This window comes from Myxocyprinus asiaticus, chromosome 44 (genome assembly GCF_019703515.2).
Source record: "Myxocyprinus asiaticus isolate MX2 ecotype Aquarium Trade chromosome 44, UBuf_Myxa_2, whole genome shotgun sequence".
Lineage (NCBI taxonomy): Eukaryota > Metazoa > Chordata > Actinopteri > Cypriniformes > Catostomidae > Myxocyprinus > Myxocyprinus asiaticus.
In genome coordinates, this window is record NC_059387.1 from 25,740,013 (window position 1) to 25,882,714 (window position 142,702).

Sequence of the window (142,702 nt, forward strand, 5' to 3'; positions counted from 1 at the left end):
CTGTTATTTAAAAATAACATGTATTTTATATGTATTAGTTAAAGGAATATTTCTGGTTCAATAAAGTTAAGCTCAATCGACAGCATTTGATCATTACCATGAACAAATATTTTTCTTAACAGGCCTTTTCTTTTCTGGAACTTTTCTGGCCAATTTTTAGAGTTTTTAAAGACAGATGTGAACCTTATAATTTTATAAAAGCACTTACATTAATATAGTTGTTTCATTTATAATTTCTGCAGGCTTACATGATTTACGCTATGTCGTCATGTAAAATTGGCTATGACTTCACACAGAAAAGGTTAGTAAGTGATTTGATCACACTAAAATCAAGTTAACATGCATATTGTTTGTCTTGTGGTAATACTTTTTAAAAAGCATTTTAAGGTTTACTGATTGGCCCCATTCACTTCAGTCTGTAACCCAGATTTTTGTTTTTTTAAAGAAAAGGAGGGAGAAATCGAAATACATTTTTTGGGGATCAACATTATGCCACAAATGCTGTCGGTTGAGCTTAACTTGTATTGAACCCAGAATATTCTGTTCATTTTTTAGCTGTTTTCACCACTGAGACCTGTCTAACTCTCACCTGTACATTTGTAATTTCATTTACAAATTCACTCATATACGTTAAAACACTGTCCCATAATCTCTCTGCATCTATGTCAGTTCTCACCATGTACACATTTTAAGACATTTTTTATTTTATTTTTTTGCTCTCTGTAGCAGGTGCTCCCTTTATGGTAAATGATATTTATTAATTCCAGAATAATCAATAAAAATAGTCTTCTGATGTGGACATATGAACTTTTAATTATACAAAAAGCTTTCACTAGCTTTCACTACTAGTAATGGAAATTGGTTCAAGTATGATTTTAAAAAGTCTGTGAATATTGTTAAAAGTCTTTTTAAGGGTGTTTAAATGAAGAAAAGTGTTTCATTCCCTTTAAATCAGACAAAATTGGTTGATACAGGGGTTTAAGTGTCTTACCTGTGTTAGGATGAGGAGATGCGAGATGCTGGTTAGAGGCAGTTTGTTGCAGAGCTGACTGGGCCTCAAAATTCAGCTCTAGAGCTGACTGACTGCAACAAGATGTTGAGCCAAACCCTTTGTGTACTACTGTCTCAACACACCCCTGGATAAAGACCACCAATGAAAACCTGGCCATAGTTTAAACCCAACCTTGATAATTAAAAACAAAAAAGGTGCATCCCATGGGGCAGAGTTCATGCTGCTTCCAACACTGCGATTGGCCTTCTCTGGGCCAGCTAGTCAGCCAGTAAGATGTTGTAATTATAGACAGAGTGAGAGACAGGTTAGAAGAGAACATCAACTCTTTTTTTATGTTCAGAAGGGAAAGAAAGAAAAATGCTGGATCAGTAAATGAGCATGGGTGGAAATTAATCAAATAACTTTCTATAAATAAATTTAGTTTTCGTCAAAAAAAAAAAAGCTATCCAATATCACCTGCAATTGCTCAAATATGTTTTGTGGATTTCTGTAGTTGCTTTTAGGTCTACTGGTGGCACACAGAAAACAAATTACCTTTATGTTTTGAGTAACTGAGAAGTTAATTGGACATTTTATGTTTTGTTTTTCTGAGCATTCAAATAAGCCACAAACAAAACAAAAAAAAGTTTTACTATTTTCTTTTAGTTGAAATTGGCCAATAAGTTAGTAAATGTACATTTTGGTCCATTTGGTAACACCTAAACTATGTCTTTTGCAAATAGAATCACAGATTGAAAAGCCACATATCTATGAACGGCATATTATATCACAAATGAAATGTACTCAAGTATAGCAAAAAGGGTGAAAGCCTCATGGGGAATTTTATCATATATCTGCCAAGCACCAACTCAATCCATCATCCCAAAATGAACTGCACAGAACAACATTAAAAGTGATAATTCACTTTTAGAACACTGTTTGATATGGCAGTGATACAAATAGAGTTCAATGTATGACTTATTCGTCTAACCTGATAGTAGCAGATAGAGTGATTATGGAGTCAGTTCAGATAAATCAGTAAAGAAAAATGTTTTTTTCTGTCAATGTCAGAGATGAGTCTATAACATCTGTGTCTTATGTTAACAGCAGATCACACATGTAATTATGCCCCCTTAAAGGTGTTCAGGAATGTGCAAAAACCTACAATCAAGGCTAGAAACAGATTTCAGCCTAGGAAAGAAAAACGTTTACAATAATTCCAACTTTTGACTTGGAATGTCTGGGATTTTTAAAATGTAGAAACATCTGGCAAGAGGAAGACTTATTATTTCACAAAAGTTTAATGACAAAAAAACACGTTTACAATAAAGCATCACAAGATAAAACAAAATCCATGTACACCAATTAACATTTTTATACAATCAAGAAATCCAGCCTAGTTGTCCTCTTCATCACTGAAGATCATCATCATCAAATAGATCCTCAAAATCTGTGGGAACAAAAGTGTGAGTTTATGCAAAACAAAAAGAACACTTTTCTCTTATAATATACATTCAGTACTCTTTAGTTTGCTACAAAGATGTGAACAAATGTGTGAAACTCATATTATCCCTGATGAAATACAGATGTCTTGTTGAATAATCTGCAAACATGAATCTATGATATTCCATTCCTGTACTTTTACTAAAATAAGCGTATACACCCTATTCTGGGGATCTGGAATATTTTCCGTAATTCTTTTAAAACGGCCCCCCTGATAAAAATGCCCCTGAGTGACACGTGTTCAGCTACTTCAAGCACTATAGATGGATACAGAGGCTCTAAAGAGGGAAGACCTGCTGCGCTGGAGCCAATGAAAGCCAATAAAAGTGCTTTACATGGGCTCAGCTTCATACCTCCTTTATTCTTTAACTGCCTGTTTTTAGGTCATCCATTGCCAAGCTGGAACTACCTTTACTAAACTGTATAGGGTAGGCGGAAAGCATAAAGAAAATTGTAGAGTCTGCCAAATAAAGCACTCAGCAATACTCTGTTGCCAAGCAAACAAAAGAAAACAGCAACTTAAAGGGGTATGTTGGAAAAACATGAACAAAAACATTATTTTAATTTAGACACAATTTGGTAAATATACTTACAGAGGGCAACTAACTTTGATGACCCCTTAGAAACACTAGAGATTGTGCCATCCTAAAAGTCATTTGAACAGCTTTTTTTTTTTTTTTTTTTTTTTAAGTTTGAGACATCTGTTTTTGACGTGATGTTTTAAAACTGCATGTTGACAATCACTGAATTTCTTCATAGTGAACCCATAATTGGCATTAAATCAATGAGTTTTCAGTCATGTATGCAGTTTTTGTGACTCTCACCATTGAAAAAGTCTGAATGCACTGCCTTCTCGTTGGCTGCCAGGTCCATCAGCAGTCCAGTGCTGCCCCCTGCCTGCAACACACATCATTACTACATTAAAGGGAATAGTTCTACTATTCTGATGCTAATGGAACTTTGTAATATGGCACTTTTTCGTACCACTGTCTCCTTAAGATGATTCGCTTATGTCTTCCTCTTTTGTAAGTCACTTTGGATAAAAGCGTCTGCCAAATGAATAAATGTAAAATGTAGTTCACCCAAATATGAAAATTCTCTCATCATTTTCTCACCCTCATGCCATCCCAGATGTGTATGATTTTCTTTCTTCAGCTGAACACAAACATTTTTAGAAGAATATCTCAGCTCTGTAGTTCCATTTGATCCAAGTGAATGGTGACCAGAATTTTGAAGCTCCAATAAGCACATAAAGGCAGCATAAAAGTAATTCATACAACTCCAGTGATTAAATCCAGAGGCAATATGATAGGTGTGGTGAGAAACAGATACATTTTTAGGTACTTTTTTTTTTAATATAATTTACTGATTTCACTGAATTATTTTGCTTTTGTCTTTCATTTTAATTATTCTATTTTATTCTTTTTATTTTATTTTGATATAACTTTTTCATCTTATTCATTTTACATTTTTTCAAATGCATTTTATTAATTTTTATTCATATTTCGTGTTTTGAATTGGTTTTTATTTTTTTTTATGTATCTTGTATTTTCTTTAAAATTTATATGTAAAGCACTTTGAATTGACCTTGTGTATGAAATGTGCTTTATAAATAAACTTGCCTTGCTTATAAATTCTCCTCCCTGCCCAGTAGGTACCGATATGCACAAATAATGTAAAACGCCAAAAAGAAAAGAAGGACTCTTAGGAGAGAAGAGGGCTGATGAAAGTGGGCATTTATAGTAAAAAGGTCTTAAATATTGATCTGTTTCTCACCCACACCCATCATATCACCTCTGAAGACATGGATTAAATCACTGGAGTCTTATGGATTACTTCTATGCTGCTTTTATGTGCTTTTTGAAGCTTCAAAGTTCTGGTCACCATTAATTTCCATTGTATGGACCAACAGAGCTGAGATATTCTTCTAAAAATCATTTGTGTGTGTGTGTGTGTTCTGCAGATGAAAAAAAAAGTGTCAAGAATCTGGCATGGCATTAGTAAATGAGAGATTTTTCATTTTTGGTTGAACTATTTCTTTAAGTCGAGTCAAGTCAGTTCTGTTTGTACATTCGATGTTGTTTCTTGCCAAGTATTGCAGCATTACACAGAATAACGCCTTAATTTCTCCACTGTGACAATGGCAAGGAAAAAAACAATCTGTTTAAATAACTAACTTATCATTAAAACGTCAACAGCCTTGTCATAACATTTCCTTATTTATGTAAACCCAACCAATTCATGCCTTTTAAAACAAATGACGAACCATAAATGCTGAAATTCATTGAACACAAATAGTTTACCTAATATCATCATTTGTTGGAATTGTACTTTTACACTATATATACGGAAGATTAATAGTTATAACATCGACATGTAGAAGCTCAATAGTACTCTCTTCCTTAATAGAGGTAACAGAGATTTTTTTAAAGCTTTCACATGTTTTATGACACAGACTATCGCATGCAAACACCAACCTCATCGAGGTCGACATACGGACCAGCTCCCTCAGGAAACATTTCATCAACGGCTGGCTTCATAACTTCGCCGTGAGTGTTTAAATTCAGCGATGAACAAATACTCAAATTACGTCTTTATTTAGAAGGACAGCTCAGTGTCACATTTACCAAAACAAATCCTCTCTTGATTTCCGGTTGTGTGTAACATGAAAATGTAACCGGCTAGAAAACCGGTCCACTGGCTCGGTTGGAGAACTGGCACAATGGATAGTTCACCCAAAAATGAAAATTCTCTCATCATTTACTCACCTTTACGCCATCCCAGATGTGTATGACTTTCTTTCTTCTCCTGAACACAAACTAGGATTTTTAGAAGAATATCTCAGCTCTGTTGGTCCATACAATGTAAGTGAATGGTGACCAGAACTCTGACAGTCCAAAAAGCTTATAAAGGCCACATAAAAGTAATCCATATGACTCCAGTGGTTAAATCCATGTCTTCAGAAGTGATATGATAGGTCTGAGTGAGAAACAGATCAAGTCCTTTTTTTTCACTATAAATCTCCACTTCCCATAGTACTACTTTTGTTTTGGCGATTCACATTCTTTGTGGAGGTGGAGATTGAGAGCTGAGATAGTTTTTATAAAACTCTTTGTGTTCTGCAGAAGAAAGAAAGTCATACACATCTAGGGTGACATGAGGGTGAGTTGATTAAAGAATTTAAATTTTTGGGTGAACTATCCCTTTAATTTCATTGTAGTGTATTAAAAGCATTTTTATGCATCAGGATGACATTTTATTGTTTATTTACATAATACTGAATGTTTCACACACACAACATTTCCATTTCCCCCTCCCCTTCTCTTTTTTTCTGATGCAGTACATTGCACTTGCAAAGGCAGGCTAGAAAAATACCATACAATGAATCTAATAATACATAACATATTATTTTAATGGTAGTACTTTTAAAGATATGGCTAACAATGTAAATGCATCATTCTAAGGCTATGAATGCGTTAAGTGATATTTCTACTTGCTTATAAATAGGGATTTATTGTTAGCTTCTAATGACATTTAACTAAATACTCATATATGATCTAATTACATCCACTCAGTGATCATGCTCTGCCACTTCATAGCCCAGCGTGTCGCCCAAGTGTTGATGGGCAAAGAAAGTTCTGGCCATTTCACTGATCTGGTTGTAGGCCCCAATGCTGCGGAAGTATTCCACATAGTTCCAGAAATCGGAGGTGGAATATGGCCAGTAGGGCACTGCTGGAGGCTCATCGTAGGGTACTATGTGTGAGAAAAAGAGAGCTGGTGTATTTCTGTAGAATTCCTGCATTCCAGAATAAATGTGTCTAAATAAGTCTGTAATTATGCATTAACAGACATGCATACATAAAGATACAATGGCTGTAATTGGTAAAAATCAGGAGTTTTAACCTTCATTGAATAAAATTATTTGTTCAAATAACAGTTGTGTATTTAGAGATGACTTGAGAATTTTTAATGCCACTATAAGTGTAGGGCTGGTTAAAGTGTAAACAAAAAGAGTAAATAGTCTGTTTACCTCCTTCAGGAATGAATCTGGCACCTGTAAGAGGAGAAGGTAGAGGAAGAGTGAATTAAATTTGAATTCCTTGCTCACAAAGAGCTGATTCAGGCATAGAGGACTGTGGATCCCCCAGAGGATTCAAGAAATGTGTGCATTTCCTCCATTAGTATTATTCTTAACTGGGTACACACTGCTGAATGCAAAATTCTGCACAAATCTATAGTGTTTTCAATATTTACCTGCAGTTACACGATTGTGTGTTTGAGTATTTATTTATTTATTTATTTTATAAATAAGACACATATGACTGTTTAAAGTTTTACTTTGTTACAAAAAAATGCAACAATATTTAGTATAAAATAGGGTAATTTTCATATTCTGAAAACATTGTAGAACAGTTAGTCCTAGCATTTCAAAACAATGTACAAAAATAAGAAACATTTTAATATATGTGTAATGTATACTGCTTACCACTGAGATTATTGGCAAGAAAGCATAAAAACAACCCCCAAAAAAGCACACACCACTTCATACTTTTCTGGAAATCAATAAAGACATGACAAAATACATTTACAAATTCAAATTTAAAGTAACATTAAGAAAGCTAGAGAATTTTAGGGAAAACTTTAGTATATTCTTGTCTGCCCTTAAAACTTTGATTTCATAATTTGGGCAAAGTTACAGCGTAGTTTGGAAAAAAAAAATACATACATATATATATATATATATAATATTGCTAATTGCTTTGGAAATAAACAGCATTACCTGTTTTGCAGCAGTTGTATGAGGTCAGTCTGTTTCTGAGAGCTAAAAAAGATATAGTGCTCCTCACAGGTTCTGCAGAGACTGGACACCAGGTTCAGGAAATTTTTGTCCCTTCCCAAACCAAATCTACATCATCAAAACCCACCTCAACACTGTCCATTTTATGCATTTCAAATTAAGTTGGCTTATTGAACATTTATAAACTTATGACAGTTACAGACATTGTTTTATTAATATTCTATTAATCTAAACACAGCAAGATTTCATCATTATAAAGCATTCAGAAAAGAATAGAATTTTTTAAAATCTATATATCATTTTGAAATATATCTATAATTTTTGTGCTAATGAACAAATCAACTCGCACAGAACATATGACTCCATACAATATTCACAAAAATAATCAACTTAATACAATAATTATTCATAAAGGCAGAGAAACATGACAGAGAAAAAAAAACTTAAGAGAAATTTGCTTTTATTTATATACACAAGAGCAAGAGGGGGGAAAAAATTATATAATCTCACGTTATATGCATCAGCTAGTTTCAGATGGCTGTTTTGGCAACATGTAGAGCAACAGTTTTCAGTCATATATGTTTTATATAAATCTTACAATTAAAAAGTCATACTGCATGTAAATATTGACCAAAGGAATGTAAACTTTAACCAAAATAATACAATTCAGTTTTCATTGTTCAAATGGACAAGGATCCAGTATGGGGCATAGGTGGTGACAGCATAAAAAAAAAGGGAGGCAGAAAGTGAATTAAATTAAGAAGCCTTTACAAAAACAATGAAAATTTTTAGATTGTTCTAAACCTTTTAAAATAATCAAGCAGACAGGTGTTATTCATACTGATTTTACACACACACACAAATCTTCTATCCAAGCAACATGCAAGCAAATAAGCACACAATTAAAAACCTGAGTCATACAGACCACATTTAGCAACTTACAGTAGGAGAAACTGACTCCAAGCTTTGCTGGTTCCTTCATGTCTTGGACCACTGCTGTACCCTCTAAAGTTTCCATTACTGCCAGTTAATTACATACAACTTAATCCCTATACAAATGGCAGTGAGAAAACACAAATGTATACACAAGTCATTCAATATTAGTTGAGAGTTAATTACTTTGTCTAAACATTGAGAACTTGGATGGTTTTGTCAGGTCTCACCGCATAGTTCGCCACCATGCACTTGCATTTCTGAAAAAATGTAGGGAGTTTTTCAATCTCATACCACTTTCCAAGATACTTTGTCTCTTTTAGACATTATATGTTATTATGAAAACATAAAAAAAGACACACAGAGACTTGTTTATTATTTTATCATTGCAGCAAAATGTTATTCACAAGCATAAATTCCTCAAAAACATGCCTAGATGTGCAGAATTCTAATAATAATAATAATAATAATAATAATAATAATAAAGTCCTTGTATAGGTTATGAGATCTTTCCTGTGCCATGACATACATCTTTTTTTATTAATTCATTTACTTTATTTAGTAATTATATTAGTAATTTATTTTTTGCCTAAATGACTCAGTGAATGTACTCATATAATGTTCAGTTTGTTTGCCATGAAGCAGTTTATTGAACATTTAGTAGCTGGTATGTTTCCTATTAAAAACCGTGACTGCTTCGGTATGTGGTTCAAAATAAGGGAAAGCCCCAGCACAGGTTTGCATTTCCCCTGCCCTGGTAATATAAATGTTACTGCCCAGCCCACAAGCATTTTATTTCCCAATCTACACGTTAGTAATCGGCTATTATTTACTCTCATACACATCAACTTCGTAACGCATATGCTATATAAAAAGCACTTGAGGCTTGAGCTTGATTTCTAACACTTCAGTGAACAAAACAAGAAAACAGCATAATATCGCTAATTCATTTTATTGCTACAAAACCGCGGCTTACTAGGTGCGCTCAATTCTTTTTACCACCAGATGGCAGTAAAATGAACAGCGTACAGAAGCTATTTTCCAGACATTTATCCACCTTTTTCCTGAACGCGGAAGTGTTCGACGATTCGACTGTTTTCAACTTCCGGTCTCCAGTGTTTTGATAACATTAATTATTCTGAGCTGCTATGACAGCCAACAACAACACAAGTCGAGCCTGAAATTAATTTTTACACCAAGTAACACTTTAGTGGTTGTTGTTCTCCTCTGGATCGCTCGTTTTGGCAGTTTTTACTTGGCGTCTCGAGACCAGAAATACAAAACAGGCAATTAGAATCATCATGGCGCCGCCCAATGGCTGCTCAGGAAAACTGTGGATATTGAAACCCTCGTTGCTTCATAAAGCTTCATTTTCCCATCACTACCAAAAAAAGTGGAACATGAAACAATGAGACTTACCAAAAGAATGTGTAACATTTGGACAAAACACGACAAAATACAACTTGAGGGCGTAAATACGCAATGTATTAAATTACAAACAAGAAACACCTGGCTGGGAACAATAAAGGGAACACATGAATCCATACAAGACTAGAAACAATTGATTTCAAAGTAAAAGACATGAATCAAACTTGAACAAAATCACAATAACCTTTACTAATATGTTTGTTATATTACTGTGAATCGAGGTTCAGAGGGCTTAAAGCAACATGTCCTCATGAGTAGCAACAGTTTTCACTAAATGTACCAAGAAATATTCATTTAACAGACACTGCTTGTAAAAGCTGCTTGAAGGAACGTAAACTTGAACCAAAAAATGTAAATCAGTCTTTATTGTTCAAATGGGACCATCACATCCTTGCTGATCTGTGGGTACCATTCTGCTCACATCGATATTGTCTCGTGAGAAGATCTCTTTGGCATGGTAGATGGTCTCTGCAGGCAGGATGCGTGTGCGTGCCAGAATCCAGGCGTAGTCAACATGGAACAGTCTGAGAACGTCAGTGCAAGAATAAACGAGAGCCACACTGTTGTAGTCAGTAGACAGGACCCAGTATGGGGCATAGGGTGTGACTGCATAAAAAGAGGCAAAAAGTTAATAACATAATGAAGAACCCCTCACAAAAACAGTGAAAACAGAGAATCATTTTAGAATGTTCTAAAACTTCTAAAATAATCAAGCAGACAGGTGTTATTCATACTGTATTTAAAAAAAAAAAAAAAAAAAAAAAGCCCTATCCAAGCAACAAGCAAGGAATTAAATAAATGAATAAAATAAACACACAATCTAAGACCCGAACCATATACACCACATTCATGGACTTACAGTAGGAGAAACTGACTCCAAGCTTTGCTGGTTCCCTCATGTCCTGGACAACTGCTGTACCCTCTGCAGTTCTGACTTTTCCTTTGCTGTGAGATGAGAATTTGAAAACCGCCAGTTACTGACATACAACATAATACCTAGATAAATGGCAGTGAGAAAACACAAATTTATACACAAGTCATTCAATTTTAGTTGAGAGTTAGTTAATAAAATGACTCACTACGTCTGAACGTTGAGAACTTGTATGGTTTTGTCAGGTCTCATCACGTAGTTTGCCTCAATGCACTTGCCTCTCTCAAAAGATGCTGGGAGCTTTTCGATCTCATACCACTTTCCAAGATACTTTGAGAGAAAGTTTTTTTTTTTTTTTATAAACACTTTGCTCCCTCTCCACCATTAAGATTCAAGACTATGAGGAGTAATAATATTTTATACAGTCCTACCTTATTTAGTTCAAAGTTTGGTTGGACCATTGGTGTTGGGCAGGGGCCCCAATGAAATGTCTGAGCGTAGACCAATGGAAGCAGAAGAGGTACAAACAACACAATCATGGCCTTCATCCTGCCAAGAGCTGCTGTCTGTACAGCAGTGATGAGATAGTTATTGTTCATGAGTCATTAGCACAAGATACATGAGTCAGCATTTAATACTGCCATAATTGTCATGACATGACAATATGAATTTATGTAACAAACTTTGTCACAAAGCGTTAAATGCATTTTGTATAATGCATTTAAACAATTCCCATTATGATAACTTTATAAATGAGATGTATGGAATGAATATGGAATGTTGCTGGACTAGTTCAGTGAAAGTGCAATACAGTAGCACAGGTTTATGATATGATATTAAGCAGTATTTTGATACGAATGTCGTGAACTTCTCAGTAACTGATTTCAAGCTGTCACTTTACACACCAATAAAAAGCAAAGATAATTTTTCTTTTCAGGCTATAAATGCAATAAAAAAAAAATTCACATTTTTTTTTTTAAACCAATGCTTATAGTTAAACACAGAATGCACAGTAATATATGCATACACATAAAATGAGATGATAACATTTTATATCAGATGACAGTAGGCCTATATCACAAAACACTGACATAATAATAACAAAGCAAAGTAAATCCATACCTAAGTTGAGCTTGTTCTTAGAGCCAAAGGTGTGGAGTGTGTGCAGGTCTTCTCAGTGTGTGCTGTCTGGAGGAGGAGACACCCATTACAGATTGAGATTGTGTTGTCATTGAGTTATAACAAGAAGCAGCTGATTAGGTGAATAGATGTCATGGGACCAGTTGAGAGATAAGGTGTTTGTTGTTGGAGTAGCTTGTGTAAGATTTCCATTTGCTTATTCTTTATGTATTGAAACAGTAATGAAAATTGCCTGACATTTTTGTTGTTTACCTTACCAATGTTGGTCCTATGATCAAAATCTTTAATTTTAAGATGATTTTTGCTTTATTGCAGATTTTCAGTCTCTTGTTCATTCATAAAACTGAACATTAGACTCTCCCATTGGCTTTAGCCAGACATTTATGACTTCATTCCTGATTCCCCTTGCACATAATGGACAAATGACAATAACAGTGATCATTGTCAAGAAGCAAAGTTTATTAGTGTTTTAAGATATATTGAGTGGCCCCCAAAAGTATTTTGACATGTAGGCTACACTAAAACATGACTAAAACATGCCATTGCATTAGATAACAAAATATAAAATCAAATGGAATCTACAAACAAATGATAGCCATTATTAAATTAAGCCATAGACATTTTTCATTTATTTTAACCAACTGGTACTTTCAGTGGATGTATGAAGAAGAAAGGTGTGCTTATGTTATCTTTCTTTTAAATAAATCCCACTCGGTTTGATATTTTGCTAACTAATGCAATGACATTTATACTTTTTGAAGTGAGGCTGAAGTGTCCACATACTTTTTGGGGCAACTGTTGGTCACTTTTTTTATATCACTAAACACTTATTATACCTGTATATTATTTCATAGCTTCACACACATTTTGGTCAAATTCCACAAAGAACAGTTTAGAAAATGTCTGCAAGAGTAACCCAGTGAATAGCTCTACATATAGTATGTGTTAAATGAGGCCCGTATAGCATCAAGAGGTAGTGCTGTTGGTATTTTTGAGTACAGAAGAGGGGGAAATGCATTCAGATGCATATGTGTTTCATGTGGATTCAGATCTCTAACCTTTTGTCTGTAATAAATAAATGTACTGTATTTTCAACATGTATTTTACAAGAACGTGCCTTCTAGAAGGGTCAGTTCTAGTTTGGCAGGCTAGGATGTGTTCTTGACCCTGGCAGTGCCATTCATTGACAAAACATTATCATTGGGTCTGTTGGGAACACATCAAATTCACTATGGATTTTGTAATATCACAATGTCGATTTATTTACCTGGATCAACAGAACACTCATAGCAGTTTAGTGTCCACAACTTTGACAACACTTTTACCTAGTTGTAGTTTGCTGGCACTTAATATAAAAATATTACAAATTTGCATGTATTTTTTATTAAATCAAATCAAATTGAGCTTCAAGGCTATAGAAAAGAGTTTGCTTTGGTGTTCTTTATCCCTCTAGTGTTTCAATAATGGACCTATTAGAGTTCGAAATGTTCAAAAATGTATTCTACTTCTCGACCATCTCAATTTTTAATGTTAAATTTACCTCAATTCAATAAATAGATACATATTTTGTATTCTAAATATTCATTAAATGCACCGATTTAGGCGTATTTTATTTGCCCTGATGTGCCTATCTAGCTCCACCTTAAGATAAAAACTAAAACTTGTGGGTTTTTTCAGTCCCCGGAAAGAATTCAAACCGGATTTTGCGTCATGCACGAAGTCCCTTGAAGACCTCGAAAATGGCCGTCAAAGCAAAGGGATTTTAATCTGCTGTCGAATTAACGTGAGACATGATTTTCATACAATTTCTTTCAACTCACTAGTAATGTAATTTAAATAATTACTGCACGACTCATAGTAGTGTGTTGGTAATGCATTGGCCTAACCTATGAATTGCGGCTCGCGCTATACCGGATCAAGCATTTTTGAAATAAGAGCCCTTTGTTTTGCATGTCAAAATTACAAACATTCGTCTCTACATTCAACCCAAAGCCAAAGCATTTTGTTATTTTCTTTGCATATTTACAACTGAAAATATTAATTGCATAATAATATTTTGAAGAGTCTTTTAATTGTGTTTAGTTATTTTGCCATTATCTAGTTAGCTGATTATTGCAACAAAACTTTTGAGTTACGGGCGGGAACTTTTATTTGATGTAGTCAAGACGGACCGTTAGCTACTTTTATAGAAAGATTACGCCTATTTGAAATATGCATGTGTTTTTTATTTTTTATATGAATGTCTGTTTAATTCAAACTGGGTTTTTTTGGGGGGGGGGCAAGTAAGTTTATTAAATATTTTATTTATTGCTATCAAAACCATTGCATGCTAAATAAAGTCATTAAGGTTTTTAGTAGTGGCTGATGTTATAAGATGTTCAATATGTATTTTTTATTTAAACAATTTTTTTGGGTGTGGTTTAAACCATTATTAATTAAGTGGGGTAAGAAGTTTATATATATATATATATATATATATATATATATTGTATTTATTTATTGCTGACAAAACCATTGTATGCTAAATCCATAAGATGTTTGTCATTGCAGGTTGCTTCTTTGACACGTCATGCAACATATCACACATAGTGGGTTTCTTTTAGAGCAGCTGAAGAGGCAGCAAGAGAGAAGCTTTCTGTGTGACTGCACAGTGGCGATAGGACAGGATCGGTTCCAGGCCCACCACAATGTTCTGGCCGCTTTTAGCGAATATTTCTCTAAGCAGTGTATTGACATCGGAAGAGAGGATACCACTATAACTTTAGACCCAGAGTTAGTAAATGGTGCTGTGTTTGAAAAACTATTGACATATATATACACAGGGGACTTAAATATGGACAGGTGAGTTTGTGGGAATGTGTAATTATTTTTATCTGTATATAGGGGTATATTATATACACTGTCATGGGAAAACCTGGATATATCAGGAAATGTATAACTATTTTTTATTTATTTTATTTATTTTTTATATAGTTTTGTTCTTCTGTGAAATTTTAAAGACTACAGTACATGTTGTTTGTGAGTGTGTGCATGTGTAGAGTAAAACCCGCAAGTACAAAATATTAATACCTTACCTAAAATTAGAAATCCACCCCAGTAATCTCTCTAAAATTATTCTTATTTTTTTTTTTTTTTTTTATCCTTAACTTGTATTTATGAGTTTACTGGATAAGGAAAGGTCATAACATGTCCATGATCCAAGATTTTATATTGATTTTGTGACTATAGAGGAAATTGTTTAGTTTAGGTGCTGACTGGTCAGCGCCACTCTTATTCACCTTTTTGCCGTCACTAGTCAATTTTAAATGGTCTTTCTTTGTGACAAATTAATTTGTTTTGTTTAAAAAACATCATATTAACCTCAAAACTGCATGCATAGTAATAATAAAAGAACTGGCAAAATGCTGTTTAAAATAGTTCTAGATGGAGAATTGCTTGTCACACTAAAGGACATGTCAACTTCCCAAAAGTCATCCGTGTTAACCACCCATATACTGTGCCAATGAAAGTCTGGTCACTGTACAGATTACGGAATGCATTTTTCTTAAAGTTCCTGTGCTTTGTTGCTCACAGGGAAGAAATTGAAAATTTTCAGAAAGCTGCATCTTACCTTGGAATGCCAAAGATTGTGGCCTACTGTTCCTTAAGCCAAGATGATACCAAAAGTGGTGCTTCACCTGTGAGAAAAACAGAGTATTTAGATCCACGATCCCCGCTGAGCCCAGATGACTATGAACCTCTAGAGCCGATCTCGGAGGTGGAGGAATGTGAGCGGATAAGGGAGGAAATGTCTAAAGAAGATGGGTCTCAGATTGATCTTGCTTCAATGGATGAAGCCCAGTCATCTGGTGAACAGACACCTCTCGGCAAGAGAGGGAGAAAACCCAAAGCCAGGCTCTATGAGGATGGCCTTGAAAGGGAGCAGATTTGTGCTCGGGGAGGAAGAGGTACTGGTAGACCAAGAGGTCGCCCGAGGCTGAGGCCGTTGACTTCTGATTCAACTGCCCAATCGCCAGCTCCACAAACCCCAAGTCCAAGCAGCGTTGTAGGAAGAGGAACTGGAAGACCAAGAGGTCGCCCACGGATTAGGCCATTGTCCACTGACAGAGCTGATTCTGCCAACACTGAAGATAGTTTGGCAGCAACAACAAACGATCAAGAAGGGGAGACACCCATCCACAAAAGAGGGTGCCCCCGAATCAGACCCCTGTCATCTGAAACACCTGAGACCACTGGAGCAGGAGATGACAAAGCAGATGAAGACCAAGGAGACAACCAAGAAACTCTTGAGGAAGATGGCGATAAAACAAATGGTGGTAAGACCAAGACCGATTCAAAGAATCTAAAAGAATTAGCAGTTGTCAAACAAGGGAGAGGTAGACCACGGATTAAGGCGTTATCCACAGAGAACCAACCAACAAACCTTGAGGCGGGAGCTACAAACATTGAAGAAGGCTTAGAACCTGCTAAGACAAAAGAGAACCAAGGGACCCCACGTAAAAGAGGAAGACCTCGGTCCAAGCCACTTACTTCTGAGACAACTGAGTCTTCAAACCCAGGCGATGGTGGAGAAGGAGTTGATGACGGCAAAAGCCAAGGCTCTGAGAAACCTGCGGATGATTGTTCTGAGGAAGGTTCCTCTCAAGGTACAGAAGGCGCAGACGATTCAGAGTCAGGTCCTGGCAAAAAGATCCGTACCAGCACCAGAAAGAGGAGCTTGAGCAGAAAGCTCAAAGAAAGTCAAGCTAGCAATGAGGAAGAAGATGAAGATGACGGTGAGGACTTTGGCAATGACAGTGTGGACTGGGCTGCAGAAGAAGAGGTAAAACCCTTGCAGGATAAACTCAGACCCATTTGTAATGTATGCGGGAACCTCTTCTCAGAGTTGAGCAGCCTGCGCAGACACATGCGTATACATAAGGGTATCAAACCCTATCAGTGCCAGCTCTGCACCCGCTCCTTCAGACAGGGCAACCAGTTAAAGACCCATATGCGCATACACACTGGTAAGTCTTGTTCGATGTGTAACTATAGTGTGAAATATCAGGAACATTTGTTAATAATGTTGCCATTACTTTGTTTATAGGTTTATATAGAATAATGGATGTTCTGTGCTGTTTTCAGGAGAGAAGCCCTTCGGCTGCACGTCTTGTGAGGCACGTTTTGTGCAGAAGTGTCAGCTGGTCTCTCATTGCCGAATGCATCACGGAGAAGAAAAGCCGCACAAATGTGACTTCTGTGAAGCGGCTTTTGCTACATCTAGCAATCTTAAAATTCACATAAGGTATGTTTTATTTTGTTCAATTCATCTGCAAAGTTCCAGATAATACTCATTAATAGGTTTGAGCCGTGGTGTGGTGGTCAGTGTACATGCGTGAGACATTTTGAATCAAAGTGGTCCCACGGGACACAGGTTCTAGTCTGTTCTGCAGCATTTCCCGATCCTATTCCTCCTATCTCTCCCAAAACATTCATTTTGCTCTCCATTGTCTCATCCTGACTATGGAGCCTCTTAGAGGACAAGGAGGGAATTTATTTTCTGAAATAGTTTTGTTTCCTCGCGATAGTTGTGCATTCTGTCACAAAAACATTTTGTGTTTCCTCTCAATGTTTTGTGTTCTTTTACAATATGTTTTGTGTTTCCTCACAATTATTTTGGGTTCCCTCGCAACAGCTTTATCCAAACGTTATGAAAATTAACCATGATTTTACTACAGTAACTATAGTTCACCTATGGTATTTGTACCCCCCCCCCAAAAATAAATATTAACACCATGGTTAAAACCTTGTTTTTATAACCAAGGTTCCCCCCCCCCCCCCCCCGCCCCCATACACACACAAAGGGTTACTACTGTAATGTTTATTGCAGTTTTTCTGTTTTAGTTTACTGTTTAATGATTCAGCAAAATCCCTAAACTAATTGTTTGAAGTTCGTCGCCTAACTCATCCCGCACAAGTTTTTGAACACCCATGAATAAGGTGTCAAATTAACCGGCTTATTAAGGAGACGTGTGCTATGACTTTCATAAGCCGGGTGTATGATTTTCGCCCAGCCAGCAAAAAACTGAGAAATTATCCCGAAGTCTTAAAGGAATATCTCACCCAAAAGTGAAAATTCTCTTATCATTTACTCACCCTCATGCCATTCCAGATGTGAATGACTTTCTTTCTTCTGTAGAGCACTAACATACTGTAAATTTTTAGAAGAATATCTCCTCTCTGTTTGTCCTCACAATGCAAGTGAATGGTGACCAGAACTCAGAAGGTCCAAAAAGCACATAAGTCATCATAAAAGTAATCCTGTGAATCCAGTGGTTAAATCCATATCATAGAAGTGATATGATAGGTGTGAGATCAGTCCTTTTTTACTATCAATCTCCACCTTTGACTAGCCCCAACCAGTAGGTGGCTGAATGTGAAAGTGAAAGTCACTTCCACACCAGAATGTGTAAGTGAAAGTAGAGATTTTAAGTAAAAAAGGGCTTAAATATTGATCTGTTTCTCACCCACACCTATCATATAGCTTCAGAAAACATGGATTTAACTAATGGAATCTTATGGATTACTTTTACGCTGCCTTTATGTGCTTTTGGACCTTCAAAGTTCTGGTCACCATTCACTTGCAATGTGAGGACCTACAGAGCTGAAATATTCTTTAAAAAAATTGTTGTTCGTGTTTTGCAGAAGAGAGAAAGTCATACACATCTGAGATGGTATGAGGGTGAGAAAAGTATGAGAGATCAAAAAAGTTCATTTTTGGGTGAACTATCCCTTTAAGATTGACAGGAAATCTGAGGGATCATATCTCTGGATATATCTCATAGAGATGTACAGTTGGGATCTTTTGACTGGAGCTAGCAAGTAGTTTTTAAATATCAGCTTAGAAACTGTCTAGCCATGCCCTAGCAACCATCCAGAGCACCCTAGCAACCAAAGCCCATAGACTTCCATTGAAAATGCCTGAGAGGGATTACTTTGGATGAGAATGTCATAGAGACATGGGGGATGGCTTGTGTAACTCGAGCTATCTAGCGGCCATTAAGAATTTCCCTGGCAACTGTCTAGCCAAACCCTAGCAACCATTCATAACACCCTAGCAACCACATAGAAACACCCATATCTCTGCAATTGAACATCGTGGAAATATGGGGATGGGCTCTTTTGACTTGAGGCAGTCTACTGAGGCCCTTAGTGGCACATTGTGGTTATGGTTTAACTATGGTTACTTTAGTAAAACCATAGTGAATTTGTGTGAGGGATGGATAAAGCTAGAACTTATTGCAAGGGAATGCAAAACTATTTCAGAAAATAAATGCTCTCCCTATCCTTTATGGGACTCCTTACATTTAAATGCCCTGAAACAAAAACGCTTAAAAAGTAGTAGTCTAAATTAAAACTGCATTTTGATACTACTGGATAGAACACTATTAAACAATAAAATATTAAACAAATGAAATATACGTTGCCTGTATAATTAGCCCATGCATGTAAAAATTTTCCACTAATAAAAACATGTAAAACAAACATTAACTTTTCTTTATATCTTCTCTGCTCTTAGGAAACACAGTGGTGAGAAGCCCTATGAATGTGGAGAGTGTGGGAAGCGCTTCACACAGGCCAGCACTCTGATGTACCATAAGAGACGACACACAGGGGAGAAACCATACATCTGTGACACCTGTGGCATGGCCTTCGCTGTGTCCAGCTCACTCATCTCTCACAACAGAAAACACACAGGTGAGTTTGATGACAAACATAAGGCAGGTTTGCTATATGAGTAATGTTTCCAGCAGCATCAACTAGAAGCATTTTGAGTTCTAAATGCATTAGAACTATTAACGTTTGCTCATGTGATTGGATTGAATTCACTTGTCCAAACGTAGCTACAGTATAAGACTGTAAGAAAAATGAAAAGAGTGACTTGCTCGGTGGAGAGTTCATAGGTTTATCGTGAAGTAATCATGGGTATTGACCAATCAGCATTCAGAACCAGAACTATATGTTGCTTTTTACCTTCATTTTCAGGTGTGACTCCTTATATCTGCTTGGATTGTGGTAAACCATGCTTAAGCGCCAGTGAATTAAGAAAACATATGGACATCCACAATGGTGAGTTTAATCAATATTTTTCAAAAATGGAAAACTTGAGTGAATATGGCTAAATGCAAAATATGGATTTATTTATGTCCTTTTGCTTCTAGGATCAAGAAAAGTAAAGTGCAACCTTTGTGGGAACACATTTTCAGACATTTATTCCTTGAAGAAGCACAGTATTTTCAAACATAATGGTATGTATTATATTATTATTATTATTTATTTATTGATTTTTATTTTTAATCTGTGTATCCGTCCATGCATTCATCCATGTCTGTCTTAAACATACTTCTCAGTTCTTCCAGACCAAGAGCAGCAGACTCCTTCAAAAACCGACTCGGCGTCATGTCCTCTCAATATCCCCATTGACCACCAGGGCCTGATTGCGCGTGTTCGCTCTGCCCTTGTCGATTCCCCAGAGCACGAAATTCAGATGGAGCCACTTTTACCCCCAGAAGCCTCGCTCATCATCCAACAGTCTGCAGAGCCTCATATGATTATACAGCATGCAGACGGCACAGAACCCTCCATGATTTTCCAGCACGCTGATTCATCAGAAGCACCGGTCATCATCCAGCATGGAGAATCCGGCGAGCAAGTCAGCTATGTTGTGGAGCAGTATGAAATCCCAGCAACTGCTGAGATGGAGCACACACAGATTGTCATTGTTCAGACCATAGATTAAAATACCAAATTTTACCTCTATTTTAAATGTATTCTCTCCATATAAGATTGTTAAAGGTATAGTTCACCCAAAAATGAAAATTCTGTCATTTACTCACCCTCATGTTTTCCCAAACCTGTATGATGTTCTTTCAACTGTGGAACACAAAGGTTATAGGAAGAATGTCTTTCATTGTATGGGGGAAAAGAGCAGCATCAACATTCTTCATATTTTCTCCTCTTGTTCCACAGAAGAAAAGAAAATCTTACAGATTTGGAACAATATGAGGGTGAGTAAGTGACAACAGAATTTACATTTTTGGGTGAATTTATCCTTTAATAGTGTAGATCTCTTGAGATGTCTCCTAGACGGCTATCATAGAGCATTGGTAGGATCAGTCACACCACTGTGAAAGCGACAGCTAATTGTTATAAACATCCCTTCAGATCAGTTTTATTTATTTTCTTTTTCAAAACTTTTGAATGAAAAACATCTTAGCAGATAATCATTAATACAGAACTATTGTAACGATTGTTAGTGTGTTTACCTTCATTTTTTTTACATAGTTGGTCATATTCAGAGCAGAATCTGGATAATTAAAGGCATCAAGTATTGAAATAAAGGGAAGGCCAAACTTAAGTTTAGCTGTGCTTCAAACATGCATTTTGGTTCAGTTGTTTAAAAATAATTTTACTTTTCTATTTAATTGTAAGGACAACATGGTAATAATCTGATATTTTGAGCCATGCGATTTGCCTTTTAGAAGCTGAAAATGTAAATACCTATAATGTTATATGACCTGGTCTGAGAACAGTTTCTTATACTTTGTGAATGAAATTAGGAATTCTAACAAACCGGGTAACTTTTATAATAAATCATCTCACACCAGACTATTCATTGTCATGCACATTTCTTGAGTGCTTGTGTAATGCATTTATAAAGAAAATTTATCTTTTGAATACAACTCCATTGGGATGTTTTCTAAATAGCTCTGATTATTTGTAGTGTTTTTTCTACCAAACCCCTAAATAGGCCATAGCCACTTTAAACTAGTTTCTAGTTTAAGGATTGGACATGGAGGACTTGATGAATCGATATTTATCTTTATGCGTTGAACTTCATCAAGCTCCAAATGCAAATATTTTGGAAGCATTGGGAGAGAACGTGAGCAAGTTGGTTAGAGAGGTAGAATGTACAGCTATCGAAGTTCAGTCATATTGGCTTTCATGTGAATTTGTGTTATTTTGCTCAGTGACGTTTCACTTAAACTAAATGGTAATGATCGACTGAAACATGGAGACAGATTGACATATAACGATATGCTTGTCTTGACAAAAATGCACAAGGGAAATACTGCAATAAAGGGTCAATATTAACTCCTCACAAGAAGGTTTTTAGTCTTGACATGCAAATCATTACCCGGTTACGCAGAAGGTTGTTTTATGATCAGTTTACAACTAGATTAATATCTAAGGGCCGATTAGAAATGAAGCCACGAAAGTGAATTTGGAAACGACAAATGATAGAACATCATAATATACAATACACTTAAGATAAAAATAAGGCAATAAAATAATTGGCATTAAAACCTTAAAGGGTAAGTTCACCCGAAAATTAAAATTCTCTCATCATTTACTCACCCTCATGCCATTTTCTCTCCAATTTGGAATGCCCAATTCCCACTATTTAGTAGGTCCTCGTGGTGGCGAGGTTACTCACCTCAATCTGGGTGGCGGAGGACAAGTCTCAGTTGCCTCCGCTTCTGAGACAGTGAATCCACACATCACGTGGCTCGCTGTGCATGACACCACGGAGACTCACAGCATGTGGAGGCTCATGCTACTCTCTGCAATCCATGCGCAACTTACCAGGCGCCCCACTGAGAGCGAGAACCACAAATTGTGACCACGAGGAGGTTACCCCATATGACTCTACCCTCCCTAACAACCGGGCCAATTTGGTTGCTTAGGAGACCTGGCTGGGGTCACTCAGCACACCCTGGATTCAAACTCGCGACTCCAGAGGTGGTAGTCAGCGTCAATACTCGCTGAGCACCCCCACAAAAATGAATTTTGACTTGTTCCTCCTTTTTCTTTAAAAAAAAGTTTCCTCCAGAAACTGGTTTCAGACAGGCTACTGAGGCAGCATAGTGTCACATCGTTGCTAGGATACCAGCAACTGATTAACGCCATCTGGTGTCCACTAAAGGTAACGCGTATGCTTTAATCATTCAACCGCACCACGATGGTCTAATAATCTACAGGTGCATCTCAATAAATTAAAATGTCGTGGAAAAGTTAATTTATTTCAGTAATTCAACTCAAATTGTGAAACTCGTGTATTAAATAAATTCAATGCACACAGACTGAAGTAGTTTAAGTCTTTGGTTCTTTTAATTGTGATGATTTTGGCTCACATTTAACAAAAACCCACCAATTCACTATCTCAAAAAATTAGAATACATCATAAGACCAATAAAAAAAACATTTTTAGTGAATTGTTGGCCTTCTGGAAAGTATGTTCATTTACTGTATATGTACTCAATACTTGGTAGGGGCTCCTTTTGCTTTAATTACTGCCTCAATTCGGCGTGGCATGGAGGTGATCAGTTTGTGGCACTGCTGAGGTGGTATGGAAGCCCAGGTTTCTTTGACAGTGGCCTTCAGCTCATCTGCATTTTTTGGTCTCTTGTTTCTCATTTTTCTCTTGACAATACCCCATAGATTCTCTATGGGGTTCAGGTCTGGTGAGTTTGCTGGCCAGTCAAGCACACCAACACCATGGTCATTTAACCAACTTTTGGTGCTTTTGGCAGTGTGGGCAGGTGCCAAATCCTGCTGGAAAATGAAATCAGCATCTTTAAAAAGCTGGTCAGCAGAAGGAAGCATGAAGTGCTCCAAAATTTCTTGGTAAACGGGTGCAGTGACTTTGGTTTTCAAAAAACACAATGGACCAACACCAGCAGATGACATTGCACCCCAAATCATCACAGACTGTGGAAACTTAACACTGGACTTCAAGCAACTTGGGCTATGAGCTTCTCCACCCTTCCTCCAGACTCTAGGACCTCATCTGAAAAGAGGACTTTGGACCACTGGGCAACAGTCCAGTTCTTCTTCTCCTTAGCCCAGGTAAGACACCTCTGACGTTGTCTGTGGTTCAGGAGTGGCTTAACAAGAGGAATACGACAACTGTAGCCAAATTCCTTGACATGTCTGTGTCTTGATGCCTTGACCCCAGCCTCAGTCCATTCCTTGTGAAGTTCACCCAAATTCTTGAATCGATTTTGCTTGACAATCATAAGGCTGCGGTTCTCTCTGTTGGTTGTGCATCTTTTTCTTCCACACTTTTTCCTTCCACTCAACTTTCTGTTAACATGCTTGGATACAGCACTCTGTGAACAGCCAGCTTCTTTGGCAATGAATGTTTGTGGCTTACCCTCCTTGTGAAGGGTGTCAATGATCGTCTTCTGGACAACTGTCAGATCAGCAGTCTTCCCCATGATTGTGTAGCCTAGTGAACCAAACTGAGAGACCATTTTGAAGGCTCAGGAAACCTTTGCAGGTGTTTTGAGTTGATTAGCTGATTGGCATGTCACATATTCTAATTTTCTGAGATAGTGAATTGGTGGGTTTTTGTTAAATGTGAGCCAAAATCATCACAATTAAAAGAACCAAAGACTTAAACTACTTCAGTCTGTGTGCATTGAATTTATTTAATACACGAGTTTCACAATTTGAGTTGAATTACTGAAATAAATGAACTTTTCCACGACATTCTAATTTATTGAGATGCACCTGTAGAACAAAATCAAGAGAGTTTTGGTGAAAACAAAATGTATATTTAATAACTACAATACTCATTTCTCACTAGAAATGGAATCAAAAGTTGGAAAAAAGGTGGGGGGAAATGTACATTTATTCACAAACTGGCTATTAACCGCCTCTTCGGCTGCCATTTTTTTCTTCAGCTCAACCGCCATAGATCTGCACGCAGAGTATTGTGGGATTTCATGAAGATATCTAAGTAGACAGGATGTGACACGAACATTGGATTCGGATGTGCCTTGATCACTTCCTACCTCCGTATACAGCCTCCGGAGGCAGCATTTTCATGGTTTCAGACACATCCCTTGTTATTAGTTCTGTGTTGTCTTTGGATGTCTTATGTTGTTACCTTTTTGGTTGGTATTTATAGCCCTCATGTTCTCTAGTCCTTGGTTGTGGATGTAACGTCATTCTAAGGTTTGGTTCTTGTTTTCATAGTCGTAGTCTCAGTTATGGTCAAATCTGGTTTAGTTGCAGTCATGGTTCATGTTTCTTGTTTTGGTTTCTAGTTTTTTTTTTTTTATACTTTCATGTTTTGGATTTATCATTTTGCACATTTGATTTAATAAAGCTGCAATTAGGTTCTCACCTGTGTAAAGTTGTTTAAATTGTCATTTTTTAGGGTTTGTTGACATCGTCATGGTAACAAAGTTGTAAAATTGGCTATAACTTTACACAGATAAGGGTAGTAAGTGGTTTTATCACACTAAAATCATGTTTACACGCATATTGTTTTTCTTGTTTCTATACTTTTGAAAAAGTATTTTAATGTGCAAAGATTGGCCCCCATTCACTTCCATTGTAAGTGCTTTACTGTAACACAGATTTTTGCTTATTTTAAAGAAAAGCAGGGGCGAGTAGAATTATTATTTTTATTTTGTTTGTGGTAATCAATATTATGCCACAAATGCTGCCTATTGAGCTTAACTTGTACTGAACCTGGAACATTCCTTTAAGATAGGATGTTTTCTGTAATATGCCCCCTATGTTAAAGTGGAGATTTAGAGTAAAAAGCACTTAAATATTGTTCTGTTTCTCACCCATATCTATTATATTGATTCTGAAGATATGGATTTAAACACTGGAGTCATATGGATTACTTTTATGTTAACTTAATGTGATTTTTGGAGCTACAAATGTCTGGTCACCATTCACTTGTATTGTATGGACCTTCAGAGCTGAGATATTCTTCTAAAAATCTTCGTTTGAGTTCTGCTGAAGAAAGAAAGTCATACACAACTGGGATGGCATGAGGGTGAGTAAATGATGAGATAATTTTTATTTTTGGGTGAACTATTTCTTTCAATATTTGCAATGGATTCATTAAAAATATTAACTTTGATAAAGATAATTTAATATTAATATATTTACTATAAATTATTCATTTTGACTTATCTATGATCTATTAAGATTATTATTTTTAATTTAATATTAACATTGTTACAACACGTTTGTAATAACTTAAGGTTGTGAGTAATACTTTAAATAAAGGTTCCAGCATTAGTTACGTAATTATTAGGTATCGTACTAAAAATTAACAAAATATTTTCAATATCATCAATATTAGTTTACAAAAAATGCAATTGTTAATTGTTCGTTCATGTTAGTTCATAGTGCACTAACTAATGTTAACAAAAACAAGTCTCGATTTTAATAATAGTTTAGTATATGTTGAACCAAGTTTAATAAATGCTGTAAAAGTATTGTTCATTGTTAGTTCATGTTAACAAATGAAACCTTATTGTAAAGTTACCAGGTTGTGAGTTGCATGCTGTCCCATATGAAAAATATTGTTTAAAATACGAATTTTAATATTTCATTTATTTTCATAATAACACTATTATTATTATTATTATTAAAATAATGTATTGAAAGTAAAAATCCATTGCAGGTTTAGACCTCAAATACAACTGTACCACAGGTAAAGGAATGCTGATCTGCACATGGGAAAACACGGCATGACTTATGCTGGTGCGGAGAGATTGTGTGAGGCACTGAAGTTAAACTTCTCTCTACGCTACATGGATCTTTGCTGGTATTCATTCACATAAACAGACAAACCTTTTGATTCAGTGTTACAATGTAAATGGTCTTTATTTTATGACCTTAAAGGGATAGTTCACCCAAAAATATTTATATTTGTATTATTATCTGTCTTGTTGTTGTATTGTTTATGCACTGGAAGCTTCTATCACCAAGACAAATTCCTTGTATGTGTAAGCATTGGCAATAAAGCTAATTCTGATTCTGAAAAATGAAAGTTCTATCATCATTTACTCACCCTAAAGACTTTCCTCTATGGAACATAAAGAAGTTATTTATAGCAGAATTTCCAAAGCCATCTTAAAACTGCAAAAATGGCACCGAAGCTGCATCTGAAGTGGCAAATATACCAAGAAAAGGTGTAGTTACGCAGACTGTTTAATGCTGCTCAGAGATGGCAGAAATGCATTTACACAGCAATTACAATTCATAATTAATATTACATTTTTTTAAATATAAGATTTTGAATATAGAAATATGAAATTAATGGGGAAAAATATATATACTTTTAACTATTTATTATGAAATATATGCTCTGTCATGACAATAACAAAGTTTAAGGCTGAGCTAATGCTGCATTTTATTTACACAGAACCAAAGCAACATCAGAACTGCCTTTTGATAGTAGGGGCTGAGGTGGGTAAGAGCAGGCCTAATTTAGTCTGACTTTTATTATCTCGCAACTATCATTGTGTCTTTACTCAGAATTAACTCAGCAGTGTAAAGACGCCTTAAGCTGCTCTTTTCCATACAATGAAAGTCAATGGTGACCGCAGCTTTCAAGCAAGATTTTACAACTTTTACAATTTTACAGCAAGAAATAACTTTCTTGCTGTAACTCCAGTGATCATTATTATTACTATTATACATAAACATTTATGGATATCTTACTTAGAGCTGTAACATGTGCCTCAGAAAGCTGACAGTCCACCAGGCGGAGTTCTTTCAGTGTGCTGTCAGGGCGGAGGTGTTCTGTAAAGAGTCTGAAATTTCCTATACCTAGTCCAACATTCCAGGAAAAATCTAGCACCTCCATTGGAGGAATGCAGTCAAGAGATTCACCTGGAATATCAGTTAAGGAGAAGTTCACCGATCATTCAAAATATACTGACAGATTTTCCTTTAAGATGTGTTAATGTTTAACAGGAGAAAATGTGACAATTTCATATATAATTACTTTCTTTTAAAACTTTTGAACAGGCACTTGAAAAAGCTACCCATGGAACAAAAGTACTGCAGTTGTACCATGGTACAGTGATGGTAATGCCATGGTTGATTTACTATATTTGGTTACTGTATTCATGTATGTTACTTTATTTACATGTTATTCCAAAGTACTACTATGGTCTAAAAAAGACGGTATTGCCATGGTCCCATGTCCAAAAAAACAAAACAAAAAAACAAGATACCTACATGGTACTTTATTTGTCAGTGTGCAATGGTGATGGAGCTTGTGAGTTAATTTTTAACTTTTTGTGAGGGGTGTTAAATTATAATGATAAATTAATAATTAATGTATTAAGAGCAGTGAGGTCTTGGGTTGTTAACCTGCAGCTACACAGTTTTAGCACACTCAGTTTCCCTACATGCTGCAGGTGGGCAGCGAGGGCCTTCAGGGAGCCTCCAACCAGACCATTCCATTGGAGATCCATCACCTCCAGCTGAGCAGGGAAAGGGAGTAAGGTGGCTGAGGGCACATCAAAACAATAATTAGAGATCAAGACACATGTGCGGTCTTGCGTCTGTTACTGTACTTTGAAGAGGTTAGTATGTCACAACACCCACCCAGTTCCACCACATTTGTGGCTGTCAGGTCACAGTGGCAAATTCTGACTGTTTGGGGTCTTCCCCAGCTTCTGAACAAACTGCTTCACCCAACCCCAGCCCACCACAGAGCTGGTCTCATCATCCACGTTATTGGTGTCTAAGGGAAAGAAGCACTTGCAAATCTATATCTGAAGTATGATGCACTTTCTAAATGCATCTTATGTCTGGTTCTCACCTGACCCAGGTTCAGTGCTCTCTTTTCCCTCATAGAAGATATTAAATTATATTTTGCATAAATTTAAAAAAAGCCTATTGTTACCATTAAGGTTATGTGTATTAAAGGGTCAATTAAGGGGCTGAGGGCAAAAATGCCACAAAAAGTGACAAAAATGCCCTCGTAATTTAAAATGTAGATGCAAAAAAATGCCCCTGCTATAGATTCTTCCGTTTTTCAATGTAACATCTGATATAGTTCTTAATATTCTATTATTGTCCTAGTTGTAAATATTATCGCATAGTTGATGTTGATTTCATTTTTAAGGGTATCCTACTAATAATTCTCAATCTTGAGAATTTGTATTAATGAATCAATTAAATTGACATATTTGATATAAACTGATAACAGATTGATATGGGACGGCGACCCACATGGTCAGCCAGGAGGGGATATATATGAACTATGGTCATATAATATGGATTAACCCCATCACGAACCCAGTCAGAAAGGAAGTTTATTTATAATGAAGTGCCTGTAACTTTGGAAACACAATGGTACGAATGCAGGCAGTTGTGCAAAGTGACAGGGAGCCTGTACTTAAAAAGATGGGCATAAGTATATATTTGGCCAATAAAATAGCAAGCACTCTAGACAGAGAGGACTTGTTTTGAGAGAGACGATATGTCTAGGTGGTAAAACCTTGCGAATGTGTTTTTAGAAGACCATCCTATTGCAAAACATATGTCTTGAAAGGACACACTGCTCATCCATGCCCATGAAGAGGCCACACTTCTAGTTGAGTGTGCTTTAATACCAATTGGGCAATTTGCACCCTGCGACTCGTAAGCCAGGGTGACCGTATCAACGATCCAGTAAGAAAGTTGGGCATAACTTTTGTCTTCCCCGTCGTCCACTTTATTGAGCAAGCGAGCTGAATAGGGCCGCACCAGGATTTTGTCAGTTCATTATGAACTTCTGGGAAGAGCGGGGCAGATCTGCTGAACGTGGTCGCTTGACGGTGTCCGGACTGCACGAACCATTCATCAAGGCAGGTTTTTCAGGTTTCTCTGAAGATTACTTGAGACTGAGCTCTTCGACCGCCCTTGAAAGGACGCGAAGCATCTCCTTGTCAGTGGTGTGTGCATGCTCCTCGCCCTCGCTGGGGGAAGGGGCAGCAGTGTCATCCACTGACCACTTGCCAGATGCAGCGAGAGACATAACATGTTCATCCCCAGCATCAGAACCGCCGAACGTGATGGCGCGCTCCTACAGAGGGCCGAAGCTCATCATGCACATACTGTATCAGCATAGACGCAGTACATGGAGATTGAGGGGCTCAAGGGGCGTGTGCCGGCACGAGGTCCACCTCAAATTCATCCTGCTCGATCTCGCAGCCCTGCCGTGCCTCATTGTGTGATCCCTCGGGAGTCACAGAAGAGGCGGGTAGGAGGGCCCGTAAGGCTGTACCGTCCCTCAGAACGAGGGCGATTCACAGGCGAAGCGTCTTGAGACTCCTGCCCTCACAGTGAGGGCAGTCTGTCTCTATGAGAGCTGTCTCTGCGTGGGCATGGCCCAGACAGTGAATGCAGCTCTCATGCTTATCTGATGGAGGAATGTGTCCCTTGCACAAGAAAACACTTACGGTACAACATCTTTAAAAAGATACGAACATGGGGGCCTGGGTAGCTCAGTTAGTAAAGACACTGACTACCACCCCTGGAGTTGCGAGTTCGAATCCAGGGCGTGCTAAGTGACTCCAGCCAGGTCTCCTAAGCAACCAAATTGGCCCGGTTGCTAGGGAGGGTAGAGTCACATGGGTTAACCTCCTTGTGGTCACTATAATGTGGTGTAGCTGCTCAGTGGGGCGTGCGGTGAGTTGTGCGTGGATGCCGCGGAGAATAGCATGATGTCTCCACACGCGCTATGTCTCCATGGTAACACGCTCAACAAGCCACATGATAAGATGCGCAGGTTGAATTGAGGCGAATCACTACACCACCACGAGGACTTGGAGCGCATTGGGAATTGGGCATTCCAAATTGGGGAGAAAAAGGGGAGAAAAAAAGATGTGAAAATGTAAGCGGCTCTTTTAGTATTATAAATACAGGTGCTGGTCATATAATTAGAATATCATCAAAAAGTTGATTTATTTCACTAATTCCATTCAAAAAGTGAAACTTGTATATTATATTCATTCATTACACACAGACTGATATATTTCAAATGTTTATTTCTTTTAATTTTGATGATTATAACTGACAACTAAGGAAAATCCCAAGTTCAGTATCTCAGAAAATTAGAATATTACTTAAGACCAATACAAAGAAAGGATTTTTAGAAATCTTGGCCAACTGAAAAGTATGAACATGAAAAGTATGAGCATGTACAGCACTCAATACTTAGTTGGGGCTCCTTTTGCCTGAATTACTGCAGCAATGCGGCGTGGCATGGAGTCGATCAGTCTGTGGCACTGCTCAGGTGTTATGAGAGCCCAGGTTGCTCTGATAGTGGCCTTCAGCTCTTCTGCATTGTTGGGTCTGGCATATCGCATCTTCCTCTTCACAATACCCCATAGATTTTCTATGGGGTTAAGGTCAGGCGAGTTTGCTGGCCAATTAAGAACAGGGATACCATGGTCCTTAAACCAGATACTGGTTGCTTTGGCACTATGTGCAGGTGCCAAGTCCTGTTGGAAAATGAAATCTGCATCTCCATAAAGTTGGTCAGCAGCAGGTAGCATGAAGTGCTCTAAAACTTCCTGGTATACGGCTGCGTTGACCTTGGACCTCAGAAAACACAGTGGACCAACACCAGCAGATGACATGGCACCCCAAACCATCACTGACTGTGGAAACTTTACACTGGACCTCAAGCAACGTGGATTGTGTGCCTCTCCTCTCTTCCTCCAGACTCTGGGACCCTGATTTCCAAAGGAAATGCAAAATTTACTTTCATCAGAGAACATAACTTTGGACTACTCAGCAGCAGTCCAGTCCTTTTTGTCTTTAGCCCAGGCGAGACGCTTCAGACACTGTCTGTTGTTCAAGAGTGGCTTGACACAAGGAATGCGACAGCTGAAACCAATGTCTTGCATACGTCTGTGCGTAGTGGCTCTCCCCCACATTTTTGAATGGGTTTTGTTTCACAATCCTCTCCAGGATGCGGTTATCCCTATTGCTTGTACACTTTTTTCTACCACATCTTTTCCTTCCCTTCGCCTCTCTATTAATGTGCTTGGACACAGAGCTCTGTGAACAGCCAGCCTCTTTTGCAATGACCTTTTGTGTCTTGCCCTCCTTGTGCAACGTGTCAATGGTCGTCTTTTGGACAACTGTCAAGTCAGCAGTCTTCCCCATGATTGTGTAGCGTACAGAACTAGACTGAGAGACCATTTAAAGGCCTTTGCAGGTGTTTTGAGTTAATTAGCTGATTAGAGTGTGGCACCAGGTGTCTTCAATATTGAACCTTTTCACAATATTCTAATTTTCTGAGATACTGAATTTGGGATTTTCCTTAGTTGTCAGTTATAATCATCAAAATTAAAAGAAATAAACATTTGAAATATAACAGTCTGTGTGTAATGAATGAATATAATATACAAGTTTCACTTTTTGAATGGAATTAGTGAAATAAATCAACTTTTTGATGATATTCTAATTATATGACCAGCACCTGTATATGTACACATACATATACATATACACAATAACACAATAGCTTATAAGGATACAAAACTCCTGCTGAAGCGCTGCGGGGAATCAGGAAGCTGAAGCGGCCTGTTCACCAGCGAAGTGTCAAGGAGGAGTAAATGTTCACCGGAACACTGCAGAGGAGTGGAGAATCTTCTCGTTTCCATGAAGATTCCGCCTGCTGACTCGTGTATGTCGACGGCGAAAAAGTAGAGGGCTTCTAGACGAAAGATGAATTGCTGTCTTTAAAGAAGAAAATTCGGAGGAATGGTGTTTGCGCGCCCGCCTTTATAGCGGACAGTTTCACGCCGAAAAGGGCGGGGCTCAAACACCATAGCCAATATTATAATTGCCGTTATTGTAGAGTGGTTTCAACTGGGTTGTGTAGAAGGACACTCCCCATATGTCTCAGCTTAGAAATGCAATGTCAAGTGTACTAAGTCGTAAGGGAACTGTAAATTTCCACCAAAATACCATAGTTACTACATTTTTGCTACTGCTCTAAATCCATGCAAAATAAATATGGGATTTCCTTGGAATAGTGAGAAAAGCTTTAAGAATCTTTCTGGGTTTTTATTTATTTTATTTTTTTTCCTTTAGATAAACTACAGTTTTATAGTAATATAACAATGACTGCAGTAATAATGATATTTAGCGGGTAACTGTAGTTAGTTACCATACTAAATTTTGTTTTTTTTTTTTTTTTAACATAAACTACTAGACAAAGCAGATGTGCTATTGTACAAGCCTTTGAAATGATCCAAGTCAACATACAGAATCATTTATAATTATTTTTATTATTTCCCCAACGGTACATTAGTATATCAATTCCCATGAGCTAATGTAGAAAAATGACATACAAAAGTTGGTGGATGAACAAAGTGTCTTGATCACAGGTGGAGGTAGGACAAAAAGTGTCATGTCATACAATTCACACACAAAAAATGGCACTGGCAAAGATTATAGATAATTAACTTTTTTATGTGAGAACATTATTGTGAAATAATGTTTGGATTAAAGGTTAGGGAATAATACTAAGCATATCTGTATTATATATATGTGTTATATATATATCTGTGTTTATATATATATATATATATAACTGTATCTCCTCAATCTCACATGCATCGAAAGGTCATCTGGAAAAAGAAATAAAAGAAGAATGAAAACCATTTGATGAAACGTCATAGCAGCAGGACAGAGGTATTTATCATCTGACAACTCCATCAATCCACACCTATACACAATAATCAACCTGCGAATACACAACTTGTATTATGGGTTTGTATGTATATATTTGTATGAATTCATCTGAGGTAGCAAATATTTAATTCAGTTTAACTGTTAAGTATTATATATGAAAGAAATTACAGATAGACACATTGATTGTCAGTTTCAGCAAACAATATCAATGAATCATTTTCTTTCCCCACACGTGTGGGAATACCATATCTCTCTCAGAGCAAAGTACACATAGACCTTGTTTGTCTAGACGTTTTATAGAATGTAAAGTATAGGGATAAGACCATTTCCTATTCTTAAGCTGCAAATGATGTGGCAACAAGTATATCGCTTTTAACATTTAAACGTTTTAAAGTTAAAAGATTTTTTTGTGTGTTTCTTGTTAAAATTCGTATAAAATGAGAGAGAAAAATTTTGGTGGTTATTAAAGGAGGTAACATTCACTGGAAATGGCTTAGAAAATATTTTCTGTTATATACAGAATTTGAACTTAAATTCATACCACAGTATATACTGTATATATCCATATTTTTTAACATATTCAACATGCTATATATTGTACATTCATACTGAGCATAGTCTACAGAAAACATAAATTTAAATGACAAAAAGAATGTTAAATATGTATAATTTGACAAGATTATTCACATAACATTTAACCATAAACAATCAATACATTTAAAAAACAATATATGAGTTGTGATGAAATAAGACATTTTTCTTTCGCTATCAGTTGTTACTGCACTCACTGATAAACCAAAATAGTGTTGATTGTATGCTTGCAGGGTTAGTGGTTTGCATAATGTCCACTAAATTTGTTTCAAAACCCCAACGATCCATATTCCCATGTCTCAAAAAAATTTATTCAACCCAATAGTTACTCTTTTTTCAACAAATTCACATAATAGAACCCCTGAACTTACGACGATCCTTAATTTTTCCATAGAACTGCGATAAAAATGACTTGGCATCCGAGACATCATTCCAAAAAAAATTGACCACAGACTTCAAGAATTTCGAAAAATTCAGGTTTTTGCACACAGAATTCAGGTTGCACATTGGAGATTTAATCTGTAGATCACTCTTAAGGCATCAGGGACATAAGTGTGTCACAAGAGGCTGAAGACATGGGACAGTCCACTAAAGCAAGAGGGACAGACTCCCTCATCTGTTGTTTAAGCTCAGAGATGGTACGCTCCAGCCTTTCTCTGGCCTCCCTTTCCTTGCGTAGCTCCTCCTGCAGCTCCTCACGGTCTTCCTCAGCACGATCCAGCCTTTGACGCAGTTCTGATAACTACAAATGCACAGGAGGTCACTGGTCAGCTACAGGGTTGCACTTAAATAACTCAAACCAAAACAGATGGTGACCATCCTAACATCTCTTTGTATACAAATTTATACAGAATATGAGTCGATCATAGGTTTCAATCTGAAAAGTAGTACAAAAGGGTGATAATCCATTGATTTGAAATAAAGTTCCCTCATCAGGACAGATAGATGCTAGCTTCTAATTATTTCGGTGTGTGTGATTGGTTGATACCTGTTTGGAATAGATGGTTTCTTGGTGTTGCTCTGTACCCAGCTCATTGCATCTGCAGCCTTGCTGCCTCAGCTGGTCGAGTCGAGACTTCAGCTTTCTCTGTTCCTGCTGGACCTCGCCCAGCCTCTGAGCATGCTCAGTCTGCACAGCCTCCAGTTCTCCATGCAGGTCATGGCATTCTATGGCTTCACCTGGACACAGAGCCTGCAACTCCTGTTTTCCAGTAACAGGGTGAAAAAGGGGCAAAAAGAGACATCAGATCCTCACTTACAAGCACGTACTGTCAAAAGATGCTTAAAAATACAGACACAACGCTTTGTTCTAAACCTAGTGGCCTGCCATACTGTGTACTGCCTACATAGACGGGGAGCTCACTAGGTTTTGGAACAGGGCTCATGTGTATTGTATTGTAATCTTGGTGGTGTAAAAACCTTTTCAAGCTGTTTCTGTCTGAGTAGCGTCGAGTGAAGTTTCTCATGTTGAGCACTGTACATCTGAAGGAGTTCCATCACCATGCCGTCCTGACTGTGCTCTGCATTAATACCAACAGGCCGCTTACAATCTGGCATATCTACCTTCTGCCATTCATCTGGACTGCCATCCTCAGATTGGCCATTTGTGTGACTTGTTTTTTCCTGCCCTGTATTAAACAGATTCAGAAAGAGATCTTTCATTAAGAAACACATACTGTATGTTCATCTGTGTAATGTCACTGATGGTGGATGCAAACTGACTAACCTGAAAAGGTGGGCGTCTTTGGGTCAGAGTTGTCTACATCCTGTCTCTTGTCGCCCTGAGAGTCTCCATGTTTTTCTGGACCGCCCAGCATCTCTGTTCTTGGAGAACCCATTTCCTTTTCAAGCACACACAAAGGGTGTTGTGCCAAGTTGTTACCTGCCAGCTTGTCTGGCATGTACTGGTACCAACTGTAAAGGAGAAAAAATAATGAAAGTTATTTTTGTGTACTTCTACTAGTTAGCGAATTACAGTATATATATACTGTATAAACATACATATATACTGTGTATATATACTGCATATATATATATATATATATATATATATATATATATATATATATATATATATATATATATATATACATACACACATTTATATTAATATTAATCTTATTTACTTTTGGGATGAACTATGACCCAATTGTATTTTTTTTGAGATTCAATAAATAAATTACTTAAAAAGAGGAATCTGTGCATTAAAAATAATGTGAGTTATTTTTGTGTACTAGTTAAAAAAATTATATAATATATATACATACACACATTTATATTAATGTTATTTATTTTTGGGATGAACTATGACCCAATTGTGTTTTTTGTGAGATGAATTCAGTAAATTACTTAAAAAGAGATAGTTGTGCATAAAAAGAACCTTTGCCACATCAAGTCAACATGATTGGGGTCCTCTTTCAGACTGGCAATCAAATGTGAGTCGAACACAAAAGCAGGCGAAGATACTCCCTTCAAGAGACAGATAAAAAGAACTCGTTAGCCCAGCTTTTCAAACAAAGCGTGATTGATAGACACATTATGTGTTAATGCAGGTTACTCTTTATCGACTTTCCCTCTGAGTTTCTCACTTTGAGAACATAGATTTAATCCCTTCACATGCTAGACAGCATTCTGGGTGTGCAAAGACAAATTTAGCTCTTATGATTCATTCTATTATCAATAGGGTAGGCTAAAATTCAAATGTAGCTAAGACTTTTATATCCATTTTGACACGTTTAATAGACCTGAATGTCTGTGCTGTGTTTCACTTCCTAAAACAGACAGGAACCTGCATTTGAATGCAGCAAATATGGATGCTTCTTCTATCAGCAGTCAGTAACATAAGCTGCTTTAATTTAAATGAGCCATCTGATCTGACCCATAAAGCCTCACCGACCAGCTCGCACAGGACACACGCTGCGTCAGTGGCAGTGTAAACCTATAAAATAAACACACACACCCATATGGTGCTGAGACAAAAATGTCCTTTATGGTCGTAGTGTAACAGTTCACGCATCCTCAAAAGTCCCTCCACTGTGGTTTCGTAGCACGTTCTTGAAATAATTTTTCATTTAAGAGCTTCATTTGATACATGTGAATTTCTTTTATGGAACTGGATCCTTTCTGGAGTTAAGAATGGTTTTGTTTATGTCCCCAAGAAGCAAAACAGGCATTGCAGGTTTATAAACACACACACACACAAATGTTTTCATACATTTACATGTGAAATCATGTGTGAGAACTCCAGACAACTCTGGATGGGGGAGGGGTGTACTGTCTGGGGGCTGTCACGTGGCGCTCAAGGCACGAGGACTCTAATCTACACTGCTATTTACAACATGAACTGGACAGTCGCTCCTAATGCATTACAATAATGACACGATTCATTGGTGACCTCATGAAATAACTGTGCAAATGCACCAGATCTGCCTATGAACTTCATCCATTAGCCTTGACCTTACCTTAAAGGAATATTCCGGGTTCAATACATGTCAACTTAATCGACACCATTTGTGGCATAATGTTGATTACAAAAAAGATAAAAAATCTCTCTCTCTCTCTCTCTCTCTCTCTCAAGAAATTGTCAAATTGGCTATAACTTTACACAGAAAAGGTTGGTAAGCAATTTTATCACACTTAAATCATGTTAACATGCATATTGTTCATGTCTTGTGGCTATACTTTTGAAACAGCGAGTATTTTAACATTTACAGATTGGCCCCATTCACTACCAATGTAAGTGCCTCACTGTAACCCAGACTTTAACTTTTTTTTTCTAAGAAAAAGAGGGATAAGTCTAAATTATTGTCTTGATAATCAACATTATGCCCAAATGCAAGTTTAACTTGCATTGAACCCAGAATATTCCTTTAACTTTGTCGTTAAAGTGCCCATTAAAGGGCGTTTCGGTGTAATTGGCTGCATACATACTCATAAAATTGTGACTTTGCCGAGGAGAAATAGAAATGTATGTATTAATTATATATATATATAATTAAAAGATGAGTCAAGCAGTAGTGTGATAGATGGATAGATGTAGAGACAGACAAACAGACAGACAGACAGACTGATTGATTGATTCTGCAATGTTCACACAGACATACTCCTTTCTGTCCCTAGATCTCACCTCTCTACTATGGGTGGCAGGACATTCAGCATAGTAGCACCCAATGTATGGAATTCACTCCCCCTGACTCTTCGCAGCATCTCTTCTATCTCTGAGTTTAAATCTCAACTTTAAACTTTTTTGTTTTCTCAGTGCTATTTGTCTTAATGTGTTATGTATTCACTCTCAATGACTGTACTATCTGAACTGTGTTTTTGTGACTGTTCTTTGTTTGTGTATTATTGTGTTACTATTGTTAAGCGTCCTTGAGCTCTGGAAAGGCGCTATATAAATTAAATGTATTATTATATTGTATACTGTATATTACATATGAAATGATTCTGTCAAACAGCAAATCTTGTCTGCATCCGAAGAGAGGGCTTTTCCGAGAACAGCGGTTGCTGTGGATGTTGTTGAGTCTCTCACTAAGCATTATATAATGAGATGGGAATTCAGTGAATGCTCTGAACATTCACTGGCTGAGCAGGAGGCTGGAGCCGGGGGTCTGTATTCTGATTGGCTGGGACAGAGGTCTTGCAGGGTGAATGCCGGGACTGCATGGGGGGAGCAATACTCTGCAGGCACATGTAACAGAATGTCCCAGCCACTCTCTTTCACTCTCTCTCTCTTTTTTTGCTCATTCTTTCCTCATCTGTCTCTTTTTTTCTTGTCCCTCCAGCCCACTCCCCCCTGTTTCTCTCCCCTGTTGCCATGGCTCCTGCTGTTTGTGCAGACTCTGTCAGGAGTTTGAGAGTCTAGTGACCTGGTTTGAACCACGTTCAGCCATTTCCTTTGGAGGGAAACATCTGGTGCAGCATGAGAGTTGGATTCAGCTGACCCAACATTAGATTTGCTGTTTACTTTCCACTCAAAACATTTACAAAAATATGAGTACTGAGAGAAATATTGCCTCTCATGCAATGCTCTGACGCTCTCTGCGACAAACGTTTTTAACATGACAAATTGCTTATAGAGTGAAACTGTCTTATTCCAACCCCCCCCCAAAAAAAAAAACATAATAATAATTTTACCTTTTAAAAGAATATTTTGATTAAAGAAAATAAAGTCAACTTTTAAAACCATTAAAAGAATAGTTCACTCATAAATTATAATTCTTAAAATCATATGACTTTCTTTCTTTAGAGGAACACAAACAAAAATATTTTCAAGGATATATGAAAATATCTACACATGCATCGTGCAAGGAAGTGTAATCGAGTTTCTTTCATAAATGCGCCAAGGAGCAGATGTCAAGATTTGTTGTAAAAAAAAAAAAAGAGTTACATTTTGGTCTGTTTTTCACCCAAAACTAATCGTATCACTTCAGAAGACATGGATTAAACCACTTGAGTCATATGGAATACCTTTACGCTGCCTCTATGTCCTTGAAAGTCTTGGACCCTACTGAATTGCATTGATTGGATATCATACAGTACATTCTTGAAAATATCTTTAAGTTTTACAGAAGAAAGAAAGCCATACATGTTTGAGACACCATTAAGGTGATTTTTGGGTAAACTATTCTTTTAAGACAAAATTTTATTACAGTAATACAAAGAAAATGTCAAATTTTCACAATGCAAAAAATTTATGTTTTTTTTTTTCTTATTTTTTCTTTTGATTGGGTGATAAAATGTTTTTGCAAGATTTACGCTGTGAGTACAAGTGAACAAACTCTAAACTGTAAATTATGTAGCAGAGCTGATAAATGCAACTGGAGCAATTAATATTTATATGCAGCTGTACCACAAAATATATTGCTAAAAAATACAGATAATGTAGTGTTAAATCTTAAAATAAGTAGATGATTGCAGCTATGACATTTAAAAATTATTTCTCCACTAATACCTTTAGTTAATTACTGCTTCCTAATAAATATACATAGTTGGAGATGCTTACCTGATGTGGCTGCCTCTTCTCCTGCTGGTATTTTGCCTTCATATCCTCCAGAGTCTTTTGCAGCTTCTCTACATCCGCTGTTCCCAAGTGTCTGTGTGCTAGCTGTAGATAGCAGGCCCACTTGGTTGAGTCAAAGCCCCAGTGGCATGTGCGTTTGTCTGGCTGTCGGTGGGAGTGCATGACAAACCGCTCGGGGCAGAAGAGCTTTCGGCACTGGGAGCAATGGATACAGGGTGCATCCTGGCTGGAGTAAAGCTGGGGCACAAACAGGCCTTGACACTTCCCCAGACATTGGTGTTCCACCCAAAATCCTCCAGATTCCTCAGAATCTTTCTCATCTCCAACACCATAGCATTTGTGTGACTCATGAGAGAGATCCTTACCTGAATGGAGCAATGTGTTGCAAAGGCGCTGGGCATCGGTCAACGTGATGAGGCCACAGGATGGAGTCCCTGGAGGAAGGACGCCCAGCACTTTGAGAACATGCAACTGTGTGGCATCACAACGGGAACAGTACAAATACAACTGGTCACACACTGAGTTGATCTGCTGCAAGGAGAACTCCCGCAGAACTGTGTTTAGCATTTGGGGCAGACAGAGACGCAGTTCACCTCCCACAGAGAAACAAGAGATGGATTCGCCCTCCAGACTGCAGAGGCCAAGATCTGTGGAGCTGTCAGGAGGAACTAGTAGGGGCCCCCCCACCACACCTCCCTGGGCCAGAGGGGGCGCCAGCTTATGCTGACCATGATGATCAGAGTATGCAGCTGGGCCGCCAAGAGAACACTGGCTGCTCAGAGAGAACTGCGCTAGGGTGTGTTTCAAACCAGGGCTGAGATCCGGATTGGACTCCATCGTGTTCGTTGCCTTGGACACCTGATACCCACAAGCAACGCTGGAGCCAAGAGAGGTTTCTGGGATTTTTTTGCAGGACAGATTGAGAGCAGCCATCACACGTTTCTTTATGGGTGTGCCGTCTACGCCATTGCGTCTCATCAACCTCTTTATTGGGACTTTAAGAAGTGCCTGGTCCTTGGGGAGGACTTGGTGGACATTCTCAGTGGTTGCCATAATGCTGTTTATGGATATCGGTAAGTGGTCTTCAGATGCACAGAGGAAGTTTTCAAGAATGCAGGGCTCTTATAAGTGGATCATGGTGAAAGACTATCAATGACACTTCCCAGATGACTGTGAAAAGTCAGAACAAGTGCAATAGCTTGATGAAATATAAAAAGCCTTATTGTAAGTGACATGTAAAAAGAAGGATTTCACATCACTTATGTTTTTATTTGAAAAAAATCTCATAAATTTAGCAGTCATCCTGATGAAACCTAAAGCAATTAAATAGTTCATCATTGCTTGAACTTTATAATAGCGAAGTTGTGATGTTTTACTTACAACAAAGATAAAAGCATATTGATGACTAACGTGCTCTTAGGTTGCCTTGGATAAGTAGGATAAAAGAGGTATCAATATACAATTTAAAACATGAAAATTTAAATAAACATGTTTAAAAGATGTGCATTGTTTCTTTGACTGCTGTGATCAGTAGATTTAGCATTGCATGAAGGCTTGAGTGGTTTGAGTTCAAGGAATATTCTGGGTTCAATGCAAGTTAAGCTCAGTCAACAGCATTTGTGGCATAATGTAGATTCCCATGAAAATAATTTAGACTTCTCACTCCTTTTCTTTAAATAAAGCTAAATCTGGGTTCCAGTGAGGCACTTACAATGGAAGTGAATGTGGCCAATCTGTAAATGTTAAAATACTCACTGTTTAAAAAGTATAGCCACAAGACATGAACAATATGCATTTTAGTGTGGTAAAATGCTTGCTACCCTTTTCTGTGTAAATTTATATTTAATTTTACAACTTTGTTGCCATGATGATGTGACTACTCTTAAAAACAATTATTTAAACAACGTTACAACTCAATAATGGACAAGTTTTGAAAGAATAGTTACTGTAAATGTTTTATAAAATTGTAAGCTTCACATTTCTGCCTTAAACCCTCCAAAAATTGGCCGCATTTACTTGCCTCACTGTAACATTGATTTTTGCTTTTTTTGTGTGCTTTTTTTTTAAAGGAGTCAAAATTATTTTTTGTGGTAATCAACATTATGCCACAGATGCTGTTGAGCGATCTTAACTCGTATTTAACCCCAAATATTCCTTTAATTCCATTATAAACAGAGAATGAATCAGATCATTTTAAATTGTAAAGTCTACTTCATAATTTTATGTTGTCAAAAAATGGGTTTGTATTGGAACCACAGTATCAGTAGCACTCACTGTAATTCTAACTACATAGAAGATACTATTTATACACCAACATGAAAACGGCTTATTTTTTGCTGTCACTCTTAAGACTTCAACATAAAATTAGAAAACCCTGCTGAAAAAAAAAACAGCCCAATTTAGCTAGTTTTGGGTGCGCCACGGGGGTAAGCAATCGAACTTGAACCCATGCAAACATATCTGATAGGAGATGACGGCGGTCTGTGAGTTGGCATAATGTCGCGGATCCTAGTGTACTGGAACTATGGCTTTAGCTGTTTGTTTGTTTGTTGTTGATGTTGTTGTTTTTCAGCAGGGAATCTAAAAGCCTTTGACATCCTAATTCTTTCCAATTATTTGTATTTAATAACGAATAGTTTTAAAGGAATAGTTCACCTAAAAATTTTAATTCTCTCACCATTTACTCACCCTCAGGCCATACCAGATGTGTATGACTTTCTTCTGCAGAACACAAATTCAGATTTTTTTAGAAGAATATTTCAGCTCTGTAGGTCCATACAATGCAAGTGAATGGTGGCCAGACATTTGAAGCATAACAGTAATCCATATGACTCCAGTGGTTTAATCCATGTCATCAGAAGCGATATAAGTGTGGGTGAGAAACAGATCAATATTTATGTATTACAATAAATCTCCACTTTCATTTCCACATTTATCTTTTTTTTTTTTTTGGCGATTCGCATTTTTCGTGCATATCACCTACTAGTTGGTGCTGGTCAAAGGTGGAGATTTATAGTAAAAAGGACTTAAATATATCTGTTTCTCACCCCCACCTATCACATCGCTTCTGAAGACATCGATTTAACCACTGGAGTTATATAGATTACTTCTATGCTGCCTTTATGTGCTTTTTAGAGCTTCAAAGCTCTGGCTACCATTCACTTGCATTGTATGGACCAAAAGAGCTGAGATATTCTTCTAAAAATCTTTATTTGTGTTCTGCAGAAGTCATACACATCTGGGATGGCATAAGGGTGAGTAAATAATGTGAGAATTTTCACGGGTGAACTATTCCTATAAAGATGCACTCAGTAATTTTTTTAAGTATGTCAAAGTGACTTACATTGCCTTACAGTGACACCTAGTGGCCTGGATGCTGCATCATTCAAACTCAGTAATTTTCAGTTCCCAATGCCATTGTCGAAATTCACTATGCACAGTGAGCTGGGATACATTTACGGTTGAAGTCAGAAGTTTACATACACTTAGGTTGAAGTCATTAAAACTCATTTTTTAACCACTCTACTGATTTCATATTAGCAAACTATAGTTTTGGCAAGTCGTTTAGGACATCTACTTTGTGCATGACTCGAGTAAATTGTTTACAGACAGACTGTTTACTTTTAATTGACTCTATCACAATTTCAGTGGGTCAGATGTTTACATACACTAAGTTAACTGTGCCTTTAAGCAGCTTGGAAAATTCCTTTACACAAAAATTCCTTTACACAATTAGCTTCTGATAGGCTAACTGGAGTCAATTGGTGGTGTACCTGTGGATGTATTTTAAAGTCTACCTTCAAACTCAGCGCCTCTTTGCTTGACATCATGGCAAAATCCAAATAAATCAGCTAAGACCTCAGAAAAAAAAAAAGTGGACCTCCACTAGTCTGGTTCATCCTTTGGAGCAATTTCCAAATGCCAGAAGGTACCATGTTCATCTGTACAAACAATAGTACACAACTATAAACACCATGGGGCCACGCAGCCATCATACCGCTCAGGAAGGAGACGCATTCTGTCTCCTAAAGATGAACATAGTTTGGTGTGAAAAGTGCAAATCAGTCCCAGAACAACAGCAAAGGACCTTGTGAAGATGCTGGAGGAAACAGGTAGACAATTACCTATATCCACAGTAAAACGAGTCATATTTCGACATAACCTGAAAGGCTGCTCAGCAAGGAAGAAATCACTGCTACAAAATCTCCATAAAAATGCACATGGGGACAAATATCTTTTTGGAGAAATGTCCTCTGGTCTGATGAAACAAAAATTGAACTGTTTGGCCATAATGACCATCGTTATGTTTGGAGGAAAAAGGGTGAGGCTTGCAAGCCGAAGAACACCAATCCAACCGTGAATCATGGGGGTGGCAGCTTCATGTTGTGGGGGGTTGTGGCAAAATTGCTTAAGGACAACAAAGTCAAGGTATTGGAGTGGGAATCACAAAGCTCTGACCTCAATCCGAAAGAAAATTAGTGGGCAGAACTGAAAAAGCGTGTGCGAGCAAGGAGGCCTACAAACCTGACACAGTTACACCAGTTCTGTCTGGAGGAATGGGCCAAAATTCCAGCAACTTATTGTGAGAAGCTTGTGGAAGGCTACCCAAAACGTTTGACCCAAGTTAAACAATTTAAAGGCAATGCTACCAATACTAACAAAGTGTATGTAAACTTCTGATCCACTGGGAATGTGATGAAAGAAATAAAAGCTGAAAGAAATAATTATCTCTACTATTATTGTGACATTTGTGATCAGTGATTGTGTCAGTTAGTGAACCTAACTGACCTAAGACAGGGAATGTTTTCTACAATTAAAATTCAGGAATTGTGAAAAACTGAGTTTAAATGTATTTGACTAAGGTGTATGTAAACTTCTGACTTCAACTGTAATCCATGAATGAAAGTGTTCAATAACAAGGCAGTTACTGAGATTAAGCAAGTAGTATCCAGCTGGTCATGTGATCCTAACATGGCTGCCCCCATGAGGTGCCCCTGCCCCATGTAGAATAAAACAGCTTTTATAAGGTTACTGATATGACTGAGCTCTTCATCTCACATGAATGGTCATGATTTCATACATATGTTTCAATATCTTGAGAAGTAAAACTTTATAAATGAGGGAAAACATTACTGAGTGCACCTTTAAAATGAATTTAATATGAAAACCTCTTTGTTTCTAGGAAGGTTAACGATATTAGTTTCGTCAACGACAGAGTAATATTGTTACAAATGAATCATCTCTGTAATTTACTGTGGCTGTATGTGATGGACTTTCCACCCCACTCCAACATGTCTGATTACTCACAGCCAGATGCCCCGCCCCTCCCCCCTCCCACAGGTTTTCCTCACGGTCAGAGCTCCGCCCCTCCCCCCTCTGCCTTGGTAATGACATTCACTCCTGACAGAGACCTCTGCGGGACTACCCCCCCAATATGGTCCCACATTTCACAACAAACTGTGAACGCAACCCCTCGTGAAGATCTAACTGCGTGAGGATCCTCCTTACTTTAATTCAGTGGTAATAAAAATATTTGGGTTCTGCCCAGTGAAGTACGGCCAACGCAATGATACACGAAAGAAACAACCGCAGCTGATTACTGTGAATTCTCAAAAGGCATATACGGCTTGTGGACAGTGTCTAAAAGCAATCTTTGAATATGTCATATGTAAAACACAACTGAAGCAGTCAAAGAGACGAAAACCATCCGGTGCGACAATACACTAAAGGTGGCATGTAATTTAATGGCACGAGATATCATAACAAGACAATCAGAAACTGCCAGAACAGAAGAATGATTATCCCGAATATTAAATGAACAAAATGAAAATACGTGCTTCCGTTGTATAGAATTTGAAGCGAGAGAAGAAGAAAAAAACAAGTATATTCAAGCTTACCTTTAAATCTAAGGTGTCAATTTCTCGATTCTTTGATGAGAAGAGAAGAAGAGCGCGTGAATTACTTATATTCTAAATCACGGGATTCCGACTCAAGAGTTCACAGCCGACCGAGCGCCCGTAGCCCCGACACTGATAACAGCCGTGCGGACTTCATGCTGATAGACTCGCAACGTCAATCCACAACCCAACAACCTACGTCACCCGACGGGATGCCTGTTTAGTAAAGCCACGGCTAGACGGCGTGATTAAGAGCGGAGGAAGTCTGTCTCGCGATCTGGGGGTGTCACCCGCATTCCAATAAGTCCCGCCCTTGACCTGATCTCCCTTTGTTATGATTGGTGCGGCAAGATGAGCGACTTCTTAACTGTCCAATAGCTGATTGCCTCTAGGTGCTGCCTACCAATCATAGCCATAGCAACGGTTGCAAGAGAGGCAAGTCTGTCTATTACAATCTAAAGTTTTCATCTGGTAAACACGGAGAAGGTGTGTGCAAACATTTATAAGAGCTTGAACTCTAGCAGGTTGTTACCTGGGATTGTTTGTTTCTTAATAGCCACAGTCTGAGTATTAATATTAAATACAGCAAATAAGAAATTATTTAAAATGTAGCTATTAAGTATTACAAGCTAGTCATACCAAAATGTTTTTTTTTTTTTTTTTTTTTACTAATTACTAATAATTTATATATGACTAATTATTAATCAAATTAACGCTCAGGGCAAGTAATAATTGCATAGTTTTTTATGAATGCTATTTTAATCTCTAATATTAGTACCATCATTCTACATCATACTTTGTCCTTAAAATCACTGCTAGGATTATTTACAACTCTGGAAAAAACATCTATTTTATATTTTTGATACAAGGTGGTGTGAATGGACAGCATCTTCAAGTCCCTATCCACCCACATTTCGCCTCAGTATATTGTATTTTGAGCATGTGGACTATTGTTTTAGTGTGTCTAAACAAATTTCTGTTTAGATGTTGTGTAATGATACCTTCAGAAATCCATTTGCATTTTCTTTCTCTCTGTCATGGGTCATGTGGATATTAGCATAATGCAAATAGATCCAATTTGACTTTTATTTGTGGCGAGGTTTGCATTTCTATACCTTAGCCTCTAACATTGGCTATTCACACCCTGATATGTACCTAGATGACTCAGTCAAGTGGAGAAATACCTTAATGGGTAGATGGACTTTGTATCCTAGGTTATGTGGGTTTGGGATATAATATATCATAAAATCATGCATAGTAGCCAATGCAGAAGTATTGTTATTTCAGAACAGTTTGGCCTATCTTTTAAGTGTCACCACCACTAAACATTTCTGTAACACTAGAAGCAGGCCATCACATGTTAGACTTTCCAGGGAAGCTATTTTGTGTTGTATTCTTAAGAAGTCTATTTAATGTCCTTTTAGGCCCCTTGCTGTTATTACACTTCCAGAAAACCATAGACTCTCAGAAACTACTAAGAGAGGTTCTTTTTTCTTTTTCTTTAAAAGATGAATCTCATCTCTCTCTGCTATTTTCAGAGTGAATCAGAAGGTCGCAAAAGGTTTCTGAAAATCAATAGGTGAGGCTGCAAACCTGGAGGCAAAACTAGTGTTCAACGGTGTGAGTATATGATTGCACTATTGTCAAAAGTTATCCATGTGAAACATTTTTAAAAATATTTGTCAGAACCTTAAAACAATCCTGTTCTGGTTTCTATGTTATGCAAGTACAGCGTGCTGAAAAAACAAATAATAAAATGTGTTTAAAAAAACAATATAGCTGAACTGTGCTGACATATTAAGAGTTTAGATGGGAAATTAATGTTGTGCAGCAATAGATGATGCAATTGATAACTAAGGAGAGAGAAACTCAGAGTCTGATTTATTTACAACACAACAGGGAAGAGTGGAGCTAACCCATAATACCTAATTTATTAGTTTTCTTGGCCTCACTCTATCATCTACTTCTCATTATGTAGTCACTTTCCCCTTGCCAAGGCAACAAGACCCCTGTTCATATTTTTGGAACCTTCAAAGCAGACAGCTTCCAGAATATACACAAAGGACAAAACAAAGAGAGAAAAATCCTTGTTGCTAAGAAACAGGAAAAACATGACACCAGGAGGACCGCTTGCATGAAATAATAGACCAAATTAAATCATATTACTACACAGTGCATTGCAATTGTAATAACACAATTTGTTTTAGCACTGAAGACAGAGACATTAAATGTAGATAAATGTTACACTGTTTTCAGAACATTTGGAAAGATTTTAGTAGTTTGAATGCACTGAATATAACAGTCACACTGTCATTTGAATTTCTTACATTCTGTAAATGATGTGTGCGTTTGTAATAACAAGCTAATTACAGTATTAGTCAGTTGCTGAATTACTTGTGGGAAATCCATGAACTAATTAGCCTTCCACATTTTAATCACATCAAATCACACAATCACACTACCCAGAAAAGAGAACAAAGTTTTACATCAGGTGCATTTCTCAATGACTTGTTGAATATAAGATAGTGTATAACATTTCCGTACATTTAGAACATATGGTCGCATTAGGAACTCAACTGTGATTAGCTGCACTTTTTATGTAAAGTTAACTATGTAGAATGATCATCTGTTGTCTGCACTCCTTTGTCCTTGCACAGCTGGAGCAGTTTCTAAAATAAAATTTTTAACCTGAAAGGGAAAAAGACGTTCATTATATCATCATGCTAATTCTGTATGGAGAAGTTTGGCCTCACATTGCCATTCTGGTCTTACTTGCTTTTGTCTTCTCCTGATTTGCATTTCTTGTTGTTGTTTTGCTCTGACCTCCTCCAGAGTTAAGCATCCACCTGGAGATGAAGGATGATTTTATTTAGCTCAGAATTTCAATTATTATTTTTGTAGCATTCTGTATTTTACTAACAGAGGGAAACAGATTTGAAATGTGGTAACTTATGGGTCGTTGTGTGTAGTACTTGTCTTTGTTAAACTCAATCAGAGTAAACACACTGATTGATTATGGATTTATGCAAACCAATCAGGATGTCATAAAGTGACTTTATCTCCGCCTAGTGGTCATAACAGCACACATATCCTGGGATAGGAATAATTTCGGATAGACTCATCAGTCAGCTTCTTGACTTTGTTTTCTGTTATTGTGGGTTGAATGACTCACCCACAGTACTAGGAGATATGGAAATGTAACCCATAGCCCGACTCAGGCGCAGGTCCTCCAGAGCAGCCAGTTCTGCCTCTGCCTCTGTCAAAGGTTTGAGTCAAATAGTGCTTATTGACAACTTGAATTTCTATGATTGCCTTTCAAACTTAAAAGAATTATTAATCTATATTGAGACGAGAAGAGAGAGTGAGAAAAAAAGCATTGAATATAAAGTATAAACGCAATTTTCAGAAAACAGATGCTTCAGCCACAGACACAAGCTACCTACTTTGCTGAATATCTTGTCTTTTCTTTGGGTTTGGTGCGAAGACAGTAAATGCCTTTTGACTGCCACAAAAAGATCGGAAAGTGTCAGGAGTCAAAATAATTATTTGAGTGAACAAAACAAGCTGTAAAGATTTACGATTGTAGCTAACTACACAGTTTATTGTTGATTCTTGGATTAAGAGTCACCATATGTTCAGAGGCCACTGGCCACTCTAACAGTCCTACCTGTGAATTTCATAAAGGACATGAGAATATGTTTTTGGCTTTGGTTGTTCTTTCGGCGCACTTGTTGCAGGTTTTAACTTAGCTGACGTCCCAGACCTTTTTGGCTTCATTGCTGTATTGCTTTTCCTCTCCGTTGCTTTTGGTTTGCTTTCGGTGCCATAGGTGCATCTCGCGCAACTTGATGCCCTCTGTTTTCGGGGATTAACATCTCTGGTTCGCCTTGCCGATGTTGCTTCAGTTATACTTGCTTTCTTGCTCGGATTTTTAGGTTGCGTTTCAACGAGTTTCGGCTTTATAACTCTCGTGTCTGGCATTTTTTTTTTTTTTGCAGTGATAGATTTCCACTGAGGAATTCAAACCCTCGCTGGTCTCTGACCGATCTTCAAACGTATTTATGTCTTGATTGGGCTGATTTTTAGCAGGAAGAAATATCAGAATGCTTCATTTAAGATAACTAGCGTCTCAAATAAGAGACAATCGAAAAGCCGGTGTAGCTGGTCAAATTTGATCCGATTAGTGCGCACACGCAAGGCACACTGGCCAATGAAACCTCAGGTTAGCTAACTCAATGTCGAAAACCAATAATAATAATAATAATATATTATTATTATATGACTATAGCCTAATAATAATCATCAATAACAATTTGTCAAACAAGATCACAGCATTATCTGAGCTAGGTTGAGTAGGCTAATTCCCTCGAAAATATGTGTAGACCTATTATGAACGGAGAAGAATTCTCAATTATAGCTTAATTTATTCATCTGCTTTCTTTAGGAGGTTAGAAATTAGGATAAAAAAAAGCACGGTTACTGTTAAAATATCGAGACACTACAGTGTCCATACATTAATAATTAATTGTAGCTTAATTAATAACACCACACCCAACTAAATATGGGAATATGGGACACTTTTGGAAATGTTACTTTTCCTGGCACTTTTAATTATGATCCAGATGCCACATGACTTGACATTATATCTTTATAGAAACTTAGGATGTCTCTTTGGTCAGATGTTTTCAAGCAATACTGTTAAAGTGGGACATTTGGATCGCTGGGGCGATTCCAAGACTTTTAAAATGGGGTGGCACAGGGGGGAAATCAGAAAGTTCTATCAGAAATAAATACTGGCTTAGAAAACATTGGGCACGATTTCCAGGCTCTTGTGCAGTGCACTTTTGTATTGAATAACTGTTTTGCATGGATAGGACAACAATTCTGTTCTACTAAATAAAAAACATCACAGGCATTTATTATTCATTTAACATGTTTTATTCTCAACACAAACACTGCACTGTGTGTGTTTTCTGCACTCCATGTTCTGAGCTTGAAATCTGTGTCTGTTCATGTGGGTTAACTGGACGGTGCTCTCTGTCACTGTCACCTTTGGAATCTGAACCATTCTGTTGCGAAGCCTGCTCAGAGACAGATACTGGTCCTCTTCTCTCTCAAAGGTTTGGTGGGAGCCTTCATCACTGGGTATGTCTAAAACATAAATTAATTACCATGGTTAATATGTTCTATGGAAGTGGTATCTTCTGAACTGGTTGTGAATGTGAAAAGGAAGAAAACACATAACATGCTCATGTTCTGACTTTCAGCTGTTGCAGCAGATAGGCTGCTGGTGTAGCCCTCACTGGCCCTCTCAGGCTGGCTCTGAGCTGTTCTGACAGGTCCATGACTGCTAGTTTGTTGACTCTGACCTGCACTGTATCTCTCTTCCTCTGACATGGTTTCTTCTTAAAGAAACCTTGGATATCCTGATGCTGTGTCTGACTCTGTCCCCTTTTCATTCATTATTTTTTTCCACTAAATTCTGTCTAAAAAATAAATACAAACCATTAAGTCACTAACTTAGCCATTAATATTACACAAAGCTACATTTGATAGCTATGGTCTGGTCTGATTAAAGGCAGAATCATTCAATTGTGAAGGCGTTTTTGAATATGCAAATAGAGCGAATACCTTGTATGACTCCACCACACCCCAAAATAACGTTAATTTAAAACAGGCATTCACCATTCTACAGCTTAAAATTCCCAATGTCATTGGATCAGATCAGCAAGTTAACATTCGCAAACCCCACATTTCAGTGTTTACCACTTTAGTGTAGCCTATTTGGGAAAAGTGATTGTGCCTTTAATCTTTAAAACAACAGGAAGAACCGATAAAGTAATAGTTGTCTATTTTCTGTTTATGTGGTGTTCTGTGCACTGTTGCTGAATAACACGGGGAAGTCATAGCTATTCAATAGTCTGCCGAAGTTACGTTAGCTTAGCTAAGCTAGCTAACTAACTAACTAACTACGTAGCTAAGCTATGTTAAATTATAGAACTCCTGGGAGCTTTTGAAGCCACTACACACACGAGGTTGTCTTACCTAGGGCAATGAATCGAAGATTCAGTAGCCTTCTGCTGTAGGTAGGTTACATCACTCACTACTTTTGCTGTTATCTGGAATTCAACTATGCATATTATTGCAGCACAGAACGACAACACCCCAGTTCACATATTTCAAAATATACAATTGAGTGTGTACATACCATGAACAGAGACGTGGTCTATGGTCGAGTCGTCTCTCCTCCTGTTTGAAAAGCATGGTGCTGTGATTCCGCATCGCAAATCAAGCAGTGATTGACAGCGCACTTATCCAATGGTATTGAACATTGTCAAATTAAAGGCAACGATTGGCAGCGAATCAGGCAGTGATTGACAGCGCTCTGATCCAATGGTTTTGGGCATTGTCAGATTGACAGTACTCTAGCCTAATGGTGTCGGGGGGCACCAGGGGGTGCCACCCCTTTAGACACAGCCCTGTTGGATTGTTAAAGAAGAAGAAAAAAAATGCTGCACACCTTGCCAGTACCGAGTAGCGGCACTGGGTTATATCTCATTGGCTGTTGTGCTCTCACTCTGTTGTATGTGTGTGTGCGTGACACACTCGCTATCTCTGTTCTCAGTAAACTTGCCACCTACTACATGCTCGTGTCTTGGCTCCTTATTACCTTTACTGGCTTGGTGGCAGTGGTCGGTCGACACTCAAGCCCAGTTATACAACTTAGTTGTATAATACGATCCTCGCGACAGTTCCCGCTGGAGCCGACAATAGCACAGACTAGTGCTGTGACAGCACATAGCATCAGACGGATATAGCAATGGCGGCTACTCACCATGCACCGAAACAGTGGTGCCTCTCTCAAATGGAGGGTATCAATAGTTTTGAAAACTGGAAGAAAAACTTTTTGTACACATTGTCATTAGACAGGGGCACACTGGCGTTAGGGAGAATCTGGACTTTTCCCGGTGGGCTGCCGCGAAATGGGGCCGAGCTGAGCCGAACAGGTGGCATTATGCCGAAAGGGCCGTGACTGGTTGAAGAGGGCCGCAAAATGGTGCTGCGATATGCAGAAAAGGACTACAACAACCACCATATATTGCTGAGGGTGTAACTTGGCTGAAAAAAATGAGAGCTCAGCCCACGAGAGGATTTTGCGATGATGACACTGTGCCTGAGGCCAGACGTCTTTGTGCTATGCAGAAGGTAAACTCCCTGGACCTGATGCTGGGACAAATTGCAAACTATTGTCCAATCATTTCAAGAAATACATTAGTCAAAAATTATTTTTGGAATGTATATGGCAGGCCATAGTTCCAAAGGCACTCAGCAGGGCCATAGCTAGTTAGGTGAAAGGTGGTAAAGTTTCTATGGGCCCAAAGGTCCAGGGGGCCCCACAACAAATTCTAAACTGTATTTTTTTTATAGGAAAGGGGCCCAGATTACCTTGCTACTCCCCTGGCACTCAGTTCATTGACTTTTCTGACATTTATATGGAGGGTGATGAGTGACAAGAAGACTTATACCAACGTCTAATGGCTTTGTTGAGGATTCGTTATTATGTACCAACAGCCTCAGCCGTCATGGTGAAGTGATGACAGAGGATGAGGATCTTTCTCCCACATTAGAGAATATGGTTGTTCTCACATGGTTAAAACTGATTCACCCTGGCTTGCCCAGGCTGGTTAAACAACGTTATGGCACAGAGCTGCGGCTTCGCACTCTAGCCTCCATCAAGCCTGAAATATCATAGAGCTCCCTTTTAGATGAGATCCACTTGTCTGACAATGCAAACATCCTTTGTACAGCTATGAGTACGGAGCCCCATCAGTCCTCTCGGGGTGGTAAGAATAGTTTCAGTGCTACTCGTGGAAAACCCAGTCACATCAAATTCTGTTCTCTGTGCAAGCAGGCTGGCCATTCAGATGTAAGCCATTTTCTGAGTGAGTGTAGTTATCTCCCAGACAGTGATCGCTGTTACATTTGAAAGGCTAGACAAATAGTGGATTTATTGGAAAGAGAGTCAGATGGAGATGATGGGCAGGATGATCAATGCCCGTGCGACAATACCACCGAAGCAGCTCCCCAGGGTGCCGTAGCATACAGGGATCAGAAACGTCAGTTCCCATCTTTTGATGTTTTTTATGGGCATCATGTTGTACACATCGCTATTGACAGTGGGGCGACAGATAATATGATCCGACACATCATTGTGAAGCGTCTTGGATCCCGGATTGTTTCTAGTGCTCAGTCGGTCCACCAGGCTGATGGCTCCTCTCCGCTTCAAGTGGTTGGTGAAACTCGGATCTCCTTCACTCGGGGCGATAAGGTGTTCAGCTTTGAGGGTCTTGTCATGGAGGACCTTGATGTTGACGTACTTGCTGGCACGCCCTTTATGGAAGCTAATGATGTCACTGTTCGTCCCACCAGGCATGAGGTGATCCTCGGAGATGGCACAACGTACAAGTATGGCAGCTCAACTGCTGTGATGCCCTGCACAGCTGCACAACGTGCCTGTGTGCTTCATGCTCCAACTCCCTCAAAAGTAATCTGGCCTGGGGGGTTCCTTGAAGTGCAACTCTCTGATAACATGCTGCCTGATGCAGATTATGCCATTGAGCCTCAATCTGAATTGTCAAGTATGCAGAATTTTAAGTGGAGTGGTGGTGGCGTAGTGGACTAAAGCACTGAACTGGTAAGCAAAAGGTTGTTGGTTCAATCCCCACAACCACCACCATTGTGTCCTTGAGCAAGGCACTTATCTCCAAGTTGCTCCAGGGGGATTGTCCCTGTAATAAGGTCACTGTAAGTTGCTTTGGATAAAAGTGTCTGCCAAATGCATAAATGTAAAATGTAAATGTTAAGTCATCACAAGTGTGGCCTCAACCAAGTATCATTTCTAGTGTAGTGGGCAAAATATGCTTAACTTGTATACTGAACCGCTAAAGCATCAAGAACACTGTCAGATTACTCCTGTTTTTGAGCCTCAGGTAGAGCACTCAGAGAAGTTCATATTGTGCTGGGCTGTGGAGAAGTTAAGTAAGAATCTTCACTCGTTACCTGTACAGGTTGACCCCGAACACCTTTTCCCTTCAGACATAGTGACTCAGTTTCAGTCTCTGCAGAGGAAGTATGACAGTGTCTTTGACCCTCGCTTTAAAGTTTACAATGGTGCCGCTGGTCCCTTCAAAGCCAAAGTCAATATGGGGCCTGTAGAACCCCCGGAGTGCAAAGGTCGTCTCCCTCTTCATGCAAGGGGCAAACTTGTGGAACTCCAAACCAAGTTTGATCAGTTGGAGGAACTTGGTGTATTTAAATGCCCGGAAGAGGTGGATGTTGTTGTAGAGTACCTTAACCCATCCTTCTTGGTAAAAAAGCCCAATGGAGGGTCACGCTTGGTCAACGCATTTGCCGATTATAGCAATCCCCAGCCCTCATTACTGCCCGATGTTGACTCTAAATTATGTCTTATTGCACAGTGGAAACATATTATTGTCACCGACCTGACTACTGCATTCTATCAGATATCCCTTGCTCGTGAGTCTATGAAGTATTGTGGAGTTATGACCCCCTTCAAAGGGGTGCGGGTTTACACAAGATCTGCTATGGGCATGCAGGGTTCAGAAACGGCTCTCAAGGAGCTCATGTGCCGTGTCTTAGGTCAACTTCTGCAGGAAGGCCTTCTGGCTAAGCTTGCTGATGATCTCTATTGTAGGGGCAACACACCACGCAAACTATTACACAACTGGAAGAAAGTCCTCCAGGCTCTGTATAAGTGTGACCTTCATCTGTCTGCTCCAAAAAACGATGATCAACCCTAAATCGACATCCATTCATGGCTGGATTTGGTGTGCTGGCACTATCACAGCCAGTCCCCATCGTATCAATACCCTGGCCTCTTGTCCTTCGACAGATACGGTCGGTCACCTCCGATCTTTCATTGGGGCATACAAGGTTCTATCACAGGTGATCCCACGGTGTTCAAAACACATTGCTCCATTGGAGGACATCACTGCTGGGCGTCAAACTCAGGAGGTCATTATGTGGACTGATGAATTGCTGGAGTCATTTCGGAGTGCACAATGTGCTGTCTCATCTGCACGTGTCATCACTCTTCTGAGGCCAAGCGATCAACTGTGGATTGTGAAAGATGGCACAGTCAGGCAGCCAGGTATTGGTGCAACCCTTTATGTGACATGAGGTGATAAATTGCATCTTGCTGGTTTCTTTAGCGCTAGTTTGCGAGGCTCACAGACAATGTGGTTGCCGTGTGAGGTGGAGGCCCATTCTATTGCCGCAGTCACTAAGCACTTTAGTCCATAAATCATCCAGTCTAATAAAAATGCTTGTGTGCTTACTGACAGCAAGCCATGTGTACAGGCGTATGAAAAGCTTTGCCATGGGGAATTCTCGGCAAGCCTCCGTGTTGCGACCTTCCTATCTGTAGTTAGCCGATACCAGGCCTCTGTCAGACACGTTTCTGTCTCTGCTATTCTTCCTTCTGACTTTGCCAGTCATAATGCTCCTCCATGCCAAAACAATGGCTGCCAGATTTGCCCCTTCATCTTATGTACTGCTGAATCTGTCGTTCACTTTACCTCTGTGCAGGAGGTGTTGGATGGATCTGTGCGTCTGCCCTTTACAGGCTTTCCTGCTTGGTTGGCCATACAGTCAGTATGTGCCTTGATCTTTGTCGCACTCATGCCCTGGATTTGGACAAGGCTGTGAAGCGTGTTGTGAATAGTTGACACCCCTGTACCGTGCTGTGTCATGCACAGAGTGCAAGGATTGAGCAGTCCACCTCCCCCCCACCTGAGGTTGTGGGGCTGTCTTTTGCCACTGATGTCCTTAAGCGTGCCCGTCAAGTCATACTTATTCTCAGTGAGACAGTGACATCATTCACCTCAACCCTACTTCTTATGGATGAGCGGCATGAGACCTTGTGGGATGCCTTGATACAGCTCTGCATTCAGATGTGCCCCATGGATGGCCCTCTGGCAGTCATCCACACTGACTCTGCTCCTGGATTTAAGGCTCTTGTAAATTATGACTTCCTGCACCAGCACAGACTCACACTGGAACTGGGACACGCAAAGAACCTTAACAAAAACCCTGTTGCAGAAAGGGCTGTTCGAGAGCTGGAGGGAGAGTTGTTACATCTAGATCCTTTGGGTGGTGCTGTCTCTCCTCTCAGTCTGGCGGTCGCCACAGCTGCATTGAACTCTCGTCTCTGCTCATATGGTTTGTCAACCAGGGAAATGTGGACCCAATGGGATCAGTTTTCCAATGCCCAAATACCCTTGGGTGATGACACTCTTATCTCAGTTCAGCACCAGTAGCGCCTATACCAATCACTTATATAGTGAGCATTCCAAAGCCCCCTTTGCACGGAGACGTCATACTTTATTAGTTTACACCCTTTACTTCACGTGGGTGGCATGGTCTATCTTCACTCTGACGGAAACAAGTCACAGGCACGGCATCGATATCTTGTTATCTCTGTGGAGGCCCTGTAACATCATAAGGTTTGTTGGGTCCCAGCTATGTAGCTCATCTTATCGTGTGAGACAATCTGATTGTTTCAGGGTTCCTTCTGAAGTCTCGGATGACTATTCACCGGGGGTGTGTCCCTCTGACATCTCATCTGACGATGAATGACCTGCCCCCAGTACAAAGCCCCCCACCTTTGCCACCAGATATCCCCTCGGCTATATCAGAATCTGTCTTGACGCACCAATGTCAGGCTCCCCCCCACATACCCGATCAGGTTGACATGCCACCTGATAGGAAGCTCTCCACTGGCCCCTCCCCCATGCAGCACGGACCCTGTACGCAACCTGAACGTGCTGCAGAGGATTTTGATAGCCCAAGCCGGTCGTCACATTTCCGACGCCCATCGGTTCACCTCAAGGACTATGTTCTTGACCCTTATGAGGCATTACTGTGTTCATGTTTTTGTTACTTATAATGTTATGCTTAATTCAGTTCCTTAAAAAAAAAAAGAAAAGATAAAGGTTGCACCAGTACCGAGTAGCGGCACTGGGTTATATCTGTTCTCTCATTGGTTATTGTGCTCTCACTCTGTTGTATGTGTGTGTGTGTGACACACTCGCTCTCTCTGTTCTCAGTAAACTTGCCACCTACTACATGCTTGTGTCTCGGCTCCTTATTTCCTTTACTGGCACCTGATAAATTATCACCAGGTGCGTATAAGAAAAAAACACTAAAGTAAATAAACAAGAAAAAGATCCCGCACACTGCAGCTGCTTGTGGATATACAATTTAATTAGAAACAGATTAATTAGTAAGAAATGTACTAAGTAAATTGTATTTTCACAAGCAGTATGTGTTTATTTAAAGGAAATATCTACAAATTATTTGGAATTACTTTCTACATTTTCTGATACACTTTTACACCATGAACCATTACATATGACATTTACAAATATTGAGTCAACTTTTTCTTTTTTATAACAATATTTACCTCAGATTTCTGTCATTTTCTTTACCATTGCTTTTCCCACCGGTGGTGGTAAAATAAGCTCTGCCATGCAGAAGAAAATCAAAAAGATAATTGTTTTCTTCCTAAAAGATTAGTTTAGAATGCTTTTTTTTTATTTATTTATTTTATTTTATTTATTTTTTTAACTTTAAGTAAATAAATATGGATGGGGATAAAGCTTAACTGTCCCACTTTACCCTTTGTCCCACTTTACCCATAATCACCCTACTTATTTTGTAAAATAGTAACATATTGTTAATGCCATTGCATGATACTAAGTGTCACTATAATATAAAATGCATACATTGTCCACTTAACAGATGACCTAATATAGCTACCTTTTATCTAAAAAAATGTATCTTCATGTGGCCATTGTACATTAATAGTTCCAAAAACAAAACAAACCAAAGCTCTGAGGTCAAAGTTCAAGAATTATGATTTATGAAGCCTTATTTGAAAGGTAAAAAAGCTTGCACATGCATGCACACACAGTAAAGTTAGGCTATTTGGCTTGGTTAGGATGTACGCAAATGTTTGAAAGCATTTTATGCCTGTTGTAAAGTGTGCAGATAAATGTTCTCAGATTTTCCAATACCAGAAGCATATACAGCAAACGCGTACGGTCCTCCTACACTGTAAGCGGTGCTGTAACATTCACAGCCCTGATGAATTGCTATCGTCTCTACTTTTACCTTTGACGCATTAGGACATGACGGGATTGTAGCAGTCGCTGAAAACGGTCACTGTGTGATGGGAGAACTCCCCCGTTGACTTCGGACAGGTAGGATTACCTTAAGCGGTCATTTATCAAACGTTAAAGCGTGGATATCTTGGACAGGTCTGAGACCGGCGGCTCTGTTTGCAGGGAGGAGCGCTGATGAGTGCACGCTCGCGCACAGAGCATCATCATTTTCCCCTTTGACTTTCATTTTGGGATTTCGATGCGCAGCCAGTTACAATCTATAGTCACTGTGCGCATTTCGTGAGGTACACTTTTGCTCAATGAAATACAGCTGCTATTATCCATCGCACAGCGCCATAATCTAAGGAAGCGTGCAGGTCTTTAGGGACGGACAGTGGGGCTCTAGCTGTCACTGCGCGAACACACGCCCATTTCCAACCTATGAACAGATCAAAATAATGACCCAAGGGGAAAATATAAGACGTAAATGCTACGACAATGCAAGACGCTGTCGCACCGAAATCTAGCGGGGTTTTTTGCAGGATGTAGACGTTTTCTTTTAAAAGCGATTTCAGACGCTCCGGATTAGGCCGTCGAAATGTTATGACAAACACAGGGATGTTTATTTTTTTATTTTTATTTTATTTTTTATTTTTTTAGCGAATCACTTTTGGGTGTCTGTATAGAAATTACTGCAGCGTTAGACTCGACGGCGGCTCGTGCATAAACATTGAAAACACGCGTGGCATTCTGGCACCTGCCCGCGGCGCTTCCTGGTATGTGTCCATTAATGTCGTTTTGGTTGCACAGATATTACACGGACAGTATGGTTGTATACATGGTAGACGTATTGCTTTATTAATGTTATTTCTGTGCCTCGCATGAAACAAAGAAAACGCATAATTCATATTCATAATGCAGGAATGGCGCACTCTCACATTATGAATGTAGTTTTCTCTTCTTTCAGGCAGAGAGGATTTGAGAGAGCTTTTTTTCAGCTGGCGTGGACCAAAAGGGCTTTTAATAATAATAATAATAATAATAATAATAATAATATACGATTCGACTGTAATGACGATCCGATGTGTCCGTTTCCATACTATTTTTGTCACAGTTTCGGAGGTCATTTTTTTCTGCAGATAACCGGCTTTTTATTCCATCTTTCTGCCAGTTGTGAAGGGGGTTAGGTTTCAAGTTTAATTTATATGCTGTTATTTTCAGTTATTCTATAAAGGCTACATTTTAGTATGTAATAGGTTATTTACAAAAGTTTTTTTTTTTTTTTTACATTAGATGAACACAGTTGATATTCATATGCCCACTGAACTAAATCCATAATCTGACCACTTTCATCACGCTGATTGCAACGAGACCGGTTGAAATATTATTGTATATAAAATACAGTTCGAACGAAACAATGTTACGTTTTTAATTGTAACTGGCACACGTACAAAACAGTCAAATTTGACCTTTAAATTTAAACAAAGCAAAGCATATGTAGCTATTGCCTCGTTGCTACTTTTGTTTTATAGGCCAGTGGGTTTACTGTAGAATAACGGCGGTAATAACAAAAAAAAAAAAAAAAAAAAAAACTCTCATCTATGTATTATTCATTCATTTATCCTCGTTAAATATTGTAGGCTATATCTAATCTAATATGTAGTATAGGCCTTTGTGCTATGCTGTAGGTTATTTAGCATATTCATTTATCCCTAGTTTTTACGTGCTACAAAGTCCTACATAAAAAGCTGGGACAACAAAGACTGGAATACGACACTGTCAGTGTTGTAGTAGTGTCTGAAGAGGTGGGCATACTGTGAATTTATGAAGGATATATATATATATATATACATATATATATATATATGTATGTATAATTTATTTTTTTCATAAAAAAAGAATATTGGCTGTTGTAATTATAGTCAACAATGGTAACTTGATGTTAAATATGTATTTAAACTAATATGTTCCTTTCATTAGGCTACTATGAAAATTGTTAATACTTTATAATTACTCTAATTAATAAACTAATACATAGCCTACTTAATAGGCAATAAACTGTTGCATTGTATAGCTAATATAAGTGTAGTAATGTTCACGTTAACACGTTATCTAGAATTAACATATGTAGCCTACATAAGAATTAATAGTTATTTGTTTTATTTGTGTACTATAATGTGCTTTTCTGTGTATAGTGAAATTGTTTTCCTTCTTAGAAATATAAATTGAAATGATTTGATATCATGAGAAAAAGGCACCACCGACAGCAGTAAAAGGCAAAAAAACTAGCAGTTGTGCAAAAACATGCAGTATTTTCAATTTCAAGTTTAATTGCATAAGTTAAATTTAAATGTATATATTTACGTTTAGCAGGGAAATAAATTTACAGCTCAAATTATGGTCACTCCAGGGATGTGCAATTAGCATTAGATGCTGGAAATGTCCCGCCCCTTACTGAAACGGAAAATATGATTGGTTAGCAAATATCCAATCGCGTCTGAAATGAATGTTCTGATTGGTGGATCAGCTTAGTCGGACTGTCTGTCTTGCCAGTGATATCAGTTGCGCTCCCGCCTCCCGCTGCTCCGTGTGCGTTTAGAGAGAATCTCCGTACACTTTTTAAAATAAAATAAAAAATAAAAAAACAATTCACTCACCGGAGCTGCGACATCGCGTTAGTAGATAAAAAAATTCCAAGTCAAAAGCCTACTCGTTCTGGCGGCTTTACGTATCATCACTTATTTCAGGTGGGCATACGCCATATGCCTGCGTATGCCCTAGACTACATTACTGGACCCTGTTTATATGCCTTAATAACTCACGTAGGCTGTTTACATCTATTTAGTTATGGCCTGACACTTACTTTCTTTAAAAATGTCCTTTTTTTTTTTTTTTTTTTTTTTTTTAAACATACTGCCATAGTTTAGGCTTTAATTAAAGGCCTACAATCAATCAATCTTTCTTTCTTTCTTTCTTTCTTTCTTTCTTTCTTTCAAGGTAGGCTACAGTCTTATTATTCATGTATATGTGTTAACATTTAATTTAATATTTAGGCATGTGCATGCAAACCTACTTATTAAAATGCAACTGATTGTTTTTTGCCTCCCCTTTCTCATTGATTTCTGGAATTAAATAGACTTCTCTGTAAGGTCGTCAGTTTCAATATTAGTCATTTAGTATGCTACATTATTGTGCAAAAAAAAAAAAAGTTTGTGTTCATGTTCAGTTTCAAAATGTTTGGTTGACTTAAGTCTCACCTTACATAAGGCCAGAGGCCAGGCCCTGTAGGCAAATAAGAGAAAACTGTTGGAAATTTGCATTTACAACTTAAGTTCCTATAGACAAATGACCTGTCTGTGGTTGAGATCTACAATTTGCACTTCTCTAAGAAATATCAAGGTTGCTACAGTCACTGTACTAGGAAAAGGGTGTTACAAATGGAGAACTGACTTTTGAAGAATTATCAAGTATCACCCAAGAGGAGGCCTGGGTAGCTCAGCGAGTATTGACGCTGACTACCACCCCTGGAGTTGCGAGTTTGAATCCAGGGTGTGCTGAGTGACTCCAGCCAGGTCTCCTAAGCAACCAAATTGGCCCGGTTGCTGTAGAGTCACATAACCTCCTCGTGGTCGCGATTAGGGGTTCTCGCTCTCAATGGGGCGCGTGGTAAGTTGTGCGTGGATCGTGGAGAGTAGCATGAGCCTCCCTTCCTGTGAGTTTCCGCGGTGTCATGCACAGCGAGTCACATGATAAGAGGCATGGATTGACTGTCTCAGAAGCGGAGGCAACTGAGACTTGTCCTCCGCCACCCAGATTGAGGTGAGTAACCACGCCACCACGAGGACCTAATAAGTAGTGGGAATTGGGCATTCCAAATTGGGAGAAAAAGGGGATTTAAAAAAAAGAAGAATCACCCAAGAATTTTACAAACACATACATCGTATTTACGACGAATTTGTTTCAGCTTCTTGTGTTCAAATTCTGTGGAACAATGGACAAGGAGCCCCAAACTAAAGCAGAACCTGCAAAGAGCACAGTCAACACCACGGCCACCACCACAGCGGTGAACCCTTCCCATCAGGCCAATGGCACCTCCAAACCCCCCCCTGCACTAACAACTGTCACTACCTTCCATAGTCAGCCCAGCCCCACCGACAGAAAAGTAGTTCAGGTGATTTTCTTCGCTCAAACTCGCTACTTGACTGTCTCTCTTTTGCCCTCTCTCACAGAAGCAATCCTCAAATCCAGAGGTCCCCAAAAGTACTTTTACTATTTTTGGACACTTTAGCCACACTTTAAATGTATGAATGTTTGCTTTGCATTAGATGAAAAAATATCAAACTAAGTGGCATCTGCAAACAGATGATGCTAGACATTTTCTCAGAACTAACATCACTTTTTAACCAGTTTTTGCATGTGTATGCATGAAGTCAGTTAAAATCTAACAAACCTACGTTTTTAAAAATGTGTTTTTGTTATACTTATTTAAAATATATGCCACGTTTAATCATTTGTGATAATGTAAAAACACCAGTACTTGGCCGAATACTTTTTGGGGCTAGTGTAAATTTAAAGCTTTCTTTTCAGTTTCTAATTTGTTACAGCTGTCTGTTTCAGCTGTTTCATCTCTCACTTTTCCTCCAGTAAATTTAATAATTCAGAATTTTAAATTTGTGAACAAAGTCACTGTAAAATTTTTCCATCACTTTCTCCAGATCAATCTGTCTGGTGACCGACTGGCTCCTTCCTTCTCACCAAGTGAGCGAGTCAACCAGGCTTCATCTTCGCAGCAGACCCCAAAAACGGTGTGTGTGTGTGAGACAACTTTGTAGCACAATACCTCTCTACCTGTAAAAGAAATAGTGCTTGTTGTATTGGTGTTGTCATGACATTCATTGTCTCATATAAACTTTATTTCTATTTTGTTTCCTACACTGACTTATCGAGTTTTCTGTTCTCTCTCGTCCGCCTTTTCTTGCAGATTTCTCTCCCCAACACGCCCAGATCAACACCCCTTGTCAGAGGAAATCAGAATCAGAGCACTGCTGCGGCCCCCCGCAAGATCTCTCCTCAAGCGCTGCTTCTGGGGAAGAGCCCGAGTACGAGCCAGGCCCAGATGCTCCTGAGGGCCCAGATGGTAGGTGGGCCCTCCCCTTTCTGCGCCATGTCCTGTTCTGCTGCATTTTGAAACTTCTCACCATTGTTCAGATTGTTTCTTATACTACAAACTCGCATAGGAGAGACCTTTGGCACATAAAGATTTTACCCTCAATGCAACAGAAGCAGTGCCCCCCTTCGCACTCAGATCTTCATGGAAACTTTCTTGGTTTCTCAGGTCTAAGTAAATTGAGATCTAAACATCTGTCCTTTTACCCAGTCCTTTGTTTACTCACAATATTTGTTAATTTTGAAACTAGTGATCCATCTCTAACTGCTTCATAGTGAAGGAGAAGCTCTTATCCTAGTCACAGAACTTGTGCCTAAAGGCGTTGTGTGACCAGCTGGCATGTTTGTTAAAAACACAGAGGGTTAGTGTCTAGAGGTCTGCACTCGGTGCATGTTTGCATGTCTCTGATAAGGACAGATTTTACTCTACCACATCAAAAGCTCATCATTGTGCTTTTAAGTTCACCATCACACCTACACAACAGAAGCACAACATGCAGGAAATAACAGCCCTCTATTTTGCACCAGTGGGACTTGTTCTTAATCTTTTTTTCCTCTCTCTTTCATTTCTCTCTGTCTCTATATGCTTGCCATCTGGCAGTTGATTTTAACGTCTGCTGTGCGGCCTGATGTGCCTGCCCTCACCTCTTCCTCTTCCTACTCCTCTTCTTCCTCCTCCACCCCTTCCTCTTCCTCACCTCGATTTACCTCCACGCAGGTGAGCTTGAGTATGTTTGGATTTGTGATAGTGGATTCTATAGATCTGAATTGAATATGTGCAGTTTAATGTACTATATAACCACAAAATCTGTTAAGCAAGATTAAATGTTTCTTTTCAAATGGATTTTTGAATCTGTGATTATATGGCTTCTGTTCAAATGTTTGGACATGCCTGCTAAATTTTTATTACTCATTCTTTATTATTACTATTTCCACATTTTAGAATATAAAGTCATAAAAACTGTGAAGTAACAGAAATGGAAGCATGAGAAATGTGTAGTGATGAAACACTGTTAAGCAAATCAAAACTTACATTTTAGCTTCTTCTAAGTAACCACCCTTTGCCTATATTATAGCTTTGCACTTGGCTTTCACTATCCACCAGTGTTCATTTTCACACTGTTTTATATTTTAGTCATAATTTTTGTCTTTTGACGAAAATGTCCATTAATTATAGTCAATATTTCGTCATGTCATATTCATAAGTTTTAGTCATTTTTTTCTGTTTAAAATGGCATATAAATTTAGTCGAAACAAATAACATATTTCAGTTGTCGATAAAGTGCAAAATGACTAAAACATGTATTAAGCTGTAACAGACCAAAGTTTAACATATATTCAAATATTTTTAAAAAATGCATAAACAACTTAAATTTATTTAAACATGTACTGTATCAAATATTTTAAAGATTAGCTTGTTTAAAATGTAGGTTTTAAAAAACAACGGCATATAAAAGTGAAATATAATATAACAGTGTTAGTGCATTTTTAGTATTGGGAAATATTTTTTTCCCATCATATTTTCATTAACAGTTTGTTTTAATTAAAATCAATTTAGTTGTCTTGATGCATCTTTTTCATCTCGTCTTCGTACTAACGAACGCTGCTATCCACTCCAACTCTTTCATTGTTTTCAGGAATTCATAGTAAGGCACAATTTATGTTTGTCTACAAAACTACTTTCAAGCACACCCCTTTAGATCAAACAGTTTTTAAGATCATGAGAACCATAAATTCACTCAAGTGTGACTAATTAAGACTAAGTGTGTCTGTTAATGCATGATTTTCTGTAAAGCCGCTTTGAAACGATGTGTGTTGTGAAAGGCGCTATACAAATAAAAATGACTTGACTTGACTAAATGTTTGACGTGTACTTCATGACAATTTATTTACAATTTATGACACCTTTATCTCTCTCTGTTCCAGCTCCAGAGTCTGACTCTCCGTCCACCACCACCTGGCACCCTCACCATCCCTCCAAACCTACCACTTAAGCCCACAACCTCAAGCCAACCCCCTCCGCTTTCATGCCCGAGATTACAAACTTTCCATCTGAGGCCCAGCCAGCCAGCGAACGTTCCAGGGAAGGAAGGACAGACTAAAACTGAAGGTTCAACTTCTCAAACAGCTCCACCGAAAGCACCACCTGTGCGCCATCTTACGGTTCCACCACCATGTAAGTTTGGCCCACAAACATAAATTTGTTCTCCAAAAGAGATCTATACTTCAGATGTTTTCATCACATTTAGAAATTGAAATATGTTGCCCAGGGTCAGAAATTATGCCAAATGACCAAATGTCCCACATTTTTAAATTATGAGGGCAAAAATGCCCCGTTTTATCTGTTATTTAACCCTAAAAGGGCATGAGCATAAAAATACCTCAGAAAATAGACATATTTTCCAACACATTATGGCCCAAATAATAATTTTCATATTTTATTTATTTATTTTCAAAATATTGTTTTTATTTCTATTTTACATTTTGGAGACATCATAAAAATAGCATTAAAAAGATAGGAACATTTGCCTCGAGGTCAGCTGACTTCTTCCAAAATGCTGCCATGTTACTTTTAGAGAAAGATAGAAAATTTATGAAAGAGATTTTAAATAAAGTCACATGACAATATTTTCTCGAAATATTTAGCAAACTCCCTCATTACTCTACCCCCAGCCTCTAAAATATTTGTATTCTTCAGGATACAATTTAGGGTGAATATTTAATACATTTCATAATATTCTATTCTATCTTGATTTGGGGTTTAGCATAAAAGTAGTAGTCTTTTAGCAACAGAAACAAATATGGTCTCATTTATGTAAACAATGACCCTGAAAATCAATATCAGGGGTCAAATATTGCTCCTTAAAAAAAATAAAAAATAACAATAATAATAATAATAATTTCTAACCCCGGTATAGTCTTAATATGACAAAATGCCTGTTTTTAGTGAATTCCATAAATACTATCATACAAATATATTTTGTATGCATAAAACACAGAGAATACTTTGCTTTTAACATATTACAGAAAGGTTGTTTGAGTCCCAGTCTGATGAATTTGCTTATTTTATATCCTTGTTTATCTTTTCGTTTCCAGCCCTGTATGCTCCTGCACAGGCCCATGCCTTAGCCAAACAGAAGCTAAACAGCAGCAGCTTGAAGAGGCCACATAGCCAGATCAGCATCCCCCAGCACCCCTTCAATCAGAGGCATACACCCCCCAACTCTCCCCCCGCCACACCAAAGAAGCTTCTTCCAGAGTTAAATCGCTGCCCGTCCACCCAACCATCCCAGAGTGTGTCAGCCAGCTCTTCTGTTCCCATCACAGTTCCTTCCCCTGGAAGATCTCACCTTACACCCCGTACCCTAACCCTGCCCTTGAGGTCCTCCACGGCGGGTGGGTCCTTACTGGCTACAAAACAGCTGCTGAGGATTGCTCTGTCCTCTGCGTCTGCCCAGTGCACCAATGGCCAATCAAAGACAGCCACTGTGTCCCCACCCCACGATCTCATTCAATCAAAGCCTCTTGTTTCACCTGTGCTTGCTAAACCAGAGTGCACCGCCCAGCCACTGCGGACTCCAAACCAATGCCCACAGCTGGTCCAGCTGTCACCCTCCAGGCAAACTACAGTAGCCACACCTCTGGCCACCACCCCTCCACTGGCATCTCCACAGAGGGCATCTCCTCCATCACCAGTGCTGCCCCTGGTGTCCTCCAGCAGCATTCTTGCACCGCTGCAGTCGCCCGTGACCTCACAGAATCCCATACAAACGGCTGAGACATCAGAAGACCTGAAAGACGGAAAAGAAGAGCGTAAGGAGGGAAATGGACTTAAGCAGACTCCTCAAGATCTCAAATGTCCAGCACCCCTGAGAAAAAGTCCAGGACAAAACCAAATCACCCAGACTGCCACCACAGAACACCAGTCAAGTGAATCTTCAGAGAAGGCCACGGTGGGTTGATAAATGCATGAATGCTCAAACATTGCCACTGAGCCCACCTTGTCCCAACCATCTCTGCATTGTTAAAGAAACATTCCGGGTTTAATTCAAGTTAAGCTCAATCGACAGCATTTGAAGCATAATGTTGATTACCGCATCAAATTATTTTGATAATTTGATCATTTTGAAAAAAGCAAAAGTCAAGGTTACAGTGCGGCACTCAATATGGAAGTGAATGGGCCCAGTGTTTGGAGGGTTTAAAGGCTAATAATTTTATAAAAGCACTTTTATAATCGTATAGTCGTTTTAGAGATACGCCGTTGTTAATTTGGATAAAACTTCCAAAAGTCGTGATTAATTTTTTGTGGTAATCAGCATTGAGACACGAATGCTGTCAATTGAGCTTAACTTGTATTGAACCAGGAATATTCCTTTTGATCTGAGTTTATGTACTTACCAGCCGTGACATGATAAGCAATGAGCAACAGGACATTTTGGTTTCTATTCATGTGGCATTGGGCTGGGTAGCTCCATCCAAAGAGAAAATTGATTGGTCCAAAAACTACATAACTGTATATTACACATCAGATAGGCATCATCAAACTGACAAATTACACTGAGGTAGGCAAAAGTTTTAAAGGACACTATTTACAGTTATGCCGAGGTTAACAATCTCTGCATTTCAGGTCTTTAATAAAATGACAGTCTGCACAGAGGATTCGAGGACTGATGGACAGATAAAGATGTCACAAAAGAATGAGTCGCACTTGCCCTCAGTCCCACCATGGCAAGCTGAGAAAGACGACCAGTGTGAGGAAACATCCACCCAGTCAGACAATCACTCAGGTACTTTAATATTAATGTTAAAACCCAAAAATGAAATTTCTGTTATAATTCACTCACCCACAAGTCGTTCTAAACTTTTTTTCTTCCATGGAACACAGAAAGAGTTGTCCTTTGCTTTCATTGCATCTTTTTTCCACACAATGAAAGTGAATTGTCAACATTCAACCTAACAATTCTTTTTATGTTCTGCTGGAAACAATGTTTTTGAAACAACACAAGGGTGAGTAAAATATGACAGTATTTTCAATTTTTAGTGAACATTTTCTTCAATGTTAAGTTCAACATAATCTAGAACTGGGACTGTAATATCAGTAACAGTTTGCAGAGATGAACATAGCTCAACTTCACAGGCTCTTTATCTTTCTAGCGATCTCCAGCCTCTCTTCTGACATGTCACCCATCCAGTCCTCCCTGACTCAACCTTTAGACATGTCCCCTGTGGACAGCTGCATTCCCCCAAAGTTTCACCCCATGCTGGAGAGACCACTAGTTGAGCCTCCCACGTTCAGCCAAACGAAGCCCACAGAGGTCCAGCAGCCATCAGGAGCAGCCAAACCTTTGGTCCTAACACACCTGGTGGAAGGATTTATCATACAGGAAGGACTGGAGCCATTCCCGGTAAAAATAAAATAAAAATAGATGTGACACCAATCATTGCATGAATTAAGTATTTTTATTAGTAGAGAAATTGCTGTAATATTTAAGTCTTAGTCAAGTTGGGTAGATTGTGATGTATTATTAACTGTTCTCTTGCAAATCCCATAGGTGAACAGGTCATCTCTAATGGTGGGTCCTGTCAGGGAGTCAGGGCTAAATGAGGAGAAGGAACCAGAACTCATCCCTTCCAGCTCAGATCCTCCAGAGGAGTCCACAGACTCAGATGATGAGGGCACAAACAGTGAGTAGAATATTGTGTAATCAGTATGTTCAATAAATAAGATGGGTGCTTAAGGGTTTAAACTTGGCAAAGATATCACCATGTGTCACCTGTTTGGATCCGTGTGTCAACATTAGATCAATGTTTCATGTAATGAAAATTCTGTCATGTCATTCTAAACCCGAATGACTTTCTATCCTATGCGGAGCACATAAAGAGAAATTTTAATGAATATGTCAGTCCATATTTTCAATACAATGGCAGTTAATGGAGAATCACTTTAAAGCTTAAAAAAGGAACCAAAAAAGTATCATAAAAGTAGTCCATGCGACTCATGCATCATATTCCAAATCTTCTGAAGGTATACGACTGGTTTTGGTAAGAAACAACACGAAATTTAAGTAATTTTTTCAGTGAAAATCTTGACGTCCGTTTCACGTTCGTGAGTGCATGCGAGAAGCTTGTTCACAGTGGCACATATTCACACAAGATGTGTTGATTTTAGTGCTAAACAACACAAGTTCTCACATGAACACAGAATATTCAGGGAACCAGAAACCTTTTGTGTTCTGCATAAGAAAGAAAATCATACAGGTTTGGATTGACATGAGGCTGAATAAATTGTGATAGAATTGACAGTTTTGGGTATACTGTTCCTTTAAAATGCCTGATTTTTCTATACTTTTTCTATTCTTTCCCTTGTACTTACTCTGTCCTACACAACTACCTGTGACCACTAAGGTGTGTAGGGGTGTTTATTTATTTATTTGTGAGAAAATGAAACCTGGATTGCTCCTCTTATTTCTCGCAGTAGATGGTGTTGGAGGAGCCCACAAGCTTGTTCTGCAGTGCCAGTTTTGCAAGAGGAAAGGCACCGCCCAAACGTTCGCACGCTCCAAACGCTTCTGCTCCAAATCCTGTGCCAAGAGGTACATTTCCTTACAATACCACATACAATAATAGCACAATTTAGACCAAAAATACACCATTAGCATCAAAGTCAAATTAACGGGAAAATGGTACCAATTGGATAGTTCACTCATAAATGAAAAAGCTGTCATCATTTACTCACCCTCATGTCATTCAAAGCCTGTATGACTTTCGTTTCTCCATAGAAAACTAACATTGAAAGGCAATGTTAGGCAGAATGTTTGCCTCGGTCACCATTAACTTTCCTTATATAGAAAGAAGATGCAATGAAAGTGAATGGTGACTGAGCCAAACATACTGCCTTACATTGCCTTTAGTGTTCCACAAAAGAAAGAAAATAATACGCATTTGTAAAGACATGAGGGTGAGTAAATGATGAAAACATTTTCATTTTTGGGTGAAATGTCCCTTTAAGATATGTAGGTTATGTAGGATTTTGTCGAAGCCATAAAGCATTGGGGCTCAAAAGCTTCACCACCAACACCTACTAATGTCTCTCTTGCTTGGTGGTATGAGAAACCACAACTGGAAGGGCCCGAGCATGATTTCCTGTATATATCTAAAGCTCTCTTTAAGAATAACGTCAGCCTCATTGCTGTAATGACTACATGCTTCTATATGATGTAGACAGTGGTATTTCCATCACCAACTTAACAAACTAACATGCATACATATAAACATGTACTTCAAAAACAATCAAAAGTTTGGACAAACCTTCTCATTCTTTACTTTTACTATTTTTCAATAATGCAGTGACCAAGAAAATGATAAACAAATGCAAACTAACTAGTTAATAGTATAATAAAAGCGTTTCGTCAAAGTTGCCACCCTTAGCCTAGATTATAGTTCAGCACACTCTGGGCATTCTCTCAACCAACTTCATGAGGTGCCACCTGGGATGCTTTTTAGATCGTCTTGAATGAGTTCCCATGTATGCTGGCCACTTGTTGGCTGTTCCCTTTACTAGCTTGTCCAAGTCATCCATTTAAAAAATGGTATAATGTATTTATAATTTAATTTTAAAAAGATAATTCATATGTAGGCACAACTTATATTTGTCTACTAAACTAATTTCAAGCGTTCACTGTTAAGCCTTTAGATTTAAAATCATGAGAAACATATATTCAGCCAATTGTTTACAATCTTTTCTCCGGTAGTCTAAGTATGTTTGAACAGTAAATCATGCAAGTCAGTCATTAGCATTGTCTTAAAAAGACTGTGACAGGATGTGGTCTTGGTTTGTGATTAACAGCAACCCTTGACACACATCGATGTTTGATGTTACCTTCCAAGCTGCACCATGATTTTGGTCAGTGTGTTGGGTTACCTTTAAAGACAGACAGACTTTGTCTTTTTAACTTCTCTCGATCTCTGTGCAGATTCAGTTACACCAAACGTTTCCGTGCGCTCAGGCGCTGTATAAGCGAAGGTGGCCATCGATCTGAGCTCAATGGCGCTGAGGACAACAGCGAAGAAAACTTCCAGCAGGTTTGTCTGAGAATGGCCTTTGCAGCACTTATTAGCTCTATGAAGCCTTATTAGTTTTTAAAACAATTTTAAATGGTCAATCTTTTGGAATCTAAGACTTGCCGCAATTTGTTTTATACTCTGTGAGTTCATCTGTGTTTCGGGCTATGAAATGCTATACGCCAAACATTTCTGTAACACTTGTGTATTACATTTCACTTAAAGGGATACTTCACCCCATAATGAAAGTTCTGTCATCATTTACTCACCATATGACTTTCTCTCTTCCGTGGAACGCAAAAGGAGATATTTGGCAGAATGTTAGCCTCAGTCACCATTCACTGCCTAGCATCTCCTTTTGTGTTCCATGGAAGAAAGTCATACAGGTTTGGAATCATGCATATTTATCATGCATGTTGCCTTTAACATGATATTTTCCAGGCAAGACATGGGATCACGGAGCAGTGGAGAATCCTTCAGAAGCCTCCACAGGAAGGTGAAGATGAGACGGTCGTTCCAATGAAGACCAGGCTTCGCAGGCACACAGAACAAGAGCGAGTGCGGGATGTGAGAACAAGGCAACCGATGGAAGAGACTAGAAGTGCTCCCACCTCACCTGTAGACCCTGTGTCCCCCATTGATGTCTCTCCCTGCCCCAAACCAGCTCAATGGTCTGTGGATCAAGTGTCAAGCTTTATATCCAACTTACCAGGTAAATATGATCCCATGCACACATATGACATGTGACAAAGTATCCGCTTATTAAGCTAGATAATGTGCATCAATGATTATAGCAAAATAAATCCTTTCAGATCCCTCCACTTCCTGATCACCCTGTCAGGGTTTATTTGTACGATAACGACCAGATGACTGTACATTATCCTCTATACATACAGTGTTAAATTACTGATGTTTGAATGTTTTTTCCCATTGTTTTAACCCCACTGCAATCGTCTCAGGGTGTCAAGACATTGCAGAATCCTTCAGAGCCCAAGAGATTGATGGGCAGGCCTTGCTTCTCTTGACCGAAGACCATTTGATGAGCGCCATGAATGTCAAACTCGGCCCTGCTCTGAAAATATGTGCCCGCATCAACTCTCTGAAAGAAGGTGGAAGATAAAGAGAACGAAAAAGAGACAAAAAAGAATAGAAGGTATACCCTTGTGGACCATAAGAGCACTTGCCAATAGAATAGAACCAATTTGTGCACTTTAATCTTTAGAGATTTATGCGATAATTTCATTGTTATGAGAAAGCTTACATGTATTTGCTTGAACTAAACTAGCAAAACTTTACAGTACTTGTAAACTCTGTCTGAAAGCATGGTAGCAATATAATGGTCTCAGTCTGTGAGCATTTTACGGGATGTATATTTAATCGAAGTAGGAGGGAACTGTTAGCGTCTCCTTTTTTTGTATGGGTAATCATGATCAGGGTCAATGATTTTATATTTTTGACAAAGGCACAAAGGAGATCACTTCTGTGTCCATGTGGAGAGGTTTGACAAGAACGGAAGTGCTGTTATTGTGTGCATGTCCCATTGTATATATTTTCCTATTGTATTCCATATGTATACATGTATAACAATGCAGTGTTCTGTGTGTATAAATGAAACAAATGTTTTGTGAAGGATTTGTAATATTTAATATATTTGTCTTCTAAGGCTCTAGAAAGTACAAATGCGAATCATTTCAAGTTTTTAAACATTTTTAAATGACGTTTGAGATACTGACATTTCTGCAGTGGTACTGTGTAAAACTGTCAAAGAAGAAGATGAGAAGGTACCTGAAGGCAATCGATTTTAATCAAGGCAGTGAAAAGGTGCCTTTTTTCTGAGACCTTATGAAACTACTGTAGACATTTTGCAGAGGCAAACTATGTACTAGATAGTGTCATCATAAAAGTGTTGTTTCTCATTGTTACATTACCTTTCTTGTGCCACTTTTGATTATTTAATTAAACCAACTACATTTTGTTACGGGACCTTGAATCAATCCTTTATTGTACATTTGTTGTGCTTTTACAGGTGCCAGTGGGGCTTGCCCAACTTTGCGGGTTATAAAATCTGTGTATATGACATCCTAGATTAAGAATTAAACATTTTTTGGTTTCTCTCCTTTAGTTAGAATAGTTTCCATGGGTTGGTCTGAATCATAATGTGAAGCTTCAAGAATCGTTCCTAAAGTGAAGAAATCTGATGTCAATTTGCCAACATGAATTTTGGCATACTCAGGGAAAATCTGTCTAGTGCACTGTGCAGCATAATACCATGCAACACTAGATGGCATTCACAGCAAAAAAACAAGCATTTCAAGCTGCCACAGACAACCTGTTTAAATTGTTATGGTCGGCTGACTTGAACCGGAAGAAGAAAAAGAGTATTCGTAGTTTATTTATACCACGAAGACCTTAACAACTGTAAACATGGGAGAGAAATTAACAACAGAAGCGGATTAATATCGCAATAAATAAAATGTGTTATTCTTGAGGCTTTGAGGGAAGGCTATTGTGACGTTGCTGGCTGATCATCATCTGATTGGCTGAAAGTTTCTCTGGGGTCTCGCGCCTCACATGCCCACTATATAAAAGTGAATTTAACATTGGGCTTTGATTTATACTCCGTTTTCACACAGCTGGAATTCTAAACGTATCCAGCTTTTTACATGAATTGTAACGATTATTGATCTTTACATAAACAGCGCTATTTTGCATTACTTTAAAACTTAAAGAAGTAGTTTATTACATTGTCCTTCTTGCAGAATGTCGCATAGCTGTCGTCTGCTCTGTGGGTTTTTAATGAGCTGCATCGGCTGGACTGGTATTATAATTGCGACCTCAACAAATGATTGGGTGGTGACCTGTAAATACGGCTTGCACACCTGCAGGAAGATGGATGAGCTGGAGACGAAGGGCTTGTGGACAGAGTGCGTCATCTCGACCGCTCTTTACCACTGTATCTCACTCAATCAGATCCTGGATATACCTGGTGAGAAATATCTCATACCTTTACGTTTTATTTTTACAGAAATTTTTATTTGATCTTTGGCGTAATATAAATGAATTTCTGAATGCACGAATCATTAAAACAGATCAATATTTGGTTTAGATTTTGATTAACTTTCAGTTTATTTTTATTGTATACAGTATTCCTTTTTTGTGTATACTGTATATTCTATATTGTATATTATTATTATTATAAAAAATTGTATACAGTCTTCTTATTTTGTGTATACTGTATATTATATATTATTATTTTTTATTATTATTTTTGTATACAGTCTTCTTATTTTGTGTATACTGTATATTGTATATTATTATTATTATTATTATTATTTATTTTTTGTATACAGTCTTATTTTTTGTATACTGTATATTGTATATTATTAGGTGTATATTGTGTTGTGTAAATCAGATGTTTATTGTAATTGTCATACTGCTATGTTGCTTGGAAACGCACCCAAGACTTTCACCCACTGATGCACTTGTGTATATGGTTGAGTGACAATAAAGGGATTTGATTGAGATGTGTATAACTTTCTTTCTTCTGCTGAACACAAACGAAGATGTTAGAAGAATATTTCAGCTCTGTTGGTCCTCACAATGCAAGTGAATGATGACCAGAAAAAGCAAACAAAGGCAGCATAAAAGTAATCCATTCAAATTCAGTGGGTTAATCCATGTCTTCAGAAGCAATATGATAATTGTGTGTGAGAATCTGATCAATATTTAACTGCTTTTGTTATTATAAATTATCCTCCCTGCCCAGTAGGTGGTGATATGCATGAAGAATGTGAATCGCCCAAAAAAAAAAAAGAAGAATGTTAAAGTGTAGATTGATAGTTAAAAAGGACTTCAATATTGATCTGTTTCTCATCACCACTTACATTGCTTCTGAAGGTTTAACCACTGGGGTCTTATGGATTACTTTTATGCTGTCTTTATATGCTTTTTGGAGCTTCACAATTTTGGTACCCATTCAGTTGCATTGTATAGACCAACAGAGCTGAAATCTACTTCTAAAAATCTTCGTTTGTGTTCAACAGAAGAAAGAAAGTCACACATCTTGGATGGCATGAGGGTGAGTAAATAAGAGAACCTTCATTTTGGGGTGAACTATTCCTTAAAATCTACAGAGGTCAAATTATTATGCTGTTGAAGATTTTTTTTTTTACTTTTCGAATACAAACTGTATTGCTAATTATTAATTTCAGTTTATTAATATGTTAATTATGATTTAACTTATATTTATTAATTAAATTGTTCATGGGTGCCATGAATGGGTTAAAATCTACACAGGTCTTATTATTATGATCTTGAAGATTTTTTTATTTTATTTATTTATTTATTTATTTTTTTTGCAGTTGTTGCCCAAAGTTAGTTTTTCTGCATTAATTATTAAAACTGATGATTGTATTTGTATCATTATTCACAGTTGCTATTTTCAACATATCCTGAATACAAATTGTATTAACATGTAAAAAAAATATATATATATATTTACTAAATTATTAATTCCATTAATTACCTGTAATTTGTTTAATAACCCATATTTATTAATTAAATTGTTCGTGGCTGCTATGAATGGGTTACAGTCACAGGTAAATTAACATTCTCAATTTATGGTCTTAAAGAGCATTCCCCCTGCTGATCTGTTTTTCGTGGAGATGTCTGATATTTGTGTGTATTTGGCTCTTGTTTTGCAAGCTTACATCCAGACGTCTCGCGCTCTGATGGTCTCCGCCTCTCTGCTTGGTCTGCCCTCTCTGGCGCTCGTGCTGCTGGCGATGCCATGCGTCAAATTGAGTCAAGAGACCGAGGACACCAAATGCAAACGTGCAGTCCTTGGAGGACTCCTTATACTGTTCATATGTGAGTATCTGGTCATTTCCATCATATTGCTGTGAAATATTATAGAGCACCCCCAAAGCTAAAAAAAAGAGCTATTCATGTAGATTAAGTTAAGGCAAACTGAAGATAGGAAAACAACAGGTTATCCTGTGGTTGCTCACATCCTCCCTGCAGTCCTGCTTTCAACATGCATTTCAGCAGGGCTTAAAAGACCTTGACTGAAGTCATTTTGAAGCATCCAGAGATTTCCTTTACCCTGTTACAGTGGGAAGAGTCTGACATGGTCAGCTGTTTGACCAGTATTACATTGTTTCCACGTCAAATAAACAGTTGGTTCTTTGCATCTGGTTTACAGTTTTGTAGACAATCAAAGTTTTTGTTAGGCTTGTTAGGCATGCACAATAATATTCCTATATTCATTAGAATGTGTTATGTTGTAATGAGGGATGTTTCATGTTTACGTGTTCAACAGCTTTAGGCTTTTATGTTTCTGAATACATGTAAAAAGCATATTCTGATTAAACAACAATATGCACATTCTTTTTTCCACTATTCTCTTGTGGAAATACCACATGCCATTTATTTCAATTAACTGTTAGTAAAAATAAATAAATAAATAAATAAACAACACCATGAATTAAAAAAAATATATAAAATGAGACTCTTAAAGGGATAGTTCACCCAAAAAGGAAAATGATGTGTTTATTTACTCTCCCTCGTTTTGTTCGAAACCCCATATGACATTTTTTCTTCTGTGGCACACAAAAGGAGACATTAAGTAGAATGTTATCTTCTGTCACCATTCACTTTCATTGTATGAAAATACAAGAAGGTAAACGAATGAGGATAACTTTATGCCTAAAACAATATGTCTTGTGTTCCACGGAAGAATGAAAGTCATCCACGTTTGGTACGACAATGAGGATGAGTAAACGATGATAGAATTTTCATTTTTGGTGAAACTGGATCGCTTTAAGGTGCTTTCACCCATTTGTGTTCATTTTGTTGTTTCGTCATTTGTCATTTTCACTCTAAAAATGTGTTTCTTCCATAGCTTGAATTTTCACAATTGACGTAACACTCTTAATTACTTTCGTTTAGACATGCACAGATATAAATTAACAGTGGATAATTACAATTAATACAGGCATATACCAGCTGTCTATTCTGAAACCAGAATATTGGTTTAATTTTCATGTGCATGTAAATGTGGTCTAAAAATATGGTACTGTTGCTATTTAAACAAATATTATTAGATATTATGTGCATACTCCCTCTCTCCTTAGCTCTATGTGGGATGGTGTCGACTGTGTGGTTCCCTGTTGGTGCACTTTACGAGGACGGTCTGATGTCATTTGGGTTCTCGCTGTATGCTGGTTGGGTCGGTTCAGCCCTCTGTTTTTTTGGCGGTGCGGTTATGACTTGTTGTTCAAGGGGTGATGGCCCAACTCAGAATCCTGAAAACCACTACTACTACTCAAAACACAGTGGAGTTACCAACTCCGGCCCTCCTATTAACAGTCATGCCAAGAGTGCACATGTTTGAGATTGGAGACAGATATACACACTGGATAAGACTTCAGGCTTATACCTCTAAAAGGGTTTTGGGCAGACATACACACATACATGCAAACTCGCACACCAATGAAATACAGTCTGTGAGGAATTTGTTTTCCACTGCCATGGTTTGACTCCAACCATGTGAAGACTGGGAGGGAACAGAGAATTTGGTTGAAACTGTTGTTGTTTTTTTGTTTTTTTTGGCTAAAACTCTCAGACGTCTGAACATGAAAGGCTTTGTTTAAACAGACATGGAAATCAATCCAAGGGGAAACACAGTTCCCTCTTTCCTCAGCACATTTTTCAGTTGATTGTAAGTCAAACTATTTACACAGACAGTATTCACTTTATTCCTCTATTTTTGCTTCCAATGTCAAGAATTGAATATTTACAGTATATGGGTAGTTGACAAATGACATGGACTTTTTTCATTCTAATATTGTAGATTATAATCAAGGATGTAACCAAATGTTCAATACTGGGTGGACCTAAAGTAAAATTTTAACAATCTGTCATTGAAAAACCCATATTGTTCAAACACTAATCTGAATTTTGGAGAGGACATGTCCCTGTTGATGTCTATGGTGGTTACAGCTCTGGTTAAACTTTCAATGAATGAAGGCGGTCATCTGGTTTTCAACATTTGTAATCACATTTTAGCTTTTTTTGCAGTGCACTTAAATGTGACAAATTAATTTTTTAAAGTACAGAATATTCCGTGTAGTCTCTCAATTACTATAAGGTCATAAAAACTGCATGACAATTATACAAGAATTAGAAAAAATAATTTAAGTAGTTTTTGATGCATGTCACTTAGCTACAAGGTGAAGTAATAAAAGTAGTGCATTATATTTCTTGTAATCAGATTACAGTTACAGACTTTAAATTAAGATAATTAATTTAAAGTTCATTACTTGGGTTACACATACAGTATTTCTAAAATAATATGTAGAATGCATTAAAACATGAATTTCATTAATAAAAACATCTGTTTGCGTTTCTCTGACATCTTAAAGGAATAGTTCAACCAAAAATGACAATTCTCTCATCATTTACTCACCGTCATGCCATCCCAGATACATGACTGGCTTTCTTCTGTTGAACACAAACAAAGATTTTTTGAAGAACATCTCAGCTTTGTAGGCCCATACAATGCAAGTGAACAGTGGCCAGAACATTGAAGCTCCAAAAGCACATAAACATAACATAAAAGTAATCCATAAGACTCCAGTGGTTAAATCCATGTCTTCAGAACCGATATGATAGGTGTGGGTGAGAAACAGATCAATATTTAAGTCCTTTTTTACTATAAATATCCACATTTAAACAGTCTTTTGAGATCTTTTTTGTCATTGTGTATTTGTTTGTTTGATCTGTAAAGCACTTTGAGTCAACTTCTGTTGTTTTTAAATGTGCTCTATAAGTAAATGTTGTCTTGACTTTTGTTTTTGGCGATTCGTATTTTTCGTGCATAGTGCCACCTACTGGGCAGGGAGGAGGATTTATAGTAAAAAAGGACTTAAATATTGATCTGTTTCTCACCCACACCTATCATATCGCTTCAAAAGGCATGGATTTAACCACTGGAGTCTTATGGATTACATTTATGCTGCCTTTATGATCTTTTTTGAGCTTCAAAGTTTTGGTCACCATTCACATGCATTGTATGGACCTACAAAGCTGAGATATTCTTCAAAAAATCTTTGTTTGTGTTTAGCAGAAGAAAGAAAGTCACACATCTGGGATGCCACATGGGTGAGTAAATGATGAGAGAATGTTATGGGCATGTGCTGAATGGATGAACTATTCCTTTAAGGGCATGTCCCCCCTAAAGTGTTAATGTAAAAGGAGGAAATATAGACATTATTTAGAATTTGTTGAGCGGTAAAAGCAAAAACTTTTCTGTGAAAAACTTAATAGTAATTAATTAGTAATGTGATTACTTTTTAAATTAAGTAACCAGTAAAGTCAATAATCTGATTACAGTTTTAGAGTAGTAATTAGTCATTTGTAGTGAACTGCTTTTTTTGAGTAACTTACCCAACACTGCACACTGTACAGTGGCATTGCTGTCAACTTCCTATGTGTTAACATTAAATTCTACCAAAAAACAAACAAAACAAAAACTTGCACAAAATAAGCTGAGTTATTAGCTCACAGCCTTTACAAATGTCCTTTAGCATAGCATGTGTTAGATGAACCCTTGCTCTGTCAGACAGAAAGATAGACAGACAGACTTGAAAAACAGGAAACCAGTGTGGCTGAATGACCAGATGTAATTTGCACTGTTTCCCTGGAGAGCTCTTCTCAGCATCCTGTACACAACCTCCCAGAACATCAGCATTTGAAATTCGAGAAAAAAAAATATCTGCAAGAGGAAAACGTCATCATTTTTGTGTCATTTTACTCATGTGGTCAGTGAATGATTCATTATAGTAATGCATTAGTGTATCCTCCCTGCGTTTTAATTGGGATTGTGAGAACTTAACAGTTCTTGGAATATCCACTATGTTATGCATTTGGATTGTGTTAAGTGATATGTTTTAAAATGAATGTAATTCTCTGGCTACAGCTGTGACATGGTGCCTCGTGTTACATCTAAATTTAAATGAAATCATAAGACCACAAAGTACTCTTTATAAGTCGTTACTATGGTTATGGCTGATGACACAAAAAGACACCATTTGTGTTTGTAAAATATATTAATTTTAATATTTCATTTAAAATATATTTGTATATTCTTTCCAAACAAATGTAGCTCTTGATCTGTCAGTGTATTTACATGTGTTCTGAATCAGAATGATTTTACGCACATAGCTGTAAGGAAGAAATGTAAATATCCTCATGCAAACTTAAACAAGGGGAAAAACCACAACAGTAATACATTTCTACAAACCAACCTAGAAAGAATTTGATATGTGTCGCAAAATATTTTGAGAGCTATTAAACTTTCGCAGGGAGCCAATCATAATATTTCCCTCCAAATTCTAGGGAGAGCTTGAGATTTTAGATCAAACACAGCTGTGGAGACGGTGTAAGGTGAAAAGTCCACTCACTGCATCTTTTGAGAAACTTTCATGTAGAGGCATCCTGAGTTTTTCATTGATAAGACACTAGATTTTGAGTGGTGTTTAGGATCTAAAACTAGCAACATACAATAAGCAACAGCTCTAAAAGTAATGCAGTGCTCTCAAGAGTACTGGGTGAACATTGCATTTAACAGCACAATTAAAACCAACATTGAAACAGCAGTTCACATCAGACAAAAATATTCCACTGAATATCTAAAGATGTCTTTGTTTTTTAGTAGATTGAAAATAAGACAGGTTTATTTAAAGGCACTATTAAAACCTCAGTCAAACTTGAGCCAGTCTGCTCCATACTGTTTGCATGTCTAAACCTCCTTCAAGATATGTCACATATCTGTCACAAAGGTGCAAGGATATTTGATGAGTACATGTTCAAAATCAAATCAATACAAATTTTAAAATAAGTTGATGAAGAAATACACTCAAAGAAAATGTTTAATAACTAGCCATACATGATTTGGAAATCCTAGCAAATCCATCTGGTGACTATGATTTTGCCAAGAACGATTAGTTCCTTTTGTTTTTCTTGGAATAACATTCCTGTCAAACAAACCCTAACCATTAAAGGGAGAGTTCACCCACAGAATTCAAATCCATATGATTTTTTTCATTGTATGGAGAAAAATTTGATGGAAGTAAATAGTGACTGAGACTAACATACTGCCTAATATCTCCTTTTGTGTTCCGCAGAAGAAAGTCATATGGGTTTGGAACTACATGAGGGTGAGTAAATGATGACCTCAAAATCAGAGGGAAATGATAGGTTAATACGTATTTTTTTTTTTTTCCTGAACCCCTTATCTAACCTCTAACTCCTGACCTTAAAAAATCTGATTAGTTGATAGAAGGAACCAGGAACACATCCTTTTTGGCAAAATCATGGGCACTTAAATCCATCCTCTTGAGACAGCAGATTAGTTTAGAATTCTCACTCAGGTGAATATTCTTTATTGACCAGCTCGTCAAAGACTTTGTTGGTCCTGCCTTTGCTTCGGTAATTGTGATTGTTGTAGGAGGATCTCCGTTCATCATATTGATTCTGTTACTGATAGCTGCTCTCCTCAGCTGCCCAACCTTGGTACTGTCCCTCCTCTACATCGTCCTCCTGAGGATGGATGTCTTCATCCACATTGAAGCTGTCATCGACTTCTGCGTCATACCTCTGGTAAGAGCTGGCATGAGCTGCTTCTTCTCTAGCACTGAGTTCCAGGGAGCTGTTCCACATCCCGTAACTAAAGTAGATCAGTACACCTGTGAGAAGAAAGAGCAGAGAGGAGACAGTGTGCATAGCTAAAGGGATAGTCAACTCCACAATAAACATTTTGTCATTATTCACTCAGCCTCATGTTGTTCCCAACCCATGTGACTTCCACTATTTTCTTCTGTGGAACACAAAAAGAGTTCTATTTTGTTTCTTTTAACATGACGTCACGACAGTCAAGTCGGAGCTTCCATAGAATTCCTTGAACTTATAAGTTCTACAAAGACGTGAGCAGTAAACTAGTAATTACGGTAATTCCGACGTGACATGAATGACCATGTCCACACAAATCTGTTTTTGTTTAAAAATTCTGTGTTCATAATTTTTAAAATGTCGCCATTTTTCAAAGTAGTGTGAATGAGAGCATAATGTAATAAATATAGAAAAATCTATTTGTTTTCAACCGAAAATGTATAAGTGTGGACATAGCCTAAGCCACATGGGTTTGGAAAAGCATGAGGGTGAGTAAATGATGAAAGGATTTTGGGGTAAACTATCCCTTTAAATGAATAGTTCACCCAAAAATGAAAACGTTGTGTGGGTGAGAAACAGTTCAAAATTTAAGTCATTTTTAACTAGTAATCCTCCTCCATGCCCAGTAGGTGGCAATATGCATGAAGAATGTAAATCGCCAAAAATAAGTGAAAGTGGAGATTTATAGCAAAAAAGGACTTAAATGTTGATCTGTTTCTCAGCCTCACTTATCATATAGCTTCTGAAGATGTGGATTTAACCACTGGAGTTGTATGGATTACTTTTATGCTGCCTTTATGTGCTTTTGGAGCTTCAACGTTTTGGTACCCATTCACTTTCATTGTGAGGACCTACACAGATGAAATATTCCTCTAAAAAATGTTAAACATTTGTATTAAGCAGATCATTTGTATTAATGGCATGAGGGTGAGTAAATGATGGGAGAATTTTCATTTTTGGGTGAACTATTCCTTTAAGGCCAGAAAAATACACTACACAAGTACTCAAATGCAGTTGTACATACTCAGTGTGCCTTCTTAGGTTACCATGGCATTAACAAATGTCAATACACAAAAAGGTGATAAAATTATCTTCAAATGTCTGCCACCACAACAGATGTGTAATTATTCAGGTAACTTTAAACATTTCAGTAGCTTAACTAACTTGCTGAGATTTAAAAAGTCTTCAAACTGTTGCTTCACCATGACTGTAGCTAACCTGAAAGAGACAACTGGCTTTGGAAGAATTTTGGCTAATAATGAGAATTTTAGAAACACTTACAATACATTTTATGGAGTTAGAAGGGTTTGCATTCACCAACTTGCATAGAGTATGTTTCGGGACAAACAGCTGATATATTACAGGAACATTTGGAGTGTTTTTTTTTTGGATATGAGAGGAGATCTGGCATACCTAGTGAGCACCATACTACAAAGCGCACCCAGGTGATGCTGGACAGTTTTAGCATGAGGTAAATGTTCACCAGCATTGCAGCTATGGGCACAAAGGGAACACAAGGCGCCATGTATGGCAGCTTTTTAGGGTTCTCCGGCTGCCGAAGAATAATAATAACCAAAGTAACCATGATGACAATTACAATCAGTATAAAAGGCATTAGAGCCCAGCGAGCTCCTCTTGAAACCCGGTCGAAACCATAAATGACTAGAGTCCAGAGGAAGAAGGTTAGGACAAAGAAAAGGAGGACACAGGAAGTGACAGTGCGTCCTGTTGCAGGTGTGGGCCTATCGCCCGAGTTCGGCAGGCCTAAGCGCATCCATAGAGTGTAATAGTGCGATCCCAATGCGCGTTTCAAGAGTCTAGTCAGGGTGCCATCAGAGTCGTCTACCTCTATACCGTTGTCTCCAGCCCCATACCCAGAGCTCTCTGATTGGTAGCCCCCAGAGTCCGACTTTCCAATTAGCGTTTCATCATCTCCCTTTGAGGGGAGGTTGCCATACTCTTCCCCACCATCATTCATGGGTGAGTGCATGTTCTTCTCACTAGCTTCCATCATTTCCTCCTTCCTCTTTCTTTCTTCCTCTTCCTCCTCGGTGAGGAAGCTGGTGAAATCATCTCTATCAGGCTGATATCGTAGAAGCAATACGCACACCGAGACCAGCGTGTAGGCCAGAAGTGTGCCGATGGACATCATCTCGATCAGGTCCCTCAGACTAACCAGAAGAGCCAACAGAGCAGCCAGAGACCCTGATACAGCACAGGCCACCACGGGGGTCTCTGTGTGGGGACTCACAAAGGACAGGGACCTGGAATACACATAAATGGACTTCATAAGGGATTAAATGAATGTGAAGATACCAGTATTACAAGCTGGACAAAAAGGAACCCACCCCCAGTGTTTGGTGTAACATGATTAGAAAGAAACTTGTTCCTGAATCATATTACTTTTTAGTCAAAAGAAGTGGAAATGATTACATTTAAAATGATTTTTATTAGATTACAATTAATGACTTTCAGTTACGTTACATTTATATTAATTGAGTTACAGTTATTTCTAAAACTATATGTGACCTGCTCCATAATTTTGATTCACTTTGACACAGAAACACATTTTGAGTTTTATGCACTAAAGTAAAAAGGAAAGCACTTGAAATTAATTATATAGGAGGTGCAATATGTAACAATTTTCATGTAATATTCATTTTGTTTTTTGCCAATGTGTGAACGGCTTGTAATGCAACTTAAAAAATGAGCCCTTCCCGGACTTCCTAGGTTGCCTATTAAAGCCTATAGACTGATTTTCATGCGAAGGGAGCGGGTCGGTTTTGCCGGGAAAATCCAAAGGATGTGACATTTATGCACGCTCCCGAGAGCCTTGCTTCAGTGCTTCCACTATTCAACAGAGACAACAAACTGCAACACTAGGTAATGTTATCTTAGAGATGGAAACTAGCAAATGTCCGGATCCCAGCACAACACCCACTCCTACACAAACTCTGAGTAAACCAAAAAAATGAAAACAAAAAAATGATCTACTGAATCCCGTCTGGCTAAGTGGGAACGTAATCGTGGTCGAGCGAAAAATAGAATGAACATCGGCAGGGCATTTGATTCCTGGAGGGACTTTTGTTCAGTTTTGGGGATCAAAACCGACCCTGAATTGCTGTTCTTCTTATTGGACAGGTAAGCTTACATAACTGCAAAGCATGTGAAATATAGTGCCATGAGGATTGATCTGTGTCATTTTGGCTAACTTGATCTTGCATGCACAGTAACTGTCATAAACAATGTTAATCTGTAATTATTCAGCCAGGTAAATTACAATAACACATGAAATGAATGCTAGACAATGTTCAAGATAATGCAAAAAGACCCATTCATTAGTGTAACGTAACTTGGTTATACAGAAAATATATACATTCTATTATTATAAAACAATAGTGCATCAATATATCAGAATGAGAGTTGTGATGGAATCACATCAATACTGAATTGTGTCAACATATTTATAATGTACAGTCTATTTTATAAACAGCTACTGTCATCATCCACCAAATTTAGCTAACAGCTATTGATAAAGCTGGCTAGCTAGCTAATGCTGTATCAATGTATCATGCAAAGAAAAGTGATTACTTCAAACTACAGTCTTGCATAGCCAGACCTGTATCCACACTTTGTTTTAGCTCTGTTAAATATAATATATAATATAATATAGAGTCTCAAAGTTTGTAGTAAAACAATCATAACTGTGTAATTTTAATTATGCTACCTCATCTGTCAGCATGATGCCGGTGAATCACGTTGTCTCTTTGTATATTACGTTATTGTTTTGGCCAATGCTTGCGTCCCTATGGAGTGTGTGCACGAGCAACAGGTAGCTGGCTTCAGTTCACTTAACGGCCACAGGTGTCATTAATAGCAAGGGTTTCTGAAACTTACATACTGCACCTTTAATATATTACATATCTGCAACAGATTTGAATATAAAAATAACATTACTTTTACTGCATAAAACTTTTTAATCACATTTTAAGGGAGAAACATGTGGTCCATTACTTGTGTTTGAGTTGTTTGTGATAATGGATAGGGAGGAAATTACAGACATTTAGAATTTGTTGAGTGGAAAAAAAATGTCTTTTAAAAATGTTACTAGAAGTTTTAGAATGTAACTTAAGAGCAAAGTATTAAGTTATGAAGTAAACAGTAAAGTCATCTGATTAAAAATTTTAGATTAGTAATTAGTCATTTGTAGATGGTTACACTTTTTGAGCAACTTCACACCAAATGTGTCCTCGTGCTAAAAAAACTAGTCGCAGCGCCATAAATGAATAAATGTCTTGAGGCACTTTTTAAGAGTTAAATTTTTTTTCAGCCCGATCGAATGAAATTTACGTGAACATGACAACATTTTTGATGGATGTTTTTTTAAACATATGTCCCTAATGTTAAACTTTAACCTGAACCTGATCAATAGTGTTTTAAAATATAAATGAGATGTTAAAAAAGACATCCTTTCCTTATCAATGCCTAAACCTAACCATAAGTGTTATATGAAAAATCTTATTTTCTGTACTAACCACATCATATCATGCTGCTTCTATGAGTGTGTAATGTTATGTATCAGCTTGAGGTCATGGCTGGACTTGAATCGTGATCCTCCAACTCTAAGTCGGATGGCCTATCAGGTGAGCTACCACACAAGCTAATCATGTTAGAATAAGTGTATTTATGTAGGTGGGTCTGTAATACAAGCATTAATATGTATTGTTTTTTCAAAAGATGCATTAGAGTAAAAGTGTGTCAATATCATAAAATAGCAGGGTCTGAGTAATAGAGAGAAAAATAAGTATTTATAAAGTCATTATCAGCCATTAAAGTCATGATTTGAGTGAAAGTGAATAAAACACACAGTTGATGTTGCGCCTTTTGTGTTCATTTCACCTGGAAATGGCAGGGAATTGTACCTGGAGACACATACAACAAGTTTTGCAAAAATTTTATAGAGTCAGTTTTCACTATGAGACCAGGTTGCTGCAACAGTCAAGGACGTCCATCTATAATAAAACAATTGAAAAACAGCGCGGACAGTTGCTAAAATGCATTTGGTGTGAACGCCCTCTTACCCAGCACTGCCACACACCTACCTAAAGAGCAAACCATCTCCTGCCATGGCATAGATGACTCTCGGCATAGGGAACAGGGATCCCAGAAGGCTGACTGTGAGTCCTGCAACCGCTCCCACAGCTACAATATACTTCCCTGCTAGAAAGCCGTGTACTGCAAACATCTCCATTAGCGGAGCATCTCCATCAATTAGGTTGTATGGCAACATCAATGTCAAAATCACACTCACCTAAGACATAGAAAAACAGTTTAAAATAATTTTTACCTTGCAGTTTGTCACAATACACTGCGGAAAAGACCAGATTAGACCAGCATGAATTTCCATGCTGGTCCAAGCTGGTTTATGCTGATTAGTGCTGGTTTGGAAAGGAAAGGCATCCTAGAAATCATCTCATTCCAGATCTGCCCATTGATAGGTGTGACTATGGTTAGGAGTTGTAGGATGACTCATTCAATTCTATCGTACACTGTAGTGTGAAGAACTGTCCTAAAACGCATTTAATCTTGATAGAGCAAGAGAGAAGTAGGTTTCAGATTAATATTTGAAATGGGTCTTCAGACTTCACCTCAGCTCCAGGGATCAGGATTAGACCTCTTGAGGAGGACTTAAATAAATCATATTCCAGGTGTGAAATGCTTGAATGATTTACTGAAACATTTGAATGTGTAGTGTAGACTGGAAGATTATTATCTCTCATGCATATATTCTTATGCAATGTCCTGTAAATATTTATTATATCAAATATGGTACTTTAACAGTAGAAGATGAGTTGAAATCGATGAGTTGACCCCATGAAATCAAAATCGAAGTTTTGTGGCTTTTTGTCATTAACTACATTTCCATCCAAGGATGTTTTGCAAAAAAAGTTTTAGCGCATCAAAATATAGCAGATGGAAACACAAATTATCGCTAAAATTTCACAAATGTCGACATAATATTTTTCAGTTTAACTCTAGCGCATAAACTCTATGTCGATACTTAAAATGTCGTGAAAAACTGGTTTGGAAACACTTTTTGTCGAGAAAATTGGCATTAACGCAAAAATGTAGTGTCACATGACAGAATTTACCCAATCATTAGCCTGTGCTAATCATGACGACGGTATACATCCTTGAAAACCAATTTACTGTACGTGATTATGGATTGATCTTAACGGCATATAGATCCGATGCTGCAAACATGAAACTTCCAGGAGTGCACATCGACAAGTGCACGGAGAACAAATAAAAATTTTCTTTAATAGCTGTGCACACAGCATATACACATCGATGAATCGCCTTATACTAAGACTGAAAGTTTCCCCCACTACTTGGTGCAGATTGCCAGCTTGAACAGGGCCATGACGATTCGCTTTCGGGTCGGAACTGGTGGCAGCCTGTGATAGGTGCAACATCAGGACCAATATTACAGTCCTATCAGAAGGGCAACTGTTCCCTTTTGATTGCAATTCCTCCTCTTCTAATTGCTTTTATTTGTGAAATTAAAATGACAGTAAGCTGGCTAATTTCAATGAATTGTCTCAATACTCTCCCCATTTTACCAAAACTTCAGAGGAAAAAACATTAGGGACATCTGGGAGGCGAAAGGTACACCATTAGCAATAAACGCACATTTCTGTATGGAAACAGCTTAAGGGCAAGATTTCTTCTGCAATAAACCAAAACTTATGCAACAAAGTGTTTTTCTTAGGCATGACGTCATCACGCACACCATTTTTATCGATAAAAGGCCATTTGAATGGAAACAGACAGAAGACGGCAAATTTCCCGCCTTTTTTTTTTTTCGCATTTTCACTTTGTCAATAACAAAATAGCGCAAAAAAATGGATGGAATCTAGGCTAAAGTCTGTTAGCTTTGAGGCCATCTTTATGCTTGTGTTCGGCTAGAAGTTGTCCAAATACATTTTAAGCAGACATAAATACAATGGACAAAAATTTAATCTTGTGACACCTTGTACACAGAGGCATATAGTAATTTATTTTCAAAAAATGCTCTCTAGAATGAGATTGTTCCCTCTCGCTAATATCATCTGCAATGTACCAGCAATAGCAAGAAGCTAACTGGTAATGAATCATGCTTTTTCTGGGCTGTGACATTAAGGTTATGTTGGCTTTGTCAAAAAAAGGACAAGCCATTTGATATGCATTTGAAATTGCATTTGCAACAATTTCATGGGGTCTAAATTGACAAAATGCAACAAAAAGAAGTGTACTATGAGTACCCGGATGATGCACTTCCTCAACTGTCAAAACAAGTGTGGAATGTTGGACACTTCATGTACTCCATGCTCGTGGCTTACCGTATGTAGGGGATGGGGCAGAGTGGCATGGCTGCGTTGCTGGTCTGACAAAACAATTGTAAATAATGGAGAATGTAGCAACTAGCGAAACTTGAAGACAGCACCTTACAAATGTAAATTGAATGATTTACCATCACCTCACGCTGTGTGAATATGTATGTTGTTTGAGATACAAGTTTTGAACTGAGGTTGGCTAAGAGGTAAAGCAAGCAGCAACACACTGCATGTGTTTGAAATACCACTTCCATCAGCTGTTAAACAGTGATGCTTCCTTGAAGTAAACAACCCTTAAGTGTTCCATTATGAACGATACTACACTTTAAAAATTCATACACTACATGGCTGATTGCATAGTGTATATTGTTAATGCATAGTGCATCATTTGGGACACAGCTATTCACTTTACATTGCTTCAGATGAAAAGCATTTTTTAAATATTGTTTTTTTGTTTCATGCAGACAAACAGGTCAGTTGAGATAGACACAGTTAAGATAGAGGCACACAATGCAATGTTCAGATATGAGATGAGTCAATTTACTCACAGAGACGTATGTTGTGAGACAGGTGATGAGAGAGGCTGTTATAGCATATGGAATGGAAGTGTTGGGGTTCTTGGCCTCTTCGCCTGTGGTAGCGATAATGTCAAAGCCAATAAAGGCATAGAAACATGTTGCAGCTCCTTGCATGACCTACAGAGCACACATTATTTACTGTTATCTTATGTTAAAATGGTAATTTTGCTAAACATCACACTCAAAAAACAGAAAAGTAGAGTAATTAATTTGTACACCTAACAGTCAACATTCTTACCCCTGACCAGCCATAGGGTAGAAACCTTCCATCCTCCCAGTTGGCTCCAGAAAGGAAGAAAAGGCCAGCCAGCACCATGAAGACCCACACAACCAAGTTAACCACATTCAGTACATTATTGAAGCTCAATGAGTTCTTCACCCCTAAACCCACAATCACAGTCACCATCATGGTGATCAGCAGAGCCAGCAGGTCTGGGTAGGATTCCTCACCTTTACCTGGTATGAGAAGCATGATGAAACAAATTACTCGAAACATATCTTTGTTATTGAATAAGATACAGTGGCCCCCAGAAGTATTTGGAAACTTAGCAACCCATAAAAAATAAATAAATGTCATTGTATTAGATGACAAAATATCAACACAGGTGGAGACAACACAGTATTTTAAAGAGATAGCACAAGCAACAAAAAAAAATGTTCAGACTAACTCATGTTTTCACCTCTTGATCTAATCCAAATAAACCTCTGTGTGTGTGGCTTAATACTTTCTGGGACCACTATATGTGAGAAATCTCTGTAATATACACTTTTGTCACACATATTTCTACGGAGTGACTATTTGCACTGGCTGTAAATAGCACCTGCCGGGGCCTGGGTAGCTCAGCAAGTAAAGATGCTGACTACCACCCCTGGAGTCGCAAGTTCAAATCCAGGTCGTGCTGAGTGATTCCAGTCAGGCTTCCTAAGAAACCAATTGGCCCGGTTGCTAGGGTAGGTAGAGTCACGCTGGGTTAACCACCTCGTGGTCGCTATAACGTGGTTCTCACTCTCGGTGGGGCGCGTGGTGAGTTGTGTGTGGATGCCGGGGAGAATAGCGTGAAGCCTCCACACGCGCTAGATCTCCGCGGTAACACGCTCAACAAGCTACGTGATAAGATGCGCGGATTGATGGTTTCAAATGTGGAGGCAACTGAGATTCGTCCTCCACCACCCGGATTGAGGCGAGTCACTACGCCACCACGAGGACCAAGAGTGCATTGGGAATTGGGCATTCCAAATTGGGGAGAAAAGGGGAGAAAATCCAAAAAAATAAAAAATTGCATCTGCCACACAGCACGGCTATTTACATAGTGTGGTGGAAACACAGATATCAAAGACAAACTGCACCCCAAAGCATCACTGCAATGGCGAAGTGTGTAAAAACGGCGTGGGTTGCTTTTATCAGGCGGACGTCCTGGGTTCTACTACCCACTTTTCCACTCTTAATATTTCCTTTAATACTACTTATAATAATAAATAAATCAGTGATTTGGTCACTGTGAAGGTCGGGGAGTTTAGAGAAAGGTTTTATCTGGGTAAAATTAACCATGGTTTTACTAGAGTAATATTGTAGCAACCATGTTTTTTGGCAGAAGCCATAGTTTTAATGCAATTAACCATTGTATTACTACAGTAATATGGTGTTAATATAGTAACAATGTTTCATTTTGTGGTTACTATGATTTTACTACAAAATACCATGTTGATACTATGGTAATAAACCATGGTTAATTTTTGTAAGGGAAGGTTAGGTTTAGTGGTTGGTGTAGGGTGTCTGTGGAACTCTATAAACACAATAAATACACTGCAGTGATGCACCTATACTGTATGCTAGTATTTAATTAGGGGTTCAAATAGTATCTGCCACTATTTCAACCAGGGTGCAAATAGTATCTAACACTATTTGCACTTAGTGCTAAGAAGATGCTTTTGTTGCTATTTACACTTAGTGTAATAGTGTTATTTTTATGGGCTTAGACATGGTGTTTTAATACCTTTCTGTCACTGCCATTTGTTTGTTAAGCATCTGATTGCTATGATTCCTATGAAAGACACCCACCCAGGCCATTTAACGTTCCGAGATGGTTGATCATGTAGCGACTGATGGTGTGATTGGCTAAAGAGTCAAACATGCTGCTTAGCGCACTGGCTCCTGCCGCTGTACCAATCAGATACTCCAGGATGAGATTCCAGCCAATGAAAAAGGCCACAAATTCTCCCACTGTGACATAACTGTAGGTGTAGGCGGAGCCTGTCGTCTTAGGTACTCTCACGCCAAACTCAGCATAGCAGACCCCTGTGTGAAAATCCCTGAGATTAGCCGTTTGACAAGTTCATAATGGACAACACACTAAAGCCAGACTCTTAAATTTGTTTTGGACCATTGACTTTTGACCATTGAGTCTTAACACATATGGCCTGGATCTGGGTCATAGTTTATAGTCTAAGACAGGACTGTTGTCTATTTTGAGTATCTTTTAATAACTCCACAAAGGATAAAGATGTCTCAGTGTATCCAGTCCTCTGTGATGTACATCAGACTTCTCAAACTTGAATGAGAGTACAAGATTCTTGTTTTTCCTTTCCAATAGAAAGGAATTTATAGTCAGGTTTACCATGTATATATCAAATCATAGTTTTTCTATAATTTATGTGGGTTTTATTTTTTATTTTTATTTTAGAAGACACATTGGAAACATTAAAAATAGAGTGAAAACTTGATTAAGTGTTTTAATTTTTTGGTTCATTAAAATGGACAGCCTGATTCTTGGACTGAAAGATCCTGGTATGGGTCTTGTGGTTTGGTCTTGGTCTTGGTCTTAATGAGTACAGTCTTGGTCTGCTGGTCTGACCTTAAAGGAATAGTTAACTCAAAAATGAAAATTATCTCATAATTTACTCATCATCAGGTCATACCAGATGTGTATGACCTTTTTTCTTCTGCAGAACACAAACAAATATTTTTAGAAGTATATCTCAGCTCTGTAGGTCCATACAATGCAAGTGAATGGTGGACAGAACATTGAAGCTCTAAAAAGCATATAAAGGCAGCATAAAAGTAATCCATATGTCTAAAAGTAATCCATATGAAAAAGTAAGTCCTTTTTTAATTTTAGTTCCTTTGTTATGGACCTACAGAGCGGAGATATTCTTCTAAAAATCTTTATTTGTATTCTGCAGAAGAAAGAAAGTCATACACATCTGAGATGGCCTGAGGGTGAGTAACTGAAGAGAGAATTTTTATTTTTCGGTCAACTATTCCTTTAACTCCAACTCAGGTTGACTTTCTGAGGCGTTTAAAAAATGCTTTGTCAGAACTGTCAAAAGCTAGCCTTAATCACAGACAGGTGAGCTTATCTAACATCCTCTGGGGTTCATATGAAAAACATAAAACATGTGACTAGAACGTAGACTGGAAAGATGAGAGGCCTAAAACATAAATATTAGATTTAAATATTTTTAAGCTAAAAAACTGTAATTCAAAATATTCATATATTAAATAATTGCCCATAAAGTCTCACCTGAAAGAATGGATGCTACAGCTGCAATTATGAAGGACAAGATCACACCAGGTCCTGCCATTTCCTTAGCAACGAGCCCGGCAACCACATACATGCCAGTGCCTACGCAGCTGCCTACCCCAAGTGACACCAGATCCACTGTAGTGAGTACTCGGGCAAGCTTGGTGCCATGGAGGTCATCTGAGCCCTCTTGCATGGAATCCACAGGTTTAGTGCGCAGGATTCGCGAGTGGAGTCCATACCAATACGACTCCCACTCGATCCTCCTGGGGTCCAGTTTAGCAAAAACAGCACTCATCCTTCACAACAGGAAGACTCAGATGAAAGAAGTGTGAGGTTTCTCCTCTGTGTCAGTGTCACCTCCCAAATCAGGATCTCGCTGTCCCTCTTTCCAGGTGTTTCCTCTAAACTTGTCTTGTATGTCTGTCTTCTGCTTGATTGTTGCTCCCTCCTTTCCCGTGCTCTCTGTCTCTCTCTGCCCCACACTCTCTCAGAAAAGATCCAAGAGTTGATCAATCAGCATAGTGCTTTATATAGCAATGGCATTGGATTGACTTTGGCATCCTACAAAAAAGAAATCAAGGAAAACATATTCCACAGATCAGTGTTTTTGTTTTACATACTCTCACTGCCCCAACAGTTAGGCTGAAATAGCAAATATTCCTACATTGTGACATATAATTTCAATATGTCTGGCAGACACACAACAACATCATGTTGGGTCTACTACCAGTCATCGACACAAAACCATAAATGTGGTCCTAGTTAGCACATATTATGTTACACTATTATACTTCATGTAGGATTATTATTTATTTATTAGAATGGCCTTTATTACAATGATTCACTTTGCGGCAAAAACATATCTTTGTGGCATATGGAAGAGTAAGTCCATAAAATGTATGTAGTTATTATACTGTATTATTTAATTGCTCAAGGGCCAGATTCATGAAAATCTTAAGATAAAGACAAATTATATAAGTTCATTTTGACTTTAATCAACCAAGTTCATTTAGATGTAACCATGAAGCACATTTTTTATCTTTAAATTTTTTCTTCTGTGGGTTCAGTGGGATGTCACATTTTGATGATATAATAAGGATATAGTATATAGTATGACCCAGAATTTTTAAACATTAAATCTATATCAGTTGAGTGACATATTCAAAGTCATAGTGTGAATATATAACCTAATATTTCTAAATAGCACGATTTTTTTTTTTTTTTTAAATACAGCCATGTCATAATTATTCAACCCCTATTGCATGTAGCTGTTTCTTAAATATGTAAGGCTACACAAGTAATTGTTTTAAAACAAAATTAAGCCATCACTCTACAATTGCACTTATTTAAGTTTTAAAATGTAAGTTTAGTGTCGTAAGCAAAAATTTATTTCTATGCATAAAATGCAATTAAATATACACTTTCACAAAAGCTAACAGAGGAGATTATGTCATTACACAAGAAAAGGCCATGATTAAAAGTACATTTCCAAGGCACTTCAATTTCCAATAGACAAAGTTGGCAGCACCATTCATACATTTTTAAAATATGGTACAACAGCAACCTTCTTGGGTTTGGAAGAAAGCAAAACTTCACCAAGGGAAAGGTTGACTTGAATATTCAAGAAGTAATTAGGAAAGACCTGTGGAGTCCCGGAAGAAGGATTTATGGACGTATGACACTAAACTGAAAATTAGTTTTAGACCCTTGGGTCAGCAGTACGTCTGGAGTAAGAAAGGCAAGGTGATGAAAAGAACGACACCATCCCCACAGTCAAGCATGGAGGTGGGTCAGTCCTGTTATGGGGGTGTTTTGCGGCTGCAGGAAATGGCTATCCTGACTATGTGACTGACACAATGGATTCTTTCAGGTATCAGGCCATTTTGTGATGCCTTCAGTGTGTAAATTGAAGCTTGGTGATCACTGGACTTTCCAGCGAGACAATAACATCAAGGATACATCCAAGTTGTCCAAAATATGGTTCAGGGATAGGTCGTGGAATGTCCTTGAATTGCCCTTTCAGTACATCATTAAAATACCATTGAAAATCTTTGTTGGGATTTCAAGGAAGCAGTTGTAGCACAGAAACCAAAGAATGTCAATGAGCTGGAAGCTTTTGCTCATGAGAAATGTGTAAAAATTCTAATAGAGAGGTGTCCGAACCCTCAAAACACTTACCTGAAACATTTATTTGCTGTTATTAAGGACAAAGGATGCTCCATAAATGATTGACTTTGGAGGTTGAATATTTTTGACATGACATTTGTGGAGAGAATTAGTTATTTTTTTATTTTAAAATTTGGTTAAACTGAACTCTTTGTTCTCAAAATCACTCAAATGTGTATTAAAAACGTACTTTGACTGTTTACTGAGGTTTTAGATGATGTGTTTTAATTCACATCACCAGAACATATTGCTGGTCAGTGGGGTTGAATAATTTTGATTGCAATTGTATATATACTCAGTGACCACTTTATTAGGTACACCTATACACCTACTTATTCAAGCAGTGCAAGGCATAAAATCAGGCAGATACATGTCAGGAGCTTCAATTAATGTAAACATTAAAAATGCGATCTCAGTGGCATTTCTGAGGACAGAAACGCCTTATTGATGAGAGCGGTCAACAGAGAATGGCCAGACTGGTTCTGCAGCCTCAGCATTCTGTTCTTGGCTGACAGAAGTGGAACCCGACGTGGTCTTCTACTGTTGTAGAAAAACTCACACACTTACTCACTGCTCCAAAAATAACTTTAATCAAAATCATTAATGTTAGCGTTTCAACTCTTGTAACGAGTCTTCTTCAGAACACTACAACAAACTTTGTGACGTCAATTTCTCATGGTTCCCGCAGGTGCTCGCTGTTTGGTGTTAATGACTCCACCCATTCAGATCTCCCAGAGCGGATGTAGACAACACAGAGACTTGTATAAACATGGTTACAATAGACATCTTAATACACACCAATAAACCATATATACTGTGCCTATACATGTACATACATACACATATACATACACACACGCATATACACTACCGTTCAAAAGTTTGGGGTCACTTGACTGAAATGTTTCTCATGATCTTAAAAATCTTTTGATCTGAAGGTGTATGCTTAAATGTTTGAAATTAGTTTTGTAGACAAAAATATAATTGTGCCAACATATTAATTAATTTAATTACAAAACTAAAATTGTATTTAAAAAAAAAAGTTTTTGAAATTGATGACTTGGACCAAATAATAAAGAAAAGCAGCCACTAAGTGCCCAACATAGATGGGAACTCCTTCAATACTGTTTAAAAAGCATCCCAGGGTGATACCTCAAGAAGCTGGTTGAGAAAATGTCAAGAGTACATGTCTGCAAATTCTAGGCAAAGTGTGGCCACTTTGAAGATGCTAAAATATAACACAGTTTTGATTTATTTTGGATTTTGTTTAGTCACAACATAATTCCCATATTTCCATTTCTATTATTCCATAGTTTTGATGACTTTACTATTATTCAAAAATGTGAAAAAAAAAAAAAAAAAAAAAAAAGAATGAGTAAGTGACCCTAAACTTTTGAACGGTAGTGTACATATACATATCCCCATATATATACTGTATATATACATCCACATACATCCACTAATACATAAATACATGCATATAACTGGGTCTCCATATTATATACAAATATACATCCCTCTACACATGCACATATATCCACAGTTCTCCAAGATAGATATCCTAATCCATTCATCAAAGATACAATACAACAACAACAACAACAAAATAAATAAATAAATAAATAAATACAAATAATCAAGACCAAACATCTAAAGAAAAGGTCTAATGTTAAAATCCCCATTTAGATAATTTGGAGATAGTGTCCGTAAAAAAAATGTATCCAAAAGGTTTCCCTACGGAGAAGTAGGGTTTTTTTTTATATCACCTCCTCTCCATGATTTGCTGACTCTCTCTATACCCCAGAATTTAAGACTGGAAACTGGGTGTTTAAATTTTTGAAATTGCATCACCACCGGGCTATTAACATTACCAGTGCGTATATTACTACAATGTTCTCCTATTCTAATCTTCAAAAGTCTCCTAGTTTTACCTACATATCCCAAACCACATGGACATTTAAAAAAATAAATGACATTATTTATATTACAACTAATCACACCCTTGATGCAAATTTTTTTTTTTTTACCTGTACTAGGACGATTAAATAAATTTACATTTATGTGTAAAATTGCACTGAGCACAAGACCTACAGTTATAATTACCCTCCGGTATATTATCTAAGAACGTGCCAATATTCCAAGGCAGCCTATCTACTCTAACAAACATGTCTCTTCAATTACGTTGATTACGTTGGCAAGTTGATCACTTATTTATACCGTAAACCCACAGACCATTATTCGCTACTAAGAGCGGATAGTATCCATCCTACACCTCTAAAGAAAAGCTTACCTGTTAGTCAGTTTCATAGAATCCATAGGATATGTAAAACAATCAACAGATAAAATCAACAGACTGATACTTTATTTCAATCTTTGATGAATGGATTAGGATATCTATATTGGAGAACTATGGATATATGTGCATGTGTAGAGGGGATGTATATTTGTATATAATATGGAGAGCCAGTTGAATGCATGTATGTATGTATATGTGTATGTATGTGGATATATATATATATATATATATATATATATATATATATATATATTTATATATATATATATATTGACATTGGCTTTTTAGATAATCGCATTAATAAGTGGGTGCACAGGTGTACCTAATAAAGTAGTACACCAATATAATTTTTTAGGATGAACTGTACGAATTTTGTAAGATGGCATCTAGCTATTAAGGTTGATGCTTTAAGAAAAACATTCTGAAAAACATGCCTTATATACTGTATATATAATAGTGAATAATGACAAACCAATAAATGCCATTGATGATACCAAAACAACCACACAGCAGCAAACACTGACTCTAGACCCACAGCAGTATCATGTTGGATCTACTACCAAAAATTAGAAAGTAACCCCTCATTCACTTAGGTAAAATGTTGCTATGGTGGCACATCTCATTAAACCTGCAGATTAGCATATGGAGAGCAACAGATATCCAGTGGACACTGATATGCTAATAGGAAGAACAATGTGAATAGAATGTCGTATTTCTGAAAGGAGAAACAGTGCAATGGTCTGAAAACTGAATAATATTGGTGCTGTGAGTTCACAAGATACATATTTCAAATAGAGACAAACCCTAAAGAGTAAGCTAGATTCTTACATTTTCTGGAGAAAATCTGCCCATGCAAAAGTTACCATTATGATACTAAGGTGTTGTGGGTTGTTACCAGAGCATTGCTATACAGTTGCTAAGGTGTTTTGAGTAGTTTTTAGTATTTCTATGTTGTTGGGAATGTATTCTGGTGGCCACTCTTGCTATCTTGTTTCTTTCAATCTAATGCAGGCCTTCCTCTCATTTTGACAAGCAGCAGTTGCCATCACAGACCCAAGATCTCCTGGATGTGCCTGTTTGTAATTACCAGACCCATCACTCTGTCAGTGCCTGCAGGCTCGGTTTTCATGCAACCTGACAACTAGATTATGTCGACTACAGAAGGAAGTTATACCTGCAACAGCCTATCTTTGGAAAGAGAGAGAGAGGATGAGAGAAAGTGAGAGACCAGAAGTCAAACACTCTCATGTCTCTGTCATAGTGTACTTAACAGACATTTTTGTTTCTTGTTACATTGTGCTTTCATCTAAGCTTGTGTTTTACAGTGCATTGCCACATGGGCCTGAATGGTCAATTATTAGAACAAGAAAGCAAAATATGCAATCAACAGTTTATTGTACACAGCAGCCCATGATGATTTACCAAGTATGTCCAAAGTGAATACTCTTCCCAGATTATAGACAGAGATAAAGATCAGCTCTAATCTTTTGTGTATAGAAATTATTAGAAGTCTTGACAAGAACTCCAGATTACATTTGGTCCAGACAAAAGCACTGATGTCATCAAAGTCCACAAATGAGGAAAAGATTTAAGCAATATCACACAAGCAAGAGAGCTGTTGTTCCATATATAAGCCATATATCAGCATAATATTATTAAATAAATAACAATTAACCACTTACTGTATGTTTCAAACTAAAAATGGCCAATTAGTTTGTGCATTTCTTCTCCACCTGGGAAAAGAGTTCCCAAGGAAGCCACAGTATCAAGCACAACTCTTCTCTCTGCACAGCTCTTATAGGATGAGTTTGCAATGGCATGCTTCCCATACTACTGCAACTACTTCTGCCATGTCTGTCTATAGCAGAATAATTTTAAGTCAACAAATTGTTCTCTGTCATCGTTTCAATGTTGAACACTGTACTTTTAAAAGAGTCAATGATAACTGACCTATATGAGAAAAGACACTCATTTGTCGCCACCTACTGGATTAAATATGCAATCTCCAGAAATGGTCTCTGGACCAATCAGTGAATGAAACCAAAATGAACATGAATCTAAATCCTCACCACTATTTGGAAAGCCACGAAAACAGAGAAGCGGAGTGATACAGATGACCTTAGTAGGCTAACAGCAGTGCCATTTTTGATGAGAATGAATGACAACAAGGCTGTGAGGGATAGACGTAGTCTCTTCAATTGTCTGTATGGCAGTTTAAAGTGTTTTTTGATCATTCTGCAGACAAAACATTGAAAAAATATCTTTCCAAGAACATTTAGTAGATAAAAAACTCTACACAGCATGAGGAAATCAGATGGCATCTAGGATCTTTATACAGCTTTATACCATGCGTGCCATTGAAGAGATGGTAAGTCTATTTCTCACAGCCTCGTTTTCATTCCTGTTAAGAATCAAACATGGCGCTAACGTGAATAAGGTGAAGCGTCCAAGTGCAATCTTCGAACACAGCTGGTCCAGTCAGATTTGAGGACCGGATAATGTGATGCTTATTATATTTGTAAAAAAAAAAAAATAATAATTACATTTAATTAATTAAAAACAAAGTGCCAATACTTTACAGAGTCTTGATGACCGTCTTTGGACAGTGCCCAGCAAAAAAAAAATTTCAAGGAGTGGGAATTAGAGATATTATGATAGCACTAAAACTGCACAAGTTGAGCAGAACTCATTTTTATTCCAACCAACACTTAAAATGCCTGTTCTCCTTCTGATTAGCTCACTTCTGTAGTTTTTAACTTAGTTCTATTGGAGACCGGTGTTGTACCGAATTGTGTTCCCTGTCGGAATCTGTGTCCACCTAGCCCCAATAGGGTATGGGATGGTTATGTCAGTAGTGGATTTAGGCATGGGCGACATGTGCAGTTTTCCAGGGTGACATCTTTTGGGGGGGTGGCATGAGGCACCCACACAGACCACCCCCACCCCCCCGGTCAACAACTTCTATACAAACCCCCCCCCCCCCGTCAACAGCTTTGGGTGTGCCTTGAAGTGGGTTTCGCCCAGGACGCCATACAAGCTAGAACCGCCACTGATGGTTATGGTATGTAGGGTAGTGCAGGTTAGTGTTAAGGTTAGGGGGGGTTAGGGTTGGGGTATGTAGGGTACGGTAGGTTAGTGTCAGTGTTAGTGTTAGTGTTAGGGGTAGGGGTAGGGTTAGGGTAAGTAGGGTACGGTAGGGTAGGGTAGGTAAGGGTTAGGCTTAGGTTTGTGCATGGGGGAACGCAGTCTGTCAGCGGAGAATGTTACCGATCAGATACTGTTCCCTCCGTACAGATCTGCTGGGGGGCTACAGATCCCGATGGGGATACAGAGTTGGACACAACACCTGAACCAAAAACTGTCCAGCGGCAATCAGATTCATTATGGTCAGGAAAACTATGAATAAGAAGATTTATAGAATGTTTGAGGGATATCGAGACTAGCAGTACTTGATATTAAAAAAGTACATTTAAATTCCTAAATTAACATTGCAATTACATTAGTTTATCATATCCGAACTCCTCTGGACCGACTTTCAGCACCTTGGTCAGTTCCAAGTCCACCGTCGTGCAACTCCCGTGACGACAAATATTATTCCCATTTATCCTCAACAGGTTACTAGCAAAGATATAACTTGCATTTTCCTCCAACAAATGCCAAAATTATACAAAAAAATTTAAACAAAACTCTTTTTTTTTCTTTTTATCTTTTAATCCAAATTATCCTGTTAAATAGTAGCTAGCTATCCATGATGTTAAATAATTTCAATGGTCAAACCTGTTCGACTTTTCCAAATAAAATACTGATGAGGGTCTTATGAGGTTTGTCCATGGAGAGCTGGACGTTTTTAGGCAACCCAAATTGCAATACACTGTGGAGTGCTGAGCTAGTAGTAAGACGTGAGTTGAGTTCTTAAAACACACATAGAGAGTACAATTTGCTCCAACCTGAAATAGAGCCAAAGTCAAGCCAACATTTGCTTTATAAGCTTTAGTGGTAAAACAAATAGCTCTATATTTGTCTTACTCTCTGAAAAAGAAACAGAGGTGTCCAGTTTCAAATTGAAAACACTTTTCCCTGGCCAAAAAAAGGGTAAAACTCACCAGTGGGGATTTTAAACTGTATACTCCATTATGTCCAGCGGTAAGGGAAGAATCCAGGCAAAGCTTGTGGAGACAGTAGGGGACATGACGCGGAGACGTTGTGAATTATTTAGCCGCTTCTCCGTGTGATCAGAGGAGAGTTCATTATTAAAAGATGTGTCCGCCATTCAACAGCTGCCTACGTCAAAGCTTCCCTGGCTGTGTGGTCAGTGTGGAATACACTTTCATTTCCCTGGTGAGATTGATGATATCACAGTAAATACGATGTCTGGGGGGCTATTTTACCAAGACAAATAGCCTGAGATGGTTTAAAGTTCAGATGAGGGTCTTTCCTTAAGGATGTGCTCATTTAATGCAAACACAAAACAAGTGCATACCCTGAAAGAAAAACATGTTTTTCTTTTCTTTCTGTGAGCCTTATCGATGTGAATGGATTGAAAAACATTTTTATTAATAAACTGAAGAGGAATTAGACTACTTGGCTATATTGTTACACCATATTAATTTATTATTATAAATAAGAAACAGGCCATCTGTATACAGTTATCAAAACAATTTAAGCTTTAACCAGGCTGAAAAGCCTCATATAATGGCATTTCATAAAAATAAAAAAAGAAGAAATAAGGAAACAAAGCCATGAGTTTTATAGTGATGCATCAGTCTTTGACATTTAATTCATTTTTAATTACCCGGCCACTCAGTTTCAGTGGCTGAGACTCGTATGGATCTCAGGTTCCACAGGAAACAAAAGTATTGCCATGGTGACTGACTGTTACAATGCATAACAAATGTTTGCAGTGGTGTGGCAACACTCAGTGGACATGCTCATTCTGCAAACATAACCAGTTTTAGCAACAATAGGTCAATTGCACTGAACAGAACAAAACAAAACAATTTTGACATCTGCAGTGGTCCCATGCTAATTCATGTCGAACTATGCACTGAGCTTCTGCGGTTAGAGCCATAAAACCAACTATGATTGCAATACATATACCAGCATTGGACATCCATCTCAATGCAATGTTTTCCATTAAATTCATGTTAACCAATTGTTACATTCAATATTGTATATCATGCCATATGTATCTCTTTATAAGTGATCATATCTTTTTTATCCAAAGGGATTTGAGACTTTAAGAGTGAAAAGACTGAAAATGATAATATGAGACCATATGTCTAGCTTTCAGCATGTACTAACGGCCTGTAAAAGAGGTATTTAAGAGCTATTGCTTGTAAAATTCTTCTCTCTGCACAGCTCTTATAGGGTGAGTTTGCAATGGCATGCTTCCCATACTACTCCAACTACTTCTGCCATGTCTGTCTATAGCAGAATAATTTTAAGTCAACAAATTGTTCTCTGTCATCGTTTCAATGTTGAACACTGTACTTTTAAAAGAGTCAATGATGAAAAGACACTCATTTGTCGCCACCTACTGGATTAAATATGCAATCTCCAGAAATGGTCTCTGAACCAATCAGTGAATGAAACCAAAATGAACATGAATCTAAATCCTCACCACTATTTGGAAAGCCACAAAAACAGAGAAGTGTAGTGATACAAATGACCGTAGTAACAGCAGCGCCTTTTTTGATTTTTGATGACGAGGCTGTGAGGGATAGACTAGTCTCTTTGATTGTCTGTATGGCAGTTTAAAGTGTTTTTTGATCATTCCGCGGACAAAACATCGAAAAATGCGTGCATGCCATTGAAGAGATGGTAAATCTATGTCTCACAGCCTCGTTTTCATTCCCGTTAAGAATCAAACATGGCGCTAACGTGAATAAGGTCTATTGTGAAGCGTCCAAGTGCAATCTTCCAACACAGCTGGTCCAGTCAGATTCGAGGACTGGATAATGTGATGCTTATTATATTTGAAAAAAAAAAAAAAAAAAAATGTAAATTAAAAAGTAGTGATGACCGTCTTTGGACAGTGCCCAGCCAAAAAAAAAAAAAAAATTCGGATTCGAACTAGCGAACTCCAGGGGTGGTAGCCAGCGTATTTTACCACTGAGCTACCCAGGCCCCAAAAATAATTATAATAAAAATATTCAAGGAGTGGGAATTGGAGATATTATGAGAGCAATAAAACTGCACAAGTTGAGCAGAATGAATTATTATTCCAACTAACATTTAAAATGCCTGTTCTTCGTCTGATTCGCTCGTTTCTGTAGTTTTTAACTTAGTTCTATTGGAGACCGGTGTTGTATCGAATTGGGTTCCCTGTCGCAATCTGTTTCCCCCTAGCCCCAATAAGGTATGGGGTTATGGTTAGGGTTATGGTTATGGTAGGTAGGGTAGTGTAGAATAGTGTTAGGGTTATGGTTAGGGTATGTAGGGTATGGTAGGTTAGTGTTAGTGTTAGTGTTAGTGTTAGTGTTAGTATTAGTGTTAGGGGTAGGGGTAGGGGTAGGGTTAGGGTAGGTAGGGTACGGTAGGGTGGGGTAGGGAAGGGTTAGGCTTAGGTTTGTGCATGGGGGAACGCAGTCTGACAGCGGAGAATGTTACCGTCAGATACTGTTCCCCCATACAGATCACCTGAACCAAAAAAGAATAATTGCAATGCTAAGATGTACAAGGGAGCCAATGTAACATGAATTACTTCTCAACTCATAATGGAATATTCCGGGTTCAGTACAAGTTAAGCTCAACTGAAAGCATTTGTGGCATAATACTGATTACCACAAAAAAATGTATTTTGATTTGCTCCTCCTTTTCTTTAAAAAAAAAAAAAAAAAAAAAAAATCTGGGTTACAGTCAAACACTTACAATGGAAGTGAATGGGGCCAACCAGTAAACATGAAAATACTTACTGTTTATAAAGCCACAAGACATAAACAATATGCGTGTTAACATGATTTTAGTGTGATAAAATCACTTACTAACCTTTTCTGTGCAAAGTTATGGCCAATTTTACAACTTTGTTGCCATGACAATGTAAGGTCAACAAATCCTAAAATGTCTGTAAAAATGACAATTTAAGCAACTTTACAGCTCAAATAAAGCATGAGTTTTAACAGAAGAATTAATGTTAGTGCATTTATAAAATTATAAGCTTCACATTACTGCCTTTAAACCCTCCAAAAACTTGGCCCCATTCACTTCCATTGTAAGTGCCTCACTGTAACCTCAATTTTTGCTTTTTTTAATGAAAAGGAGGGACGAGTGGAAATTTTTGTGGTATTCAATATTATGCCACAAATGCTGTCAATTGATCTTAACTTTTATTGAACCTGGATTATTCCTTTAATGCATAGGCTATCAAATGCACCACTATTGCATCACATCAAAGTTTCAAAGTGTGCAGACAATATTTCAACCTGATTAGAACAAAAGAGCAAACATTTTAATAACTGCATAGCCTATGTGTCTTTATTAAATGTGTTAAGACAAATGTGGTTTTGGTAAGACAGCATCAACATCCGGGAAGGAGTTAATTATAGGCATGTAGGAAATTGCCGCTGATAAAAACTCTTCCTTTAGCCTATTCCTTATTTGGCAGTAGACATAGTTAAATGCTTTCTGGGACACACACTACAGGCTATTGTAGATCACCAAACTTATTTTGATTTGTTTCTGATAAAGCAGTGATATGAGGTACATTTTAGTAATGGAAGTTTTGATCAAGGGTTTATAGACTCGGATGCAATAAATATAAATAAAAATGTAAAATCAAATTAAATAAATGTGCCTTAATCTTTAAAACAATTAGTGTAATATTTGGAAAACACAGTTCAGGCATTCCCTGGCTGGAGTCCCTGATTCCCACATTCAACTCTAGTAGTCAGATGAGAATTTTCAGTTTGGCGTATTGTAATTGTTTTTGCTCTCTGACTTGTAGATCACAGAAATGAAGTTTGGAGCTGATAGAATTGGCATTTGTTTTAAAGAAAGCTCTTGCATAATACATTTGCCACAAGGAGAAAAATATTCATTTAGAACGTCGTTTTTCCTTGAAGTATTACGAAGTAGTTAGAATGCTTGTTTAAATGATAGAAACAATCATTTAGATCTCTGCCGACATCTGGTGGATAACACGAGCATGTGCTGCTGCTGTCGGCGAATTAGCTTGTCTCATGAATATTAATCAGGTTGCGTGACTGTGCGTTATAGGCTATGCTTTCGCCATAGTAGGATTTGCAAATATTTTTTTTTATTATTATTATTATTATTGGAAAAATAAACAATTTATTAATTAAGATTGAATCTGAAAAATACACAAAAATGTGTTCTGGAAACAATGGATGTGTGCTTTATTTAGGCTTTGTGGCTATGCTTTTAACACTATTATGTTTTGAAAAGTTATTTTTCATTTTGACAACAAACATTTATTTCGACTCGCCCCTCCTTTTCTTTAAAAAAAGCCAAAATCGAGGTTACAGTGAGGCACTTACAATGGATGTGAACAGGTCCAATTTTTGGAGAGTTTAAAGGCAGAAGGCTTATTATTTTATAAAAGCACACATTATTTCTTCTGTTAAAACTCATGTATTATTTGAGCTGTAAAGTTGTGTAAATCTACAGTAATTTTAGGGTTTGTTGACATTACATTGCCATGGCAACAAAGATGTAAAATTGGCAATAACTTTACACAGAAAAACTTAGTAAAAGTGATTTTATCACACTAAAATCTTGTTTACAAGCATAATGTCTTGTGGCTATACTTTTAAAAAAGTATTTTAACGTTCAAAAATTGGCCCCATTCACTTCCATTGTAAATGCCTCACTGTTGCCCAGATTTTGGCTTTTTATTAAGAAAAGAAGGGGCAAGTCAAAATAAATTTTCTTTTAATCAATATTATGCCACAAATGCTGTTGATTGAGCTTAACTTGTATTGAACCCGGAATATTCCTTTTAGTGTTAGTTGGAGTAAAAGTGAGTTCAGTTGTAATAACTTGAAGCAGTTAATATCAATGTAATATCAATAACAACATATAACCTCAGGCTATAGCTTCAAGTCATCTACTCACTCCATCGTGACTCTTCATTTGGCAATTTTTGTACAAATTTTTGCACTTATTATTTGCAAAAAAAAAAAAAACAACAACTTTTCTGAGTGATTTTTGCAATGACTGTTAAGCAACTGGCGACAACCAAAAAGTGTCCAAATACTTTAGTCTTCATTTATTTTTATTTTTTTTAAACCTAACAAGCATCTTTGTGTAGAATGTTTTGCTTGAAAAGTGTTCAAGCAAAGTAAATGCTACTTGGTTGATATTTTGTTATAAAATTCCAATACATTCGTGCATTTTGAAGTGTGACTTAAGTGTAAATACTTTTTGGGGCCACTTAATATGTAATGCAGTTGAATGACAGAAAACGCATATTTTACATAACATTTATCCAAAATGTGTTGAAAAATATTGGCCTGGCCCATATATCAGTCTATCAGTAGTGTAAACTGACATCACCAGAGAAGAACCCTGTTGTCCGAGGGTCAGTAAGTCATGCGGTACATCCACTGCTGTACAGATGTAATCTTGGCAAAAATGTTGCCTCGAGACCAGTCACTCTGTGTAACAAGTTGTTGATCCATGTATTTATCCACAGACTTCCACAATCCCAGAACAAACAATGGCAGATATAAAGTTATCAAATTAATAATGTGAAATATTTAAGCGCTTGAAATGTTCATCAATAATGACTATTTGTCAAAACAGTGAAAAATTATTTGAAATTAGTGCATAACCTAATTAATATTCATGAGTTTCGTGACGTTATAACAGGCACAACCCATCCTCCAAACTGTCCCCACTACTTTTTAACGCCCGTGGATATGCCTGTTTTATTTATTTATTTTCTGGCTAATTTGAAAGCATAAACAAAATAATAGATATTCCAGTTATTAATTAATCTAATTGTGAGAGAGGAGCTGAAAGGACAATGAGATTTTTCTAATAAGGACAGTGTAGCTATTCTAGTCTTTGTTATGGGCAAGTTTGTATGAGGATCTAAAATACAACTGACTCATCATCAAAATATTAATTTACTTCATTAAATACCATTTCAGAGGATGAACATGTTTCACAAACCACTTTTAGGCAATGATTGTTTTTAACAGTGTTTAATCAGTTTCCTGATATTTATGTTAAACGTAACACAGCATGGCTGAGCAATACTTCTGTAGTTTGCCGCTTTATATCATAAATCATATTAGCTCCTTGCAAATAAATTTTTAACTCCAGCCAGAATCATAAATAAACAATGTTGCAGTCAATACTTAAGTCTACATTTGTCCATAAAACTGCTCTAATACTGCATGTCTCTCTTCTGTACAGCTCATTGGCTGGGTAATTTCCCAACCATGGATTAACTGTAATTCCACTGAAGAGTAATGTATTGGACTCCATCATCAATGTTTTGGTTGTACATGTTCAGGTTGGTCAAAACTGCTGTCTGTCTCCTCGCCATGATGGATGCAGTGGTCATTACAGCCTAACATGCATTTCTATCTTCTCTATTTCTCTGCAGACTTGTGGACTGAAAAGAATAAATGGATGATTTGTTTTTGCCTAAGGAGCTTGTGTGGTGCATGCTTCTCTTTAGCCATGAATGCATCTATCCACCTCTTGGTGCAGCAGTATGGCTATGGCATTGAATTTGGGCCCGTTTCAAAATGATCTCTTCACATCTGTGATTCTGTAGTTGGTTGGATGATAAATAGGTGGATTTTGCATGGCGGCAGCAGCAATGTGCGGAAATCTCCAAAGAGCTTGAGTTCAAGGAACTTGAGTTTGAACTTCCTGAAAAATGTCTTTCATTCTTTTTCCTGTTGTTCTGGGGGCTGTGTGGAGTATAAAGGGGGCTTTGCAGGGCCACAGCATGCAGTGAACTTGGATAGCGATACACTTCCATGCCCCGGTGCCCTGGAAGATCAGAAAGGTATGTTAGTTGCAAAAACACTTTGGGCTGAAGAATGTCTGAAACTTCTTGCCAGTGTGAGTCTGGATAAAAATTCGCCACAGATAGGAAGCCATCTTCAGAAATCACCTGATCAGACAAATAGGGCTTGACTTCATCTCCTATGTACCTCTTTGTTCTGCAATAATATGGGTAGGGGCCATAAAGTTCCATCACCTGTAAAACATTCTGCCTCTCCCAAGGAATTCTTGGATCTTAAAGAGGCCAAGGAGGTGGAAATAGAGCTGACATTATCATTATCACCAAGGGTAAAAACTTCCCCAAAGCCACTCTCACTGAAGCCCGAGCTAACCCTTGTCTGACTTTCCATATTTGTGTGAAGTTCCTGGTGATGCCAGTTTCCTTAAGGCACTGGTGATAAAGCAGATCCTCAGATGAATGAATTGAACAGGACCAAAAACCTCTGGCTCTTCTACTGTCGTTGACAGCCTCTTCAGATTCACTGTGCCTGAGTTTTAGTCTATAAAAGTCTGTATCCACCCAGTATTGATGCTGTCCCTGTTGTATATTTGTTGAGTTGGTTACATCTTCAGAAGGGTCAGGATGGACTTCAGTTTTTCTCAGGACCGTCTCCACCGTTATTTTGTGTCTGACCCTCAGGACTTCCAGTACCAGGAGCCCTGCCAAAGTGGCACGAAATCGCTCTCTAATACGTTTCCTCCCTTTGCTGGTACATAGCGGTGCTTCAGTCTCTTCTTTTTGCCCAATAGTAGTTAACATCCTTGGAACAAGCAGCGCTCTGTGTCATTCAACTTTTTCTCAGGCTTCTGCTTTTGGAGGACTATAGTCTTGGTGCTTATCAATGCTAATGTATTTCATTCCTGACCTTTCTATTGCTCTACCACTATACAGTATCTACTGATAAGATTTTAAATCTTTGTCCTTAGGTGAAGAATAAGGTGTAAGATCTGGAAGCTATCTCTGCGAGAGTAAACTTCAAATCAAAAGATAACACTATGTTAACAGTTGATAGATCATCACTCCCTGTGATAACTGGCTCTTTGATATAAAGTCTCACAACAGTGTAATTGTGAATTTCAGTGTAATTTCAGCTGTCCGTGTTTAATTAAACTTCATTTAGGATTTTCCAGAGTTATTTATGGGTGTTGATATATTTATACAAATAGATATATGCATATAAATGCATTTGAAAAGTCTTTGTAATCCTGTTTAATAAAAATCAAAGCAACAATTGATTGTTATATTATTTCCTGAAACCAACATCAAATACCCATCCCAAACTATGAAATACAAAAGAACAAAGATGCTGCTGAGTCTCTGATGTCTAAGAATGCTAAGTAATTAAATGTAGTTTGCATTGTTTTATCTGGACCAAAGCTTCTAAACTAAAAACCTCAACCTTCATCACCTTTACTTTTTAATAAAACTCTTTACAATCTAAACCTATATGTTAACCTTCATAACTGCAGCAACTGATTCTTCATTCAATGAATATTGTTATGTGTGGACTATACTGAAGAAACCTCACTCCTGCATGCATTATTTTACTAGTGCAATGATTAACAGGTAATTTCATAATTACATTGGTGATATAGTCACACTCACTTATCAGACACCACTGGCAGCATGGCACCTAAATTTGCAATCAAGTTTGTTACATAAACCATTCACTCAGGATGAAGAAAAACTACACTGAACAAAAATATAAACGCAACATGTAAAGTGTTGGTCCCATGTTTCATGAGCTGAAATAAAAGATCCCAGAAATTTTCCATATGCATTGATTAGATTAGGGCCTAATTCATTTATTTCAATTGACTGATTTCCTTAAATGAACTGCAACACAGTAAAATCTTTGAAATTGTTGCATGTTGCGTTTATATTTTTGTTCATTATACTTTAAGACCATATTTCTAAACATTTAACTCATGACTTAGTAATGTACAAGAACGACTAAATTTCAGGGTGTATCTTTTTATTCACAGGTATATCAAAACATGTAGTCCCGCATTTGAAGATGTGACCGCTTATACAGGACCCTGATACACCCATTAAATATCTCAAGACAGAATCTTCATTCATCAGCATCAGATTCTTCATCATCTTGACTGATCTGGAAGTAGCGCAGCTCGTAGCTTTCCTTATCCGACGCCACCACCCTCAGCCAGTCTCGTAGGTTGTTCTTCTTCAAGTACTTCTTGGTGAGGTACTTAAGATACCTACAGAATACAGGGTTGCTATTTATTTTTAGAACAAAAATATTGAAACACAACAACAGAACCCGTTGATGAAACCAATCTCACCTTTTAGAGAACTGCTTCTCTGACGTGACGTTGATTTTGTTCTTCTGACGCATAATTTGCACTACATTTCCCAGGTTGCCTGTTTTGCCATTAACCTTCACCTTCTCTTTCAGAAAGGTTTCCTGTTAGTGATAAAACAATATGACCACACTAGGGAAGAGAGCCCTAGGCATTAAACCAGGGACGGGGACCCTAGTTTGTGACACGGCATTAGGGATGCTACTATCAGGACGCATTTCAAACAATACACAAATTAATTATAGCACCATCCAGGGTTCCCACATCATTTTGACCATGAATTTTCCAGTTACTTATAAATATTGCTGAGGCAGATTTTAATGTGTATGTCAGGTAACAATTCTTAGAATAGATTAAAACAAATTTAATTCAGAGCAATGTCTAGCCAATGAAAAAAAAAAATCTGTACAGAAATGCTTTTAATTTCCATGACTGGGTCTGGAAATGTAATTTCCCTTTATGTTTCCAGTTTTTCCATGACCGTGGGAACTCTGATCATCAATATAGGTGCTGTGTTTCTATCCATTAATATGATGCATTATTTTGTTTAATCCAACTTACAAAATTGGAAGAATCAAGAATTCCATCCTCCACAGGGTGAGTGCAGTCCAGGGTGAACTTCCAGCAAGCACCCTTTTTGTTCTTTTTCACAACAGGCTGCCTTTTCTAAGTAAAGAAACAATTAATAGTACAAGCTATAAATAACGCCCTTAAAGGTCAAATTGTTTTAAATGAAGCATTTTTATTATTATTTAAATTAGAATACATCTGTTAAATACCGACTGAGAAAATTAACAATATGTACATAAACTTACAACTTAAAACAGGGAAAGATTCTATAAAAGAGGATAAAATAAAAGGTTATAAGGGTTCTATAGAACCATATTTGTCTAATAATAAAAATTACGTTTTTGGCTTGTGAATTTTCCAGCACTTTTAACACATCACAATGTAACAACAGATCCATTTTAAAAGCATGTAGGTATGGTGGCATTTTTTAAAATTCCCATTTATGTATAAAAAAAGTTTAACACAAGGAGATATTTTATATCCAAAGACATAATATGTATAACATATCATTTGTTTTATTCAATTATGTACATCATTCCAGAAGTTCTGCACTAAATTACAATAATAGAAAAATGTTCCACTGTTTCTACATCAGAATTACAAAATTTCCATATGTTTGAGTTATCAACATTAAACCTAAAAAGTTACTGTAATTTCTGTAAAAGGCATGAAAGTATGTTTAAATGGTTCTGTCATGCTAAAAGGCTCGTCCACGTGTCTTCCCATAGTAAGTCAAATTCATGCATTTGTAAATTATTAAATCTCTAATAAACAACGTGGGCAAAAATCTTACTTTCAAATTTCATATATCTGACGTTCAATTAAAAAAACCTAACAAGTATAACCCATTTAATGGTAAAAAAACAGGTCTCCAGACAACACGTACCGGTGCCATTTTGGTGAGGTTGGCTTGAAAGAGGAAGTGACGTTGTACGAGCGATGGGTTTGTCATAGCTTCCTCGCCTCTGATTGGCTGCCGGTCGGGGTGGCTTCAACGTGGACTTTTGAGTACAGTTATGATTTGCAGGAGGTTGATTTTGTATGGTTTGTCAAACATGCTGAAACCACATAATTTTAAACAGTTGAAATTAAATATAGCAATGATATTTTGTTATGCAAGTGCATCCCAATGTTGTTATTTTTGCAAAGTATTCAACTGTCACGTGTTTTTCCTCTCACTTATTAAACTTTTGGAAACGAGTTAAATAAATGTAATTTCCCATGCAGTATCTAGAACTTATTACATAAGCTCATTGCATGTCACTAGTACTTAAAATAATTTGGTGTAGTGCTAACTTTCCAATTTAAACATGTAGAAGAATAAAGGGTGGCTATCATTAGCCACTATTTAAGCACAATGCAGTGTATCCTGCTTACACGCATCCATCAATATTCAACTATCTTAAACTCTGTCTTTATGATGATTCCTCAACTGATATTTTACCTCCCCAAGACAATCACTTAACCACAAATATGGAAAATTCTCATGTATACACACCCTTAATAGTCTGAAGGCAGATACTAGGCTCTGCGTTTCTACTTAAGTATGACTCAACCTCACATCACAGTGCAGACATACCAAGACAAAGTTGGGTGAGGCCTCAGTAGGCAACATGGACAAAACCTGATTTGCAGGTTACCTGCGGCAGAAATCTTGCACTGCAAAAACTTAAATAGGCACATATTTCTAATATGACTCTAAAGATTGATGTTCTGAAAAGATCTTCATTTTAATTGCTACTCAGGAGCTACACAAAAGAAATAAATCACAAAATGAATATCATTAAAAGAATTCATCTGAAGTCACAACATGTAATGCACTTTAAAATGAGACAAACCACTGAATTTAGAAGTTTGTGTCGTGAACAGCAATACACATTGTGTTGTCTGGGCACTCAGCCAAAAATGGGAAACAAATGAGTGTTTGGTTCAGTCGGATTTTGCAGCCCAACCCAACAAAGCATTGTCCCTTTCTTTCCCTGTAACAGTCATCACTTTTTTTTTTTAAATAGTGACATGTTTTAAAGGAATATTCTGCATTCAATTTAAGTTCCTTTAAATGCATAATAATCTTACACTTGTTTGATTCCCAAGGATAAAATACTAATTTGCTTGTTAAATCATACAATGTTCAATTCAGAAATCCATTCACATATGCACTTATCAGCCACAACATTAAAACCACCTGCCTAATATCGTGTAGGTCCCCCTTGTGCCCCCAAAACAGCTTCGACCCGTCAAGGCATGGACTCCACAAGACCTCTGAAGGTGTCCTGTGGTATCTGGCACCAAGATATTAGCAGCAGATCCTTTAAGTCCTGTATGTTGTGAGGTGGGGCCTCCATGGATCAGACTTGTTGGTCCAGCACATTCCATAGATGCTCGATTGAGATCTGGGGAATTTCGGAGGCCAAGTCAACACCTTGAACTCTTTGTCATGTTCCTCAAACCATTCCTGAACAATTTTTGCAGTGTGGCAGGGCACATTATCCTGCTGAAAGAGGCCACTGCCATCAGGGAATATCGTTGCCATGAAGGGGTGTACGTGGTCTGCAACAATCTTTAGGTAGGTGGTATGTGTCAAAGTAACATCCACATTAAAGCCAGGACCTAAGTTTTCCCAGCAGAACATTGCCCAGAGCATCACACTGCCTCCACCGGCCTGCCTTCTTCCCATAGTGCATTCTGCTGCCATCTCTTCCCCAGGCAAACAATGCACTGCACCCAGCCATCCACATGATCTAAAAGAAAACATGATTCATCAGACCAGGCCACCTTCTTCCGTTGATCCATGGTCCAGTTCTGATGCTCACGTGCCCATTGTAGGCGCTTTCGGCAGTGGACAGGGGTCATCATGGGCACCCTTAACCAGTCTGCGGCTACGCAGCCCCATAAACAAGCTGCAATGCACTGTGTTCTTTACTGCACACTAATTCAGATGTGAGAAAACACACCCCAAAAGTCATACCACTATGAAGTTTCCAAGTATAAAGTTTACACCTCATTGAATGGAGCAAATCCAAACTGCCACAGACTGGTTAAACTAGGCAATTTTTCCTCTGGATTTAATTGCGTAGGATATTCTCTCCCTCCAAGACAGTTTGATAAAAGACTGGTAAAATTTTAAACTTTAGATGAATGTTAGATCAAATGTCAGGAGCTATGAAGTGACACCTTAACGAGCATTATGGAACATTTATTTTTTAAATACTGATAGAGTTTCATGAACAAGAAAGGTCATCTATTAAGTGTTTATTATTTGCTCTCTCTAGTCAGGTGACAAAGGCCTCGAGTGAACAAAGGCAGATTAGAACTCGCATCAAAGATTTAGCCCTTAACAAGAGCCCAAGCTAATTCTGGGGTAGCACTGATAAGAGCCTACCTGGACACAAATACAGGCTTCAACACTTTATTTAAGGTTGCCAATGACAGCCAAAAATCAAAATGGCTGCTACTGTTACAGAGGTATTTGCACATGGCCATCGCATCCTTTTCCACTTCTGAACAATTTGAGACCGGCATTTAAGAGGAATTACACTAGTTTATTTCTCGTCATAGCGGTACTGCAAGTACAAGGAAGTGCCAACTACCAGTGTGCATCTCGCTTTTGGGAAAAAAGGCATTCAGTCAAGAGAAATTAACCATAGTGCCAGTATGGCATAGATCATATAAGAGGAAAAAGTAAAAAGTATGGCACCCGGGGGGATAACGTGTGTCAGTTGGGGCTTTTCTCTCTTCGCAAGACCTTGCATAAATTCTGCACACCAATTACTATTAAAGATAATACAAATAGGAAAAATGGATCCCATTATTTAACATTCAGGAATGTAAGTGTAAAAACTTGAGGGAAAAATAAAGTGGAATGGGGGGTTGGGGGGAGGAAACACAATGACAATACTAAACCTCTTACCCGAGAGAATGCCAACTGACCCAACAAGTCCAGCACAGTTTTGGGAGAAGAAAAAAGGAATACAATCACAACAAAAAATTGAGGTTGCTTGTGAAGGCCATAGCTTTGGTGGCAAATAAAAACAAAAAAACAAATGCAAGAGATTTGTTAAAGTGTAGAATGTTGCAGCCTGAGCAGCCCAGTCTTTCTTCCTATTTTGTCATGGGTTTGACGGCCACTGCAGATTCTTCGCCCATAGCTGAAAGCACAGTCACCTGGGAAACAAAGGGGGGAAAAAAAATATTCCATTGAGACAAAAGCTTTGGAGACACTAACAATTCAGAAAGATTGGCAGTGAGATAAGCTAAACAACCAAAAATTGAAAGTAGATCAACTTACCAACATCTCTTCACCAGCTGCAAATTTGCTTTCGATTTCTTTGCCCAGGTCACCGTCTGGCACACGCAGGTCCTCACGCACATCACCATTGTCCAACATAAGGGACAGGAACCCCTCACTGATGTCAACCAGCTAGGAAAGTGCAAAGTAGCCCTTAGAATATTGTTTTAATGTTTTTGTGGTTAAAAAAAAATAAAGTTAACATGTTAAGAATAAAAAAATCTTCTACAAACTCCTTAAAGAAAGCTAAACCAACACAGTATTTTGTTGACCTAGATAACTTGGCACTTCATAGGGAAAAAAAAAAAAAAAAAAACTCCAGTGAAGTTGAAAGGACACACTATTACGTCTGAAATCTCAAGGGGAAATATTATAAAAAGTCACTGTACTAATACCATCCTAACTAGACATTTATGAAAAATGACTAACAAAATAAAGGAATAGTTCACTCAAAAATGTAAATTCTCTCATTTACTCAACCTCATGCCATCCCCGATGACTGAGCATTAAGACTAAGAATCTAAGCTCTGTAGGTCCACACAATGCAAGTGAATGGTGACCAAAACTTTGAAGCTCCAAAAAGCATATTAAAGTAGCATAAAAGTAATCCATAAGACTCCAGTGGTTTAATCAGTGTCTTCTGAAGTGATCCAATCAGTTTTGTGTGAGAAGAGACTACAAATGTAACTCTTACACAAACTCTTGACATCAGCATTCTCTTTGAAAAACGTGATTTCAAGCTTGATTACACTTCCTAGTGCTTGATGCATGTTTAGAGTGCAAGACAATGCTAGGAAGTGTAATCAAGCTTGAAATCATGATCGCCAAAGAGACTGTTGAAGTTAAGATTTATAGTGAAAAAGGAGTTACATTTTGGTCTGTTCTCATCCAATACCAATTGGACCTCCTCAGAAGACATTGATTTAACCACTGGAATCTTATGTGCTTTCTGGAGCTTCAAAGTTTGGTCACCATTCACTTGCATTGTATGGACCTACAGAGCTGAGATATTCTTCTAAAAACCTTTGTATGTGTTCTGCAGAAGAAAGTCATACACATCTGGTGATTGATGAGGCAAAAGTAAATAAGAGAATTTTCATTTTTGGGTGAATTATTCCTTTAACAGCATGAAACCTCATTACAAGGTCAAGACAAGAACTGTAAAATCTTGTAATTTTGCACTAAACACAAAACCAATTGTGCCAAGCAACTCACAAATGAACCTATTAAACTGACCAACATGTGTTCAGTGCTCACACATCAGGGACTATATTAATTTAGGACAAAGACTCGCTTGTAACAGTAAGTTGATTTATGAATAAACTGGCACAAAACAAGATGAGAGAAAAAAAGGAGAGTTTGTTCTTGTTGCACAAGACTTGGGCAACAAATTAAATGAATATTTTCCATTATAGGCATTAGCCAAGCCCCAAAACAAACATTAGTCAAACTGATAAGGGTAACATCCATTAAACGTGATTTTGCAAAGCCATGCACGCTCACCTGATAATCATTTCTCTTGGTGTTAGGCACGTCCATGTTGTGGGTGGAGGGACAGATATCTTCATACTTCTTATTTGTGAAAATGTCAATTCCAACTAGGTGAACCTGCCAAGAGATATTCAGTTATTTAACATAGGAACTGAATGAAGAACAATTCTTACTTTTATGTATACAGAAAGTGGCCTCCATTTAAGGCTTACCTTTGCATGACCATGCTTGCCAGTCTTAGAAGTGGACATTTCAACAATTTTGCAAGGGCGACCTTTGAGGACCACGAATCCGTTCTTACGCAGGGCGCTGCACTGCATGGGGTAGGTGGCAGAAGCCCCTGCATCACCGCTGGTGAAATCAAGATCTGGATCTGCCATGATGGGGATCTAATCAAGGGACACTGGGGAAAAGGGCAAGAGGGAAATTAGTACGTTACAACGGGTTTCAACTTTCAAAAAGAGCTGCATTGTTCTTGGGTACACATTTGAACAAGTGAACATAATACACGTCATGGCTAAACAACACTAACACGTGTGCATGAGCCAAAGTTTCCACTGTCTGCCACACAAAAAGTTGGCCACTCACAAACCTTATGATCAAGACAAATTACAAGTCACAAAACTGCATCAACCATAAAAAATAAAAATAAAAACAGACATCTGTTTTAGACCACTGAAATCACCTTTGAGCCGTGTGAAAACACCAAACTATTTTATTAAACGAGCAGCCAAATATGCCGCATAATGCTGCTCTAATTACACGACTTCGTTTTCGGTTCAGAAACAAAAGAAAGTACTGAAATAGAGTACACTTTAGTTAACCTTTTTTTTTGGCAAAAGGTAGGGTTGTACAAAGTTTAACGCTCGTTATTTGACATTAAATGAACAACCACGCCGAGCAAGGCCAGATGTACTCTCTCTCAGTGGCCAAGTTATAACGCCTTTTCAAGCTCAACTCTAAACGAACTAAAAAGAATAATACGGAGTAACTCGTTCGGACGTTAATTTAACGTTATCGTTGACAGAAAAGGCGAACCGTAAACAGCGCAAAACGTGTCTGCCTCCGCGTGCGTCGCTTTTAGTCAACGTGGTTTCTCCACTGATCAATGACTCCGGCTAACTAGCTAACGCCCCATTCTTGCATATAACAAAACATGCTTTTAAGCACACAGAAAAACCCATTCACACATTTCCAAATAGAACAGAACAACCGCAGCTGTTAAAACTAAGACCGGAGGGAAAAGGGGGTTTCGCGCGGGTAAGCGAAAGTTTCTCACGTGCCTCTTTTTCGGTTAAATGACAAGTCACTGCGAGGGGAAAGGCCTCGCGCGTGCCGCTCTGTGTTCGCTCGCGGCCTGCAAAAACTCGAGCTGCTCCACAGCCCTGCCGCCTTAAAGAAGCACCACATCACCCTTTCTCAAGACGGCCAGGTTGAATTCAGCACCGAGACACACGCGCACACGTCTGACAGCATCTTGTGTAGAACATTAAGGCAAGAAAGTTCTGTGTAACATTTAATCACAATTCAAACACGCTTCAAGCAGCACTTACTTCCAAGAAAAAAAAGGAACGTCAACGCGCAAGCGCGGCCAATTTTAATGCGGCATCCGTACAGTGGGCGGGATTCCGATTCTTCAGCTGAGAAGAGGAAGGTTTGCGGCTTAAATGTGTGCATAGTGCCGCTTAGCGCTTAGGATCGGTAGATTGAACGTCATCGTTCACGAATACAATGTAGTGATGTAACATAGGGGAGACGAGGGCAGGTTGTCACACGGGCTGTATACCGGTTTTGAGTCAAAAAGTCCATTGTTTTCTCTAGCAGGTTTTTTGTGTTGTTTCCAAGTCCTGGTTCAAAATTGTCTTAAATTAGAATAATTTTTTTGTAAATTCTATCCTCCAAACAAAATTTCCAGTATCGTCATATTCTGTTTGGTAAACAAGGGAACACAACAAAACCACACTGGCGACATCAAGACAAGGGATGGGCATTTTGGTCATTTTTGTCTACTGGAGTACTCGGACTAATTACTCTATGGCAAGCCGAATTGACTTCTATTCATTCGCCGGATATGAATTGTTTATATCAACAGTTACATTTTCACTAGATAAAATTCTAATTCTTGATATCAAGAATGTAAATTTCACTAGTGGAAATGCCAATTGTTGATATCAATAATTAAATTTCCACTAGTAAAGACGTGAATTCTTGATATAAAAAAATGACATCGCCACTCGCAGAAATCACATTCTTGATATCAAAAATGGAATTTCAACTAGTAAAAACCAAAACTTTTATATCTATAATTGAATTTTCACTAATAAAGTTTCACACCGATATGTCATTCACTCTTATTCAAAATGCAATTATTGATATCAAAAATTAGTTTCTTACTAGTTGAAAGTCCAATTTCACATATCTACAATTCATTTCGTACTAGTAAAAAATACAATTTGTAATATCAAGAACGTAATTTCTACTAGTGGAAATGGCAAAAATTTTTATATGTGATATTCAGTTGTCACTAGTGACAATTTTAATTTCTTATATCTGTAATGTAATTGTTATTAGTAAGAAAGTCTTTTTAGATATAATTAATTACAATCCAAATGATTGATATCTGAAATCCATTTCCAGATATCATAAATACCAATTGTAACATGTTGAAATACATTTAAAGATATCAAGAATTAACATTTTAACTAGTGAAAATTGAATTGTTGATATCTGAAATTACCTTTGCATAGTTTTGGCATCCTTTTAACTTTTAATCACATGTAGGATATGAATTGTTGATATCAACAATTAAATTTTCACTAGTTAAAATGCAAATTCTTAATATCAGAAATGTAATTTCTACTAGTAGTAGAAATGCCAATTTTTGATATCAGTAATTACATTTCCACTAGTAAAAAGGTGAATTTCGATTTATCTTTAAATATTCCCAGCGTTACTCAACATAATTGAATTTTTACTAGTAAGAATTCCAATTACAGAGCTCTGCAATTACATACAGAGCTCTGCAATTACATACAGAGCTCTGCAATTACATACAGAGCTCTGCAATTACATTCTTACTAGTAATGCAGAGCTCTCTAATTCAATTACAGAGCTCTGTAATTACATTCTTACTAGTAAGAATTGCAGTTGCAGAGCTCTACGATTAATGTTTTACTAGTAATAATTCCATTACAGAGCTCTGCAATTGCATACTTACTAGCTAGAATTTCAATTGAAAAGCTCTACAGTTCCATTCTCACTAATAATAAATCAATAACAGCGCTCTCTAACTGATTTTTTACTAGTAAAAATTTTAATTACAGAGCTCTACAATTGCATTCTTACTAGTAAAAACTTGTATTCATGAGATGCAAAGCAGAAGCGGTTACACCCATTTCCCTTTTCAGATCCCGCCTAAGGTTAGGCTACATTTAGGTTAAATATTAGCACAAAATATTTTTAGATCATTAAAAAAAATTTACGCTTATTTTGCAAACATTTTTATTTTATCCCCCTATTTCTCCCCAATTTGGAACGCCTAATTCCCAATGCGCTCTAAGTCCTCGTGGTGGCGTAGTGACTCGCCTCAATCCGGGTGGCGGAGGACGACTCTCAGTTGCCTCCGCGTCTGAGACCGTCAATCCGTGCATCTTATCACGTGGCTTGTTGAGCGAGTTACCGCGGAGACGTAGCGCATGTGGAGGCTTTATGCGACACACCGTGGCATCCACGAACAACTCACCACGCGCCCCACCGAGAGTGAGAACCACATTATAGTGACCACGAAGAGGTTACCCCATGTAACTCTGCCCTCCCTAGCAACTGAGCCAATTTGGTTGCTTAGGAGACCTGGCTGGAGTCACTCAGCACGCCCTGGGATTTGAACTCGCGAACTCCAGGTGTGGTAGTCAGCGTCTCTACACGCTAAGCTACCCAGGCCCCCTTAGCAAACATTTTAATTGCATCCAACAAGAATAAACACAGATGAACAAGGGTATGCGTTTATATATTATTTAGTATCTTGAAACTTTCCTTCCAAGCTGGGTAGATCTGAATGCAGAGGAGTGAGGATCATGAGTGCATAGCACCCTCATGTGTCCTTTTAGCAATCTAATTGAAAATATTGCATGTGACCAAATGTTTGAAACATCCAGCAAATTATCATTTTCACTGTGTACAGTCTCCTGAGTTAATAATAATGTTAGTAAATTAGTGAAAAATGAAATCACTTGCCATTAAGCTGAGTTAATGTCAAAATAAAAATAAATAATCTGCATGATCATAATATCTTAACAGAATAATTTTAATCAATCAATGACTTTCTAAAAAAGTAAACACTTTAGAGCATGAAATAAAAGATTATTGGAATGAAGTGCAAACTGGTCTCCTACTTGATTTCTTTCTTGCTCACTCTCTCCCTCTCAGCACATGCTCTCTTCAGCTTGTCAGTCCAATTACATTCTTACTAGTAAAAATTTCAATTACAGAGCTCTGCAATTACATTTTTATTAGTAAGAATTGCAATTAAAGAGCTCTGCAATTACATTCTTACTAGTAAGAATTCCAATTAGAGAGTTCTACAATTGCATTAAGAGTAAGAATGAGAGTCGGGTTGTATTTAAAAAAAATGCTTTTGAGTCACTCAAGCCTCTGTTGAGTCACTCAACCCAAGTAGAGAGCTCTCTAATTGGAATTCTTACTAGTAAAAATTAAATTAGAGAGCTCTCTAATTGGAATTCTTTTAAGTAATAATTCATTTTTAGAGCTCTGTAATTAAAAATGAATGGGAGTCAATGGAAACTTACAAGTAAACATTCAGTTAGAGAGCTCTCTAATTGGTATTCTTTCTAGTAAAAATTCTGTTAGATAGCTCTGTAATTGAAAATCTTACTAGTAAAAATTCAATTAGAGAGCTCTTTAATTGAAAATCTTACTAGTAAAAATTCAATTAGAGAGCTTTTTAATAGGATTTTTTTACAAGTAAAAATTCAATTATAGAGCTTTGTAATTGGAATTCTTACTAGTAAAAATGCAATTATGAGGAGTAATGCTGGGAACATTAAAAGATAATTTGGCTTTCAATAATTCTTGATATCAACAATGACATCACTCATGGAAATACATTCTTGATATCAAAAATGAAATTTCAAATAGTAAAACAATTTCATTCTTGATATCTGTAACTGAATTCTTATGCGTAAAATGGGAATTGTTACATTTTGAAATGTAATTTTTATTAGTTAAAATGGTCAATTCAGATATTATAAATTCCTTCTTGGATATGTGCATAGTATGAGGAGTGCTAATTCATCCCCATGATCCGTTTTCTCTGTCGTTTATAAACCACACTTTTATTTTTCATATAAACACCACAAAGTGTATATTATTTTTATATTTAATAACATTGTATGATTTTGTAATGTGTATCGAGATATATGTTAATCTGCAGAGCTACAGCAGTTTCAGGACCACAGTGTCAGTACCAATGCGGTGTTAGTAAATTAGCGCCATCTAACGTTTGGAGCATAATTTCTTACATTTGTTTGCTTTTTTAGGGGCCATTTACACGACAACGTTTTCAACTAAAAACGGAAAACGTTTTATGCGTTTTGGCTGTTCGTTTACACGACAACAGCGTTTTAGGGCCTGAAAACTCAAACTTTTGAAAACGGGTTTCAAAGTGCAAGTTTTTGAAAACGATGCCGTTATCGTCTCCGTGTAAACATACAAAAACGTGAATTTGTGAAAACGATGATGTCATGCGCACGCGTATTACGTGTTCAGTCTATAGGCATGCTTCATACTTCAAAACAATGCGCGAGACATTCAAAACTACAATGGCGGACTACAGGACCATGTTTGTGTTGCTCACGATTTTGAGTTTATTGACACTTCTCCAGCAAAGTGTAGATTTACTGCATCACAACTACGACCAGCGATCGCCAAATTCATTGTTTGTATTCACCGCTCTGTGGAAGAATGCTTATGTGCGCAGGAGCGTAGTGTTTCTTTACAAAGTGACATTGCCAACTACAGCATTTTTAGTCATTTTCGCGGATCCATGTGAACAGGGATCGTTTTGACAACATTGTCGTCTGTATGCAAAACTTTTAAAAAATGCAAAGGAAAAACGTTTCCGTTTTTAGTACATCGTTGTCATGTAAATGTTCCCTTAGATTTAAAATGTGCTGTTTTTACATTGATTTTGATTTGATTACTATCTAAAACATTTAATGGTAGCCTTTTCAACACTTTTCAATAAGGTTCCATGTGTTAACATTAGTTAATGCAGTAGGTTTCATTAATTAACAAATAACTTTTTTTTTTAAATTCCCGTTTCTCCCAATGTTGGAATGCCCAATTCCCACTACTTTAGTAGGTCCTCGTGGTGGTGCGGTTACTCACCTCAATCCAGGTGGCGGAGGACAAGTCTCAGTTGCCTCCACTTCTGAGACCGTCAATCCACGCATCTTATCATGTGGCTCGCTGTGCATGACACCGCGGAGTCTCACTACATGTGGAGGCTCATGCTAAACTCTGCGATCCACGCACATCTTACTACATGCCCCATTGAGAGCGAGAACCACTTAATCGTGACCATGAGGAGGTTACCCCACGTAACTCTACCCTCCCCAGCCACTGGGCCAATTTGTTTGCTTAGGAGACCTGACTGGAGTCACTCAGCACACCCTGGATTTGAACTCGTGACTCCAGTGGTGGTAGTCAGTGTCTTTACTCGCTGAGCTACCCAGGCCCCAAGAACTTTTTTTTAACAGCATTTCTCTGTTAATATTAATGGATAAAACATTGTTCTTTGTTAATTTATATTATATTAACTAATGTTAACATTTACAACTTCTAATTTTAAAGATTACCAAGATTAACAAATGCTGTAAAAGTATTGCTCATTGTTTTTCAAGTTAACAAATGTAGTTAACTAGTTAACAAATGAAACTTTATTGTGAACTGTTACCCATTTGACTATATGTGTTCAATTGATCATTCCTGCACATAAAGTTACAAAGAGTACTTAAAGACACAAAGAATGGACATTTAATGTCATATGTATTTAATCTTATCAAATTCAAAATAAACATTCAATTACAAAGCCTAACAAAACATGTAAATTGCAAAATAAAAATAAAAATCAATATTACATAATAAGAATTAATAATGTAAATAATAATAAATTATACTAAAATAATGTAAACAACATAGGCTTGAGTGACTCAAAACAAAAGCATTTTTTTTAAATACAACCCAAACGCTAATCGAACTGTTTCCAGAATAATATTCATTATGACAACCAATTTAAGCTTCTATAAGAATAACGAGAAATACATGTATACAGATCCAGTAGTTAGCAGATAAACACTTAGCTCAATGAAGTAATCGTTTACCAATAATGATAGATTTAATACAACTTTACATAGACAACAACTTACTGTGCTCTCCGACATGATTGTTCTGTCATTAGCTCCATCCGTAACATCAGTCCGGAGACAGGGGGCCTGAAACTGCTGTGAGTTAAAGGATTAGTTCACCCAAAAATTAAAATCTGCTAATAATTTACTCACCCTCAGGCCATCCAAGATGTATCTGAGTTTCTTTCTTCATCAAAACAGAATTTAAGATTTTTAGGATTTCATTTCAGGCCTCCTCCTTTAAACAATGCAAGTGAATGTACTCCAAAATGCATATTTAGGGTGCATCAAAATAATCCACACGATTCCAGTCGAAATAAAGTTCTTCTGAACCCAAACGATTGATTATTTTTAGAAACAAAACAATACTTATATACTTTTTAACTACAAATGTTCGCTTCTGTACATATAATAATAATTTATAATTATATATATATTTTTTTTTCACACATTATACATTTGCACATATACAGTGAAATTCTTTTCAACCATGATACGGCGCCCCTGGAGCAGATCAAGGGCCTTGCTCAAAGGCCCAACAGTGGCATCTTGGCAGTGCTGGGGCTTGAACCCCCAACCTTCTGATCAGTAACCCAGAGCCTTAACCGCTGAGCAACCACTGCCCCCTATCTGTGACGCGCGCTCATGAGAGGGATGACGTAAGCTCATTGGTAAGGTTACACGTCATGTGGAGGAGGAGGCAGGAAGTGCGTCATTGTTTACAAGAGAAACTTGCACAAACAACAGACCAAGCGCCGTTCACAAACCAAAACAGTCCAAAACAATTTACAAAAATATCACATTGACATAAGTATTCAGACCCTTAACTCAATACCTTTGGCAGTGATTACAGCCTCAAGTCTTTTTGGATATGATGTAACAAGATTGCACACCTGGATTTAGAGATTATCTGCCAATCTTCTCTGCAGATCCTTTCAAGCTCTGTCAGGTTGGATGGGGACCGTTGGTGGACAGCCATTTTTAGGTCTCTCCAGAGATGTTTGGTTGGATTTAAGTCCGGGCTCTTGCTGGGCCACTCAAGGACATTCACAGAGTTGTCCCTAAGCCACTCTTGCATTGTCTTGGCTGTGTGCTTAGGGTCATTGTCCTTTTGGAAGGTGAACCTTTGACCCAGTTTGAGGCCCTGAGTGCTTTGGACCAGGTTTTCAATAAGGATATCTCTGTATTTTGCTACGTTCAGCTTTCCTTCAACCCTGACCAGTCCCCCAGTCCCTGCCGCTGAAAAACAGCCCACAGTATGATGCTACCACCACCATGCTTCACCATTTGGATGGTGCAAGTGATGAGCAGTGCCTGGTTTCCTCCAGACATGACGCATGGAATTGAGGCCAAACTGTTCAATCTTCATTTCATCAAACCAGAGAATCTTGTTTCTCACATTCTGAGAGTCCTTTAGGGGCTTTATTGCAAATTCCAAGTGGGCTTTCAGGCTTCCGTCAGGCCACTCTGCCATAAAGTCCAGATTGGTGGAGTGTTGCAGTAATGGTTGTCCTTCTGCAAGTTTCTCCCATCTCCACACATGATCTCTGGAGCTCAGCCAGAGTGACCATCGGGTTCTTGGTCACCTGTCTTACCCTTCTCCCCCAATTGCTCAGTTTGGCCGGGCGGCCAGCTCTAGGAAGAGTCCTGTTCTAAACTTCTTCAATCTAAGAATTATGGGGGCTACTATGCTCTTGGGAACCTTCAATGCAGCCCAATTTTTTTGTATTCTTCCCCAGATCTGTGCCTCGCCACAATCCTGTCTCTGAGCTCGGAAAGCAGTTCCTTTGACCTTATGGCTTGGGTTTTGCTCTGATATGCATTTCCAGCTGTGAGACCTTATACAGACAGGTGTGTGCCTTTCCAAATCATGTCCAATCAATTTAATTTGCCACAGGTGGTCTCCAATCAAAGTGCAGAAACATCTCAAAGATGATCCAGAGAAATAGGATCCACCTGAGCTAAATTTCAAGTGTCATAGCAAAGTGATATAAGTAAACTATCTATCTATCTGTTCACAGAGTTTTGTTTTATATGGCTTACCTTATTAATTTGTTTTCTAGCATGAGTTCTGTGATACCAGCTAATTCCATCTATTCACCAAAATGCCTTGCCAATGATAATTAATAGTAAATATAATTAAATCGTGTATGTATTAATATTTAAGTTTAATATTTAAGAGAGGAGAGATACCCAGAGGAACGACGCTAAGCCATATGAAGAAGCAGCTGTCTGTCACGTTATTAAACAAGGTCAGAGTAAACTGGTCAACGAAAACCTCATTTGATTGGTTACTAAAAGCAGGTAAACCCCCCTTCCCCCTCGCGCTTGCAAAACTCTTTTAGTGCCAAAAGTAGGGATGGGCTATACCACTTATTTTCTTTTCAATCCGATACCAATAATTTCAAGTCCAATATCGTTGATACCGATACCAATACGATACTTCTATTAAACATTATATATATATATACACACACACATACACAGTTGTGCTCAAAAGTTTGCATACCTTGGCAGAAATTGTAAAATTTTGGCATTGATTTTGAAAATATGACTGATCATGCAAAAAAAAAAAATTATTTTATTTAAGGATAGTGATCATATGAAGCCATTTATTATCACATAGTTGTTTGGCTCTTTTTAAAATCATAATGGTAACAGAAATCACCCAAATGGCCCTGATCAAAGGTTTACATACCCTTGAATGTTTGGTCTTGTTACAGACACACAAGGTGACGCACACAGGTTTAAATGGCAATTAAAGGTTAATTTCCCACACCTGTGGCTTTTAAAATTGCAATTAGTGTCTGTGTATAAATTGTCAATGAGTTTGTTAGCTCTCACGTGGATGCACTGAGCAGGCTAGATACTGAGCAATGGGGAGCAGAAAAGAACTGTCAAAAGACCTGTGTAACAAGGTAATGGAATTTTATAAAGATGGAAAAGGATATAAAAAGATATCCAAAGCCTTGTAAATGCCAGTCAGTACTGTTCAATCACTTAAGAAGTGGAAAATTCAGGGATCTCTTGATACCAAGCCATGGTCAGGTAGACCAAGAAATATTTCAGCCACAACTGCCAGAAGAATTGTTCGGGATACAAAGAAAAACCCACAGGTAACCTCAGGAGAAATACAGGCTGCTCTGGAAAAAGAAGGTGTGGTTGTTTCAAGGAGTTTGTGTGTAATTGTTGTTAATAATTAAATACAATAGTAAACCATGGTTTTACTACAGTAATATTCTAGTAACCATGGTTAATTGTGTAGTAACTAAATACCATGGTTAAACTATAGTTACTGTAGTGAAATCATGGTTAATTTTTGTAAGGGTAAACAAAACAGAAGTCAAATAATTTTCTGTTTAGTCTCTCAAATGTAAAAAAAACAAAAAAAAACTTTTAATTATGACTAAAAATAATATTTTAAATTACCCATTTTATCCCAAGAAATCGCAAAAAATAAAAAAATAAACATATATACTGTATATATACACACACACACACTGGCGGCCAAAAATGTGGAATAATGTACAGATTTTGCTCTTATGGAAAGAAATTGGTGCTTTCATTCACCAAAGTGGCATTCAGCTGATCACAATGTATAGTCAGGACATTAATAACGTGAAAAAGTACTATTACAATTTGAAAACAATTTTCAGAACTTCTTAAATTACTTCAAAGAGTTCTCATCAAAAAATCCTCCACATGCAGCAATGACAGCTTAGCAGATCCTTGCCATTCTGGCTGTCAGTTTGTCCAGATACTCAGGTGACATTTAACCCCACGCTTCCTGTAGCACTTGCAATAGATAAGGCTGTTTTGTTGGGCACTTCTCACACACCTTACTGTCTAGCTGATCCCACAAAAGCTCAATGTGGTTAAGATCCATAACACTCTTTTCCAATTATCTGTTGTCCAATGTCTGTTTCTTTGCCCACTCTAACCTTTTCTTTTTGATTTTCTGTTTCAAAAGTGGCTTTTTCATTGCTATTCTTCCCATAAGGCCTGCACCCCTGAGTCTTCTCTTTACTGTTGTACATGAAACTGGTGTTGAGCAGGTAGAATTCAATGAAGCTGTCAGCTGAGGACATGCGAGGCGTCTATTTCTCAAACTAGAGACTCTGATGTACTTATCCTCTTGTTTAGTTGTACATCTGGCCTTCCACATCTCTTTCTGTTCTTGTTAGAGCCAGTTGCTCTTTGTCTTTGAAGACTGTAGTGTACACCTTTTTATGAAATCTTCAGTTTTTTGGCAATTTAAAGCATTGTATAGCCTTCATTGTCCAAAACAATGATTGACTGACGAGTTTCTAGAGAAAGCTGTTTCTTTTTGTTGCCATTTTTGACCTAATATTGACCTTAAGACATGCCAGTCTATTGCATACAGTGGCAACTCAAAAACAAACACAAAGACAATGTTAAACTTCATTTAATGAACCAAATAGCTTTCAGCTGTGTTTGATATAATGGCAAGTGATTTTGTAGTACCAAATTAGCAATTTAGCATGATTACTCAAGGATGAGGTGTTGGTGATGGCTGCTGGAAATGGGGCCTGTCTAGATTTGATAAAAAATGGCATAACTATATATGCTAAAATATTTTTTGAGTGTAGGGTGAAATTTCTACCTGTCAATCGGCTTTGAAGGGAAATAACTGTGCAATCGGACAATTTGAAAAGCACATACAGGTGCATCTCAATAAATTAGAATGTCGTGGAAAAGTTCATTTATTTCAGTAATTCAACTCAAATTATTTAAACTCATGTATTAAATAAATTCAATGCACACAGACTGAAGTAGTTTAAGTCTTTGGTTCTTTTAATTGTGATGATTTTGGCTCACATTTAACAAAAACCCACCAATTCACTATCTCAAAAAATTTGAATATGGTGACATGCCAATCAGCTAATCAACTCAAAACACCTGCAAAGATTTCCTGAGCCTTCAAAATGGTCTCTCAGTTTGGTTCACTAGGCTATACAGTCATGGGGAAGACTGCTGATCTGACAGTTGTCCAGAAGACACTCATTGACACCCTTCACAAGGAGGGTAAGCCACAAACATTCATTGCCAAAGAAGCTGGCTGTTCACAGAGTGCTGTATCCAAGCATGTTAACAGAAAGTTGAGTGGAAGGAAAAAGTGTGGAAGAAAAAGATGCACAACCAACTGAGAGAACCGCAGCCTTATGAGGATTGTCAAGCAAAATCGATTCAAGAATTTGGGTGAACTTCACAAGGAATGGACTGAGGCTGGGGTCAAGGCATCAAGAGCCACCACACACAGACGTGTCAAGGAATTTGGCTGCAGTTGTCGTATTCCTCTTGTTAAGCCACTCCTGAACCACAGACAACGTCAGAGGCGTCTTACCTGGGCTAAGGAGAAGAAGAACTGGACTGTTGCCCAGTGGCCCAAAGTCCTCTTTTCAGATGAGAGCAAGTTTTGTATTTAATTTGGAAACCAAGGTCCTAGAGTCTGGAGGAAGGGTGGAGAAGCTCATAGCCCAAGTTGCTTGAAGTCCAGTGTTAAGTTTCCACAGTCTGTGATGATTTGGAGTGCAATGTCATCTGCTGGTGTTGGTCCATTGTGTTTTTTGAAAACCAAAGTCACTGCACCCGTTTACCAAGAAACTTTGGAGCACTTCAGGCTTCCTTCTGCTGACCAGCTTTTTAAAGATGCTGATTTCATTTTCCAGCAGAATTTGGCACCTGCCCACACTGCCAAAAGCACCAAAAGTTGGTTAAATGACCATGATGTTGGAGTGCTTGACTGGCCAGCAAACTCACCAGACCTGAACCCCATAGAGAATCTATGGGGTATTGTCAAGAGGAAAATGAGAAACAAGAGACCAAAAAATGCAGATGAGCTGAAAGCCACTGTCAAAGAAACCAGGGCTTCCATACCACCTCGGCAGTGCCACAAACTGATCACCTCCCTGCCACGCCAAACTGAGGCAGTAATTAAAGCAAAAGGAGCCCCTACCAAGTATTGAGTACATATACAGTAAATGAACATACTTTCCAGAAGGCCAACAATTCACTAAAAATTCACTAAAAGTCTTATGATGTATTCTAATTTTTTGAGATAGTGAATTGGTGGGTTTTTGTTAAATGTGAGCCAAAATCATCACAATTAAAAGAACCAAAGACTTAAACTACTTCAGTCTGTGTGCATTGAATTTATTTAATACACGAGTTTCACAATTTGAGTTGAATTACTGAAATAAATGAACTTTTCCACGACATTCTAATTTATTGAGATGCACCTGTACATACATGACTTTTTCAGTGTACCTGATATCAACATTTAGCCTTTAAGAAGAACCCCTATCTGAAGCTTAGTTAATATATCCCATAAAAATAACTGAGAATTTCCATAATGTTTGTTCTTGGATTAAATGCAAGTCTAATTTTTGTTGAAAGGGTGCGCCCATTTGTATAAATTTTTTTTTTGGTGCTGTCTTCTTGCACTTTATTACCATACAGTAACACACATTTGTGCTGTTCAGAATGTCGGCACTGTCAAGACTTTTCACATGTTGGTTGAACTGCTCCATGGTACTTTTAAATAGCAATTCTCAAGTAAATTTCAAATAGGTCGCATGCGCAACGACATCGACGGAAGCCCGAATTAATCGTGCATGTGAGCCGCTCTGCGTTTGTCACGAGAGCTCGCATTTTAAGGAGCGCCAGGTTGACGCACGCGCACTGATACTGTCACTGGTCTGGGACTCGCATTTCGTGGGAAGCTCGGTTGATGCGCGCACGGATAGCAGAGTGCAATAGTGATGGGAAGATCAGATCATTTTACTGACTTGAATCTCTGAGTCTCGTTCAGCAAAATGAACGAATCTTTATTCAAGTCATTTCGTTCAGTTGAGCAGAATTAAATTAAAATGTTACATTTTCAATGCACTCTAGTGATGGGTCATTCATGAACGATTCGTTCTTTTTGAACGAATCTTTTATGTGACTCAGAAGAACGAGTAGTCTCAGAGAGTGATTCGTTCATTTTGTGTTGGCCGCACGTGCATTGCGCAACCTCCGTTCGTTTGTTAGGTGAAAACCGCATAGGCACTGTACAGGAAACAGAAAGATTAGTTCACCTCTGGAATCTTCTTGTCCGAGTCGTATGTTCTTTTGTCACTGCATAGCATATATGGCTGTCATGTGACAAAAGAACGAACGACTCGGACCAGAAGACTCGAGAGGTGAACTAATCATGTCTGTTTCCTGTATGAGCAATTCATCGCGTATACGGCTGTCACGTGACAAAAGAACGAACGACTCGGACCAGAAGACTCCAGAGGTGAACTAATAATTTCTGTTTCCTGTACAGCGCGATGATGTGGTTTTCACGTAACAAACGAACGGAGGTTGCGCAATGCACATGTGCGGCCAACACAAAATGAATGAATCACTCTCTGAGACTACTCGTTCTTCTGAGTCACATAAAAGATTTGTTCAAAATTAACGAATCGTTCATGAACGACCCATCACTAGAGAGCAATTTGGCTTCACAGACCCTGTGCACATCCTTGTCCCACATGAAAAGCGTATTTAGCGCTCATAAAGTGAAATGAATGTAATAAGCTTGCTTCATCGCCTGACAGAAATGCGTACGAACGTGGCTGACAAGAGTAAAAATAAAGGTGCATCTTAAAAAAATTTCTATATCGATATTTACGTGTTGTATCGATAACACTGGATCGTTGGTTATTGGATCGATCCAGATCGATGGATCGTTACACCTCTAGTTAAATCCATATCTTATGAAGAGATATGGTAGGTGTGAGTGAGAAACAGATCAATATTTAAGTGCCTTTCTTACTATAAATCTCCACTTTCACATACTTCTTTTGTTTTTTGGCAATTCACATTCTTCGTGCATGTCGCCACCTAGCGGTTGGGGCTGGTCAAAAGTGTTGATTTATAGTAAAAAAAAAAAGGACTTAAATATTGACTTGTTTCTCATCCACATTCTCTTGCAGATTTGGCTTGAACATTGGGGGGGGTTTGCAGTGTGAAGCATTTACATGTTTCCATTGATCATGGTATAAATATTAGGTGGGGCTTGTACTTACTGGAATCTACACCCCTGCCCACACTTATCATATCGCTTCTGAAGATATAGATTTTACCACTAGAGTCTTATGAATTACTTTTATTCTTGTCTTTATATGCTGTTTGGAGCTTTGAATGGTCACCATTCACTTGCATTGTGTGGACCAACAGAGCTGTGATATTCTTCTAAAAATCTTCATTTGTGGTCAGAAGAAAGAAAGTCATACACATCTGGGATGGCATGAGGATGATTAAATTATGAGAGAATTTACATTTTTGGGTGAACTATTCCTCTAAATATTTTTCAGGCTCGGGCAGGCTGTCACATGTGTTTTAAATGTTGTAATTGTATATACAGTAAATATTAATTATATGTAAAGGCCAAAACAGTTGTATGTTTCCACAGTATGTTACCTCTTCCATTTCTGCAGTTGGAAGAATGCATTTCATGATAAATTTGCTGTTTAAATTTAGCAGAAAAGCAATTAAATAGCACAAAATAAGCTTCCCTTAGTGACAGAGTTTCCCTTTGTGACAACTTACTTAATATATGAATATAATACATTGCTACTACACAAACTGATCTGCTGTATGGAGGAAACATTTTTCATTTACAATAAAAAAAACAAATATAGAGAGAAAATGACCCATTTAAAAAAATAAAATAATTAATGTAAAACATGACAGCACACATGGTCTGGTTTGATGTTTCAATTTATTTAAAAAAAGCAAAGAAAACCCCTAAAATGTCTGTTTCAGGTGACGAGTGACCACGCTGGGTCTTGAAGTATTTTCCATTTATCCATTTCACATTTCTTTTAATTCCATTTAAATAAATTCAATAAGTGGAGCTGCATAATTCAGCCAAAATAGAAAAAGGCCTAACATGAAGTCTAACAGAATCAATAATAATGATTATTGCTAGTTTTTCTACCATTTTATGACTGATCCAACAACCACCTTTGCCATCACATTTGATATGCAATTTTCTCCTAGTAAAAACATGTGCACTGATTAAAAGGACCAGAGTATTTTCAAACAACCTTATAATATTAAATCATTTTTGCAATATGCAGGGGAGAATTTATCTAATAAGGAGAGAGAGCACTGAACAATATTACATAAAAAATAATAAAATCAATAAACCAATAAAAAAATGAACAACTTAAAACAAATAAAAAGTGAAAACTGTAAAATGAAGCACTCATATTAAAGCATCTCTGACATGATTATATAGATTTCATAGTTCTTTCAGACAAACTAATCCAGAATTCAACTAACAAAAACAATCCCTTTGAAATAACAGCAACAACACTGCTTTCTAAATACAATGATATACCAGCATTTCAGCACTGTACAAAACAATAAATAAAATAAATCAGAACATCAAGTAAAAAATGGACTTGTTGATGTCCATAAAATATTCAGTTTAGAAAATTCAGCTCTTTTGTGGGTTGGATGAAGGAATTCTGGTGTTTTTGTTGTTTAATGGATTTACTGTACACCATGTAATAAATTGAAAAAAATGAAGAAAAAAATAAAATAAAAAATGACATGGACTAGGCACAGATTAGATGAGATCAGCATCTCTTAAAAGTCCAGGCTACATTTAAAGTTATATGTGACTTTAAAAAGGTTGAAAAAAGGTTTCATAGCCTAATATTTAATATGAACTTTATGGATACATATTTTGAAGTGAACAAATGCCCAGTTTTAGCTCCAAATACTAAAAGGTCTGGAAACCCAAAACTTCACCATTTCTCATTTTAGTGTGAATATGCCTGTATTACTTCTTTAATTGGTGGTTTTACAAGCTTAAGAAAGTAAAAAAATATTTAAAACACACCCACCCACACATTCACACTCTGGATCAACCTTAAAAATAACAGCCAATATTCAGAACACTTGGTTGTGCTATAAATCTCAAAGTTTAATACACAAACTAATTAGAGAAATACAGAAATAAAAAAAAACAACAACTGTCTCAGCCTGAATCTTAAAGGATGTACTTACAATATTAATGTCCAGTTTTTAAAAAATGAGGTCAAGCACACATCAAAAGACTTTCCACACATTGAAAGTGGAGGATGAGAGAATGAAGAAATCAACTAACCTCACAGTTTACATCTGTGCTGATAAAATTGATGGGAAGACCCCATAAGTAGCAGGGCAGATGTAAAACCTGCACACACATCCACACTCAGTTCACAGTTTGATGGACAATTAAACAAGAAGTCTTAAAAGATCCCAGTTGTCAAGTGACATTGTGAATTTCACACTCTATTGCCATTGCAAGACAGCAATGGAAACATATAAAAGTATATAAATGAAATGATATCAAGGAATTTCTTGTTATTTAACGATCTCATCTATTTTGAACAGAAAGCAAAGTCATTTGGAAAGACTTCAAGTCTATTAATATGAAGTGTAGGCTTGATTTGGCTGTTAATTGCACAATGCATTGCATCATGATTTTTCTTGTTAAAAAAAAAAAAAGCTTCCTTTTCTGAATGTTACTGACACTCTACACTCAAATCACCTCGAGTCTACATGTAATGACAAAATAGCCTTTTTACATGATCTAATTAGAACACATTCAAAGCCAGCTGAGCTAACTGAAAATTGCTATTAAGATCATTATAAAATCACTGCTCTATTGGTTGAATTTCAAAAAGACATAATGCCTCCAAGAGAAGAAATCATTGGCTCTTCAAACACAATCTTGGATATTGCCTTATATATTGTGTAACTTACAGAGGTTTCATTTACAGCATCAATAGTCATTATCCACGTAGAAAACGGAACTGATCCGACAGGTGTACAGAAATGAGGTTGCCTAAAAGGAAGCTCTACTCACAAAACACCACCCTTTGTTCACTAATTCATGTGATTCACACAAAATCTTCAAATTCACACATCTGTAATACCTTTAGAGGAGGATCGTACAGAACCACATACAGCATCTCACATTTCTGTCACACCCTCACAGTTTCTATGCGTTCATTTGGGAGGCAGGAATCTTTTTTTCAAAAGAGTAAGTGGATATTTACAGAGGGTGATTGTGAAAAATCCCTCTAAAAACAGTTTGGAGACCTAGACCCATCTTGAGGAGAAATCTTAAGCGGCTCGATTCCCTTGGCCTTTATTGCACTTTGCTGATAATCATGAGAAAACAAATGTAAATATACAAAACTGCAGCACATTCTTATCCAAATGACAAATGGAGGTCTGTTTCTCCTGATATGAAAAACAAACTAAGATTGCTGGTATGTCATGGTAACACAACTCTACTTTTTGTATTGTTGATGGAGAGCTCTATATTTCATCATTTAGTCACCCATATGCACGTACACAATGCATGCACACTCTTACTAAGCAACACTGTGACTCAATGCAATCTTAAAGGGGCTGTATGCATTACCATGCAGAAAATGTCCCCTTAGAGGACAGGGAAGGAATTTGTTTTCCCTCACAAAAAGTTTCGTGTTCCCTCATAATACCTTTATCAGTCAGAGGAGCGACCCACGATTTTTTAGCCAATCAGAAAACTAGATAATTAGAAGCACGCTCTGTCTTTCACCTGTTCGTGTTTGCTGGCATGCCTTTGGAGGGCGTGTTTTGTTTATCTAAGTCTAGCGGAAGTTAGCAAAATGGCTGGAATCGCTTACAGCACCTTTAATGTACTTTTTTATGTTTCAATACAAAGCTCTGTAGTATTTATGGATCAGCTGAAGTGCTTGGACTGTTTCCCTTCACTGTGATGTTCACAAAGCTTTCTAGAGTTGTTCCTGCAGACCAGCCTTACTCTGACATCAAAGATGACTTTTTTCAGTCCATGTGGAAGTTCATGTTCTCATAGGACCAGTAAAAACGTTAGCCCACAATACACATAACAGTTCATGATCCCATTCTGAGAAACATCAATATCAAAAGCTGAAAGTGTCTCATGGAAATCAGTGGAAAAGAGAAAAGGTCTACAGCACCATCTCCCTGAGCACATGGAACAGTAACTACAGACACCAACTGCAATCTAAATACAACAGAGCTTTGAAATAAAACTAGGAATGCACAGTATGAATATTCAGGATCAAAACAGATCTATATTTATCTTATCCATATCGGCAGGCATAAATTTTCACTGAAAAGCAATATTTTCCCTTTCCTTACATAAATATGCATAAGCATTCATATATGGACTAAAAAATAAAAATGAGCATCTTTGCAAATTCGTATTTAAGGCATTCTGTATTCAACCCAAGGTGTCTCTGCTCCAATCTAATGTGATAATTAATGAAGTACCATAAAAGCCTTAAATATCGGTTAAATCCACACATTAGTGCGATTAATGGCATTACACAAACATTTGTGTGCATTCCAAGCTGAAACATAAAAAAGATTTACTTTAAAAGCAAAGTTTGGATGAAATGTGTCCCACAAGGGTTTGGGCTGTATATATGGAGTTGATCACACAAACTAGCCTCAATGGAATAGTCTTGGAAGGGAGGTTTACTGACGTCCAGCTCAATGGCGATCAATTATTGTGTCAAAAGTGTCTTAACAGTACAATTCAATTGTTTAAATATTCACTATTATGTGGGTTGTATTGCCCATATTTTTTTGTCCTCCAATAATCACCTCCAGAAAAATCTAGATACCTATTTGTAAAGACAAAAACATGAACCCCACATACATGAATGAAAGAGCCATAAAAAATAATGCAGACCGGTTGTTCTTCTCCGGCACCCCTTGTTGTTTAGGGAGGCAACAAGATTTTGGATGTGGAGTTGGGTTTGATCTGTCTTTTACTCTTCTGAGAGGACCCAGCAAAGCTTGGTCCAAAGTTTATGCAACGCACCTGGATTTTCTGCTTGTCGTTCCTTTTTTCACACTTTTCAATAAAGTAGAAAAGGTCCACGGACACAATGCAGGGGAAGGATGTGGATGAATTACCAGTTCATCATGGAATTTCTGTTCAAGGTCATGAAGAAAACTTGGCTGCTGCCCCCTGATCTGACAGAGGCAAAGAACACCTGCAGAAAAGAAGAGAGTCCAGACGGAGGAAGGACATTATTATATGGACACTTTGTAACCTTAAAGACCAAACTATTGAATCAGATCTACAACCTTGAGTTATTGAAGCTTTCCTTTGCATAGTGAACAGTCTCATCAAGTTTAAAGTGAATTGTGTAATATTTTGATAGCAAAGCACTTTTTACTATCCTAGGAAAATGTGAACTAACTACAGTACAGAGTAAGAGTTTAAAGCTGAAGTGTGCAATTATTTCAATGCCAAAATACTTTCTCCTGACGGAGCTTAATATGCAGACAACTACCTGTATAAGCCATTTAAAGTTGATTTCCATAATAAGTAGCACTTTATGGCACTTTCATTGCTCTGTTTGTTTGAGAATCCCGAACAGCCTCATTTTGGGGCTGTATTTTCTGTTTAGACCAACTAATGGAAGACAGATGGAGTGTTTGGGGAAACCTGTTTAAAATGATCATTTTTGCAATCCCATTTGGAGACACTAATGTCATAGTGCTCAACTAATGGCGTGAGTTTGGGGCAAAACCTATTTGTTCAAATAATGGCAGAGGCAAAATGTGTGTTAAGGAAACCTGTTTGGAAACATCCTTTTTTTTTTTTTTTTTTTCTTCAATTCCTTTTGGTGCCACTAGTGGAACAGAAATAATGGTCATTGTACAAAGTTGCCTGGAATTGTTTCTGGAAGGCAGCAGATGTCCTAACCCCACTCCCATCCCTAATCCTAACCATATGGAGCCTGAAAGGCAGAGTAGCCTGCCAGGAACAACTCGAGGCAACCTTTTCCAATTGCGAGAAATTACAAGCTTCACCATCAAAAATGTTTGACAAAATACTCGTCTTAAAAAAGAAAAGTTAATGCATGGGCAAGTTGCTGTGCCACAGTAACATACTTTATCGTTTCTCTCCGAAAGGAACTTCAGTCGCTGAGCTCGTTTGTGCATGAAAACTCCGTCGAGGTGTCCCGTTTCCACGGAGCGGATCTCAATGGCTTTCTCTCCCCAGCCCATGATCTGGTTGGAGTGGATATAGGCTGCAGAAGGGAAGGGGAAATGGAGCAAAAACATGTGACAGGAGAGCGTGGACACTCACTGGAATCAATATTAGAACACTCCGTTCCTCAACGACTTCTGACGTCCAACTGCAACCTGAAACTAACCCAGACCCAATAAAAACTGGCCTGCCAAAGCGACCCCACATCATCAGGAGGTCATTATTGCAGCAGTTTCTAAGCATCAGAAATTCAAGTAACCATTACGGTTATTATTCCATTTAATTTTGAATCTGATGTGGATAATTAAAAGGGTAAGAGAAATCCAATGCTCCTTGCATACTTATGAATAAAGAACTAATATGAACTCTCTTCTAGGACTTCCTGCGGATAGATTTCATGTAAAGTCCTTCATAGACACTACTGATGCAGTGATTTGGTTGTTTTGACTTTTCTGTGCTACTGATATAACAAATAATTTGGTGTTGATAATGAATTGTACCATCTTGTTATGAGAGCAGAATCACTGAAGAGTTGAAAATAATTTGGATGAAACATTAATTTCAGATCTGAGGGGGTGGGCGGCTGCCGGTCTACATTTGAAACCACAGAATTAGCAAACAAATGACAAAAGACATAAAACTAAAATCGTAACATTAACGTTCTTTGCTGATGAGAGATGCAAACAAATTAACAAACATTAAACTGAAAATTAATTTCAGAGACACATGGCACATCATTTGATGCATGAAATTGGTAAAGCTAGAGTTGCAGCAAAAAAAGAATGCGGAAAAACACCAATTTTGAAAGACGCCTATATATATACACGTCTAAAAAGACACAACAAGAAATATATTGAAATGGATGTTGGTCTCTCTATCCTGGTTATATGTAAAAATTAACCAAGTGAAATAGAAAAACCTGGATGTTTGTTTTACTTAATGAGTGAAATTTCATTAAAACATGTCCAGGTTACATTTCTCTCTCTCTCTCTCTCTCTCTCTCTCTCTCTCTCTCTCTCTCTATATATATATATACACACACACACAATAAAGAAAATTAAGGATTGAAAATGAAGGATTTTAAGACAACTAAGACTTTTTTGCATTGTGACATTATTTTCATGACAAATAAGCACATTTTCCCCTCAAATTCACATCATCTCATTTGCACTATAGTAATGAAAATTGGAGGGGAGGTTTTAATGGTCCGAAAAAAGGCTTCATTTTCTTTAAGCAAATACAATTTCTTATTGTCTTCAGCTGACTCGAACATGTTCTGGACAGGTTTTGTGTGATTCACCCCAAAATACAGTAGATATGATTTGCAAATAATGATGATATAAGGTAAAATAAAAAAAAAAAAATAAAAAAAATTCAGGCTTTTGCACAGAAAGGAAATCAGATGTTAAAGGGATTAATAGCAAAGACTTATTTTGGGTTCAAATCAAATAAGTTTAGGCTGCTTATATGTTAAACAGTGTGAACAAAACATTATACAAGAAAATGTGCTAGACACAGTACATACAAACATTTCACCTAGTGCCAGTGTTTAGACTGATGGATGGCACACGTAGGGGTATGAAGGCAAATTATTTGAGCAAGGAGGTGCTCAGTCTTCTAGTTAAGTGAGGGACAGGAAGAACAGAATGAGTGGACAAATACATGAAGGTAGAGAGGAATGTGTTTGTGTGTGATTGTAAAGGAGTATTTAGGAAGAGGACTGATTTACAGAAGATACTCTGAGAGGCTTTCAGCGGAAGTGGTCAGCATCAGGGCTCTTAAAAGGAGAACAGGAGATTTTGTGTGAAAAAACCAACCAAAACATACCAACAGAGGTGGGCATCTCTCCCCACTGGAGCACCACGTCTTTAGTGATTCTGCCGTATGTGTTCACATAGACTCCCTCATCTTCATAACACAGAAGCATCTCCATGCCGTCGGTCCTGGGAAGCACCACAATGGCGTGAGGGCTAACAGTGCCCTGAATCTGGGAAGGGAGGGGTGGGCGCAGATGAGCCTTGGGGTGACAAAATCGAGCCGCAGTGCAAAACATTCCCCACCAGGTGACGCCCAATCTAGTGCTGTGGGTGGCCAGAGCTTCTCCCTTTGAGAAACTGCTGCAACAATCAAGTCTCCTGCCCTGCACTTGACCACACAGACGCCTGGGCGACCTGACCCCAAAACGGCCTAACTAACAGATTACAGTTGGCACTGGGGCATTGGAACGGTTTAGTTGCTTTGGTTCACTCTTTGTTGTGTACACGTTTGGTTTGTCAAAGGTCGTAGATCGGGGAGATGTTTTCCTCTTACAATGGAGATATACTGTATTTTTATCACAATCAATAATGTTAAAACAATAATGCCAGTTATTCGCAGTAGAATGAGACCTTTGAAATCTGAGATGTCTTAAAAGAATATTCCGGGTTCAAGCTCAATCGACAGCATTTGTGGCATAATATTGATCACCACAAAAATGTATTTTGACTAGTCCCTACTTTTCTTTAAAAAAAGCAAATATTTTGGTTCCAGTGAGGCACTTACAATGGAAGTGAATGGGGGCCAATTTTTTAATGTTAAAATACGAACTTTTTCAAAAGTAGAGCCACATGACAAAGGATATGTGTGTAAACATGGTTTTAGTGTGATAAAATCACTTACTAACCTTTTCTGTGTAAAGTTATAGCCATTTTTTTCAACTTAGTTACCATGACGATGTAATGTCAACAAACCCTAAAATGACAGTAAAAATGACAATTTAAACAACTT

The 142,702-nt window shown here is 37.8% G+C and overlaps 12 protein-coding genes and 1 long non-coding RNA gene across 23 annotated transcripts in view; 3 read left to right on the forward strand and 10 right to left on the reverse strand.

Annotated features, from left to right (window-relative positions):
- Positions 1-2,273: 2,273 nt before the first annotated feature.
- Positions 2,274-5,150, reverse strand: LOC127434508 (COP9 signalosome complex subunit 9). Its single transcript, XM_051687340.1, has 3 exons — positions 4,972-5,150; positions 3,319-3,391; positions 2,274-2,441 (listed from the first exon to the last, which is right to left on the reverse strand). Exons 1-3 carry the CDS (start codon positions 5,032-5,034, stop codon positions 2,404-2,406), a joined length of 174 nt encoding a protein of 57 aa, XP_051543300.1. The 5' UTR covers positions 5,035-5,150; the 3' UTR covers positions 2,274-2,403.
- Positions 5,151-5,414: 264 nt separating this feature from the next.
- Positions 5,415-7,376, reverse strand: LOC127434507 (otospiralin-like). Its single transcript, XM_051687339.1, has 4 exons — positions 7,278-7,376; positions 6,984-7,050; positions 6,528-6,551; positions 5,415-6,250 (listed from the first exon to the last, which is right to left on the reverse strand). The coding sequence occupies exons 2-4, from the start codon at positions 7,042-7,044 to the stop codon at positions 6,066-6,068; spliced, it is 270 nt and encodes an 89-aa protein (XP_051543299.1). The 5' UTR covers positions 7,045-7,050; positions 7,278-7,376; the 3' UTR covers positions 5,415-6,065.
- A 1,785-nt stretch (positions 7,377-9,161) lies between these two features.
- On the reverse strand, positions 9,162-11,746 carry LOC127434503 (apolipoprotein D-like). The gene is made up of 5 exons (XM_051687332.1): positions 11,650-11,746; positions 10,959-11,093; positions 10,736-10,857; positions 10,516-10,601; positions 9,162-10,262 (listed from the first exon to the last, which is right to left on the reverse strand). The coding sequence occupies exons 2-5, from the start codon at positions 11,073-11,075 to the stop codon at positions 10,027-10,029; spliced, it is 561 nt and encodes a 186-aa protein (XP_051543292.1). The 5' UTR covers positions 11,076-11,093; positions 11,650-11,746; the 3' UTR covers positions 9,162-10,026.
- Positions 11,747-13,353: 1,607 nt separating this feature from the next.
- On the forward strand, positions 13,354-21,339 carry LOC127434490 (myoneurin-like). The gene is made up of 8 exons (XM_051687315.1): positions 13,354-13,450; positions 14,218-14,508; positions 15,241-16,673; positions 16,792-16,951; positions 19,226-19,404; positions 19,693-19,776; positions 19,869-19,955; positions 20,058-21,339. The coding sequence occupies exons 2-8, from the start codon at positions 14,237-14,239 to the stop codon at positions 20,444-20,446; spliced, it is 2,604 nt and encodes an 867-aa protein (XP_051543275.1). The 5' UTR covers positions 13,354-13,450; positions 14,218-14,236; the 3' UTR covers positions 20,447-21,339.
- Positions 21,340-32,746: 11,407 nt separating this feature from the next.
- LOC127434494 (ski-like protein) lies at positions 32,747-45,935 on the reverse strand. The gene is made up of 7 exons (XM_051687320.1): positions 45,682-45,935; positions 39,767-40,954; positions 36,143-36,231; positions 35,489-35,676; positions 35,182-35,390; positions 34,751-34,963; positions 32,747-34,504 (listed from the first exon to the last, which is right to left on the reverse strand). The coding sequence occupies exons 2-7, from the start codon at positions 40,835-40,837 to the stop codon at positions 34,295-34,297; spliced, it is 1,980 nt and encodes a 659-aa protein (XP_051543280.1). The 5' UTR covers positions 40,838-40,954; positions 45,682-45,935; the 3' UTR covers positions 32,747-34,294.
- A 1,629-nt stretch (positions 45,936-47,564) lies between these two features.
- Positions 47,565-49,796, reverse strand: zgc:194621 (uncharacterized protein LOC795037 homolog). Its single transcript, XM_051687331.1, has 5 exons — positions 49,349-49,796; positions 49,125-49,183; positions 48,854-48,937; positions 48,454-48,527; positions 47,565-48,369 (listed from the first exon to the last, which is right to left on the reverse strand). The coding sequence occupies exons 1-5, from the start codon at positions 49,660-49,662 to the stop codon at positions 48,304-48,306; spliced, it is 597 nt and encodes a 198-aa protein (XP_051543291.1). The 5' UTR covers positions 49,663-49,796; the 3' UTR covers positions 47,565-48,303.
- Positions 49,797-50,685: 889 nt separating this feature from the next.
- Positions 50,686-52,006, reverse strand: LOC127434511 (uncharacterized). The gene is made up of 3 exons (XR_007896059.1): positions 51,890-52,006; positions 51,727-51,800; positions 50,686-50,832 (listed from the first exon to the last, which is right to left on the reverse strand). It is a non-coding gene; the product is annotated as an uncharacterized LOC127434511 (long non-coding RNA).
- A 6,862-nt stretch (positions 52,007-58,868) lies between these two features.
- Positions 58,869-74,075, forward strand: LOC127434488 (polyhomeotic-like protein 3). 6 transcript variants are annotated; one of them, XM_051687308.1, is made up of 14 exons: positions 58,869-58,964; positions 62,830-63,036; positions 63,581-63,670; positions 63,847-64,002; positions 64,633-64,749; positions 65,958-66,207; positions 67,128-67,984; positions 68,659-68,818; positions 69,186-69,436; positions 69,584-69,716; positions 70,507-70,624; positions 72,005-72,113; positions 72,534-72,804; positions 73,052-74,075. In XM_051687308.1, exons 2-14 carry the CDS (start codon positions 62,857-62,859, stop codon positions 73,210-73,212), a joined length of 2,853 nt encoding a protein of 950 aa, XP_051543268.1. In that variant the 5' UTR covers positions 58,869-58,964; positions 62,830-62,856; the 3' UTR covers positions 73,213-74,075. The 6 variants fall into 6 exon arrangements, with proteins under 6 accessions (XP_051543268.1, XP_051543270.1, XP_051543269.1 ...); XM_051687310.1 differs by lacking the exon at positions 58,869-58,964 and adding an exon at positions 59,073-59,641; XM_051687309.1 differs by lacking the exon at positions 58,869-58,964 and adding an exon at positions 59,671-60,670.
- A 307-nt stretch (positions 74,076-74,382) lies between these two features.
- Positions 74,383-79,614, forward strand: LOC127434501 (claudin-11-like). The gene is made up of 3 exons (XM_051687330.1): positions 74,383-75,078; positions 76,797-76,961; positions 78,227-79,614. The coding sequence occupies exons 1-3, from the start codon at positions 74,853-74,855 to the stop codon at positions 78,484-78,486; spliced, it is 651 nt and encodes a 216-aa protein (XP_051543290.1). The 5' UTR covers positions 74,383-74,852; the 3' UTR covers positions 78,487-79,614.
- A 576-nt stretch (positions 79,615-80,190) lies between these two features.
- On the reverse strand, positions 80,191-94,596 carry LOC127434493 (probable cationic amino acid transporter). The gene is made up of 7 exons (XM_051687319.1): positions 94,299-94,596; positions 92,837-93,073; positions 91,016-91,233; positions 90,748-90,894; positions 87,926-88,134; positions 84,237-85,087; positions 80,191-82,840 (listed from the first exon to the last, which is right to left on the reverse strand). The coding sequence occupies exons 1-7, from the start codon at positions 94,594-94,596 to the stop codon at positions 82,632-82,634; spliced, it is 2,169 nt and encodes a 722-aa protein (XP_051543279.1). The 3' UTR covers positions 80,191-82,631.
- A 17,109-nt stretch (positions 94,597-111,705) lies between these two features.
- On the reverse strand, positions 111,706-113,970 carry LOC127434505 (60S ribosomal protein L22-like 1). The gene is made up of 4 exons (XM_051687336.1): positions 113,525-113,970; positions 112,630-112,734; positions 112,051-112,172; positions 111,706-111,966 (listed from the first exon to the last, which is right to left on the reverse strand). The coding sequence occupies exons 1-4, from the start codon at positions 113,588-113,590 to the stop codon at positions 111,822-111,824; spliced, it is 438 nt and encodes a 145-aa protein (XP_051543296.1). The 5' UTR covers positions 113,591-113,970; the 3' UTR covers positions 111,706-111,821.
- Positions 113,971-116,033: 2,063 nt separating this feature from the next.
- Positions 116,034-120,083, reverse strand: LOC127434504 (eukaryotic translation initiation factor 5A-1-like). 2 transcript variants are annotated; one of them, XM_051687333.1, is made up of 5 exons: positions 119,971-120,083; positions 118,630-118,820; positions 118,430-118,534; positions 116,927-117,058; positions 116,034-116,802 (listed from the first exon to the last, which is right to left on the reverse strand). In XM_051687333.1, the coding sequence occupies exons 2-5, from the start codon at positions 118,795-118,797 to the stop codon at positions 116,740-116,742; spliced, it is 468 nt and encodes a 155-aa protein (XP_051543293.1). In that variant the 5' UTR covers positions 118,798-118,820; positions 119,971-120,083; the 3' UTR covers positions 116,034-116,739. The 2 variants fall into 2 exon arrangements, with proteins under 2 accessions (XP_051543293.1, XP_051543295.1); XM_051687335.1 differs by lacking the exon at positions 119,971-120,083 and adding an exon at positions 119,701-119,719.
- A 14,512-nt stretch (positions 120,084-134,595) lies between these two features.
- LOC127434482 (TRAF2 and NCK-interacting protein kinase-like) overlaps positions 134,596-142,702 on the reverse strand; it is a 94,335-nt gene continuing 86,228 nt past the window's right edge. For all 5 annotated transcript variants that reach the window (XM_051687298.1, XM_051687299.1, XM_051687296.1 and 2 more), the window contains 3 exons: positions 141,764-141,923; positions 139,837-139,976; positions 134,596-138,929 (listed from right to left, as the gene is read on the reverse strand). In XM_051687298.1, the coding sequence (XP_051543258.1) occupies positions 138,846-138,929; positions 139,837-139,976; positions 141,764-141,923 (384 nt within the window). In that variant the 3' untranslated portion in view covers positions 134,596-138,845. The remainder of the gene's footprint in view (positions 138,930-139,836; positions 139,977-141,763; positions 141,924-142,702) is intronic.

Bases quoted from the DNA above. Each gene is read 5' to 3' on its own strand.
- LOC127434508 (XM_051687340.1), bottom strand. From the start codon at position 5,034: ATGAAGCCAGCCGTTGATGAAATGTTTCCTGAGGGAGCTGGTCCGTAT. The intron at 3,392-4,971 runs GTTGGTGTTTGC...TGTGTGTTGCAG, and splicing joins CGTATGTCGACCTCGATGAG to GCAGGGGGCAGCACTGGACT. The intron at 2,442-3,318 runs GTGAGAGTCACA...TTGTTCCCACAG, and splicing joins GCATTCAGACTTTTTCAATG to ATTTTGAGGATCTATTTGAT.
- LOC127434507 (XM_051687339.1), bottom strand. From the start codon at position 7,044: ATGAAGTGGTGTGTGCTTTTTTGGGGGTTGTTTTTATGCTTTCTTGCC. The intron at 6,552-6,983 runs GTAAGCAGTATA...CTCCTCTTACAG, and splicing joins TCTTGCCAATAATCTCAGTG to GTGCCAGATTCATTCCTGAA. The intron at 6,251-6,527 runs GTAAACAGACTA...TCTCACACATAG, and splicing joins CAGATTCATTCCTGAAGGAG to TACCCTACGATGAGCCTCCA.
- LOC127434503 (XM_051687332.1), bottom strand. From the start codon at position 11,075: ATGAAGGCCATGATTGTGTTGTTTGTACCTCTTCTGCTTCCATTGGTC. The intron at 10,858-10,958 runs GTAGGACTGTAT...TTTCTCTCAAAG, and splicing joins CAAACTTTGAACTAAATAAG to TATCTTGGAAAGTGGTATGA. The intron at 10,602-10,735 runs GTGAGTCATTTT...CTCATCTCACAG, and splicing joins GTTCTCAACGTTCAGACGTA to CAAAGGAAAAGTCAGAACTG.
- LOC127434490 (XM_051687315.1), top strand. From the start codon at position 14,237: ATGCAACATATCACACATAGTGGGTTTCTTTTAGAGCAGCTGAAGAGG. The intron at 16,674-16,791 runs GTAAGTCTTGTT...TGCTGTTTTCAG, and splicing joins CCATATGCGCATACACACTG to GAGAGAAGCCCTTCGGCTGC. The intron at 19,956-20,057 runs GTATGTATTATA...CATACTTCTCAG, and splicing joins CAGTATTTTCAAACATAATG to TTCTTCCAGACCAAGAGCAG.
- LOC127434494 (XM_051687320.1), bottom strand. From the start codon at position 40,837: ATGGCAACCACTGAGAATGTCCACCAAGTCCTCCCCAAGGACCAGGCA. The intron at 36,232-39,766 runs GTAAGCATCTCC...TGTCTCTTGAAG, and splicing joins AGAAGAGGCAGCCACATCAG to GGAGTATCTTCGCCTGCTTT. The intron at 35,677-36,142 runs GTTCTTTTTATG...TCTCCTTTACAG, and splicing joins GTTGACTTGATGTGGCAAAG to TTGGTACCAGTACATGCCAG.
- zgc:194621 (XM_051687331.1), bottom strand. From the start codon at position 49,662: ATGCCAGACACGAGAGTTATAAAGCCGAAACTCGTTGAAACGCAACCT. The intron at 48,938-49,124 runs GTAGGTAGCTTG...AACCTTTGACAG, and splicing joins AAGACAAGATATTCAGCAAA to AGGCAGAGGCAGAACTGGCT. The intron at 48,528-48,853 runs GTGAGTCATTCA...CTTCATCTCCAG, and splicing joins CATATCTCCTAGTACTGTGG to GTGGATGCTTAACTCTGGAG.
- LOC127434488 (XM_051687308.1), top strand. From the start codon at position 62,857: ATGGACAAGGAGCCCCAAACTAAAGCAGAACCTGCAAAGAGCACAGTC. The intron at 69,717-70,506 runs GTGAGTAGAATA...TATTTCTCGCAG, and splicing joins AGATGATGAGGGCACAAACA to TAGATGGTGTTGGAGGAGCC. The intron at 72,805-73,051 runs GTAAATATGATC...CAATCGTCTCAG, and splicing joins CTTTATATCCAACTTACCAG to GGTGTCAAGACATTGCAGAA.
- LOC127434501 (XM_051687330.1), top strand. From the start codon at position 74,853: ATGTCGCATAGCTGTCGTCTGCTCTGTGGGTTTTTAATGAGCTGCATC. The intron at 75,079-76,796 runs GTGAGAAATATC...TTGTTTTGCAAG, and splicing joins TCAGATCCTGGATATACCTG to CTTACATCCAGACGTCTCGC. The intron at 76,962-78,226 runs GTGAGTATCTGG...CTCTCTCCTTAG, and splicing joins ACTCCTTATACTGTTCATAT to CTCTATGTGGGATGGTGTCG.
- LOC127434493 (XM_051687319.1), bottom strand. From the start codon at position 94,596: ATGAGTGCTGTTTTTGCTAAACTGGACCCCAGGAGGATCGAGTGGGAG. The intron at 93,074-94,298 runs GTGAGACTTTAT...ATTTTCACACAG, and splicing joins TGTAGCATCCATTCTTTCAG to GGGTCTGCTATGCTGAGTTT. The intron at 90,895-91,015 runs GTAAGAATGTTG...TGTGCTCTGTAG, and splicing joins TACCCTATGGCTGGTCAGGG to GTCATGCAAGGAGCTGCAAC.
- LOC127434505 (XM_051687336.1), bottom strand. From the start codon at position 113,590: ATGACAAACCCATCGCTCGTACAACGTCACTTCCTCTTTCAAGCCAAC. The intron at 112,735-113,524 runs GTACGTGTTGTC...TTCTTTACTTAG, and splicing joins ACCTCACCAAAATGGCACCG to AAAAGGCAGCCTGTTGTGAA. The intron at 111,967-112,050 runs GTGAGATTGGTT...TGTATTCTGTAG, and splicing joins GAGAAGCAGTTCTCTAAAAG to GTATCTTAAGTACCTCACCA.
- LOC127434504 (XM_051687333.1), bottom strand. From the start codon at position 118,797: ATGGCAGATCCAGATCTTGATTTCACCAGCGGTGATGCAGGGGCTTCT. The intron at 118,535-118,629 runs GTAAGCCTTAAA...ATCTCTTGGCAG, and splicing joins GCAAGCATGGTCATGCAAAG to GTTCACCTAGTTGGAATTGA. The intron at 117,059-118,429 runs GTGAGCGTGCAT...GCACTTTCCTAG, and splicing joins CCAAGAGAAATGATTATCAG to CTGGTTGACATCAGTGAGGG.